General features: G+C 42.0%; 2 protein-coding genes across 46 annotated transcripts; one reads left to right on the top strand and one right to left on the bottom strand.

Annotated features, from left to right (window-relative positions):
- Positions 1-7,718: 7,718 nt before the first annotated feature.
- mapta (microtubule-associated protein tau a) lies at positions 7,719-60,955 on the top strand. 41 transcript variants are annotated; one of them, XM_078163552.1, is made up of 17 exons: positions 17,225-17,384; positions 23,755-23,920; positions 32,056-32,127; positions 32,810-32,884; positions 35,082-35,108; positions 39,620-39,654; positions 41,018-41,158; positions 41,501-41,564; positions 41,686-41,724; positions 41,936-42,186; positions 43,286-43,378; positions 45,545-45,637; positions 47,508-47,600; positions 49,172-49,253; positions 49,496-49,602; positions 51,421-51,571; positions 56,738-56,878. In XM_078163552.1, the coding sequence occupies exons 1-17, from the start codon at positions 17,280-17,282 to the stop codon at positions 56,740-56,742; spliced, it is 1,599 nt and encodes a 532-aa protein (XP_078019678.1). In that variant the 5' UTR covers positions 17,225-17,279; the 3' UTR covers positions 56,743-56,878. The 41 variants fall into 41 exon arrangements, with proteins under 41 accessions (XP_033467269.1, XP_033467280.1, XP_033467279.1 ...); XM_033611378.2 differs by lacking the exons at positions 17,225-17,384; positions 51,421-51,571 and adding an exon at positions 7,719-7,862 and having other exon boundaries at positions 56,738-60,955; XM_078163550.1 differs by lacking the exon at positions 51,421-51,571 and having other exon boundaries at positions 17,243-17,384; positions 35,085-35,108; positions 56,738-60,955.
- kansl1a (KAT8 regulatory NSL complex subunit 1a) lies at positions 60,075-110,674 on the bottom strand. 5 transcript variants are annotated; one of them, XM_033611375.2, is made up of 16 exons: positions 110,644-110,674; positions 109,932-110,014; positions 100,641-102,114; positions 82,793-82,934; positions 80,761-80,844; positions 77,348-77,457; positions 76,516-76,657; positions 73,266-73,431; positions 72,620-72,775; positions 69,846-70,067; positions 69,532-69,686; positions 67,182-67,306; positions 66,952-67,009; positions 64,946-65,058; positions 64,604-64,856; positions 60,075-62,859 (listed from the first exon to the last, which is right to left on the bottom strand). In XM_033611375.2, the coding sequence occupies exons 3-16, from the start codon at positions 102,044-102,046 to the stop codon at positions 62,638-62,640; spliced, it is 3,354 nt and encodes a 1,117-aa protein (XP_033467266.2). In that variant the 5' UTR covers positions 102,047-102,114; positions 109,932-110,014; positions 110,644-110,674; the 3' UTR covers positions 60,075-62,637. The 5 variants fall into 5 exon arrangements, with proteins under 5 accessions (XP_033467266.2, XP_033467265.2, XP_033467267.2 ...); XM_033611374.2 differs by lacking the exons at positions 109,932-110,014; positions 110,644-110,674 and adding an exon at positions 104,978-105,467; XM_033611376.2 differs by lacking the exons at positions 109,932-110,014; positions 110,644-110,674 and adding an exon at positions 104,978-105,467 and having other exon boundaries at positions 67,182-67,303.
- Between the last annotated feature and the right edge of the window lie 18,693 nt (positions 110,675-129,367).

Raw genomic sequence — 129,367 nt, 5'->3', positions numbered from 1 at the left:
CCCTATGGACTGAGCTACTGCCGCCCCCAGTATCTCATTACTTTAAAATAAAGGTAACTAGTCATGTGTAATATATTACATTTTGAGAGTAACTTGCCCAACACTGGTAATCATTCATTTAGTAACAAGTAAGTGATGTCACTCAGTTGGTTTAACAAGATTTTGTCTGTTAATGAGCTTTAGAGGTGCTGCTAAGTGGATTTTGGCTCCTGACAGAGACGGGCTGGCTGATGCTAAGCTAAGCTAACTGGCTGCTAGCTTTAGTTTCATATTTATCATAAAGACATGATGGATGTCGATCATCTTGTCTCACTCTCGGCAAAAAAGCAAATAATCTTACATCTCCAAAATGTCAAACTGTTTCTTGAACATCATGTGTCTTATTCCACTAAAGCTCCACTTCCTTATGTCCTGCCTGGAAAGACTGCAATCTCCTGCAGTCAGTGAAGTGGCCCCTGCAGGTAACAGACTGCTGACCACATGATTATTTAAAGAGTGTGTAAAAGCGAGGTTTTCAGCCTGAGAAGGATCCCACGGCAGCACCTGGCCCACAGTGAGCTCCCACCAGGATAAATCCAATCATCTTCAGCCACACAGCTCGTGGCAGCTGTTGTGCTGGGCACATGTCCAAAAAGGAGAGAGGGAGGAGAGAAAGAAAGAAGGAACAAAGAGTCTTGTCCTGCCAACACATCATAGCTTCAACATTCCCAAACACATCTGACCGTCAGTAATTCCAGCGCTGTTTTCCGGAGCTGAATGGTTTCTCGACTGTGTGTAAAAGTTGGCACCCAGTGTGTGTGATAGTGAGAGGCCACAGCGAGGCCAGTGAAAGAGCAGTGACACAAGGGTGCACTGTTTAGTCTCCCGGGCCTCCACGCTTTATGTGCCAAGACTCGACCTTTTGTGTGCCGACCACACTCGTCTGTTACTGTAGCTTCTGTTCAGGCAGGACGTCCCACGCTCACAATCACTGCACGTCCTTACATAAAACAAAGACATTTATAGCCATTCTTATTTCCCTGTTAGTGGCTTTATGATTAGTAAAATAATCTTATATTAAAGCTTTACGACTCAGTGTTTCATGACTGCACCTGCAAATATTTTAAATGTCTTGTGCATCATTTCGTACATATTTTCCCCTGAAATGTGGCATCTCTGGAAGCTTTGGGATCTCCTCTAGAGATTAGAAATAAAGTTTTATGGGTTTGAACAAAGCTTCATCAGACAGCTGCTTGTTTGATGGCTTAATCCTTTAGATAAAGATACAAAAAAGATACTGACCCTGCTCACTGAAACTACATACATTAAAAAACACTAAATAAATGTCACAATATCTGAACAAAGAAGCACATTTTTAAAAATAATACACAACTCAGACTTTTATGGATATGTGTCAGTTGGCCCAAACTGACCATTTAGATCATAACTAAATAATAATAATAATAATAGTAAATAATATTTATTTAAAGGCCAGTCAGTGTGATGATCTTTTCATTGAACATCATTTTCACTTTTCACTCATTGAGGTTTATGTAACTGATGGACTCTAGTGACGTCTGTGTTGTGTTGACATGAAGAGGCCCCTGAATATCTTTGGCGCCGACAACAAGTGGTAAAAACATAATCCTCTGTCAATTATGACCTTATAACTCAAGCTCCTCTCTCATGGAGCACAACAAAAGGGCGGCCATCAATCAATCAATCAATCAAAATGTATTCATAGAGCACATTTAAAAACAACAGCAGTTGACCAAAGTGCTTTACAGTCAGACTGAGACACAACAAGAAATACACTACAACAAAGACCACGTGTTACAGAGGAATGCTTCTCTCACACCGAGTTAAAAGCCAAGAAATAAAAATGTGTTTTAAGTCGTGATTTAAAAACAGGTAAGGAGGGGGCCGGCCTAATATGCAGCTAGTTTAGGGGCTGCTACTGCAAAAGCACGGTGTCCCCTGTGCTTCAGCCTTGATCGTGGGACCTTCAGAAGCAACTGGTCAGCAGACCTGAGTGACCTTAAGGGGACATGTTGCTGTAAGAGGTCAGAGAGACAGGGTGGAGCCAGCCTGTTTAGAGATTTGTAGGTAAAAAATAAAATTTTAAAATCAATTCTAAAAGGAATAGGAAGCCAGTGGAGCGAGGCCAATATGGGATGATAGGCTCATGCTTGCGTGCTCCTGTTAACAGACGAGCTGCAGCATTCTGGATGAGCTGCAGGCGCGAGAGGGAGGCCCGGCTAATACCATGTTACATTCAATTCAGTACGTCAAAACACAGAAAACATACCTGACAACAAGAGGTAAAAACAAATCCTCCGTCAATTGTGAGCATATAACCTGTGCCCCTACACAAATTAAGTAACACAGGAATATGTCAACATATTATACAATAAATTTAGGCTGAAAAATGAACTTATAAACAGCTTAACAGCGCTTAAACACGCAAATTACTACACAAGAAATGTCTCTCACCTCTCCCATGGAGCACAACAGCAACAGGGGCGAGGTAAGGCAAGAGACAGTCCTTTATAGGTAGATAAGAAGATCTATAGGATGCAGGTAGGGCTGCAGCTCACAATTAACAGGATTGATTAATCTGCTGGTTATTTTCTGATTAATCAATACATTTTTAATTCCATAAATTGTGAGCAAAAGGAGGGAAATGTTCAACATAGTTTCCCAAGATGATGTCTTAGAGGTAGGTAGAGTACCTCCAGAGGAGACCGTACAGTACAGGTGCAGCAACTGAAATCTGTGTAATTGTAATACTAAATATTACAAATGTATATTTGACTTTGTTACATGTATTGCTGCTGTATAATTCACCCTGTTACATTTACAGTCAGTTACAGGCAACTGTCACACAATAAAACAACCAACATAGTTTTGATTTGACATTTAGTTTTTTAATTTTTAATTATGTTTTACAGACTTTTTCTTAAAATCACTTTCTCTGGGCTTCACCGTGTTAAAGACTGACTGCTGCACGCTGCGTCACCTGACTATACCAAACACCAAGGGAGGTTTGGGGAGAGCCTTTGGTCCAGCCCAGTCACCAGAGGACAATGTTGGTATTGTACGTGTGTTGCATTTGCACATTTTATACGTGTCATAATCATTTCTAAAGTGACATAGTGTATGGGCTGACTTTGTCATCTGGAGGGGGTGATGGGTGTCGTGTCACCGAGGTGAGACGCCTGCCAAGCTGCAGACGACTGTTCAAGACCAACAAACAACAGAACTGGTTGTGACTTAGCGAGTCGTTGCTGTGTTTCCCTCGAGGATTGTGGCATGCATAGCGGCTGTTTTTTGCGGAGACATCAGTGTGTTTCCAGCGGGGATAGTGCCACCAAAACATGATCTTTCCCTGACCTTAACCGAGGTGTTTGTGCTTCAGCTGAAACACACACGTGTCCACTGTAGTGTTTGAATGTAACATGTAGTTGGTTTGCAGAAATGTACAATATCAACTTTTTCTTCTGGTGATTACGTTGTTTTATTTGTGTATTTTCAAGTTAATTTTGTAAGTTTAGTTTTTAATTATTCTTTTTTGTCTGATTGACATCGTGTCTGTTTGATGTGGTCGGCCATTATTAATGTTCCCGCTCATGTGTCCTTAGTTAGCTCAGCTTAAAGCACTCTGTGCTGTTGTATTTAAAGATCATTTCTTTTTTATGACTTGCAATTTTTTATTTTATAATATTCAGATCAGTCACATCACTTTGTCTACACATACAGTCCATCACAGCAACAAAACATAACCCCCCACTGATCCCACCCAAAACCAAGAGGGGTCAACCTGCCTATAGAGTGGCTCACAAATCATTAATGTACTACACACAACCAAAGAGACATGACGGGGCAAAATAAATAAAATTCTGTAAGTAAGCGAGAAGGAGTCTGTATCCAGAGAAAATGGGGGAAATAAATGAAAAAATAATGATAAAATTGGGGCGTCAGTAGCGTAGTGGATAGTGCTGGCGCCCCATGTACAGAGGCAATGCTTTGCTGCAGCGGTCGCAAGTTTGATTCCGGCTTGCAACCCTTTGCTGCATGTCATCCCCCCACTCTCTCTCTGTCTCTCTCTCCCCATTTCGCACTGTCCTGTCAATTAAAGGCAAAAAGCCCAAAAAATAATCTTTAAAAAAAAAATAATGATAAGATTAAAAAAAAAAACACAATAAAATAAATAATGAAATAATAGCACATAAATAATAAATAAATAAGTAAATAAAACACAATAAAGTCACATGCTCATCATATCCCAAACCCATTCATCACAAACAGTGTGCAACTACTTTGCCTAATTCACTCACCTATTTCTTCCAGTTCTGTCATCTAATCATGACACAGCAGTCTGCATCCAGTATTTCAGTGATTGGGGAAAAACAGACAGTCTCTCAAATATCATCCATAAAACACTTCCAACAAGTAGCTGAGTCTTTTAAGCCAGGTCTGAAAATCCTGCTCAGGGTCCAATAAAGTCAGTGCAGAAATTAAAGTTGAATAATCTTCACCCTCAGGTCTCCTGACATTGTTCTGGCGTTACCACAAATCTTAGCACATTCATGTTCATCACCCAGATCTGTTTCCCAGGAAAGTCTCAGAGCTGAAACACCTTTATCTCCTCTATATTCCATCAGCATCCTATAACATGTAGCTGCTCCAATCCAGAACCCTACTTCCTGTGTCTTCGTGTTTCTTCCTGTGTCTTCCTGTGTCTTGCCCTTTGACCCCTTCCAGACTATTTTAGGCAGATTTCTCCTCATGTGCAGCTCTATGAATAACATCAAAACATGTCAACAGTCAACTGATATCAGAATGTTTTTATTTCAGACATGTGCTGCATTGAAGACGAGGACACAAACAGTGAGGTAAGATAACAAATATTACAAATGCATTGAAAACACTGAACCCAAATAATAATTCATAATAATATCTGTTACATTGAGAACTGATGCATTAATGTGTCACTGATGCAGCAGCTGGTAAAGGTGGAGCAAACATCCTGCTGGGCTCAAACCACAAAAACACATCATTATTTAATGGTTAATTTTTTGTTGAATGTTAGTGATTTTTATATTAATCTGAATCTGTTAAAAGTAACAAGTGATTAAACCAGTGGAATAATTGTAGTGGAGTAAAAATATTTCCCTCTGAATTGTATCAGAATAGAAGAACAAGTCCCTCAAAATTATTAATTAAGTACAATACTAAATATAGTAAGTGTCCATCACTGGATCATTCTGCATCATGAGTAGGGGAGAGCGGGGTCAGTTGGAACAGTGGTGACGTTTCAGCAAGTAGAGAGCAGCTATGCTGAAGTTATTCACCACGCTCATTCTCAGCCAAACCCTCCTCTCTTTCAATCTCAAAGTGGAGATGTTCAGATGTTTTCTGTTTCTTAAAGGAATGTGTCACCCAGCAGCCACCCGGCTAAATCCCAGCAAACACTATTAAATGTTTAAATACACCATTAACAAAAGAACAAAAAAAAGAACAAAGGGGCCGCGGTAAGGAAAAACGCCCATTTGCCGTTTATACTTAAAGGAGCAGTCCGGTGTTTTGCACTTTGAGCCCCATGTCTGGGTTGTTTATGATGAAACAGAGTGGCTCAGACCAAAATAGTGACGATTGCTTCTTCTCAGAAAGTTTGTCTTTCCCCTGCCTGGCTTAACACTGCTGCCTATGGCCATGTGTGAACCTGTCCTAAAGCCACCCTAAACATTCTGACATACAAATCATAGCGAACTGTGGTTTCCATCCGTGTTTTCGCATCTCGACTGTGGAACTATTTCTTCAGCTGCCTCACACCCGTGTGTAAACTTCCGCTTGATCGTTGGTTTGACCCTGAAGCGTTACACACTCCAGCCCACTTGATGGCGATAATGCTCCTTTACATGGGTGTCGCCAACCGGCAGGAAACCATTGCAATGTAATGGGACACAGAGAAGAAGCAGAAGAAGAAGGCTGGCGTGTTCAAAGGCATCGTACTGCGAAGGTTGTTTACAAGCCAGTAATCCATTGTGCAGTTGTTTAAAGGGGCAATAAGCGAAATCGTTTCACCGCTAGGTTTGCTGTTGTGCACTGCCTGTAGAGCAAAACAAAGTGTGTCATGAGCCACACCTCCCTCTACCTCTGCTCTCCAACACCCCCCCCCACTCGCCTCGTCTGTGCAGCCGAGCACCGCAGCATCTCCACGGACTATCACATCCAGACAGTCCCAGTGTTTCTTAAACCCGCTGCTTCTTCCCACTTTAACCTGAATAACAAACCAGGGCTCGGTGCTCCGGTTGGATCCAAACGGAGAGTCCAGCTAGCGGAGGCTAACTGGTTGTGCTGGCAGCTGAGTGAAGTGGAGCATGAGGAGGAAGCACCGATTAGCCCCGCTTTCACTGCAGGCAGATTCACTCGCCACAGGGGCGAGGAAATAAAACCTAAACAGCCAACTTAGTTTGGCTTAGTTTAGCAGTTAGCGATGTCTTTCACTCACTCTCGGTCTCTGCTGTGTTTAGCTATTTCCCTGCTTTCCTGTTAGCGTTAACACTACTCGGCTGCCACGCTAATGCTCCAACTCCAACTGAGCCGGGAGCCCGTGACCCTGTCTCATGGAGAAGAGTTGGAACGTTAGCATGGCAGCAGACTAGTGCTAACGTCCCCACGCTTCTCAGCTCCGGTGAGCTCCATGAGCCGTGCTTTGGAAAGCAGAGCTAGATGGTAAACAAACATGGCAGCACACCGGTAAGGTAAGACAACGCGTTTACATGTCGTTTTCTATATGTTCTCTGACATTTATCCTAACGATATGAGGCGGTCTTTGTGGAAAAAAAGCTTGTTTAGTGGACTAACTTTGCACTTGAAGGTTGCCCGTTCACTTACGTTTTAACAGGTCTGACGCTACTATGCGCCCCGGCTGTATCTAGGCTAACGGCTAACATGCTAACTATTATTTTTATGTCACTAGTCTGACATCTCAAATCAATTATCCCAAACTTAGATCATGCAAACATGAGGTTACTCACTTTATCTTCAAGGACTCACATTTCAGGAAAAAATGCACTTAAGAAAATGCATTCAGAATTTATTAATGCATTAAGACCTTATCACTCGGTTCAGGAGGAAGAACACACAACTGTCTTTGAGATCACAAATCAAACTAACTAGTGAGGGTCTGTGCTCAGTTTAACACTATTGGTCTGTCCTCATGATGCAGTGCTCCTCAGCCAATCAGGAGTTAAAGGTAATGACACATTAAATTAAGGGGATCATAAAGTGAAATCTGCACCCTGAGCACACTTTTAGAGGAGCCAGTAATGTTTGGCTTGAGCTCTTCTACCAGACACTGTTCAATAGTCCGAGTTATGGAAGGTTATTTCATGTAGATCCATAAACGTCCCAAATGACCCCGCTCTCCCCTACTTTTACTGTGGGTATCTGTAAATAGATTTTATTGCTGATACTTTTGTAACGTAATTTAAGTAACGTTTTAAATGCAGGACGTATAGTGTTTCTACACTGGGGCATTACTGCTTTTACTCCAGTAAAGATCTGAATACTTGTGACATCACTGATTCAAACATGAACATGTGATGAACATGTGAGTGGTGACATGAATCTTTAAATGATATAAATCATGAAATAAACAGTGTATTTGAAGCTTGTAGTTGCATCTCTTTGTTTACAGCCTCCATGAGACCAGCTGGGTGGCTGTGAGCAGACAGGTTGCATTTCAGGGCAGCCAGTCACCGCTCCTCTCCGCTCCACAGCGCCCCGCTCCGGCCGGCCGCTGCACTGCGAGGAGAAGCCGTGTGAGCCCGGTGAGCGACTGCCGCTGAAGACACAACACCGCTGTCTGCACTCAGGTAAGAAAAGACCCGACATATTTCTCTTATTTCTACAAATCCAGTGTCAGCGCAGTGACAGCGGAACCTCGCAGCGAGCCGCCGACACTTGAACCAAAACGCTGCGTCGTTGTTCTCCATCGGCATTCGTCTTGTCACTTAATATTTTTTGCATGAGGTGGGAGAGGTTGGGCCTCTCAGCGGTTACACGTATAGAAATACCGTGCACAGGAATGAGATACATTTTTCTCACGTCATACGGCCGCGCACATCCTCCTGCTGCGGCCTGTGTTGCGCGTTTAGGGCGTTTTTCTAATTGTGCGCGATGTCCATCTCCATCGATCCTCCATCCACCACACACACAGAAACAAACGTGTTTTTGCTCCAGGAGCAGTCACCTCCCTCCCTCCACCAACACACCGTGTTTGCTCCTCATTCCCTGCAAAAACAAAAATGTCTCCATCACCCTCCGGAGCAGGAGCAGGAGCAGGAGCAGGAGCAGGTCCGTCTCTGCCTCTCACACACGGAGATTGTCCTTGCGCGCGTAACAAGACTAATCCGACAGAATATATATATAATCTCATTACTGAAAGATCCCAGCAGGACAATGAGGCATTGTTATTTCTCTAAAACATGCTCCAGCTCTGCAGCTTCTTTCCTTTGTGTCGTCTGCTTTGATTTGTATTTGTGGCTCTGCACGTTGCTTTTTTTCGCTCCGTTATTCTGGATCTTTCGCTTCTTTCTTGCATCTCAGGGCCTAAATGGTTTCTAGCACCGCTGTACGTGCACCACACATCCACTCTTTTTTATTTCACAACCCTGCATCTAAAGCAGTGCACAAACGAGCCCCCGGTGTTTTGCATTTATTGACATGCATGTTCATATTCCTGCATTATTCAGGGAGCAGATTCAGCTGGGGATCGGGAGCGATGCGGCGCCTGTGCGCAAATGCCAAGCCCATTTTTCATTTGATCAACAGTGGAGAGTGCGCGCACAGCAGCGCAGCGTCTCCGCTGTCACACAGCCCGAGCAGTGAACCAGGCTGCTTATCTGACACATATGGGCTCCTCAGTAATCCGCCCGGGGTCAGTGGACAGGATCTGATGCACAGTAGGTGCATGAAAAGCCTTCCACCATGAAAACAATAGAGCTTAACGCGCTGTTTGCATGTCAGCGGTGATAATACCTGTGCTCTGATGGACTGGATGCATTTGTTGGGAGTGAGTCTTTTCCTCGCCTCCGACACACCTCTTTCCATCCTCATGGGAAGAGCCAGTTTCTTGTTACATTGATTTGTGCAACAAGGAGGAGGGGAGCCGGGCATGTTGTAGTCTGTAGCTGCAGCTGGAAGCCATTCCACGCGGCCAGATGATCGCGCAGAGGAATGAAAGACTTCTCAGTGTCATTTTGGTAATGTTTGGATAGACACAGAGCAGCCTTCTGCAAGTTTCTGCAGCGCTTTGGCACCAGGTGTTCGTGGAGACATGCAGACAGAGAGGTCTGACAGGGACCCCTCCCTCCCTAAGAACTGCTGAAGTGGTAGTTTGATTAAAGGATGGATTCAGAGCTCTTCAGATGGATCGTAATACAGTGCTCACATGCCCATACAGCGTGCAGTCTGAGAGCAACCCAACTGTCTGGAAAAACTGTTGGCATTGTGCATTTCTGCAAATTGGACATTATGATAGCTGATATCCTGAAACTTAGGGTTTGTACGGCGCTGTGGTTAACGTGGTTATGTTAAGGCACAAAAACCACTTGGTTATGGTCAGGAAAAGATCCTGTTTTGGCTCAATGTACCTGGTTTTGGGGCACAATCTCTGCAGGAAAAGCACTAATGTCTTGCTAAAAACCATCTGCTTTCAGTGCTACTATATCCCCGGTTTGATTTGGGCAGAGGAGGCGAATTTCCGTTTTCAGCTTCCGTTTATATGTTCACCGCACGGACTGTTTAACCTGGCAACAACTGCAGCTGGCTCAAACGTGATTGGTCAATATCACGCGGGCTACAAACAGTGAGTCTGTATAGAGAGACTAGGTTTTTAAAGATTAATCCCATGTAGGTTATAGGTTTGATTTTAACTCAGTCATAATGATGTTGAAGCATTAACATTGATATGTCAGTCACAGGAAACAGCCCAGACGCCAAAATAAAATGTTAGCATTGTACATTTCTGCAAACCACCGATACGTTTTATTTGTGCGTTTCAAACTTATGATGTAGATCAGATTACATGTATATGAGCTGAGTTTCTCACAAGGAGAAGGTTGGGCCAGTGGATGGCGAGACACCTAGGTGAAGTAGGACAGCAACAGACAACAGTGTTACACCAACAAAAGAGGGTGTTTTTTTTTAACAAGAGTTGAAGTGTTTGTAGCGACCAAACTGGGTATTTAAAGCCAAAACATAACCACACATGAACCAGAGTGTTGTCGCAACATAGAGTTGAAAACTGAAAGAAACGGTGCCCTCATGTTTTCATTGCTCGTTCATGATTTAAAAAAAGAAGCATCACTATGAAATAGATTTGAATAACGCATACGTTTGAGTCGGAGCTTAACGAATCGGGTATTCTGTCGACCAGGAAGCAGAAACCCTTCCTCGCCATCATGATGAAGAAACTGAACTTCACGTGTAGAATTGGTGGAGTTTTGACAAAAATGTGATCCTGGCCCTTAAGTTTTAATTTTAAACTATACTTATTAGTGGTCTGATGTTATTATAAATACTCCAGTTTTTAGTTTCCAGTATGTCTTCAGTCAGACACTGGACACCTGTCTCCATCTTAATAAAGGTCAGAGGACTTTGAAAACACCAGAGACTACGATGGACACGAGTCCAGGACTTCAGTCCACAACAAAGATGCAGGTTCACATTAAAACAATCAGTCCTCAGAACATGGCCGCTGACTTCATGGAGTCATCGGCGTCAGTGACGTGTCCTCCAGCGTCAGGCGTTATGAAATGAATCCACACTCAAGTGCTCCATTTAGCAAAGACTGACGGGCCGCTGCCTCATGTCTAAAGGTGACCTCATGCAGCCAGCTTCAGCCTGAGGAGCTTAGGCTGGCAAACCCAACGACATCACTGAAATTACTTCTGTACAGTCGGAGCTTTTATATAAGTTATACAGGCTCGGGTATCTACATTTATACCTAAAGATATTAGTCTAATTATTGGTTAGTCAACTGACAGAAAATTCATCTGGAACAGTTCCTTTTTTCTTCAGTTATTTGTAAGAAAAAAATGCCAAATATTCCACTACAATGTAAAGATTAGCTGCTTTTATATGTTTTTGTATGAGTTTACATTAGAATATATTTAGGTTTTGAACAAATTTGAAGACATCGCCTTGAGTTTTGGGCATTTTATTGCCAAATGATGAGTGATAATGAGAATAATCATTAGCTAATCTGCTCCCTCTTGATTAATGACTCATTTTTTGGATAATCAAACATAAAATATATTGTAATTGTTTTCATTCTTCTTCTTCTGACGTGTGTGCGTTCATTCAGGTGCACAGGAGGCAAAAAACAAGATAAGCCTGACAGAGTTGTAAACGTCTGCCAAAAGAAGACGCTCAGACGTCTTTCCGATTGCGTCGTCTCGTTAAAGAGAAGAAGAAAAGCCACAGCAGGCTTTAAACCGCATTCTTGTATGCAGTTAATTGGCACCATGCTGATGGCGGATTGGTTCATTTCACCAGTAGACGAGTGCGTGTGTGTGTGTGTGTGTGTGCGTGTGTGTGTGCGTGTGTGTGTGTGTGCGTGTGTGTGTGTGTGTGTGTGTGTGTGTGTGTGTGTGTGTGTGTGTGCGTGTGTGTGTGTGTGTGTGTGCGTGTGTGTGTGTGTGTGTGTGTGTCAGGTGGTAGCTCTGGGTCTTGTGTACATATTGAAACATGCAGCAGCTGGAGATGACTTTACTCTCGGCACCATGACAACAGCAGGAGAATTCCTCATGTTCTGAAGGTGTCTTTTTCTCCCTCTGCAAACTGGAAGTGAAAGTCAAGCACTGATTATGTAACGTCTTGTTTTAAGACGCTGAAAGGAGGATGTGTGGAGAGGTAGCAGGGTGTGGTTAACATCCTGGAAGTATGAAAGCAAAGACAGTAAATATACGTGACTGCTGGGTACCGCAGATACTGAACGGGAGGGGTGCTGAGGAGGGGCCCGCGTGCAGGCCGGCCCTGCAAGATGTTTCCCCTCCGGTGCTTTTAGACATGGAGGGTAAAATGGAAACGGGCTCCACCTTCGGTCTCTCCACAGAACAGAAAGGTAGAGGCAGTCTGTGGCTGCTGGAGGCTGCTGGAGGCTGCTGGAGGCTGGGCGAGAACACAGAGAGGGAATGAAAATAGGTCAGAGATACAGAGGCAATCAAGCATGAGAGCAGCATCCTCGTCTCTCAGCTGAGCTACAAGCAGCGCTGGTGAGCCGGCAGGACGAGACACAGCATCAGACAAACGCCTTTGTTTCTGTTTCAGCACAGAAACAATTACACGAGGAATCAATTGGTCCGACGGCATGAAAACAAATCGATGAAATGTTGAATATTCTGTTTGCAGCCTCTCAGATTGGAGGGTTTGTTGCTTTTCTGTGTTTTGTGTTGATGAAAATGGAGAATCTTTTTGACTGCTGCTCAGACGGGATGAGCATCTCAAAGACGCCACTTTGCCCTATTTCTTGACATTTAATAGACGAACCCTGTAACATCCAACCTCCCTCTGAAAACAACATCTTTTTAAGATTTCAGATGAATTCTCTGCCGTGCATCACATCTGAATCACTTAACTGAATAATGGAGGGCTGCTACTAACAGTTATAGATGTCATATTCAGATGTCTTGTTTGAATAAGTCTAAAACTGAAATATATTTGTTTATAACACATTTTATATAATTAATGAGGGGAAAAGCAGAAAGTCCTCATAACCAGAGAATATATGCCATCACTGATTGGTTTAATAATGGTAATTATCAGAGTTGTTGTCGAGTAATTCACTGTCGATTGACAAATCAATTAATAGACTGATTTTTTTCAGCTCTGACTGAAGGATGTTGATAATGGATTCATAATTTAGATTATTTTTAAAGGTCCAGTGTGTAAGGGTTAGATGGATTTAGTGGTATCTCGTGGTGAGAACTGCAGATTAACACCAGCTGAAACTTCTCCAGGTTGTTCAGGAGGTTTCTGCTGTGAGCTGATTTAACCCTAGAAGTCTCTTCATCTCAAAAACAAACAGATTTGGTGATTTAAACCAGTAAAAACACTGATTGAAGCAGTTTCATGTTACAGATCAGTGGTTCTCTACACTGTTCGGCACGTGTGAGACTGTCTGCTAATGTGTGCTCACCTTTGTCTCTGGAACCTTAAAATCCAGATGTTGAGGAGGTTTTTTACCAGGAGCTGAATAAAGCAGTTTTGCATTTAACTGCTAACTACAGTGGCTGACTCAAAAATTGTGAATGTCCTCATCTAGAGTCAGTGTTTGGTTTGTCCATTCTGGGCTACTGTAGAAGATGGCGGTGCAACATGATGATCTCTGTAGACGAGGACCCGCTCCCTTTGTAGATATAAACGGCTCATTTAAAGGTATTGAAAACACAGCAATTCTTACGTCCAGGCGATTATACACTAAAGAAAACATACTTATTTTTATATTCCATTTCTGCCATTATATCCTCCTAAATCCTGCACACTGAAATATCTGCAGCCTCTGAAATGTGAGGATTTCCCTGTTCCCGTGTCTGATATGACTGTAAGTGCACATCTTTGGGTTTTGGACTGTTTGTCTGACAGTTCAGGATGTAGGACCTTCTGAACACCTTGAAAATCATTTTTCACTGTTTTCTGACATTTTATAGACCAGAAGATCAATCACAGGAACAAAATCTGTATAAAAAAATCCCCTTATCACTATTTTAAAGCAGTTTAATAATGTACTTTAGATCCGCTGGAGAAAGATTTTAAAAAGGATGGTCATTATTGAGGCAGCACAGGCCGGGGTATCCAGGTTTTAGTCCCTAAAATGGGTCAAGACCCCAAAAAACCCCAACATGCATCTAATGGCATCTTTTCATTAATGCCTTTCAAAAACCAACCAGACGTCGTGAAGATCATTTGAAGATCAGATGCACCGGTTTTCTCCCCAAATACAAAATTGATGTTCATGTGCAAAATCCATGGAGTTTCTTTTAAAGGAACAGTTCACCCAAAAAACAAAAGTACACATTTCTCCTCTCACCTGTAGAGCTGTTTATCAGTGTAGATAGTTTTGGTGTGAGCTGCAGAGTGTTGGAGATATCAGCCGTACAGATGTCTGCCTTCTCTCCAGTATAACAGAACTACATGTCACTCAGCTTGTGGAGCTCAAAACTCAACATCAATGTCTCTTTGTAGAAATCATGACCTGGTTACTGAAGATAATCACAGACCTTGTTGTGAGCAGTTTCATGTAGGAACTACTTTCTTTCTACCGAACTACACCCGCCAACCGTATCACTGCGCAGAAGGAAGCATGCATCTACTCATGAATTAGTAGCCGGATAGCTGGCGACCTCCTTGACTGAGCTGTAAAGGCTCACACCAAACCAACATCAGAATGACAAAGGTGCAACGCATCACGTCACCTGTGTCTCGGCCAGAAAGTTTCACCTGAACATACCTTGAAGACTACAGCCAACAGCCAATCAGCATGGACTGTTCATTCTGTGCCTGCTTGAGAGGAAACAACTCTTCATACCAGCAGGTGGCAGTTGTCTGTATTCATCATTGATAAAGGGAGAACAAAAGACCAACAGGGTGGATTCATGACGCTAGTTAGCCAGTTAGCACATTAACAACACAATCCAGTGTTAAAAGAACAAAGGATGTGTGTGTAGCAAATAATAACACAATCAGTTACAAACCGTTTCCAAAGAGCTCAATGCCGAAGAAAAAATAATCTTACATAACAAGTTTGTTTCGATGCCACGCCCTCTTGACTTGAGCTCTTTAACATTCCTCACTTCTGTTTCTCGTCTCGTGTGCTGAGCAGCCAATCAGAGTGATTTCATTTGCCAACGGACTCCTTCACTGATTCAACGTGCTGAATTGGCCCAACAGCAGACAAGGGTCGATTAGTGCCGACGTGTAGGGACACACAGCAGAAACTAGGGCAACACTCAGTGACAGCACGACACTGGGTGCGGTTACATGATGGCTTCTCATTCTGAATGAAATAAATCTGAATGAAATCATTCTAAATTAAAGTCTTTCCAGGTAGTTTACATGAGAAATATTCATTCTGAATGAGGGTTTACACGGGAGATCAGTTTAATCGCCTTTTAATCGCCTGTATTTGGGTCCACACAAGGTTTTGGGCAGGGAAGGTTTCTGATTGGATAGGGGGCGGGGCGGATGTTACATGTATACGTTTAATGGAAGAAAACACTGTAGTCCTCGCTCCGGATAACAAAATGCTTGACGACGCCGTTCTTAGTGCCTTTTTCGGGCTTGTTTTGCTTATATTCTTGAAGCAGCAGTACGACAACAACCTTGTTCTGCTAATGCTTCGTCTGTTGAGGAGGAGAAGGGAGGTAGAAGGTCGAAGAAGGGAGATAGAAGACCGTGCTTTTAGAGGCTGCCATCTTGTCTCGCGCGCGCTATATACGTCATGGCGCCAGCAGGGCAAGGAAACGAGCATGCGCAAAAAGACCCGAATGAATTTAAAGAGGAATGAGTGTATACCAGTGTGAGAAATTCTTTCATTGGGAATTAGAAACGGAATATTCCAGCCCCTTACATCGGATTGAATTTTCAATCGCATTGGCCATTTTCATTCTGAATTAGGTGTTTACAAGATCACTTTTAATAGGAATGAACTTTCATTCTGAATGAAAAGGGAATTAAACTGTCCATGTAAATGCACTCACTGACTGACGGTCTACTCCAGCTTGGTGTGTCAGGGCCTTAGCATTAGTTAGCACAGTGGTGCTAGGTGCAGCAGTGGATGCACGCTTCCTTTTGTGCGGTGATACAGTTGGTGGGTGTAGTTCGGTAGAAAGAAAGTAGTTCCTACATGAAACTGCTCACAACAAGGTCTGTGATTATCTTGAGTAACCAGGTCATGATTTCTACAAAGAGACACTGATGTTGATCTTTTTAAATGTATTGTTTTGGCGGTTTGAGGTCCACAAGCTGAGTGACATGTAGTTCTGTTATACTGGAGAGAAGGCAGACATCTGTACGGCTGATATCTCCAACACTCTGCAGCTCACACCAAAACTATCTACACTGATAAACAGCTCTACAGGTGAGAGGAGAAATGTGTACTTTTGATTGTGGGGTGAACTGTTCCTTTAAGAGAAATTAACATTTTGCTCTACTTTGGTGCATCACACTTTGGATTCAGAGGTAAATACACACACACACAGACACACACACACACACACACACAGTGTGAGGCTGCACATCTTGCTGCATGCTCGGTGCTCCTGGAGCTGTGTCAACATCCCTGTTGACCGAGCTCCTTGCAGAGCCGTCTTCCAGCGGGTTTGCTCAGGAGCCGTGGGACTGTGCCAAGATTACATTTTCACACGCCCCTGAGACGAACAAGCTGCATCAGCAGACCTTTGAGCCTTTTCCCCCTCATGAAGCTGCGACAAAGACCGCTGTCATGCTCCTTTTCTGCAGAAGGTGAAATTTGTGTGTGTGTTTTGTTCCAAAGCAAATCATGAGGCGGCTCCGGCTCTGACACCAGTGACAAACGGTGTGTTGATGAAAATAAAAGCTCTCATGATTACAGAGTCTGTGAGAGGCCTGAAGTCCTTAATATGCCCGTAAAAAAGGACAATTAGCAGCAACAACTGTCACCTGTCATGTGACCACGCTGCAGATTAATGTACGTTCCCTCTGTGCATATTATTATCAGTGAAAGGATCCAGTTCTTATCAGCCTTGAGTTTGTTTGCTCTCTAACCGTCTGAGGTCCCGGATGCAGAGTGAACGGCCTCTCAGAGTGGATTGTCAGTGTTGGCAAGTGTGCAGCTTTCTTGTTGTTTGGATTCTGTCATGTGTAATGTGACAATGGCAGTTCTGTCCCGGAGCACTGACAGTACACCATTCATTAGGATTTCTATGGGACACACAAACATCTCTCTATCATTTATTATATATTGGGATCTCCTGTTTTTTAAATGTAGATTTTAAAGGGATAAGTCTGGTGTGAGTCTGTGTCTTTGTTATTGTCAGCGAGTCCTAGAAAAAGACTGAAACCAATAATGTGTGTGTGTGACTCCTCTGTCCTGTCCGTTGCACTCAGCTCTGAGGCAAGCCTGGGTCCAGACCTTTGGATCGCTGCTTACCTCTCGGCTTATTTCACTCATTCAGATACTGAAGCTCTGGTATTTTCAGCATTTTGAAAAACCAATAGAGCCAATCGGAGCTTTGTGGGCAGGACTGAGAATGGGGACGTTATGTTCCTGCGTCAGAGCCAGAAAAATGACAAAAGACGCGACCGTGAAAATAGCAGAGAGCGTGGAAGAGATGGATGCAGCAGGGCAGGTTGTTGTAAGTGAACTTATAGAAATAATAACTCTGAAACTGGCAGATTTATTTAATGACAAATGTTAACGGCCACTAACAACCTGCTGCTTCTGTGCAGACTGAAAATGACATGAGTGGGACAGACATGTGCTTCAGATTGGTTATGACGCGACAGTCAGCCAAAGCAGTTTATAGCCAAAGCCTGCAGCTCTCAGTACACCACTCAAACAATGCTTGGACGACCAGACCTACTGTGGGTCATCAAACAGGAAGTAACCAACTAACTAACCAAAAGATGCATTGATCATGTCGAACATTATAGCATCTGTGGGCGACTATTTCAAACGAAGCCCCCCTGTATGGAGTTTTAAATCTGTAAAAAGGTCACATATGTAGTTTCATTTTCAGAAAAGTCTCTTATCTCCTAAAACAGCTGCTCACTGTAGTTTTATCAAACAGAAGGACATAGTGCATTTATTGGGGACGTTTGAATCTGGGGCGCCGTCAGCCTCCATTAGGTGGAGTTGTGTTGCTACCTCCTCTCCCCTTGAATCTCTGCAAGTGATGTGAGGACTCTAAAACTTCACCTGAGCCTCCCTCGGCATATGGGTGAGTAGATAATGGCTGAATTTTCATTTTTGGCTGCACTATCCCTTTAAGTTGGGCTTTTTAACATGGAAGTCTGTGATGACTGACTCGCTCTTAGAGCCAGCCTCAAGTGGCCTTTAGAGGAACTGCAGTTTTTGGCACCTCAGCATTGGCTTCATTTCTCAGCCCCAGAGGTTACTGCTCGGGTGGAACAACAACGACATCGACTGACAGTCACTTTTGAACCATAAAACACACTCAGAGAATGACTGAAAGGCAACAAGACAAATCAAACAGCCTTTTGGTAAGGTTAGTTAGAGCGCTCAGGACAGTGAGGGACAAGTTGCCTTCAGTTTTTAATTATAATTATATCAGTTATACCAATGAGCTAAGCAATTTTGCAAGTTTTTGCGATTTTCACTGCAAAAACCTTGGCAGCATGCACCACAGTTGTTCAGTAAAGCTGCTGGGAAATCATTTAGGCTGCAACAGACCTAAAAATACCTGTGAAATCCTGGAGGGAGCAGGCAAAGCAGGAACATGTCACACAGTGCAAAACTGTGGCTGCTGAATGTTTTTTAAAACAGTTTTTGGACAACAATGAAGAAGACACACAGACTTTGATACACACGCAAAATGTGTTAGTAGATACATCCACTGTTGGTTTTAGTGTTTTCATGGAACTCTTGCCTTTAAGAGAAATGTAAAATATCACCAGACTTATCCTTTAATATTTTATCAACAACAACCCGACATTTTGGTGAAAAAAAGACTTTGTCCAGGAGGATCAAGTTTTAAGTTTTATTTAAAAGTGTTTTCTCTGCCACTTTCTCCCATTCATGTTGTTTGCTCTGCATGTGGCACGTTGTTTAAACATCCAAGGTCAGCAGATATGAATGTGCACAGAGGGAAGGTCACATAGCTGAGCCAAGTGTGCCTTTAGAGTGGGTTTTATTGGGTGGAGTAACCACAGCAACACTTTAGGCATTGCTGGCTGTAAAGAGCCGGTTGCATCACTGAAGAGTGTTTGTGAGGGGAAGAGCCCAGAGAGGAGGAGCTGTGGAGGAGGAAGGACTCACATCCTTTATGTAAAGAGAAAAAAATACTCCATTACAAGTAAAAGTCCCGCATTTAAAAAGATGAGTATTATGTATTTATAGTGTAAATAGCACCACAGCAACATGTCATCTGTGACTGTTGTATTATTACTAACTAACTGTCTCATTGTGTCATGCGGATTACTGTTAATTTATTATGCTGATCTGTTCTGTACGACATCTATTGCACGTCTGTCCGTCCTGGAAGAGGGATCCCTCCTCAGTTGCTCTTCCTGAGGTTTCTACCGTTTTTTTTCCCCGTTAAAGGGTTTTTTGGGGAGTTTTTCCTGATCAGCTGTGAGGGTCATAAGGACAGAGGGATGTCGTATGCTGTAAAGCCCTGTGAGGCAAATTGTGATTTGTGATATTGGGCTTTATAAATAAAATTGATTGATTGATTGGTTGATACATTATTACAGTTACTGCTGTAGCTTCACAAGTAGGATGTGTTCCTGGACCAACATTGCAGTCAACCAATCACAGCCCTCTGACATCATCAGTGTGCTGCTGGTGTGCTTTTTTCAAATTCTTTAGCCTTGATCTGAGCTAAGCTATTTTTCCAAATTGGAGTTGGTACAATTGAACAAAAACCTCAGAAACACAATCTTTATGAGCTACTGCAGGGTTAGCGAGTTAGCTTGCTAACTAGGTAGGCTATGCTAATAAGTAAACTAGATTATTGTTAAACAAAGATTAAGGATACTTTTTTCAGTAGCAAATACCTGAGATTAAAACATTTTCCCTCCTTTTTTATAGCCTGTTTAAAAAGGTTTTCTTTTCTTTTCTTTTTTGAGATCGGAGTTCTTGTGCTGATCTGGGACCACACTGTCATGTGACCCTGGATAATTTGTTTATGTCAACAACAATGCAGCAGTAGCTAATGGTCCTGGGTCGACATGAGCACTGCAGTCTTGCAAAAAAATGTTTTGAATGTGTTATGAAAAACGTCGGGAAAATGTGTCCATTGCAACTGCAAATATTATCCTTACTTCTAATGTTAGTGAACAATATTCCATCTTATTAGCAAGCTAACTTGTTAGCATAGCCTACCTAGTTAGCAAGCTAACTCGCTAACCCTGCAGTAGCTTATCAGGATTGTTTAATGTTTCTGATGCTGTTTAATTTTACTTTCTAAAATTTTGCTATCATTTTGCAGTTGTAATGGACACATTTTCCCTCCTTTTTTCATAGCCCATTCAAAACAATTTTCCTGCACGATTGCAGTACTTGTGTTGATCCAGGACCATCACTGCCATGTTACTGTTGACATAAACAAATTATCCAGTATTTTTTAAAACATAACAAAACTAAAACTTTTGTAATAAGCTATAAAAAAGAAGGGAAATTGTTTTAAGCGCAGGTATTTGCTACTGAAAATATAACATCATCCTTAATCTTTGTTTGTTAACAATTCTCTAGCCTACTGGCAAACTTACTAGTTAGCATAGCCTACCTAGTTAGCAAGCTAATTTGCTGACTCTGCAGTAGCTCATAAGGATTTTGTTCAGCTTCATTTTGGAAAACTAGGTTAGTTCTGAAGAAGCACAGCAGCAGCACACTAATGATGTCAGAGGGTTGTGATGAGTTGATCGCCATTTTGGTCCAGGAACAATTCCTTCTTGGCAAAAACACGTTGTGTACTTGGCACACTTTAGCCCAGTGGTTCCCAACCTGGGGGTCGGGCCCCTTCAAAAGGTCACCAGATGAACTTGAGGGGTCATGAGATGATTAATAAGAGAGGTCAGAAGAAGAAACTCAGTTCTGATACACAAATTTATATTTATTTATTAATCTATTTATTTATTTATGTTTTTTGTATATTTCTTTCATCTGTTATTTTTCTATGAAATACTGGAGAATTTTTCCCCCAACAGTTTAAATGACTTTAGATGTCTTGACAAGAGGCCCAACTACACACTGTTTTGTTGTTGTTGTTGTTTGTTTTGTTTTTGTTTTTGTATGTCAAAATGGTAAGGAGGTGCATGTTTAATCATAATGTGCTGTATTTGATAAACGCTTTATATTTAATTTTGTACAAATCCCAGTCTGTGAAGAAGGCAGTAACTACAGCTGTCAGATGAATCTATTGGAGCAGAAAGGACAATATTTCAGGCGCCCACCAGCTCACCTGGTAGAGTGGATGCCCCATGTAAAAAGGCCATGTCCTTGCTGCAGTGGCCGTGGGCTCAGTTCCAAACTGTGGCCCTTTGCTGCATGTCATCCCCTCTCTGTCTCCCCCTTTCATTCTCAAAGCCATCCTGTAATGTACAACATTCCCCTCTGAAATATAAAGTATGAAGAAACATAAAAAGGAAAGATTCAAGTAAAGCACAAGTCTGTGTCTATTTAACCTAAGTACACATCTCGAGTAAATCTACTTTCCACCTCCGACAGAATAGCAACGTTACTTCAGCTACTCTTCATCGATGCAGACTGATCTCCATATCTACATATTAGTGGCAGATGATAATTCTGTGAACTCATAGTAAACTAACACTATGATATGAACAGTCTTAAGCTTGACGCAGCGCCTCTGAGAGATTAAACAGAGTCATGTTTTTGTGCCAAAGTGGGCATGAGGGCGAAAATAAAGATCAGAAGCCGACAAATCTGCCTCACCATACTAACATGGAAAGAGCAGTTTGGATGCCGAGACCGATTACGCCATAAGCTCTCCGCCCTAGCTCAGTGTGTGTGTGTGTGTGTGTGTGTGTGTGTGTGTGAGGGCAGTGAAAAAAAACATGATTCAAAGTGAAAACTGCTGATGTAACAGAGGCTTGTGTTTAATCTGATGTGTAATCCTCTTTTTATGAGATTTGACGCAGTTCACATCTCGCTGGTCGAAGGAGGGTGTCGAGACTCTAAGGTTTACTTCCTGTGGTATGGTGCACACTATTAGCAGCAGTGGGGCGATGTAACTAAGTACATTTACTCAAGTACTGTACTTAAGTACAAATTTCAGGTACTTTATACTTCTACTCTACATGTCAGAGAAAAATATTGTAATTTTTACTCCATTTATTTGACTCTAGATTTGAGAGCAGTTACTTTACAATACAATTTTTTGCAGACAGGACATTTATAGAGTTTATAAAATGTTTCATGATAAATTAAACTACCCAAAAGTTTATACAAATAAAACAAAAAAAGAAAATAATCAGCAGATTAATCCAAAATGAAAATAATCATTGGCTAACATTTCAAAATGAGCTCCACCTCAACAAACTACAACAGCAAAATCCAGTAAAGTTGGTGTAGGCAGAGAAATAAAAAAGACCCCCCAAAAATGTCTTCCCTTCCTGTCATAAGCCCCTCCCACCAGTCGACCATGGGCAAATGCATGACACTAACCAAGTGTTTCCCATACTTTGATCACTCTGTTTATCAGACCACAAATGAGACAAGAATTAGCTGCTAGCCACCTCTCGGTCTCTCCATCTCACTCCCTGTGGCCTTCTTCTACTGGAGGAGCGTGGGCAGTAGCTCAGGAGACGGACCTTCGGTTGGCGGCTGTAGCAGCTGGAATTCAACCAGAGCAAACCCCGCAGTGGTGTCACAGTGGGCAGGTGTCCAGTTGCAGCACTAGGTCTGACCTGTGTAACAGCAGCAACAGAAAGTTTGCTGATCTGGTGGGGAGCTGGGGCGTATTCGGGGTTCATGCTGGCTGGATTTGGGTCGCTGTGGCTGCTGATTCAGGGTCATTCTCTGGATCAGCTGTCTGCTCCCCCCCACTGAGACGGTCTATAGCCTCGGGGGGTGAGGCAGATGACACACTGTGATTTGAGTCTCTAGCCATTGTTAGCTACATAAACATGAGTTTGAGCCTTTAGTTCCGGTTAGCAGAAGGATGAACTATTAGGTACATACTCTCTCATCTCTGAGAGACTTTCACCATCTGAAGGGATGTGCGCAAATATTTGCATTTGCAGAACAGCCAATAGGAACGCCCTCTCTCTGAAATGACCTGTGACTGGCCAAAGTCTCCTGTCACAGGCTAGATTATCTAAAACATGAAAACAGAGCCAAGAGGAGGTGCAGAAGTCTGGTGTTCTCTCAGATCACTTGAATTACAATATGCTTAAAGTTTGTTATGGGACTCTGGCCCAGTGACACCAAAACTAAACTGCGTATCCCAGCTTTAATGTATGAGTCACAATAATCTAATGATATAATAAATAATAGTGTGACAGTCACAGAGAAGATTTTTCAACTGACTTTTACTTGTGACAGAATATTTCCACAGAGTGGTGTTAGTGCTGTTACTACAGTGAATCATCTGAATGCTTCCTCCCTCTCTGAGTATCAGCGTGTTAATGATGGTGATAATAGTGTTGAAATGTGGCGGTTACATGAAACACACTTGTTCAGAGGTGGTTGTTTAGGAAGTTCAGCTAATGACAGTGAGGACGGCGTGCACATGGGCAGCAGGGACTATTTTTGTCAGTCAGGCTGTAACATGAAGCGCCGACCCCACGTCAGGACGTATAAATAACTGGTTTTCACTGACTCAGTGTCTGTTTACATCTGGTGGTGACGGACTGGGCTCTGCACGCCGGAAGACAAAGTGTCCATGAAGTGCGCCATCATATTTAATCCTTAAAACCAGGTGTTCATCCTGGTCAGCTGCTCTGCATGTACAACCTGTTATCTGTCATTTGACACATCCTGGACTAACTCTGCCCTGACCTTTTTTTGTTGCTCCTCTGCAGCCTGACCTGCGACTGGCAATGGACTACGTGAACAACACCTCCAACAGCTACAGCTCTGGAGACACCATGAGCTCCTCCTTAGCCAACATGACCATCAACGACCAGCACCACCAGGAGAACGGAGTCCAGATGGGACACAGAAGCCCCGGAGACGCCAAAATGAAAGGTCAGACATGAGTCAAGACAGTTTTATTTATATAGCACACAATAACAAGGCTTCACAGTCTGTACAGCACGTGGCACCCTCTGTCCTCACTGTGTCAACTCAGATAAGGAAAAACTCCCCAAATAAGCCTTTAACTGGGAAGAAATGGAAGAAATCTCAGGGGGAGCTCCTCAGGAGGATCCTCAGACTGCAAAAATACAGCCAAAATGCAGACACACCAGCGTGGTGGACACACAGATGCTTCCTCAGTTGATGCAATCAACAAATTTGTGATAACACACACATGTGATACAGAATAAGTGAATAACTGATGATGGAATATTATTCAGGAATTCCAGTTTGAGGAACAGAATCACGAGTCTGCAGGTTTAGCAGACGCAGAACTGCAGCAGTAAGAGGTGAACAGCAGAAATACGGCGTTCATATTACAAAGTAATCTACCTTAAATCGTTTGAACACATTTGATTGGCCGACACTGCACCTTGATGGATGACGTCACGTTTTGTTTTTTGCGGGAGCCTCGGTTGTTTCTCGCAGTGTTGTTGTCAGCCTGAACTCTATGACATAATCCTAATGACATCACTGGTGTTATCTTCTTATCATTACATCATGGCTCAGCTCTGATGTCCTGACAGGATCTAAAACAGGAGTTTACCAAATAAAACCAGCGTCTCATCAGTCAACTGTTAAAAATACACAACATTAATTTCGTATGAATAATATTTGAGTTTCCAGCCGACAAACTGTCGACAGTTTCCAAGGTTACAACAGATTGTTCACAGTTTTCTCTCCAGCCTGAGGAGCACAGCTCCACAGGGTGACAATAATACGCTTTAATATTGTTGATCTATGTGCAGCTGCAACACAAATGCATTTAATATCCAAGAAATCACGTCCAAGAGAAAACAAGTTAATATTTCAATTGCTTAGAGGGAAGTTTAGAATGGATACTGAGAGCCCATGAAAATAAACATGTTCACCTTTGTGTCAAAGGATCATATGTCATATTTTAAATTTCTGATTAATTCTTCCAGGGTTTGTCATTTCATTATTTTTATTAGAATGCTTTTAGTATTTTTTTAATCAAATATTAACCCTTTACATGCCAGTTGGTGTCATATACCACTGATTCACATTTGTTTAAAACAAAACATATCAAGTTTTTTGAAGAAAATAACAGGTCATGCGTTTATTCTATTATTGTTATCCCAGTCTGACAAAGCTCAATCATAACCCACAACACTGATTTTGGTGCATCTTATTTATTTGTTTATTTATTTTGAGTGCAATGTCAGATTTTAAAGTCTTTGAAATTCCTCCTATGACAAAAATACGTAATGCCACCCATTATGACTTTTTTGATCAGTTCCTCCAGGGTTTTTGTTTCATTCTTTTTATTAAAATGTTTTTCAAATCATGATTGAATCAAATATTAACCCTTTACATGCCAGTTTGTGTCATATACTACTGATTTGCATTTGTTAAAACAACTCAAATGACCAAACAATAGTCAAAAAGTTCACAAAGGTTAAATAATCATACCATGCAAACATGACCAACAGTAGATCATTAGATATTAACTTGCTCTCTCAATCGTCACTTATGACCCACCTGAAGTGTGTGGTGTATGTATTTATCTGCAGGGCCTGGATTTTCTTCTTATTTCCTGTGTTAGGGACGTTTATAGGTGTGCACCTCCACCGTGCTCAGGTGAGGTCTGGGCTTTATAAAAGGGTAGGAACCAGATGCCAAACTGTATGCAGCAGGCATCCAAGAGACAAAAAGGCACATGTAATGAGGTGAAATACAAAACAAGAGTGACATTGACTTTTACTTTCACTTTTGCTGGTGAGCAAGTTCACAAACAGTAACGTAAATCCTGCGCAGTAAAGATTTAAGCTGGCATTGATTTGTATTATTGGCATGAAATATAAGGATAATTTTCAATAGATATTTGTCACAATATTGAAATTTATACAAATTTGAAATAAACAAAATAATAATAATTAAAAAAATGTCTTCTATGGAGACGCCAGCCGAGCTACACACCACTGTTCAAGACCAACAAACAGCAACACCAGCTGTGTTTCAGGAAGTCATCGCTGTGTCTTCCAGCGGCTGTTTTAGCCACCAGACATGGTTGTTTCTTAGCAAGGAAACAAGATGGCTCTCAGCATTGGTGCTGTCTAAACACGGTGCAAACAATCTAAAGATTTTGAAAGAATTTTAAAATCAATTTAACAAAGGAGCATGTGAGCAGCTTAAAGCCTTTATTTCTCTCTGGGAGGAAAAAGAAATGAAAAATGTCACAAGCATGAAAGAAAGACAGAAACAGGCTGTGCAAACGGTCCACATGAGGAAAATCAACCTGAAGCTACGGGGCCATCTTGGGTCTCTCTGAAATAATGACAGAAATAAGAGAATTCTGTATGCAAACTGCGGGGAACTAAGTGAAATAAGTGAATTAAGAGAAGACATTGGAGGATTGAAATATGTGGAACAAAAACTATAAAAATCACTCAGTACGTTTACATGACATCAGAGAAATAATAATTTATTGTGTTAGTTCGACTAAAACCAGTCTTTTAAAATCCCTGTAAACATGTCAGTGTGAGTGAAATGTTCCTGCAGTGAATGTGTCACAGTGGGACTAACACACCCAGATCATGTGACTCCTGCATGTATACAGTCAATCAGACCCAAACTGGCCGAGGCGCTCTGAGCATGCTCCACAGTTTCCGCCCCGGGCTTTGACCCGGAAGTCCAATAGCATTAAATGTGTAAGAGAAGAAGAAGCCGGTAACAACATGGAGAAATCTACATCCAGAGCTGTGACTTTTTGGACGGACCAAATGTACAGAGCTGTAAAGTTGTCCACCATGGTAGCAGTTAGCTGCTAGCTAACCGTAGCTAGCTTGTTTGTCCATTGTTTGGTCTGTGACGTAATAGGTCAACAGGAAAAAGGTCCAATACTAACAAGCTGAAAGGGGGCATATCTCCACCTATCGTAGAGGAGTCGCACATACTTGGCTCAATAAATGGATTCCCCTCCCGTGCTTGCATACTGGGACAAGGACAGTAGGCCAGTTACATGTCCTCGTCCAGCTGGGACTGCAGCTCCACTTCACTGTGACTGGACACACACTGACTGATTTGATTAACATTTTTTCTTTAGAATAATAACATGATATTTGGCTGAGGATCGCACCTGATTTTATTATGAGCAAATATATTATTATATATTATTTGATAGTAACACTTTATTTTAACACCCCTATTATCCATCAACCTTAACAAATGGACCATAAATTAGTCTTGTAATAAATAATAATAATAAACTTTATTTGTGTAGCAACACAGTTACAAATTGCTTTATGAGACAAATAAAATAGTATATACCATCAAGATAAAAACAGCAATTAAAACATTTAACATAGGCTGAGACCAGATAAATCAGAGTGTGGAGTAGAAATAAATAAATAATAAAACTGATAAAAATAAATTACAGATTTAGTGTAAAAAAGCCTTCCTGTAAAAATATGTTTTGAGGAGTGTTTTAAACGAAGACACTGAGTTCTCCAAGTTTTAAGTGTTAATTAGATTCATGTAATTGTAAAAGTAAGTCATAATTGTGAAAAAAAATGAAATGTGTCTTAAGCTGAGGAGCTATAATTAAACATTACTCATTCCTAAATACTTCAAAGTGTCCTCATAACTACATTATAGTGTGTGTTCTGTCTGCTGATAGGTTCATGTTTCTAGTCATGTGACCCAGCTGATAAACTCTGAGGCCCAGACGTTAAAGTTGAGCTCAGTCACTGTGGCTTCATGTCAGCGCTTTAATCCCAGAACATGGTCTTAAATTTATCTCAGAGAAGTGAATTATAAAGATTTGTATCAGTTTCCTTAAAGTCTCTGTGGTCTGCACAGAATCGAAGGCCGAGCCGCGCAGCTTCAACTGTGCCTTGTTTTAATCCTGCTTTTACATAATGGATACAAGACATGCTTGACTGGCCCTGAGTGCCCGACTGCAGCTGCACTGCGCTCTGTAATCCAGGCATCTGGGTCAGAACGAGCTGCTGTCTCCATCCTGTGTCACTGTAAACCCCCAATTCACATCACAAACAATCAGGCCTTTAATGCAGCACAGACTGAAAGGGTTATTAAGTCATGTGACCATAAATGTCTTGTTTGTCAGTTGCAGAGTTTCTAAAAATAAATAATAAAGAGTCCAGACAGATTGTTGGAGCTAATAATCAGCTTCAGTTTCTCCCCTCTCACCCCCTCTCATCAACCGTATGGCCAATTAGTACGTAGCCTAGCGTTCCCCAGTTTACAGCCCTCGCTAGTGCAGTCGTTCTCCCCGTTTCCACTTCTCATCATCTCACGTAGAAACAGGAAGCAGCCGCACACACAGTCAGGTGCGTCCGCAGAGGTAAACCGCACATTTATCAACGGGGAAACACAGAGTGAGTATCTCCTTCATCTCTTTGAGTAGCTGGACAGTGTAGTGTTGGTAGTGTAACGTTAGCCGTGTGGTTAGTTTAGAGGAAATGTAGAGCAGTGAAGTATGTGAGTTTGCGTTTAAAAAATGTAATTTCTTCCATAAATTAAACAGGAATTGACTTTTTTAAAACTATAATTTCGGGGCGTCGGTGGCTTGGTGGTGGAGCGGGCGCCACATGTGCAGGGCTGTTGCCGTAGCGGCCCAGGTTCGACTCCGGCCCGTGGCCCTTTGCTGCGTGTCGCTCCCTCTCTCTCTCTCCCCCCTTCACGCTTGTCTGTCCTATACATTAAAGGCTAAAAAGCCCCAAAAAATATCTAATAAAAAATTATAATTTAACCCATATTTAACCAGCTGAGATCAGCCATCTCTGTGACCAGGGAGACCTGGCCCAGACAGCAGCACGCAGAAAGTTACAGCCAAACAACAACACAATAAAAGATATTCAGTAACATGTAGAAATATTACAACACCTTCGCACAATGACAAGAACCAACCGACTCATTCATCCTTGTACTTAGGAGAGCTTTAAAACCAGGCAGAGACCAAGTGAGAGGAGCAGAGCGTATAAAAGCTTTCCTTCCCAGCTCCAACTGTGTTGAGATCTCAGACTGTAGCTACAGTCACATCTCTGTTCAATAAAGCACTAATGCACAAAGAGAGTTTACTCAGTGTGGCTTTATGAATGGACAAACACCAGTGACTGAGCCTACCAAAGGTCAAAGATGGCCGACCAGCCCTGGAATAAAGCGTCCAGTGATGAGTGAGAGCTTCATGACTTACAACTGGATTTGTAACTTTAAGAGTAATGAGGCGTTCCCCAGAGACAGCGTTACGCTACAGTCAACATCTGTAAAATAACAATATGATGATGTATATAAGGTGTCACTTGTAGGGATGAACCTACAGAACATGATCAGCTGAATCTGCAGCTTTTCGTCTTTATGGAGCTTCATGTTGAGTTTCAGCTCATTGTTTATGTGTCCAGTCCACAACTTAATGTCCTGATTCACTCTTAGCGCTCTTATAGTGTCGTTTCAAGACAAGACGCCCCAAAAAGCTGCTGCACGCCACCTGCTCAGCAGCAAACACACACAGTTAGAGACTAGCTGCTGAACGTGGTGTTGGTGCAAGTGTTTAGCAGCTAGAAAGAGAGATGGTGTTTCTCAAAGTCAAGGATCCTTCCTTGGTAGGATGTGTCCTTCCAAGGAGACTATGGAGACAGGCCGGGCTGTATGAGACCAGTTTATCTCATCGATGGGGGTTTAAAAAATGGCAACACACAGATAGCAGAAGAGAAGAAGAATTGTGTTTGAGATCAGCAGCCGATGGTGAGCTTATACGCACGTCTACATCCTGTAAGTCAGACCGCCTTAACGGTGAAAGCTGTTTACAAAAAACTGTGGAGGTAGAACTTGTGATAACTGATCATTGTTTTCAGTTCCACAGCAAGTGTTGACTAAGCAACATTAGCTTGTTGCCCCACAAAAAACATCCTCATCCAAACATACGCAGCCAATGAAGCAATATTACATCAATTGGCCAAAGGGGGGCGCTATAGCAACCCATTGAAATGTCAAACTTTGAATGGGCATATCTCATGCCCCGTATGTCGTAGAGACATGAAACTTTGCACAGAGATGCCTCTCCTCATGAGGAACACATTTGCCACAAGAACCCATAACTTCCGCTTATATAGATTTTCTGCCATTTTGAATGTTTTGAAAAACACTTCAAATGGATCTCTTCCTAGGAAGTTTGAGCGATCTGCATGAAACTGGGTGAACATAATCTAGGGACCAATATCTAAAGTTCCCTCTTGGCAAAAGTTGGAAAACTTAGTAAAACTGAGCTTCTATAAGGCAATGAATATTGCGGAGGGCGTGGCTCATCACATAAAGGTGTATAACATCTCAAGGGTTTCACCCATCACCACGCAACTTTGTAGGCATATGACCACACATAATCTGAGGGACCCCTCCATTATTGACCCCATCAAACAAAATGGGGGCGCTAGAGAGCTCATTTCTTATCTAGGCCTAACCGCCATATGGATTTTTACTAAACTTGGTAGATATGTAGAACAGGACGCCTCAAGGTGACTGGAGAAATTTAACTCTAATTGGCAACTGGGTGGCGCTATAACAACAGAAAAATGCTTCAAAATGGCTAAAATGCGACCGATCGCTGTGGCTCCCCCTGTGGACCAATGTTGGTGTTGTTTCTAATGTTTGGTATGACTAAGTCATGGTATGGTATGCTGTACTCAGTGGGTATGGACTAGTTTTTGTTATTAGTGTAGGTAAATGTGTCAGTGGGATTTTGAATGAGGTTTTCTGACTTCTGAAACAGAAGTTCTGGTTTAACTTCAGCTCTCTATATCAGTATGAAGATTTAATATGACTGACTCTTCACACATTCTCTACGCTAACGATACTGAATGCCCAAATTTAGGTTGCTTTCACACCTGCCCTGTTTGGTTTGGTTAAATCAAACTCAAGTTCGTTTGCCCCCTCTGTGCGGTTCGTTTGGGCAGGTGTGACACAGCAATCACACTCAGGTGCGCACCAGAACAACCAGACCGAGACCTTCTTGAAGAGGTGGTCTCAGTCTGGTAACAAACGAATTCTGGTGCAGATCATGTTCTGACCTCGATCTGAACCAACTGCAGTAGTAGTATGTGTTTAGTATGGCGTATGCTTCATTTCCTCTGGACTATTATCGTAGGCAGCAACACTTGTGCAGCTCCTGAGCCCAAGACGAGTTTCCCTACGGGGACAACAAAGTATACTGTACCGTATAGTATCGTATCGCATTGTATAGTATTGTACTGTATCATATCTCATTGTTTCGTATCGTATGGTGTTGTATCTCATCACATCGTATCGTATCATATTATGTTGTATCATTAAATTAGACTCATCTCTTCGGTCTCAGTGGACATTTTGAGAAAGACGGTCTCATTATAGAAATAATAAAGGTTCAAATACACAACCCAGACCTTAAAAGATGTTCTGTCTACATACTGTACCTTCAGTGCAGTCTTGAAGTCCTCACAAGGGTCTTACAAAATTACTCCAATCACCACGGTACAGGGGGAAGCCCAGACACTGTACATCTGCTCACACTGCGATGACACAGACTGGCTGAAAATTGGCAAAGACGAGTCTGTAAAGACTGTCTGCTGATTTAGCTGCTCCATCATTAATAATGTTGTTACTGATGTCAGGATTTCTAACGTTGTAATGTTGTGTAATAGCTGAAATATTGTGATTGTCTTGCTTTGATATTTAGATCTTTATGTGCTGATGGGAATCCTCTGAGTGTCGATCATGTTTATTATCTAAAAACACGATTCTTTGCCAACATGTCATCACATTATTTAATATGAAAGCATTTGGTTAAAGGTGGTATCAGATTTAGTTTGTTCTAATGCCTTTTTTTTCTTAATAGGTTTTAATGGTTTGTTCTTGTCTTATTTCCTGACACAGAGCTGCACAAACACTTTTAACCTTTTTAATTCTGCCTCACAGTTCATATGAACGTTTGATTTTAAGACTGTTTCACAGAAATGTCAGCTGCTGTCACAGTGAAGCTCCGTCTTGACCTCCAGTTTACCTTTGGTTCACAGATGATGACGCAGCGCTCAGTGAAAACGGGGTGAAACCTGTGTCTGAACTCTGTGAGGACGCGGTGAAACCTGGTACGCTCTCCTGCACTCCTCAAGTCACGACGCTTAAAACACCAAAGACTTCATGAACCCAGGCTAACCCTCATTTAGCATGTTTCAGTTTATCTGCTCTTAATTTCTCCTCTTTTGCAAATAACTTTGTTTTTGTTTCAGAGACATAATCGAAGAAACGTTCATCTTACTTTGCTGATTTTCTTCCACCTCACTTCTACCGTTTTGTTACTTTCAGCTTGTCTTGGTTTGAATTTGCTTCTGTTTGCTAATGAATGCTTTAAACCTGCTTTTCCTGATATGTGCAGCCTGCTGGTGCCTGTGTTGTCACTGCAAACACAGTGCAGTAAGAGCCTGTTACACACTGAACAGTCACTGCTTCACCTGACCAGTATGGAAACTAGTGTCTCTCTGTGCTTGTAAGAATTAGTCACAGTAGCTCCAGTCCAGGCCGGGTCGAGTCACGCTTTGATCATAAAGACTGAGAGTGACAGTGAGTCCGAAGCGTAGTGGAAAGGAGGGTCATCAGGTTGCGAACAGCTCCTTGATCTGTTAAAACATGAGAAATACCACAACACGAGGTCAGGATGTCGTCTCAGAGCAGATTTAGCTTCAGCAAACCTGAGGACAGTCTGTCAGATTAGGCTGAGGTTTAGGGCTGCTGTTTGTCTGACTGACTGACTGACATCCATTTATCCTGCAGCAGAGACGTCTGCAGAGGACGGCGCTGCTGGAGCTGAAGTGTCTGAGCTCTTGTGTGAAGACGAGGGGCAGCTTGGTAACTCCTGGGGTCTTTTCAGCTGCTTCTGCTTTCACTTGTTTTCCTAGTTTGACGTTTTGGGAATTATACAAATTTCCTTTGATGCTGAGAGTTAGACGAGAAGATTGACACCCCTCTGAGATCTACAGAGCTACAGCTAGCAGCTGGTTAGCTTAGCTTAGCATAAAGACTGGAAACAGGGGAACAGTTAGCCTGGGTCTGAGCAGAGGGAGCAATCCACGAAGCAGGACTTAAAGCTCACTGGGCAGCCCATATGAGCAGGGCTGCAACTACTGATTATGTTCTCAATAAATCAAATCATTTCTATGCCTCCGCGCAGGCGATAAACATGGCCGGCTGCATTATGTTTTCAGACTGTCCATCCGTCCGTCCGTTTGTCCCATTCTAATGAATCTGATGTCTCAAGAAGAGTTTCTTCAAATTTGTCACAAACATTTTCTTGTACCCAACGATGAACTGATTAGATTTTGATGTTCAAAGGTCAAAGGTCAGCGTGACGTTGCATCCGTCTTATTCTCGTAGATGCAATATCTCAAGAATGCCTCGAGGGAATTTCCACAAGTTCCACATAAACATCCACTTGGATCTCAAGAATTCAGACACTGATTATGACAAAACTTCACACAAATGTCAAACAGGATAAAATAATCAAGTGATGACGTTTTATATCCAAAAGGTCAAAGGTCACCATCACTGTGACATCATAATTCTGCATAAAACACTTTTCTGGACATTACTTAACATCGTATCTCAGGAACAGAAGGAGAGACATCAGATACTGAATTGTTGACACTAATCTTGAGTGTAGAGATCTTTTGTTGTCCACAATCTGTTTATTGAAAATGTTCAAAAATAGATCAGATAGGAAATACAGTAATATTTTGACTGCTGCCTCAAATTACGTGTCCATTCCTTTAGTCCATAAGGGTCCTCAGATCAAAAGAAGCAAAAGGGTTTTTCATAAATATTAATCCAAGTTGTGAATATTGTCGATATGCTGATGACGTAATATTCACACTGCTTTAAATAAACAATTTGATTGCATTTCCTGATCTTTGCTGAGCAACAGTTTCGTGTGAAAGGAGTTAGAAGCCTGTCCCAGAACATAGGCCTGGTGAGTTTAGTGATTTAAGGAAATAATAGTCCGGGCTATTAATTGAAATTTATTGTGACTGTGATTGTGATTGTTATTACACAAACACAGAAGTGTAAAAACTTGAATTTGTGAATTTTCGGAGGGTTATTTACCAGATCATTTCTTGCAGCAACTTCCTGATTTCCCTGTCGTCATCTTGAGGTTGCCAGGTGATCAAAAAATAGTCTGACAAATAACTCCTCTGTAAAACTAAACCTTGTTGTTTCCTACACTTCAGTTTTTGTGTGGATTGAACAAACAACATATAACAGGTGCTTTAGCCAGGCTAGCTGTTTCCCTCTGTTTCCAGTCTTTGTGCTAAGCTAAGCTAACCAGCTGCTGACTGTAGCTTCATATTAAACATATAGATATCAGAGTGGTGTCCATCTTCTCCTCTGATGTTGCAAGATTGCAAATAAATGTTGAAATATTCCTTTTGGTTTCTGCGACAAAGCTGCTCTCATGTTTGTCCTGATTTTGAGATGAAGCTTACTGTCTTTTTCTTTCAGCATCATTATTGGGAAAGAGTGTTTTTTTTCTCGGGGTTTATTCTTTGGCTTCTTTCTTTGTTTTCCATGCATGCTCTGATGTTTGATACTCTGCTGCTTCCATGATCATAAACAGACTCAAACATGTTCCTTTTTTTAAAATAAAAAGATGGTTACATCCTGGCTGTTTCAGAATGAAGGGAATGTGCCAAGCCGCAGGCAGATTTAAGGCTCCTGCGATCTGTTAAACAGATGCAGCGCTCCTGGTCGTGGGGAACGCCAGAATAATGTTAAAAACAGCTGAAGTAGCAGCTTAGGTGTGGTACAGCTGCACCATGTCAGACTCTCAGAGACAAAAAAACTGTGGAAGCTGATCGTTTGCATATTAATCTGTTTGTGAGTGATATATATTTAACAGTTATCTGCTTTGGGCTTCCTGCATTAACTGAAGACATGCTGTACGTGGGCTGTGTATTGATTTCTCTGCAGTGAGTGAGCGTATTAATCAGTCATGACAGACAGAAACTCATTACTAATGTCTTTTTCCGTTTGTCTCACCATGTTGAATCAGCAGCAGCAGGAGGAGCCGCTCCAACAGGTAGGCGGTTTTATCTTCTATCGATCGCACTTAGGCTGTATTTATTTACTGCAGCAGATATAGATATGAATACACTTAGAGCCCCAGGTGGACGACAAGATGATCTCTGCAATCTGTTTTCACAGTGTATATGTGAATAATTATAGACTTTAACAGGGTTTAATTAAAATAAATAAATTCAGTCTTTTAGAATCACATGCGCAGTTAAAGGATGTATTAATAAACAAAATGTAAAGATAATTGAATTTGCCAATTAATAATTCCTTTTCGTAATTCAGTCTTTAAAGGAGCACTTCACCTCCTAAATGATCCTTTATGTATCAGTTATTCACTCTGTGTCATGTTGAATTTGTGAAGAAAACTTCTCTCGAATGCCTTTACGCTGCACAGTTCCAGTTACGTTACAGTTTCTATCTCATGATCGCTTTACTTTTAAGACGTGTAAGAAAAATGAAGTCCTGCCCACAGAGCAGAATCAGGAGCTCCGATTGGCCAGACTCCTGCAAACACACACCAGCTGACCAATTAAAGCGCCTGGTGCCGACTTGTAGTTTAAGTGATCATGAAATGTTAAATGTAAATGATATTCATTCATTCATTTTCTGTAACTGCTTATCTTGTTGGGGGTCGCGGGGGGGTGGAGCCTATCCCAGCTGACATTGGGTTCACCCTGGACAGGTCACCAGACTATCACAGGGCTGACACAGAAGCTCCTTTTACGCTGCCAGATTGTCGGCGAATGTTGGGCCGTTTTGCCGGCAAGCTGCGAGCGTTTAGACACACAGAGCCGGATTGGCGAGTTGATCCGAGGTGCCCAATTTTCCGCCTCGTAGGGTAGACATATTGGCGGAACCCTTTTAGTTTAAACAGACCGAGACACCCTTCCACAACAGGAGGGGCTGTTGATGACTTGTGGGAGGAGCTGCTGATGACGCCGCACGTGCGAGCCACTGGCGGTGGATAAACAGGAAACAGCTGATAGCAGGAATTAGCGAGCAGCTAGTAGCAAGAGGGAAACACAAACCTGACAGACACTGTAAAGATGAGCAACTGGGGAGACAAGGAATTGCGCGCCCTCCTTGTCCTCGCAAACGAAGAGGCCATTAACCGTCAGATGACGGGGACGGTGAAGAACGGGCCGACTTACGAGAGAATCGCCGAAGGACTGACCAGCCGCGGCTTCCCTCCCACGTCACTGTTTACGTCACACGCTGAGCTACACGTTTTGTTACTTGCTCACGCCCCCCATTGCCCCGAAAAAGGCACATTCTGTATAAACAAAAGTAGGTAGGCGGCATTTTGCTGCACTCCCCGATTTTGTTTTTATACTGCCAATGCTGAAAAAACACTGATTGGGCTTTCCTGCAGATTTGCACAACTCCTGTTTAAAAAGGGCTACAGAGACAGACAACCATTCACACTCACATTCGCAGTCACCAGTTAACCTGCATGTCTTTGGACTGTGGGAGGACGCTGGAGAAAACAAGGGGGAGATCATGCAAACTCTGCAGCAAAGGCCCCCCACCCTGGATTCGAACTGGGATTGATGGTAATTAAATAACAATATTTTTGTATCAAATAAGTATAACGAAAATCAAATAATGTAGCTTTAAAAGTCTGAATAAAAAATGACCATTAAAACCTCACGTTACATTGAACTTGCAAAGAAGTTTTTCCTCACATGCCCGCACAGTGAACGAAGAATTCAAAAATGGAAAGAATGAATTGAGGTGATGGGGTCTACGTTTAACAAACACCAAACTAATCTAAGTCTCATTTATCCAGTCGTATGCTCAGGACTTCCCGAACATGACGGGAAACTGAACTAAAAGTGAAACTTATCAATGCTCTCTTCAAAACCAGACACCACTGATAAAACCAGCAGTTTTACCCTGCTAAACACAGGAGCTGCTGATCTGCTGCTGCTCACATTAGTTTGCTTGTTTGTGTTATTTTGTGACTTTAGTGCCTCAAAGTAGTTCGTTAAGATTCACCAAAGTCCCACGATGATGCAAACGACTAACTGATGACGGCAGCGGTAGATCAGCAGCTTCCACATTCAGGGAGGTACAATTACTGTATTTGTAAATGGAGTCTGGCTTTGAAGAGAGCATGGATAAGTGTCACTTTTTGTTCAGTTCCCTGTCATGTTCGGGAAGTACTGAGCTGGATTATTCTGCAGGAGTTGAGTGAGAGTTTGTAAACAGATGTTTTGATGTAGTTTTGCTTTTGTTAAACGTGGACCCCTATGACTTCAATTCATCAAGAATTTTTTTCTTCGTTTTTGGATTCTTTGTCCACGAGGAGATGTGTGATAAAAACAGTGTTTTCTTTACAGATTCAATGTAACACAGGGTGAATGATTCATTTAAAAAAAGAATCATTTCAGGGGTGACGTGTTCCTTTAAATTAAAAAATAGGTATCTTACTTATATTTATTTAATAGAAAAATATTGTTAGTCAATTATCATCAATATTATGAACATGTGTGTCATTTACATTTAACATTTCACGATCGCTTGAACTAAGAGTTGGCACCTGGAGCTTTAATTGGTCAGCTGGTGTGTGTTGGCAGGAGTCTGCCCAATCAGAGCTCCTGATGGTGCTCTGTGGGTGGGACTTCATTTTGCCTACAAGTCTTTAAACTAAAGCGATGATGAGGTAGAAACTGTGACGTAAATGTAGTGATGAGGACATATAATTATTCATTTGCAAATCTGATGATATATTTTATATATTTTTTACTCTGAGTTCATTAATACATCATTAAAATGAAAAACACATGAAGTATTTTTTTACTTTACACTGTATAGATTAAACATTGTTGTGGCGTGACACTCCAGACTTTATACTGTAAACATGCACTTTTTACAGCTGCAGAAACAGAGCTTAAAGTTGAGGTTATTTGGGGGGTGCATTATGTTACTGTCAGACAGGAGAGGAGGAAACACTTGTTTCTTATTTTAATCACTTTTTTATTCTTTACGATGAAACTGAATATCTTAGTGGTCGGTTGTTTATTGTGTTCACTGGAATGCATCATCTGTCGTCTGTCACCCAGTGTGATGCATTACTGTCCATTTCCATCTCATTTTATTTTCATGTGAAGCACCACTGATCATGTCTTGCATCTCCACCTTTTATAGCTCACTCAGTATTTCTGGTTAGTTCAAATCGTGTGTTTTATTTTCCTCACGGACGTCATTTCTTTGTCCAGTTCTTTTCTCTTCTTTGATTATTTTTTTGTTTCAATGGGGAGATGGAAAACAAGTGCTGTGAATGTCACCATTAATCTGCTTTCCAAACAAATTAGAAAAGCCTGGTACTGGAGTCTGCAGTGAGTTTGCGTTTGCGGGCGACGGGTCAAATCCTGCTGTAGACGGAGCCGCTGGGGAGGGCAGTGACTTCATGGGAGCTTCCTGCTCCCCGGACACAGGAAATGAGGCGGTGGAGGAGTGTGGGAAGAGGCTAAGTGACTCTTTATGGGCCTCTGAAGACCTCGGCTGCGGGGCGGAGATAAGACGGGATGTACCGGCCGGCGGGAGGAGCCCTGAGCGGACCGGAGCCGGGGATTCTCAGAGGGCCATCAGCCTGGATGCCTCAGAGTGCCTGACTGAAATAAGCAATCTGTCCGGGGTGTCTTTAGTTCGCAGCGCGGCGTTGGAAGACCTGACATCCATCGGAGACAGAAGCTTCACTCAAGTAGAGGAGCTCATCTCTGAACAAGATGGAGGCGCTCTAAAGTCCAAAATCATCCCAGAAACACAACACACCCAAAGTCTGTCACGCTTTGACTCTCATTCAGAAGATCCTCACAGCAGCAGGAACGTTTCCGAGAACGAGAGCCTTTTAACTAAAATGCCAACTGACACGGCAGCTGAAAACAGCAGCAGTGACTCATCGTTACACAGGGCCGACCATTCAAAGCCTGACATTTCTAATGACTCAGACATGAGGAGCATGAGTGTGGTTCAGACCACCGGTACCGCCGAGCTCCAGAAAACTCCCCCCCAAAGCTCCGCAGCCAGAAAGTCTTTGGTGCCAGTCCCCGTTTTCAAAGGTCTGTTTGCTGTCATGTTCACCAAACTTCAGAGTCCTCTTCAGTTTTAACTCCTTCCACTTGTTTCTTTTACAGCGCAGCTTCTACTGTTTGTCATGCTGCACTCTCCCTCCGACTTTTTTCTCTATTGGACGTTAACTTTGACCCGAGGAGAAGCTTGTTGTCCTCCCTCCCCACTTTTTCTTTCATGTCTCCATCTCTGCTCACTCTGCTGGTTATGCGGCCCCCTGAAAAAAAAAAATCCACTTTTTGGTTTCCACGAGCACTTTGTGTCACGATGCATGCTGCATAACACCAACATTTGATTTGGTTTCATTTCTTTGCCATGTGAATGTGTTCAGGCACACACTTGGTAGCAAAATCATTTATTTCACCTGGGTGGAAATAAAGAAAAAAAAAGAGAAATATCAAATTTAAAATCTCATAATCTGCTTCTCTCTTGTGTCTGCAGCTCAAGCAAAGATGGATAATGGCTCTGCAGATAAGGTACGTACCAGGAGCATTATCACCGTTTCTTTTATTAAAGGCATAATTCTGGTTTATTACAACTTGGAGCATGTTTTTGTAGCTTTGTCCATCTTTTCTATCAGTTATTGCTCCATTGATCTGGAGACGTGACGACACTGCAGCGAGACACATTGAGTCAGGGGCTGTATTAAAACCTCCAGGTTAGAAAATCATTTTTAGAAGAGAAAATGAAGGCCAACAAAGCTTTCTGTAGTTTGTACACACACGTTTTGCTGTGCAGTGAAGAATATTTCCTCATTTTCACTGTTTGCCTCAGATAATCTGGTTAAACTGATCTCTGATTGGTCGACTGCTCGTAGTTTGAGACGTTAGCTCCTTTTACACTGCCAGATTCTCAGCGAATGTTGGGCCGTTTAGACACACAGAGCCGGGTTGCCGAGTTGATCAAGGTGCCCGATTTTCCACCTCGTAGGGTAGACATATTGGTGGAACCTTTTTGGTTTAAACAGAACAAGGCGGCCTTCTGCAACGGGAGGGGCTGTTGATGACGCTGCACGTGACACAGGGAGAACATGTCGGAGCACCTGGAGGAAACCCACGCTGACACAGGGAGAACATGCAAACTCTGCACAGAAGGGCTCCTCCACCCTGGGTTCGACCCTGGAACCCTCTGGCTGTGAGGCGACAATGCTAACCACTGCACCACTGTGCCGCCACTTTTGGGCTCTTCAGTTGTTTTGTTGAACTCTTTAGCAAACAGTTGTTTATTTACACATCCAGGAGTTAAAGAGCAACATGATGATTCATTAGTCTTTGTGTTTGCGTCCACCTGATGAATGTAAGACCAATATTGACTCTGTTTTAGTTCTGTTTTTGGTCTCCGCCTGCTCCTGAGGGAAATATCTGTCTCTTTAGCTGTTAAATGCTCTACTGTGCACACCAGCAAGTCTCTTTGTCTGTTTCTGTCTGCTGTTTCCCACCCAGTAGGTAGTGTACAGTGGCTTTTTAGAGCTTTTTCTCCATAAAATGACGCCATGAGAGCGCTGAGAGTGAAGCATAACAGTAAAGCTCTGGACCAGAAAACCAAAACAATGAACTAAAAGATGTTAAAATGCTCAGTTGCACCAGTTGGAGCATTTGTTGTGTGTTTCTTTTCCCGTCAGACATTGTGTTTGTGGTGTTGCTGAGCTCCAAAGTGGTACAAAAAGTCTACCAAGACTATAAAACTAAGACCCAAGTTGTAGTAAACCAGACTAAGCCTTTAATGTTCACATTCATTCTTTTCCATCATTTTTCATTTGTTCAATCATTTTTCTGTTTTATGTTCGTTTTCATTAGAACTTTTCCTTTTTCATTCATTTTTTCCCTCCTCATGAAAAAGATTCAAACTGCCACCGAACCAACCTCATCCCTTAAAAGACCATCTGTAGTCACCAAGGGCAACAAAACACACGCTTCCTCCCGAAACGGCCCCAGCGCCATCCCCATAAAAACCGGCAGCACGGGGCCCAGGCTGCCCGGAGTAAGTACAGACCTGAGAGCTCAGACCTGAGTTCAGGTTCTGAAAGAGGATCGATGGATGCTCAGTTGTCCTGTCTGTCTGAGAGGTGAAGGAAATAATGATGCATCCAAACCTGCGCTGATTTCTTCTTTTGTTTGTCACAATAAACATGAAGCAAAGTTTCATCCATTCATCACTCATTACAGTTAATCACTCATTTGCTCGACCAGATCAGAGCAACATTTGTGTGATTACTGTCTCCACACGTGATCTGATCACTCGCACTTGAATAAAAGAAGCTTTCTGGTTTAAAAGTCTCTGCAAAAAACTAAATACCATTTCGTCTGTTTGGTTGATTTCCAGAGTGGAGCTGGTGCCAAGTCTCAAACTCCAGCAGCCAAAACTGCCAGAACTGCAGCTCAACCAGGTACGCAACCGAAACGCAACATTTATTCTTCATTTAATTTGAATTATTTTCATTTCTGTGTTTTTTATAAGGAGAACAATTTAAGGATCACTTATGATGTGTCATATTTTTTGTGATGCAGCTAGTGCCAAGAAACCGCCCACTCCAAAAAATGACAAAGGTAAAACAAAGGAAAAAAAGAAACGCACAAATCATTAGAGGTCACTTGTAGCCTCGCATGGCCACCACGCCACAGTCTGATCCAGTCCTGGATCAAACTTGGTCAGCTCCTAGTCACCAGAGCTCCTAGTCTTTTATTTTCATTTATTATTTTCCTTTCACTGTTTGACGTGTCTAAAACCTCTGACCCGTCACTTCTCTGATTGCTTAAGATAAGAGTGGACAGAGCAGCCCTGGCACTCCAAAATCTCCCGCTAGCCAAGCGCTGTCTGCGAAGGCGGCGGCCGAGGCCAGCAAAGTGAAGAAGGTCGCGGTGGTGCGTTCTACACCCAAATCCCCGGGCTCGCTGAAGACCCGCTCGCCGGCCCCCCTGGCTGCTGCGGCGCCCATGCCGGACCTGAAGCACGTCAGGTCCAAGATCGGCTCCACAGACAACATCAAACACCAGCCGGGAGGTGGAAAGGTAACCTGACTGGGACTCCAGCTGTTGGTGCACCTCATACTGCATGAAGGCCGAGCCTCGGCTGTAGTCTGCAGGGTGGAGGTTTAGTTCCAGCTTCAGAGGCAGAAAGAATCTTAGTAGAAAGACTGAACATTGACGGGCAGATCCAGACGTCTACTGACACTCAACATCACCTCTCACTTATCATCAGACAGCTCACAGTGTTTGACGTTACCTGATAAAAGACACATGACATTAATACAACTAGGGCTGCACTTCTTCTGCACAACAGTTGAAAGCACTGCGCTATGGTTGCAGCCATATTCCAGACTCAAGGTACACCGTGATATAAAAGTTGATGTTGATCATACTACATTACATGTGGGACACCAGAATAGCATGAAGCTGGCAGCAGGAATGTGTGTTGCATGTGCATCATGCTGTGTGTGTACGTGACGCCATCCATAGTGACACGTGACCTCTTTACTTTTGACTCTGGATCTGCTTCGTCAATTAAAGGTTTCAAAATTGGCTCCACCCACTGATATTTGAATCAGCCAATCAAACTCCAATCTGCCTTCTGATGTTTCAAGTGCTGTCTGATAGATAGGACAGTGTGCTTTAAGTGTGTGTGTGCCAGTGTGTGTGTGTGTGTGTGTGTGTGTGTGTGGTCCATTTTTGCATTAAAATCTCTGCCAAGTCTTTGTTCTAATTCTGTGGAGGCTGCAGTCACGTGTTTGATGTCTTACTGCTGAAATTGAGAGAAATCTTGTGATATTTATGGACCAAAATCAGATCATTTAACTTAAAGAGTTTTTATGTTCCTGACGTTTAAATGTCAGATAGATTAAAGAGAAGAAGAGATGAAAACAGAGACAAATATTCATCACTGAATACAGCGATTTCTGTGTTTGGTCCGACAGGAAATGAGAGGAACAGTTTGTAGTGGCCCCCTCTCTTCTTCTCTGACATGATATCACCTTGACCTGCATGTTACACAACACGAGCTAACAGCTGTCTCTGAATCAGTAGCCTCCATTTTCTCTCAGGCTTCACAACTCATGTGTCAAACCATCGTCTCCACTCAGAAATCTAAAAGCTGACGTTTTCATTTTTTCAGGTACAAATCCTTGATCAGAAGGTGGACTATAGTAATGTCCAGTCTAAGTGTGGCTCCAAAGACAATGTGAAACATGTACCTGGTGGCGGCAATGTGAGTAACTGAGGGATGAACTCAACACCAGACTCTTGAGTATCTCTGCAGTTATGATCATCAGAACCAACGTTTGGTAAAAACAAAAAAGAAAGTGCTCTTTTTATTTTTGCTCTCCATTTTTATAAACCATGAAAAGAAGATGGCCTAGCTCTTAGTTTACTGAAAGCTCCGGTGCATTTAAAGCTGGGGTAGGCAGCAATCTGGAATTAAACAGCAGAATTTGAAAACACGCCCTCCTCCTGCAGCTCCTCCCTCTCTGTCCTAAGCCCCTCCCACCAGATGACCACAGCCATACGCACACTTCATACAGTAACCCAGTGTCTCCATGTGCTCAGCCCCTCCTTGCCCTGCTCTTCCTCTCTGTTTATCAAAGCACAAATGAATTAGCTAGCTAACATTAGCCACCGTCCCTCCGCCTCACTGCCCGCCACTACGTGCTTCTTTGCCTCGAGGAGAGCAAGCAGCAACTTGAGTGCAACAATCTTAAGTGCTGTATCGTAGGCAACTAGACTTGCTTAAGTTTCTTGAAGACGTTTCACCTCTCATCCAAGAGGCTTCTTCAGTCACAGGCTTTAAACTCTGTGTGGGTGTGAACCCTTACAGAGTTGTTGGGGTCAGAGCTCTGACCTTCAGACACACATGATGGCCGGTGGGTCAGCGTCTCACATGTGATGCCAACGGCCAAGATTACCATGACTTGGATGACTCAGAGTCTTCACCAACTTGGGAGATGGACCTGAGGTTGACGACTGTAGTGGCTTGATCCGGGTCAGCGCAAGCCCCCAGTACCGAGTCTAACCTGTGTAACAGCAGCAACAGAAAGTCTGCTGATCCAGCAGGGACTCAAAGTGGTCTGGCTCACAGCAGCTGGGGTTTGCGCTGGCTTGATTTGGGTTGCTGTGGCTGCTGGCTTGGGGTCCATCTCTCTGTAGCAGCGGTGAGTGAGACAGAGAACACAATGTCACTCGAGGCTTTAGCCAGAATTACACAACCCCAACTCCACGTGGGATCAGCAAACTTTCTGTTGCTGCCGTTACACAGGTTAGACCCGTTGCTGGGGGGGTTGCACTGCCCCAGTTCAAACCACTACAGCCGCCAACCTAAGGTCCATCTCTCAAACTGCTGCCTGCTGTCCTCCTGGCGAGGTGGTCTGCAGCAGCTGGGAGTGGGGTGGAGGACGCACTGATTCTCCATCTCCAAAAAACTGATATTGACACGTGTTTTACTTAATTTATCGTCCAACCCTTTCACACAGCCTGTTCAAGGTGGACATTTTGCACCTCGCAGTTCTGTATTAAAGGTATGATCGCAGAATAAGGGGGACAGAGTTGTCTAACCTTTAATATCAGAGATAGAAACAGCGCCAGATTGACATCTGTGTAAAGTGGACGGCTGGCAGGACAGGACTGGTGTGACGTTTGGTGGTGTGTTATGCGTGCCACCGAAGTATCTGTTAGCAGCTAACTCCAAGAGGAGTGTAGGCAATTGTTGCAAATGCTGGAATAGCAACTTTCTCTGCAAGATTATACACCATTGCATCAGGCTTTCACCGAAGGGACGAGCATGTGCGTGTGCATTTGTAGCACAGCCAATAGGAATGCCCCCTCTCTGTAAAGTGACCTGTGATTGGCCAAAATCTGCCGTCTAGCCGAGAGGAAGTGCAGAAGTTTTCTCTCAGACTACATGAATTACAACATGCACAAAGTTTATAATGGGATTTCTGCCCAGTGATGCCATAATTAAACTGCCTACCTCAGCTTTAACCAAAAGCCCACTGCGTCTAACATTTTATCAGTTATTATATGACTCATTTGGTCATTTGTGTGTGATGAAGGACAGAAAACCAGTTTGGAGATTCCAGTATTCCTCTGATTTAAAACACAGCTTGTTGGGTCTCAGTAACATCTTAAAGCAGAGCTGTGCACCTGAAGTGTCACATTTTGCACAGTATTTATATTTTTATGCACTAATATCCGCAGCAGTAACAGCTGAAACAGCAATAACACAAACATAAAAAGTTATGGATGTCATCTTTAATGAAATGAATCCTAATATGTCTTGAGTCTTCATCCCTCTAATATCTTATTTCCTCCTCTGGGTCTGATCCCTTCCTGCTGAGGCTGTTCTGATCAGGAGTTTTATTTGTCTTCCCGCACTTTGCAGGTCCAAATCCTCGATAAGAAGCTGGACTTGGCCAACGTCCAAGCTCGTTGTGGATCTAAAGACAACATAAAGCACACGCCTGGTGGAGGCAAGGTGAGGAGTCTTGTGTTTGACTTCTGATGTCATTTTCCTAATTTGTATTTCCTTCTGAGCTCACGTAAATGATGCCTCTGACACAAGTAGAGGAAAGTTCACAATTCAACAATGCATCATGTCAGTCCTCTTCAGATAGTGAACTGTATCTTTTTATAAATACAGTAAAGCTACTTCATTTTTGGTGCAATCATCTCTTCAACGCTAATTTTTCTTATTAACAGAAGGCTTCCTGTAATTACAGTAGTGTCACAGCGTAACGGTCTCCTCCCCTTACCTCTGCACATTTCCAGGTTAAAATCCTTGACCTGAAGGTGGACTATAGTAATGTCCAGTCTAAGTGTGGCTCCAAAGACAATGTGAAACATGTACCTGGTGGCGGCAATGTGAGTAACTTAAGGGATGAACTCAACACCAGCTTTGAGTGTCTCTGCAGTTATGATCATCAAAACCAACCCTCAAATGGAGAGTGGGCTTTAATTCCTCCAGGTGTAAATACTTCTGGGGTTTTTAAACTCTGACACTGTGGCTGTGTGTTTCAACACAAATATCTAACCTCGTCTCTTTAGCATTAATTTGTTGACATCTCGGCAAAGTGACGTCAATAAAAGCGTGCTGAATTAGCTCGTAGCAGCTCCTGTTTGTAGTCTACTCGCACATGTCCAGACAACTGTTACTGGAATTCGTTGGAGCTGAAGAAAACCTAAAAACATGATGATGAAGTTCTGCAGTTCAGGATTGTCCTTTTTTCGAAGCTGATTCATGGACGTTTGTTCATGTTGGACGCCGGAGACAAATGATGTTCTCAGGAAGTGTGACTCACGTTGAAACTAAAAATGTATGTGTCATGTCTGTGCTCAGATTTGATGGAGTTATGACTCAGCGTAGGAGATAGAGTTTTGCAAATTGACACTATTGAAAGTGTGCTGATGTGGCTGTTAGCAGCTCCTGTTTGCAGCGTGCTAATGGATGCACAGACAACAGTTACTGGATTACTTTGGTGGCAAAGAAAACATAAAAATGTTGTGCAGTTAAGGACTGTCTTTTTCTAAACAGATTTATGGACATTTTTTACTGACAGACATCGAAAACAACAACGATGTCCTCAGAAAGTTTGAGTCTAAAAATATATGTATTAAATCTGTGTGTTCAGATCTGATTGAGCTATGACCCAGAGATGAGTGAGAGTTTTGCAAATTGGCATTATTGATGTATGCAGAATCAGCTATTAGCAGCTCCTGTGTGCAGTGCACTCATGAACGTACAGGTAACTATCACCCGGCTAGTCTGATACTGAAGAAAACCTAAAATGATGATGATTCTCAGGCAGGTTCTGCAGTTATAACGAGTGTGTTTTTAATCATTTCTAAGCTGATTTATGGATGTGTAGTCATGATTGACACTGAAGATAATAATGTCCTTAAAAAAGTGCAAGTCATGCTGAATCTAAAAATGTGTGTATTATGTGTCTGTGTTGAAACTTCTGACACTAATCTGGAGCTAACGGGTTTAAAGTGTCATCAGAGCGTGACCTGTCACAGCTCACAGTTTAAAAACCTCTGAAACACTTGACCTGACGGGGGATTATAGTGCTGTGCAGTCTGAAGACAGTGTCAAACATGGACCCGCAGGTGGTGAAGTGAGGAGGAATCTCCTCATCTGGAGAGTCTTGAGTATCTCTGCAGTTAAGATCATCACACAAGTCCCTCCCCGTCCTCTTTAATCAGTCACGTTCCCTGTTAGGCCTCGCTCCCCCGAGCCTCTAACTGGTCCCTGCACCATCTAATTTCCTCTCCAGCACTGGTCCTCACTCGCAGCTCTGCTGCTGATGCTTCCTCCAGGATAACCGTCTTTTATATCAACTTTCCAGGTACAAATTCTTGATAAGAAGCTGGACTTAAGCAATGTGCAGTCCCGATGTGGCTCCAAAGATAATATAAAACATGTACCCGGTGGTGGCAATGTGAGTAGATAAGGGATTTGGCCCGTGGCAAGCTGCAGGTATGCAGCTGTTGCCAAAAACCCTCCTTCTTGTTGCTTCTCCTGAATGCATCCTCACAAAGCAGCAGGATGTCAGCGTGCACGAAAAACCTCCTGTGTGTGTTCAACCCTTCTGACCTCGATACTCCAGCACTGTTAACACCTCCTATTAACAGGTTTATCATTAATACACAGGCCTGAGCATTTCATACTGACGACCAGAGCAGCATCAAACCACAGAGCAACATCAAACCACAGAGCAGCACCAAACCACAGAGCAACATCAAACCACAGAGCAGCACCAAACCACAGAGCAGCACCAAACCACAGAGCAGCACCAAACCACAGAGCAGCACCAAACCACAGAGCAGCGCTGCAACGTGACCAGTCACTCCAGTACTTTAAATACACATTTAACTTACTTTTCTGTATTTTATTAAATTTAAATATTGTACTTTTTGCTCGCTACATTAATTAGAGTTTCCCCTTAAATACGTCTGCTTTTTTAAAATTTTTTACTTAAGTAATACTGTCAGTGCAGGACCTTTACTTGAAAAAATCACTATTAAAAATAGCAAAAGCAAGAGGTGCAAAGATAAAAATACAAGAATTAAGTTGCAGTGCGGTTAAAATCAATAAAAGTATTTGAATAACACAAATGACAGTGCAAGACATGAGTAAATATGTGATGTAATAAAAGGCAGCAGCAACAGATACGTCTTCAACCTTGATTTAAGAGAAGTGAGAGAAGCTGCAGAGCTGTTTGCTCCACAGTAGTTTCTCTTTGTCTGTACTGACTGTTTAATTTGTGTCTATAAACTGGAGTCTTTTGACTGGTTTGGTGCTCGTGGTGCTAACAGTGCTAACAGCGTTATGCAATGCTCATGGTCTTCTGTACGCCTGATAACTCTGTTGAATCTGTGCTTGTCAGTTTGACTGTGATCAGAAAGTTTTAGCACCCAAACTGGCCCCTAAAACAAAGATGCATGAATCCTGTCTGTGTTCCAGTTTTGACTCCAACTCGTCCGTGCCTCAGGTCCCAAGATCTGATAAGAAAATGCATTAAAAGAAATCTTTAATTCCCTCGTGGTGAAGGACATTAATGGTGTCATAAAGCAGAGGGAGATTCTGCTCAGTAACAAAGAGTCTGTGTCCAAACTGTGCCTGCTGTGACGAGCACTGAGATGACCTCAGCTCAGAGACTGAGCGCTTTGTGTTACCACACAATCGGCCATGACAGGAGAGATGAGACACTGTGATGAGAAATATGGCGTCTTATCTACGTCAACACGAGCAGCTAAAGAATGCAGAGTATGGACTGGATCATTTCTTTTATAAAGAACAGTCACAGATTCTTTAATATCTAACTCAGTTTGTCTTCATGCGTGTCATGTAGTGTTTTATTAAACTATGTTTCCTTCCTTGTAGAAGACTAACAGGCAAAGTCTCTAGTGTCGTTTCTCTGTAGTTGCATGCAGTCTGAGTTTACGCTGACGTGTGTTACTGTTAAATTAAAGCTGTGTGTCTCTGCTCTCTGTTTTGTTTCCTTCACAGGTTCAGATTGTGCACAAAAAGATCGATCTAACCAACGTTCAGTCGAAATGTGGATCGAAAGACAACATTCGTCATAAGCCAGGTACGTCTGTGTTTGTGATGTCCTGCAAAACCAAATAAAAAGGATGTCTCCCACCACTGACCTTAAGCTTTTTACTGTATAAGCCTCTTAATGTTTGTTTATATTGTCTTCTCAAGTCATCTCTCTCTTTATTGATTTAACAAAAAAGAACAAACACATAATCGACATGTTGAAACTTTTACACGTTTCTGTGTATTTCTTTAACCTATTAAAGATGGTGCTGTATATCCTGTTTTCATCAGGCGGTGGAAATATCGAGATCAAAAACGAGAAGCTTGAGTTCAAAGTTCAGTCTAAGATCGGCTCTCTTGACAACATCGGCCACGTCCCCGGAGGTGGACAGAGAAAGGTAAAAGCCTCACAACCAAACTCCATGTTGAAAACACAAGATTGAGTTTTGATTGTTAGTGTGTCACTGTTGCCCTTTTTCATTTGATCATATCCTGCCAGTTTTACTGTTTTCATGGCCAAAGCTTTTATCTGAAAAGCTGCAGAGTTTGCTCGTCTTTACAAAAAGTTGCAGTAGCTGAAACACAGCACGAGCAGCAGATCATTTAGATATACAGTCTGGCCTGTTTTGGAGGTTGTGTGCAGCTTAAGGAAGAGTGCTCAGTGCTGAAATGAGCACATGCACATCCTCTGAAAGTTTTTCCATGAAGAAAATCTGTCTTTTTGGTTACACTTAATATTTTTTATAGATTCAACAGAAATCAATGTCAAAGATAAGACATCACAGGACAGTCACCTCTGTAGTGATTATTTACTATAATACAAAATAAAATACTATGAAATGATATCAGGGTTGTATCAAGGAAACTAAATGTGTGGTATTTATACAGCTTTTCTAACATTTATAGTTAGATTAGCATTGTTAGCAAAGCAAGATGGAGTCAGGATCAGCTTTATTGCCAAGAAGTTGTTCACATACAAAGAATTTTCTTTTGTATTTTGGTGTGTAACGGTGTAAATAAACATAGTAAGATAAAAGAAGTTCAGTCAGGGACGCTTTAGTCAAAGAAAACTTTATTTCCATTTGCAGTATTATATTTGGTGATATGGCTCTGTTCTGGGGCCTCTCTGCCCTTCCATGCGCCTACATGGAAAGCCTAAGGCAGAGAGAGCAGCAGCAAAGGCCCCCAGGATCAGAACAGAGCAGCATCAGTGACAAACAGAAATGACATTGATGAGTCAGACACAGCATGAAAAGGAGGAGCTGGGGTGGAGGCAGGTTGCAGAGCAGCTTGCAGAGGAAGCAGCAACATTAGGCAGGCCAGAGCAGTTTAAACAGGGCGCCCTGAATGAGATTTGTCAGTTGATTGCATAGAAAGGAATCATGTGATCTATCAGCTGACTCCCTTCATCAATCAGCTGATCCATCAGTTGAAGATCAGCTGATGTAGCTGGGATGTGAGCTGAGCCTGACATTGTTTCCTGTCTGAACTAACACTGTGCTAAATTTAATGAAGTGCGTCAAGTTAAGAATTATAAATGTAAAGTAAAAATTTGCAATTAAAATATGAAAAATATATCTGTTTATAAATGAAGACAGCTGTGAGGTTTTTAAAACGAAGAGAATGCAGCGTGCAAAATATTGAATAAGGTGAAAGATTCTATTCATTGCTTAAGACTGATATTAATTCATAGAAATGCAGGAAATAGAATCAGCTGATTTGTTGTGGTGGTTCACAGATTTCACACCTACTTCAGAAACAATACCTTTGTCATTCGTCTGTAACAGATTTCACATCAAAAGTTTTCAGGCGCTAAGTCTTTTGTTTTTTTGATTGCGAGTTCTGCACTGCAGCCTTCACCAGCTAGGTTTTGTTAAGGCCAGTAGACCTTTTATAACCCACACTGCAACATTTCAAAGTTAAGTCATCAACACTGATATTACCCACATGTCACACACAGCAACAGCCATTTTAAGAGCTTAAACTGCACCGCCACGTCATTCATCTCATCTTTCCCTCCCTGAGTTTGGTGCTTTTCTCCCTCTTTTGTTGAAGCTTTCATCTTGTCCATCCTGCTGACTTTATCATTACTCATTGATTTGATGTCATTATCTTTGTTTGTTCATTTGGTTATGTTGCATTTTGATTTCTGTTGATGCCATCACGTGTATTTTTGTTGCATGCTTTTCATTTCCTTTGCTGGGGCTCCTCTGTAGAGGGAGAAGGGGAAGGAAGCAGAGGGAAGTACCTCAGGCAGCCCCTCCATCCCCTCCCCTGTTGTCACCCCCCCTCAGTCACCTCAGACTGTCCCTTCAGCACCCATCACACCCATCTTGACGAACCCCCTCATAAAGATTGAGGACTCCTGTAAGTACTTACAACTGTGTATTGTCTGATGTGCAGTGTTAGACAACACGAATGTTTTGGGGTTTTTTTTACTTAATTTTTGTAGCTTTTTAAAGGTTTTAAGGGGTTAAACATGCAGTCTGATAAACACAAACATAACGCATCACATGGCCAAAACTATGTGGACACCTAAACATTACACCTATATGTGACTGTTAAATGTGCCATTTCCACAGATAATGCACATTAATGTGCTACGGTAACAGCTGGCTAAAAAATATCGTAGTATAATATGTCATAAAAAAAATTATGAAAAATGTCATAGTATAGTATGTCATCAAAATTTCACAAAAATTTCATAGTACAATATGTTATCAAAATTTCATTAAAAATGTCATGGTATTGGAGCGTTGGTGGCGTGGTGGTAGAGCAGGCGCCCCATGTACAAGGCTGTTGCCGCAGCGGCCCGGGTTCAAATCCAGCCTGTGGCCCTTTGCTGCATGTCACTCCCTCTCTCTCTCTCCCCCTTTCACACTTGTCTGTCCTATACATTAAAGGCTTAAAAATGCCCAAAAAAATATCTTTAAAAAAAAATGTCATGGTATCGTATAGCGTCAAAAATGATGAAAAAATGTCATAGTATAGCATGTTGTCAAAAATCATGTAAAAAAGTCATAGTATAGCATGTCTTCCGAAATCATGAAAAAACGTCATAGTATAGCATGTCGTCAAAAATCATGTAAAAAAGTCATAGTATAGCATGTTGTCCAAAATCATGTAAAAAAGTCATAGTATAGCATGGCTTCCGAAATCATGAAAAAACGTCATAGTATAGCATGTCGTCCAAAATCATGTAAAAAAAGTCATAGTATAGCATGTCGTCCAAAATCATGAAAAAACGTCATAGTATAGCACGTCGTCAAAAATCATGAAAAAACGTCATAGTGTAGCATGTCATCCAAAATCATGAAAAAAAGTCATAGTGTAGCATGTCGTCGAAAATCATGTAAAAAAGTCATAGTATAGCATGTCGTCCAAAACCATGTAAAAAAGTCATAGTATAGCATGTCGTCCAAAATCATGTAAAAACGTCATAGTATAGCATGTCGTCCAAAATCATGAAAAAAAGTCATAGTATAGCATGTCGTCCAAAACCATGTAAAAAAGTCATAGTATAGCATGGCTTCCGAAATCATGTAAAAAAGTCATAGGAGAGCATGTCGTCCAAAATCATGTAAAAAAGTCATAGTATAGCATGTCGTCCAAAACCATGTAAAAAAGTCATAGTATAGCATGTCGTCCAAAATCATGAAAAAACGTCATAGTATAGCATGTCGTCAAAAATCATGAAAAAACGTCATAGTGTAGCATGTCATCCAAAATCATGAAAAAAAGTCATAGTGTAGCATGTCGTCGAAAATCATGTAAAAAAGTCATAGTATAGCATGTCATCAAAAATCATGAAAAAAAGTCATAGTATAGCATGTCGTCCAAAATCATGTAAAAAAAGTCATAGTATAGCATGTCGTCAAAAATCATGAAAAAAGTCATAGTATAGCATGTCGTCCAAAATCATGTAAAAAAAGTCATAGTATAGCATGTCGTCAAAAATCATGAAAAAACGTCATAGTATAGCATGTCGTCAAAAATCATGAAAAAACGTCATAGTAAAGCATGTTGTCCAAAATCATGAAAAAACGTCATAGTGTAGCATGTCGTCCAAAATCATGAAAAAACGTCATAGTAAAGCATGTCGTCCAAAACCATGTAAAAAAGTCATAGTATAGCATGTCGTCCAAAATCATGTAAAAAAGTCATAGTATAGCATGTCTTCCGAAATCATGAAAAAACGTCATAGTAAAGCATGTTGTCCAAAACCATGTAAAAAAGTCATAGTATAGCATGTTGTCTGAAATCATGAAAAAACGTCATAGTAAAGCATGTCGTCCAAAATCATGAAAAAACGTCATAGTATATAGCATGTTGTCCAAAATCATGAAAAAACGTCATAGTAAAGCATGTCGTCCAAAATCATGAAAAAACGTCATAGTACATAGCATGTTGTCCAAAATCATGAAAAAACGTCATAGTATAGCATGTTGTCCGAAATCATGAAAAAACGTCATAGTATAGCATGTCATCCAAAACCATGTAAAAACGTCATAGTATAGCATGTCGTCCAAAACCATGTAAAAAAGTCATAGTATAGCATGTCGTCAAAAATCATGAAAAAAACGTCATAGTATAGCATGTCGTCCAAAATCATGAAAAAACGTCATAGTAAAGCATGTCGTCCAAAACCATGTAAAAAAGTCATAGTATAGCATGTCGTCCAAAACCATGTAAAAAAGTCATAGTAAAGCATGTCGTCCAAAATCATGAAAAAACGTCATAGTAAAGCATGTCGTCCAAAACCATGTAAAAAAGTCATAGTATAGCATGTCGTCCAAAACCATGTAAAAAAGTCATAGTATAGCATGTCGTCCAAAATCATGAAAAAACGTCATAGTAAAGCATGTCGTCCAAAATCATGAAAAAACGTCATAGTAAAGCATGTCGTCCAAAACCATGTAAAAAAGTCATAGTATAGCATGTCGTCCAAAATCATGAAAAAACGTCATAGTAAAGCATGTCGTCCAAAACCATGTAAAAAAGTCATAGTATAGCATGTCGTCCAAAACCATGTAAAAAAGTCATAGTATAGCATGTCGTCCAAAATCATGAAAAAACGTCATAGTAAAGCATGTCGTCCAAAACCATGTAAAAAAGTCATAGTATAGCATGTCGTCCAAAACCATGTAAAAAAGTCATAGTATAGCATGTCGTCCAAAATCATGAAAAAACGTCATAGTAAAGCATGTCGTCCAAAATCATGAAAAAACGTCATAGTAAAGCATGTCGTCCAAAACCATGTAAAAAAGTCATAGTATAGCATGTCGTCCAAAACCATGTAAAAAAGTCATAGGAGAGCATGTCGTCCAAAATCATGTAAAAAAGTCATAGTATAGCATGTCGTCCAAAACCATGTAAAAAAGTCATAGTATAGCATGTCGTCCAAAATCATGAAAAAACGTCATAGTATAGCATGTCGTCCAAAACCATGTAAAAAAGTCATAGTATAGCATGTCGTCCAAAATCATGAAAAAACGTCATAGTATAGCATGTCGTCCGAAACCATGTAAAAAAGTCATAGTATAGCATGTCGTCCAAAATCATGTAAAAAAAGTCATAGTATAGCATGTCGTCCGAAACCATGTAAAAAAGTCATAGTATAGCATGTCGTCCGAAACCATGTAAAAAAGTCATAGTATAGCATGTCGTCCAAAATCATGAAAAAATGTCATAGTAAAGCATGTCGTCCAAAATCATGAAAAAACGTCATAGTATAGCATGTCGTCCAAAATCATGAAAAAATGTCATAGTAAAGCATGTCGTCCAAAATCATGTAAAAAAGTCATAGTATAGCATGTCGTCCAAAATCATGAAAAAAAGGTCATAGTATAGCATGTCGTCCAAAATCATGAAAAAACGTCATAGTATAGCATGTCGTCCAAAATCATGTAAAAAAGTCATAGTATAGCATGTCGTCCAAAATCATGAAAAAACGTCATAGTATTCCATGTCATCAAAAATCATGAAAAAAACGTCATAGTATAGCATGTCGTCCAAAATCATGTAAAAACGTCATAGTATAGCATGTCATCCAAAATCATGAAAAAAAGTCATAGTATAGCATGTCGTCAAAAATCATGAAAAAACGTCATAGTATAGCATGTCGTCCAAAATCATGTAAAAAAGTCATAGTATAGCATGTCGTCCAAAATCATGAAAAAACGTCATAGTATTCCATGTCATCAAAAATCATGAAAAAAACGTCATAGTATAGCATGTCGTCCAAAATCATGTAAAAACGTCATAGTATAGCATGTCATCCAAAATCATGAAAAAAAGTCATAGTATAGCATGTCGTCCAAAATCATGAAAAAACGTCATAGTATAGCATGTCGTCCAAAATCATGAAAAAACGTCATAGTACAGTATGTCATCCAAAAATGTAAGAAAAAAGTCATAGTATACTATGTCGTCAAAATGTTCATCAAACACGTTACAGTTCAGTATGTTATATACTATAAACACGTTATATACTGTAAACACGTTATATACTATAAACACATTATATACTATAAACACGATATACTATATACACGTTATATACTATAAACACAATATACTATAAACACAATATACTATAAACACGTTATATACTATAAACACGTTATATACTGTAAACACGTTATATACTATAAACACGTTATATACTATAAACACGATATACTATATACACGTTATATACTATAAACACAATATACTATAAACACAATATACTATAAACACGATATATACTATAAACACGATATACTATAAACACGTTATATACTATAAACACGATATACTATAAACACGATATACTGTAAACACGTTATATACTATAAACACGTTATATACTATAAACATGATATACTGTAAACACGTTATATACTATAAACACGTTATATACTGTAAACACGATATACTATAAACACGTTATATACTATAAACATGATATACTATAAACACGTTATATACTGTAAACACGTTATATACTGTAAACACGATATACTATAAACACGTTATATACTATAAACATGATATACTATAAACACGTTATATACTATAAACATGATATACTATAAACACGTTATATACTGTAAACACGTTATATACTGTAAACACGATATACTATAAACACGATATACTATAAACACGTTATATACTATAAACACGATATACTATAAACACGATATACTATAAACACGTTATATACTGTAAACACGATATACTATAAACACGTTATATACTGTAAACACGATATACTATAAACACGATATACTATATACATGTTTTAAATATAAACACGTTATATACTGTAAACACGATATATACTATATACATGTTACAGTACAGTCTTCCCTACATGTGATGAATTAGTTCTGTCACCATGTTTTATTTCAGCCTCCACAGTAACATCGACTGCATCATGTAGCACATTTGTGTACACCTGTTTTCCACCAGAGGGCGCTGTACAGCATGTGAGTGCGCAGATGATCCAGGCAGAATGTTTGACCTCCTGCTGTCGTCCTCCCGCAGATTGAGAGCCACAAACTGAGCTTCCGTGAGACAGCCAAGGCCCGCACTGACCACGGCGCTGAGATCGTGTCTTTGGAAGACTCCCCCCACCAGCTCAGCACCGTGTCCTCCTCCGGCAGCATCAACATGACCGACTCTCCGCAGCTGTCCACACTTGCTGACCAGGTGTCCGCCTCTCTGGCCAAACAAGGCTTGTGAATGCACCCTCCACCTCCACTTCCTCCACCACACGACCACGTAGAGGAGTTGTGATGCCTTCCTCATTATTTTCACAGGACTTTTTTCGCTACCCACCACTGTTTATCCCTCACTAACCTTTGAAACTCCTCGAGGCGTTACTTGTAGAGAGAAAAAAACCCAGATTAACAAGTAGACCGACATGTCTTTGGTTTCTCTCTCTGTGATCTTTGATGTCTTTATTTGCTATTTCTACCTTTTGTAAGTCTCCCTTTAAGAGTTAAAGCACCCCAGCACAGCCAAATTCTCCCTGTGAATCTGAGGATCTTCATACGTGTCCTGGTGAATCTGACGTCATTTAACACTTGGTTTCCCGTCACATTGACTGTAAACCCTTTAGGAAGTTAAGTCCCCTTCGATGGGTGCCCCCGATATTTCTTTTGATATAAGTGGAGGTTGGGTCCAGTTAGTGCTGCGGCAGAAGGAACAGGGTACGGTGAGGGGTGTCGGAGGAAAACTGTTAAAAAGAAAAGTAGCGATTTTTTTCGTCAAGGCAGAAAAGAAATGCTTTCAGACCTCAGTGCTGTCTTTGCTTTGTGTAGTCCCGACACGACAGGGGAGTAACCTGGATTCAAAAAATAAAAAATAAAAAAAATAGAACGGCTAGAGTAGAAACTTTGGTTTGTGTTGGGCACAGTTTTATAATCGTACTCTGTGGATATATGACATGTATTTGATATGAAGAAACATTTGTATTGTGCCTGCTACTGTCAGTGTTAATTTTCTTTGTTTTTGTTACTGCTGTATTGTAAATGCGCTAAAGCTTGAGGAAATTAACCTTAAAGTGTAACTTTCATGGCCAAATTATTATTAAGAGGAATAGAGACAGTTCATCATCGATATTTAAACTGCTGTATGCACATCAAAGGTAGGTAGAGTAACGCTCATCACGATTACTGAAAATATTCTTAAAGAGAGACTACGTAATGATCAGATGATGCTAAATGCTAAGCTAGTAGTTATCATTTAGCTGAAATGCTAAGCTAGGAGTCAGATATTAGCCCCCGAAGATTCCGGTCACCCCGACTGAGTGCGGCCGCAGCAGTGACAAACCGTCAGCGTATTAAACTACGTTAAAGTGTTATTTCCTCTCCAACGTTACATAGTCTCACTTTAAAGGCTGAAAAAATGTCGTATTTTAAAATGTACTCAACCAGAATGAATATTGCAAAGCGGATGGATGTATGATGGATGGATGACAGATGGACGGATGATGGATGGACGGATGGATGATGGGTTGATTGGGCCAAGTTGAGATGAAGGAAGCTGCACAGGAATGATTTCATCTGTATCTGTACCTGAGCACCGAACACTGGATTCATCATGACGTGACTCGGCTGGTTGCTTTTATCTGAAGTGATGAAGCTGCACTACACGGCCAAAAGTATGTGGACACCTGAATATCACACCCGTAGAGACCCTGTGTCCTCATCACAGCATCACATTTGGACTTGACCTTACACTTTATTCTACTTAACTCAGACCTGTTGTCCTCGTTCACAGGCACTTTTTGTGCCATCTAGTGCTAGTAAGAGCACAATACACTGATCCATGTAAAAAACAAGATGGCCGCCATCTCTGCAAAGTCAGTCTGCAGCTGATCCAGGTCCAAAACCTGATCACATGTGATGGTTGAAACGTGATTGAGAACGTTGGGACTTTATTATCGTCTCGTTTGAGGACATTGAGGCTTAATCATCGACAGTGTTAAGTTGTTATGCTCAGCAGGTCCTGCTGATCCCACGTAGCTATGGGAAATTAAAAATACACACAACCAACAGTCCAGGTCTCAGGAGGACATGTGGGTTTAAGTATCCTGTTCCAACACCATGTGCTTGAATCTGCTGCTAACAGCCTCCACGTAACGTGTTTGAACCCGGCTGCACAATTGTGCTCCAGTTATTAATGTTCAACACTTCCCGCTCTTTTTAGCTTGTGACGACCACCTTTGTTTTATGTGGTCACTTTTTAGAGTTGAGAAATGTCCGAGTTGGTCTCAAAGAAGAGTGGGGAGTAAGTCTCATTAATGGGCGCTCTCTGTCTCGTTATCTGTGCGTTCCAGTACCCAAACTAGCAGACGATATAGTACGCCAGATCAAGATTCAGTATGTGAAATGCAGTATGCCAAGGATACCAGGATGTTTAATTACATCCAGTTGGATTTTGCAGTAAGACAGTATGCTTTTCTGACCCACAGGGTGTCACAGATATAACCGGGTTCAATAGGAGACTGTTTAACACCACCTTACATGATATTTCAGACCAAACCTGCATGCTATTTATTATTGCAATTCTTCCGTCTGTGCAATGAGTGTAAACAGTCATTGTGAGCAACAATAGTTAAGACCTATCAGATCTGAATTTAAGACTTTTTATGGCCTTATGTTAAGGAAACTTAATTTAGGACATTTTAAGGACCTGTGGACACCCTGAACCCACAATCCTCTGCAGCGAAAGATGAGTCACATTGATAGATGACAGCCTGTTTAAGTGACTGATGACCAGTTGATGAGTAATTAAAGGAATATTAACTGGTTATATTTGATTATTTTATTCAGTCAAACAGTGTTAAATAACGACGACAGAGAAACGTACAGCTTCTGTAATGTTGCTATCATGACTGTAACATGTTAGAATCTACAGTGTATGCTGTTATTACAAAATAACATCAGAGTAGTCAGGGTTCACCTCTGTCTCCGGCCAGCTCGCTGAACTTATTTGATCTCCATGGTAACGGATATATGAGTAAGAGGGTCAAGGTTTAGGATTATGCACTTCTTAAGGGCAGCTGCAGCACACACTAAAAGTAACAAGTTAAAGACTCTGGATGCACGCTGTGTTTCTCTCGGCAGCAGCTGGTGAGTCCTGTGCGCCACCTAGTGGTAAGATTTGGTACACTGTTTGGCTCGGTATGAACTGGTTTGAAAGCATTTCCATCAGTCTGCCCCTCCTGTTCATCGCCTCATGACCCCGTCAAGATTATCTAGACCCCTAGTGGAGGGTTTTGTTCCTGAACGTGGGCACCACAGTGACATACTGCACGCTGGGAACTGAGGAGTCTGCTCCAACAGCCTCACAACATGAAGTGCAGTAGTTGGCAGGGTCGTCCACAAACTTTTGGCCACATGGTGTATTTCAGCTCCAGAGCCCATGCAGAGACAGGGCCACGGATAAGAAAAGATTACGATGGAGTGATTCAACTATTTATCTGTAAAGACTTTTTATTTGTTGAATGAAACGAATGCGAGCAGCTTTTATCCTCCATTTCTAACAAGAACAATTTTCCCTTAAAAATATACTCGTGCTCAAAAACCGTCCTGATGTTGATCAATATTCCCAGTGACTCATCACTATTACTCGCATTAATATGAAGTGAAACAACTTCTCGCATGCACCTCATGTAAGAGAGTCTGCTTGTTGCCTCCCCCCTTCACAAAGTGGTCTCTTTGTATATCCTGTCTTATACACACTCTCTAGATTCTGAAAGACGTCCTGATCCAGGACTTAAAGAAAAACACAAAGTGGTTATACGGAGTCAGAAACACTTTGCACCCAGCTTTACGTTTGTTGCCAACATAGATATAAAAGTGTTTTATCTCTATGATCGCAAAGATGCTACGTTGTTTGCTGATAGGACGTAAGGGTGTGCTCGCAACATTACCTGCATGCATTTTAATTTTACACGAATAGACCACATTCGTCTCAGTGTGCAGGACAGACGTGAGAGCTGAGGGACGGGAGCTGCTCCCGCCGTGCACAGGAGACACAGTGTGCAGTATAATGTGCGTTCACTGGGTCCTCTCGTGTCTGACAGGAGTTTTTCTGCAGTAACAAAAACTCATCACCTTCTTTTTGGTTCTTCTGACGCTGTACAGTTGTGGAAATGTGATTGTTCTTGTTATTGTGCATTTGATCAATAACTGGTTTATGATGATTCTTGTTGCTGTATATGTGTATTTGAAAATAAATGCTATGAAGTCACTGTCGTCTTGAAGTATGCAACACAAGTGCTGTCGGAAATCTCTCCCTGTTTACACGTGGTGCTTTAAATTCACACACTTTAGTGAAAAAATAAAAGCTGTGATGACACAGATTTGGTCCAAAGTTCAGTTTACAGTTGAATTACGAGTCAATAGATTTTCACCCGTGACCTTGGGAGTGATTTCAGACAGTTTCTGAAGGACTTGAGGCCAGAACAATAACGCCAAGTTAAACATAAATGTTTTAATGGTACTATTTACAAAAAAGAAAAAACAATTCTGCTTTTTGATTAGGTTAACTGCTGCAACAATCGAACAGGTACATTGACATCTTGCTTAAACTACAAAAGAAAAAACAGTGATTGAATGGCTGTGGCATAAAAAGGAGGTGTAAAATGAAAACAACCATAGTCTTTTTTTTTTGCATAGCAATTAGTTACTTGAGGGGGCGAGAAGAGTTGTGGTTATGACGTTGGTGGGGTGGCAAAAAACAAAAGTTTGTCATCTGGATCTGATCAGAGTGGAACTGTTGAACAGCAGAAAATATTCCCTTAAATTGAAAAACCTGAGCTCGGGGTGGCTTCTAGCTGAGAGCTGCTACATTTGAAGTGTTTGCAAGAGAAAACTTGTCAAGTTGAACCAGAAGAAAGAGGAAGGGGGATGTAATTGTGTTATGTCTTTATTTTGCCACATTTTTCTAATACAGCAACGACTGTACGCAGAGAGTGAAACTAGCAGATGGTACAATCATCCCCATCACCTGCCGCTTGGTTCTTTTTTTTAATAAGTGGAAATCTTACTGTGTGCTGTTGTGATAAGACTAACATTAGCATGTTTTTTAAGCATGCAGCAGCGCTGTTCTGTAGGGCAAGTGCTCAAAAAAAGACACCCCAGTCCTCTCTATGCCACCACCCTCTTAAAAACCAGAACGGAGAGCATAAGAAGAAAACGGCGGGGCGGAGACAGGAGCTGGACACTCTGCAGAAGGAATGATTTACTATTCAAAAAACACAAAGAATGTGTTACGTACGCAGGAACAGACAGAACAGATACAAATAAAACATGTCAGGAATGAAAAAACAAAGAAAAGCAAACCAACAAAACTAGACTTGGCAGTTGGAGAAGTGCTCTGGTGATTTCAGGCGACCTCTAGAGGGAGAAGAAGGGAACCACATCTCAAATGTACCTGTTTATTTGGATGAGGAAGAGGATGATGAAGGGTGGAGGGGGAGGAGGGGGGGTATTTTTTCTCGTTTTGTTATTTGTCACTCCACTAAAAATGTACATGGGAATTACAAGCAAACTAGTCAATAGAAAACACCCTTTGGCCATATTTTGAGGAGTCCGCTACATAGTGCGCTACAAGTGTACACGCGACATATGAAACACCACTAAGCCCCCATGTACATTGTTTAGCCTACTACAGAAAACATTTTTTGTAACGTGTTGTTTTATACTTTTTTTTTTACATTTATCCTTTTTTTCCTGTGACAAAAACAAGTGTAGGGAAAGGCTTCTATCTCCATAATGTTCACTAAAAACTGTGAAAGTATTAGACTGATGTTTGAATATCAAACAACAGGAACCCATTTAATATCTTATTCTGCTTTGAGGTTCTGCTTGTTAATGCCAGAGAGGAGCTGTGGGTGGGGGAGGGGCGGGGGACCTCAGCCTGTCAGTCATTCATCGGTGGGTGGTGGTGGTGGAGGCGGCCTTGAGTTTGGGGCCGCTGTCGTCGTCACAAGGCAGCTCCATGTCGTCCGAATCCAGCCGGCCGTAGGCTGTTGCTCGGCAACCTGAGATGCTGCGCATTCTGGGCCTGATGTGGTGGTCGCTCTCTGGCTCTGGCTCCGGGGCCGGGTCCTCTGGCAAGGGGAAGCTGCGACGTTCCCACGGCGCGACCGTCTGCAAACATCAGACAACGTTCATGAAGAGACCCTGAACACATCTGTGGGATATTTACATGTAATCATGACTAACTAAAAAGTCACGCGTGTCACAATTTAACGGCAACACAAGTCTTTGTGCAGAATGAAAAATAAAAAAGGTACAAAAATAAAATCATAGTGGGCAGGGCCATTAAACATGTCGAAAAGATCAACATAGTATGTCCAAAAAAGACATATTATGTTATATTTTTTTGTGAGTCATGGGAAAGTATGGCGTTAAAAATGTCCAGAAAGTAACAGTAAAGAGTAAAGAAAAGTTTTGTGTCAAAACATAAAATAATAATAGTGTTCATTTTTTTTAAGTCATAGTTGAGTATATCATAACATTGTGCCATAGAAACGTTTAAGAAGGGTCACAGTATAACTTATCAAAAATGTTTTTAAACCTATAGTACATTAACATTTTTTTTTAGTCATAGTATAGTATGTCAAAAATATAAAAAGCAAAGTCATAGTTCAGTATTACCTTTTTTTGCTGGACAAAAATCACGTATAGTACATATTTTTTAAATCATTGTATAGTGTGTTAAAAATGTAATAACAGAATGTGATAATATGGTATGTCCTTTTTTTTGTCATAGCAAAGTATGTCAAGTCATTTTTTAAGAGATCACAGTATAGTGTCAAAAAAAGTGGAAAACAATAAAGTCATATTACAGATTTTTTAAGCCTTAGCATACTATTAAATAAAAGTTAACAAAAGCATGCCGTAGTGTTGAATGTCATGACTTTTGAAAATAAAAAAATTCAAAAATATTTAAAAGTCATATTATAGTAAGCCACAAAAATAAAAGTTCCAGTACAGTGTGCCATAAAAATAAATTATAGTCTGTCATAAAATAAAGTTATTACAGACAGTACCGACTGTCATAAAACTGAAGTAACAAAAACATATTAATCATGTCCTTTGTCTAAAGCAGAGAGATTATATTATATTATATTATATTATATTATGTGCACAGCAGCAGCAGCAGCAGCAGCGGGTTTGTATCAGGAGCTGCTGCTGGTTTAAAACACAGTCAGGACATCTGAGCATCTGCTGTTTGATATAAAGTCAGTCAGCTGTATTTATGTCGTCTCACAGGGCTTTACAAAGTATTGTGTATGATGTGGTCGGACTGACTTTTAATTTCAAGCCTACCAAATGTATTAATTTATTACTTGAGCTAGTGAAGCCTTCACAGGTAACACAACGTGAAAGGTGCGACAAACTCAAAATGTTTCTGAGGGACTAAGGTCGAGCAGATTGGGAACAAGTGTAGCTGTGAGTTCATAGTAATATAAGCACATGTATTATCATGGTCACGTTAAGGCCTGTACGTGTGTGTAAGTGCCCGACAAACAGGGATGTTCATGATTTACTGACAATCACAAAAAGAATGTGACGCCTAAAGGAGAACAGTGTGTATGAACCATCCATGTGTTACACTGGTTCACACGCTGTTCTTTCAGGAGTTAATTATTCACATCACATTTCAGGTCTTGACACTGACGAGGTAGAAAAACTGAGACACTTATTTTGCTTTCTCTTGTGGTTTAAAACAAATATAACGACAAACATAATTTACAGTGAACAAACATCAAACGAGGGTTCGACTGCAGCAGAACGTTCCTCACAGGTCCGATCATCTGGACGCTCTTCTAACAGGAAGCTGATGTTTGATCCCTGCTGGATGAACTTTAGCGATCAGAGTACGTACCCTCTCTTCAAAGGTGAAGTCCGGCGTAGAGCACCGCGTGTCCTCGCTGGACAGCAGCCGATGGGAGTCTCTGGAGCAGGGCGTGTGGGGGTTGGAGGTGGTGTCGGGGCTGGCTGGACTCATGGGTGACGGCACGTGGCTGTAGTCGTGGAGCATGGGGCAGTGGCCTGGGTCTGGGGACGCAGGCTGAGGGGTGGGAGGGTTGGTCCCGCACAGCAGTGGTGTGGTGCGCCCGTCCACAGATTTGTACGACCTGAGAGACGAAACACGGATGATGTCACCACTACAGCGTACAGTTAAAGACCAGCATGTGACTGTGTGTGCGATGGTGGTGGTAGCGACCTGCTGCCCCTCCTCTTAGCAGGAGCCAGGGCCATCCAAGTCCAGCGGGACCGCTCCTGGTCCTCGTGGGGCTGATGGAGCTGAGTGAAGGCTGCGTCGGACAGATCCTCCACCTGCAGACACACAGGACACAGTCAGCACCCTCAAAGTGTGCCTACGACTGTTTGGAAGCCTATTGTTGATTGTTTATGGCACGTATTGAACAAAACAAGCCCAATAATTCTCTGCAGGACTCACAAAGTTAAATTGAAGACATTTGTAATAATCCACAGAATGTAATTTATTACTTATTTCACGGTTTCACCAGCCGACATATAAAAGATACGAGTGAAAACCAGCAGACATGATGAGGCCCAGAATTATTCACCAAGCACATGAATTAATGACACTTGTGTCACGTTCTTTGTCACCACTTCTCAGCTGAATACACGAATAACTCCTGGTGACATCATCATGAAAAACATCTGAGCAAAAGGCTGGAAGAACATTTCAGACCTCTGTGAATTAAAGTCTCCAGACCTGCAGCCGATTTACTTTTTATTTTTTAGTCTCTCAAACTGAACATTTTCAGGTTTTGGACTGTTGCAGGGCGTCGACAGACTCTAGATGCAAATTAACTTTACCTAATGGATTATTGGGAGAGTTAATCGTGACTTAAATATGCATGTTTTCCTCAATCAATGCTCACAGCAACATATTGCATACACTCTGAAAGCATTGCCTTGTCTGCTGATTAATCAATTATTTTTCACATGTTCGATCAAATTCTTAACGAATGATTAGGTGCAACAGTTTGAGATTTTCTCGGTTCAAAAACCATCTTTAAAATATCACAGTTTTACGGTACCATTTCATTACAGGATTTATATCATTATCGGTCAGAGTGAGCCTCAAAGGAATAAAAACAGAAGGGTTGTTTTTAGTTTAACAAATGTTTCATTACTATAATTGAGTTGTTGATGGAAGTTTATGTGAGAAGTCTCTCCTCAGAAAATAATTAAATAAAGAGGAGATTCTTCGTCCGTTTTTCTTCACAATATCGTAAATACGCCATCGTACATCGTATGCTAATCATCAACTTTGTATCATGGTACCCTGAAAGAGGTATATCGCTGCGAACCTATGACTTATTGATCGATTATCAATCAGTCGTTATCACTACTAGACACTATCAGACACTTAAATTTCATGCTTTTAAGACCTTTTCGAGATCATTTACAACCAAACTTAAGACTGTTTTTTGGATAAATGATCTTTCTCTAATTCAGGCGTTGCAGCAAAGTATTAAGATGAGTAGTATATACATGTGGTCCTGTGCAGAGGTGTGTTTTATGTAGACATATGGTTATCAGGTTATCTACATTTTGCCAACAGGTTAAGTGAAATTATAAAGTAAAAAAGACTTAATATGTTCAGTGGTTTAAAGATTTGTGACGTCAGAAATGTGGATTTTCATGCAGAACAGTTGAACTGATTTTAACAAGAAAAAATTTAAAGATAAATGAAATTAGATAAAAATATTTGTTCTTACAAATTCAAATTTAAGACTATTTAATGACTTTTAAAGTCTTTATAAAATTGAATTTAAGACTTTTTCAAGGACCTGCAGACACCCTGGTTTTGGGTGGACAAAAAACAGAAGCTAATGTAAGACGTCGTCTTGAGCACTGAAAAAATGTGATGGGTATTTTTATTATTCACACAGTGAAAGTTATTTTAATTTGTAATTAAAATCAATCAGTCTAATAACCTTTCTAACTCAAGACAGGCTCCAACAGATGATTATAGTTGTTACATGTGAATGTGGTGAACTGCTGACGATACAAAGATATGACCATGACGTGTTGCACATTTGACCACCAGGTGTCACTGTTCTCTCACAGCCACACAGTATATTTAGTGTCTCAGAAATCATCTGTTCATTTGACACGTTAATAACACAGAACATGAGGATCCTAACGATGGACACCTGATAAATAAATATCACCTGAGACATCAACACTCACCTCCCGTTCGTTCTCCTCCTCCGTGATGGGCTGAGAGAAGATGTCCACAGTTCGCCACCTTCACAAACAGAGGAATAAAAGTGAGTAACAGGAAACCAGCCGTCACAGTAACGCACTAATGGAAGAATATAGATCCAGTGAGAAAGGAAACAAACCAGACGGTTAATGGAAGGTTTTATTTGTCACAGTAAACAGACCACAGGACAAACGTCACGCAGGTATTTATTTACCTTGGTGTGAGAATCTCTTTGTACTGCAGCTTCTCCACCCGCGTGGTGGCCGCCACAGACATGGGGATTACTATGTTGTTGATGTCGAAAGAGCTTTCACCTCGCCTCCTCTTGATGGGCTGCTGCTGGGGGACAAAGGTCGACGTATGTCAGGATTCAACATGGATGTTATTAAAGGGAAACTGCGCTCATTTTCCAAATTCATACATGTTATTCCTCTGGTCTAACACACTCCAAAGATATTAATAAACACAAACAACTCTCCCAAATGTGGAGTGACATCACAAGTTCGAGATGACTTCTGGCTTTGAGAGAGACTCGCTCGGTATTCTAAATTGAGGTGGCGTTCCCTTTTAACTGTGTGTTTCTGACACAGTTTGAACAATGAAATCTTCATGTTTGGGTTATTTATTGCACGGAGGGCTGAGAACATTGAAACAGAGAGAACAGACATTCTACTTTCAAATCAGCAGAGCAGGATGGCCAGATCGGCGGCCATTTTTATGTGTACCATTGCCACTGTAGCAGCTGTAGCGGGCTAACGTCGGTATAAAGTACAAAAGCAAAAAAGGCTTTGCATTAATGACAAAACAAACTCTGGTGTGGTCAGTTTTAAAATAAGCAATATGTTACTTTTGAACTATGACTGTAGTTGTGTGTTTCTTTGCTGTAATTAATTTGCAATGCAAAGCACGACGACCTGAAGCTTCCTCTGAAGAATGAGCCGCTGCTCAGCTGGCCGCTGAGCTGAGGATGTGTGGATCCAACATATTCTTTCCATCCAACTCGGTGAATTAAGGGTTTATTTCGACCCCAGTTTGGGATTGTTGGAACAGTGCAAAGAGGCATGGACTAAGGTGATTTTGTTGAGTTTTATTTGGCTTCTGTCGAGTCAGAGTAGATGTGTGTTTTATGACATGTTAACGAGGCAGCTAAGCTCAGTCTCAGTTCTGGGAAAGAAAGAAACTTGGGCTGGTGTCAGGTTGTATTTTTCTGTTAAAGTTGTGAGTGTGACACACTTCATGGCAACAACTAACAACAATCACCATTTTCTTCTGAACTAGTTCAGTGACCTCAGGAAACAGTTACAGGTGCTTTCTATTCACTCTATTTCTATGACGAGGATTTAACTCTGACTCTACTTTAATCTATCTGTTGTGTTATGAGACAGATTTCACACTAAAATATCACACTTCTTTTCCTGGATAAATCAAATCATGAGCTCACGTGAGAGCATGAACTTCTGGAATATTAAAGAATTTGGATATTTTAATTAACTGAAAAAACATTTTGTCTCAGTGCGATGGAGTTTAACCCACTCACCTGATCACATCATTAACATATCAATAACTGCACTGTTATTGCAGGATACATTTTTTTCCAAATCACCAACTTCTAATTATATCAGTTAGTATAATTTTTACTTGTCAGGAGTTTTTACTTTTATTTCATTTTTAATTTCTGTTTTCAATTCAGTTTAGTCTCTAGAGTGAGTTTGCTCATTTCAGTTGAGTCTTTATTGTTTAAAAATGTTTAGTTTTGGTTTCATTTTTAGTCGTTTCACTATTAGGTTCAGTTTTTATGATAATATGGGGGAGGGGTCGTCAGGGGCAAGAATCAGAATTACAAAACGAACACAACAATTTGTGAAAGCAGCTGACTCCCCGTCTCAATCACCATGTGCATTAATGTCTCTCAGGCTTGTGATGAGAAATTTGTCACGACTCAAACTAAAGACGATTCCTGTATATTTTTATTTGACTTGTGTATGTACACAAAATTATTATTATATAATCTAGTTTCAGTTTTTAGTTTCTTTTTAGTTCACTATAATAACCTTGTATCAGACTGAAGATAATGGTGGTCAGGTTTCATGTTGTTGTGTCACAGTGGAAAACCAACTACTCAGTGCCTGATGACACCTTAGAAGAAAATTAAGTTGTACTTTCACTTAGTTGTGCACACTCACTGGCTTTACCATAATCCTGCATGTCAACAGTGCCTATATGATATTAAGGCAACACGTTGTCTACATTATACAGTTGTTCTTAGTGGGTTTGATCTGAGCAGCCGTCACACACTTAAATCCTACAACTGACAAGTCAAGCGTCACATGTCTTAGTGTCTTTAACATGATTATATTCTGACACGTGTAACACCAGACTTCCACACAGTCAAAGAGACGGAGAGGAGCATGTGTCGTAGAGCTACATTTGCAAGTTTGGTCATTTTGAGACAAGACTGGGTTCATAAAATGACTGACAGCCAGGAGTCTGATTTTAAATGACACCTGATGAGATCCCAGGTCATAAAAGAAGCAAAGACAAAGTGAGGTGCAGTGTTTCCTTACAGGTGTGCTCGGGACGCTCTGGGAGCTGGGGCCCAGCGGTGTGGAGTTCTCTGAAGACGTGGACAGCTGGCGTGTGAGGGGGCTGTGGAGGGACGAGTGCATGTTGGCCAGAGTTGGGCAGAGGGTGCTTGATTCCAGGAAAAGTTTAGGGGAGGCTGGAGGAGAGGAGACGACAGATTTTAGATGACAGCTCGGTCTCCTTGAGCCGTGACAAACCGCTTTAATGAGACACCTTCATCCTCACATTAAACAGGACCTTAAAATGATTGATGCCATCGATACACTACTCAGGGCTTCATTCATAAAAGACTCACTGTCAGCCCTGTCCAGCGAGTGCTCTCTTAATCTCTTGCGGCTGTAGTTCTTGTCGAAGGGCCCTAACGGGGTGGAGTGGCCCTGCAGTCGCTCAGTCTTGCACACGGCCTGGCCCTCGAGCCTGGCTGTGTTCAGAACAGCACTGCTGCTGCTGCTGCTGCTGGCGTCCACTGTCCTCGGCTTCTCAGCACGGTTCTTATAGTGGCCCAGTCCTGCAACACCAGGAACAAGTCACACATGTTTATTAGATGCGGAGTTGATGCAACTTTTCAGGGCAAATGTTTCAAATTAAATATTTTACAGGACATCCACATCACTACACTGGGTCTTAAATGTGTGAAGGTTTCACTACTGAATTAAAAACAACAAGAGCTGCTGTCGACCTGCGAGAACATAGGTTGCTACTGCTGGAGCTGGGCAACAACAGCATCAGCCAATCCCATTCCTGCCTGTACTGTGGCATTGTGGATCAAAACAGTTACTGGGAAAAATGCCACTGTGAAATAAGAACAGCTGGAACGAATAAAAACAACCTGCAATAAACTGTGTTGCTGTGAAAAGAAGCAGGATGAAACAACATTTCTTCGTAACGGCCCCAGCTTTGGGAAATTATCATCTTATTTCACAATTTCATGGCAATATTTGTCTCTGTTTAGTCACATGATTATTTATTTCAACATCTCTTGTGGATATTTTAAAAAGTAATACTTCGCCCACAAAATGATCATTGTTATCAATTATTCACTGCGTTACACAGAATTCATGAGGAAGTGTTGTGTTCCTCTCATGGCTCTGTGGTGAGAGGAGAACATCCCAAATAGGCAATGATTCTTTGTGAACTCAAGTCATTTAACAGCAGCAAAACATCTGTTCACAAACTCTCTCACAACTCGTGCAGTATGATCATGGTCTCATTCACCCAGTCGTGTGCTCAGTGCGTCCCAAACACATGCAACTGTTGCTAAAACATCACTATTTAAAACACCTGCACATAAACAGTCTCATGTTTGCCTGGCAGTGTCGGCATGATACTGGAGTTTATACCTTCAATACAATACACAGAAAAATGCCAACATTTGATACCACGGGGATAAATTGACATAAAGGGCATACGAATTAAAATCTTCATTCAAAGATAAATATATCAAGGCTATAACATGATGACAACAAGTGGAGTTATTCTTTAAGAAAACTTTTTAAGGTGATTCAATGACTAGTATGCAAACAGGAGCATATTAACACGTGGCAGAGGACAGCTGAATGACTCATTAATAATAAGAAAGATTGAGGAAGTGCTGCTGGTGTTAATACTGCAGAAAACAAGGACTGAAACTGTTTCAAATATTCAGAATTGACTTTCGCTAAGCCCCGCCCCTTTGTGATGGTCCATCAAGCTGTTGCAGTAAGCATGGAGCCCACACTGTGACTAACTATGATCATATGTTTGGAGAAATGAGAGAGTGATGTCAGAGAGCAGCAGACAGAGGGGTCTACAGTCTGTGTTTGAAGGATATATCCAGGATGTCAAACTGACTCAGCAGCAACAACAGGTTAAAAAGACAAAGATAGTTAGAAGCTAAAGCCGAACTATAGGCTACAGATCACAGTGTAAAAGTGAACCACCACATCACTGCTGATCGCCACACAAGACAATGAATATAAAGGGAAACTTTGCTGATATTGAACCAGCTGTGTGGCATCACAGCGTGTGCAGATGAACGGTGTTTGGCTTCACCCTTGTACCCGGACCTTCGCTGCCGGACAAGCAGGGATCTCTGGGGAAGTCAAACAACGTTCATCTGCACACACTGTGATGACACACAGCTGGTTGAATGTGAGCAAAGTTTTCCTGCTTCCCTTCACTGGTTCCTGTACAGCAGGGTCGCTCTTTGTTTCACTGTTAGAATCATTACAAAGCAAAAGCAGCATGTGTATACATTCAGTAGGCTATATCTTCAGTAGCTAGCTAACGTTAGCTAACCCTACACTTTTCAGGGTCTGATTTTGGTTTTGGAACAGGGAAGAAACGTAGATCTGTTTCCAACCTCTGCAGGTAACGAGTGTCATTAATACACAACGTGCCCCAGACACAACATTTAGCTCCACATCCACAGAACCAGCCTGAAGATGAAGGAAATCTAAAACGATGGAGCACAGCTGTGCTGTTGTCGGACCCTGGTCTGAGCCGGCCCGATGCTATGTTATGATTGGCTGATCTGTGTCTGGGGGCGGGACATAGTAAAGGGTCAAATAATATCTATTAATAAATAGATATTATTTGACAGCACTAGTGCCTGGGCGCGCTGGTGTTTGAACTCTGCTCAGGCAGAGCTAAAACCCACTCGTGCTCAGGGTGCACTGCTCCTAACGTTTCAGTGAAAGAGCACGTGCTTGGGAAGTACTGAGCATACGACTGGATAAATGAGATTAGAGCTGTAGAGTGTTTGTCCACAGAAGTTTTGATATAGTTTTACAGTTGCTTTTACTTTGATTCATGAAAAACGTCTGCCTTTATTGGTTTCTTTGCTCACCATGGAGGAATGCGAGAAAAACAAAGTTTCCTTCACAAACCCAATGCAACACCTGGTGAGTAATTGATCTACAAATTGTCATTTTGTGGGTTAAGTATTCCTTTAGTATGGAACTCCATATTGAAGTCTTACATTATATCAGACATTTATGGGGTATTAGAGGACCTGCAGACGGCTCCTAAAGTATCGCTGTGTACAAGTGTGTCTGCTTGTTAAACTCTCTCAGTAGCATGTGTACTCACTGACTGCCATGAGTGAGTTGGTGAACTTGTGCTTCTCTTTGGACGAGGACAGCTTGTGTTTGAGGGAGAGCTTCTTCAGTGGTTTGCTCCTCTCCAGTGACTTGGTCTGCCACTGGCTCTTCATCACCTGCTGCAGACGTAGGCCTATACAGACGTCTGAGGAAGAATAAACACAACAAGTCTTAAAACTCTGAATAAGGAGACTCACAGTGGATATTTCAGATCTGCCATCTGTAGTTCAACATTAGGGATTCACAATGGCATGTAACATTTATAATAAGCCAAAGGCAGTTTACTACTCGCGCCTGTGCCAAATCCACTGTTGTAAATACAGCTTTGTCTCAATTATGTATCAACGTAATGCATTTGGGTCAAAACAAAACAAATGCTTTAGTAACAATAATAATAATACTAAAAAGCCCTGGTTTGTATGATTTCACATAAAGAGAAGACAATATCTGGAGCCAGGCACTGAGAATCAAACACTTATTCAGGGGAACATGGAGCCATTACAGATTTTCAGTAAATTCAGACAATCTTCCTGGCGAGAATTCTCTCCACAGCCACTCCTTGTTTGTCTTCCCCTCCAGATCTAAAGTAGGAAATGACTGCGTAAACTTCTCTGAGCGAGCAGCCCGGAACTGACCGTCAGGGAAGGAGAGGATGGGGTGGACGCCAAGATCCAGTCTTGACAGGCGCTCCAGGGTGGGCTGCTCAAACTGAGGGTCCTCTCTGGGGGTGGGCCAGCCACCACACATCACACAGCTGGGGTTAACCCTGCAGTTACACTGGACACAGCTGCTTCTCTGGGCCTGCGAGGGAAGGACACACAAACATCATGTCACTGTGAGTATTCATGATTCACCCTCTACATTAACACAACTATAAAAGTCCATATTACTCAGTGAGGAGCACATTTTCCACAATTTAATGCTCCACAGGAATCAAGTGAGTCACGGAAGAAAACATTTCACTCTTTGAAGCCACTGGCGTCATGGCGACAGAGTACCTGTATTTTTCAGACATGGTTTTTGTATTAGTTCTGTTTAGTTCTGTCGTACAGAGCAATTCAAAACACAGAAAACAACAATAGAGGCAGCAGTATACTTCCTGTCCTCAAACTATAGTTTGTATTATTTATAAACCTTTTCATTGAGACAAAAGGTCACAGCTCATTTCCAGAGGTTTAAAATCAAATTCACATACATTCCCAGGTATACAATAGGTGATATAAAGATATAGGACTGTATTTTGAGACAGAACAGTGTCAACAATAAGCACATTACAAAGACAAAAGATAAAATAGAATTGCTGATAAAATAAATCTGTATATAGTTAATAAAAGGGCAGATGCACGATGGCAGAAACAGGCTTTAACTGAAATATAGACATTGGTCTGAAATGAACACTTCTGCCGATAATGACAATAAAACACTTTTAATTACGTGTCCAAACAGGTCAAATCTGCCCTGGTTGTAACTACTGTCAGGACTGTCTCAAGGAGAACATCATTCAAGCCTGCTACAGGAAGATTTTACAGTTTAGTTTGAAAATGTTCCATTAAAAAAAAAGACAGAAGCAGTTTTCTTTTTTTGCCTAGCACTAGATTTTATGTCTGCGTCTACCAGCTGACCATCTGCATAATAGCAGATATTATGATGTCAATTCCACTTCAGAGGAGACTTGACTGTTCTCTACAATTAGGTGGGGAAAAATATACATACATATTTAGGCATCAGCAGTCAGCCAAAATGACAAATCAAACATTGTGCACTAACACCCTCTAACATCTGGCTTTTGTATTTAATGAGAAAGGTTACGATCACCATTCACATCCAGGACAAATAACGCTGCAGTAGTAACTGGTATTTGTCGGCTCTGGCCGGCAGTGATGGAAATACAACACCAAGGTGGACACGCTAATTTTATTAACGACAGGCTGCCACAAAATACCGTCTGTCTCGAGCCAGACTTCAGCTCACCTGTCATTTTTCTCCATCCTGACGATATCCTAACTGTTATTTGGGGTTAGTGGAACGGGGAGGACTGTGATTTGATTTCATGCTTTGTTCCTCAACATATAAATCTTTTAAGTTTGATACCTGTTGTGAATATGCATTGCGTAAACAAACCAAGCAGCTCTCCAACATCATCAACACCTGGTCAGCACCGGGTTTGAGAGAAAGACTGAAAAAATAAGAGATATAAAAAAGGAGTGACCACTGTAACATTTTCACTGGTTCCATACTGCTTCCTCCTGCTTACCAGTCGGCCATGACGTCAAATGTGACACACCAGTAAATAAAAACAGAGAGGAATAGTCGTCCACTGCAGAGCTGCGATGGGAAAGGAGTCTGTCGCCTATTTTTAGCGAGTGTTCTCATGTTTAAAAAACCTGCATACACAAACTAATTTTGGTGGAAAAGGGGAATAACATAACTCTAACAACACTGATTTCCTACATTCATCTTCCTTCTTAGTCTCTTATCGTCCTAAACCTCTGCTGTTTCTCTGTCCCCTTCACTTCTCCCACCCATAAACTCATAAAATAAACGAAATAGCAACAACAAGGAGCTTCTATCTGCAGGGTGTGATATGAGAGGTCGTCAAACAGTATTAAACTGTAGGAGTCAGCCCTTTAATACATATCTTCTCCTCTCAAAATGTAATGTAGTGGTCAGGTGGTGTAACCAGGAGGTAGGACCCACTGTTTTTCTTTGTGTAGTAGCTGATTTTGATGTGGTGAGGCAGTGAAATTGTTGTTGTGAGTCTTTTTAATGTTTCAGATACACCAAGAATTATTAATAAAGGTTGTGCTTCTGGTGGAGTATTAATAATTTCTAAGAAGTGTTGTTGAGGATATCAGATTAAAAAGATGCAGCCCTGGGGCATGACACCAAGCTATGAGAGAGAGTTGCCTCTGAAGAGTGAAATTAATAACACGTGGGTGATACGTTTGATTTATGGTGTGTTTTTACATTGCAGTAATGTCTGAAATCATAAATTAACAGTGTAAGAGAGGAAAAATGGGACTGCATATTGCATTTCTGATGTTCAGTTAATGTTAAAGTGGCTAGGAAATGAAAGATTTAAGCAATAAGTACACAACACATTTCACATTAAAGCATTTTTAAACTCAATGACCCACAGAACCCTGAGGCGCTGCGTTGTGGAGGAAAAAGCCCGAACAATTAGCTCATGTTTCTCTTTTCCTCAACCAAAACTTGTGAGCTGTCACAAGGGTTATTTCCCTTCTTTGTTGTTTGCCCTAGTTTTCATAAATAAGTCAGCCGTCTCTTGTTTACTCAGCTGTTAGTTTACAAACTGAGGAGCTAATCGGAGAGTGTAGCCTAAAACACACCAGATACTGTCTGAGAATAAAAGGCCACTTCACAGCTCTTTAACACAGATATTAGCATCAGACCCATTCACACAGACACATCCGCTCAGTTCCTTTAAGGTGAAAGCATCGCACCATTTAATAATGATGAATGTGCAGGCTGCACGCTCACACACGGCTGACCCGTCTGCAGAAAGAGCAAGCTCTAATCCATCAGAGGAGTCAAGCCTTGAAAGATGATGAGATTAATGTCGTGACAATGTACAGCAGAATCGCTTCTGTTTGTTTAAACCACATTTAAAAGAGGTACACACTGAAACTCCCTGCTAGTGGTGTTGTGTAGTATTTGTGTGTGTGCAGAGTGGAGCTATGAATGACTGGGTGCATCATATCTGTGTAAATAATGTCAGTCAATGTCAGCACTGAACCAAACACACAAGGTCCCTGGTTACACTGGTCCCACGTGAATAGATCGTACGACTAATTAAAACACAGTTGTCCTTCAAGACCAGAGGCCACACCTGCAGTTTAACATTCGTAGAGACAATTCACTCACCTTGCCGTTAAGGTTGGGCACAGTGTTGGGCTGAATGAGCCGCCGTCGTCGACAGCTGACTAGCGGTCGTGTACGCGCAGCCACACACGTGCTGTCGTAGGCTGACGGCTGCTGGTGCTTGGTGTCTGCACTCTCTGCCATCCTGTCACAAAAACAACCAGCACAAGAGCGAAATGAGGTCACAGATTTAAGACCTCCGAAATCAGATAGACACACATTTTGTCTCAAGTGACAACCAAGTTAATAAAATGTTTCAGTGTAAATCTATTTTTTATCTTTCTGAGAAGCGTCAACACAAGCTCAACTGAAGATGAAACAGACACTGATGGTTATCGTCTTCTTTTTTTACTGAGTAAGCATCTAGACTTTAATGATTAAATCCCCATACCATAAGCAACACTAACATCAGGCCTGCAACTAATGATTATTTTTACATTTTTACCTGCCAATCATCTCTTCAAGTGATAATTTTATATAAGAAATGTCAGTAAATAGTGTTACAAATTCCAACAGCTCTATAAAATTGCTTGTTTTATTCAACCAACAGTCAAAGACATTCAGTTTACCGTCATACATGACAAATAAAGCATTAAATCCTTGTAACTAGTAAATATGTCGTATTTTTGCTTGGAAATGGTTAATAAATAATCAAAACAGTTGCCAATTACATTTCTGCAATCAACTAATTGATTAATCATTGCAGCTCTGAGCAACATCAGCGTCCCTTAATTACAAATCCCAGATATCCATTACAATCAAGATTTCTCAGAAGTGTTTCTCAGCAGATCTCTCTTCTCGGAACCCAAAAGGAGGTTGTGATTATGAGCTGTACCTGCTGAGGACGCCGTTTACTGGCTGTGCGTTTTGACCTTTCCAAGGCCCGGGCTCTGTGTTGGAGATGTGGGCGGTGCCTGTGTGCTCCAGCCGTTCTGAACCAACATCCTGCATCGACAGATAAGACAAAGCCAGTGAGACTACACCTCGTGCTAAACTGGCACAGCAGCGCAGGCTGACCAGCAGCACTTAGTGAGGCCAGGATATTTAAGGAAGCTACATGACTGAAGCACCCCGCTCCCGAGGCCTTCAATTATTCAGTCTTGATTTGTGAAAAAGGGCTCGGCTCTCCCAAAACTTAAAAAACCCATTCTGTACTGTCATCAAGATGCATGGCTGGGAGCTCCTTCTTCACACGCTTTCACACACAAATGAACACAATTTCATGGTTTCACTCAAACCTAGGTTATCCTGGGTTTGTCCTCATCGTTTGGAGGTTTCATTTCATTCATTCCACACTTGACACTTCCTCACTTTTTCTAGAATATTTATTATTCTGCTGTTAAAGCATATTATTGTTGTTTTAAAGGGGACCTAATATGCTTGTCTTATTTTCTGTCTTATATTTAACATTAAAGCATCAGAAGTAGGTAAGGTAAGCAAACACCTCAGGCTTAAGACTGTTCTGAATACACTCCTTCCAACTTTGTCCCCAGCTCTCTAGACAAGCTGACATCAGCTCCTGACGGATTTCTTTATATGGTCATCTGCTCCAGGCACCTTCCTGCAAGTGTTTACATTGCATATACTGCTACCAGAGGCTGTGTAAGAGTTTCTCGTTATCATTTTGACGGACAGGGTCCTAGAAATTACTTCATAATCTGATATAACCTATGATTTTAATATTAGCTGCTGCTGGCTGGTAAATGTTGTCAGTATTACCTCCCTGTCATTCATCCTCCACTGCATCACTCCTTTTTTTAAAAATATTTATTATATTTATTGTTTTATATTTATATAAAGGCCCAAACACACCAAACCAACTTCAGAGAACTAGCAGTAATGAAGCCCCCCCCACTGCAAAGCCTACAGCTGACGGTCAACCAACACGTATGTTCTGCGCCAGCATGAGGGGAAATAACTCTCCACACCAGCAGACAGCAGTAGTGTGTATTCGTCATTCAACAAGGGAAACTGGAACTTCATCTTGACGCTAGTTAGCCAGTTAGCACAAGAACAGAGCATATTTACTGTGTGTCAGTGAACAATAACACAAACCATCACATAACTTTTATGCTACAGAGCTCATTAGCTAAAGAAAAATAGTCTGACCTTATGTTACAAGTTTGGTTTGATTACACTCCCTCTTCACTTTAGCTCTTTGTTTACTTTCCTCACTTCCATTTCTCTTCTTGTGTGCTGAGCTGAACTGCCAAACAGAGTGACTTCACTCACCAACAGTTTCAACAACATGCTGATATTGACCAAAAAAAGAAGAATTAAAAAAGGCGATGGGGGCTGAAAAAGGACAAAGGTGTGGGACACGCCGCACCAACTAGGGCGGCAGACGCTCACGGCCCAACACTGACCGACAGCTGAGTGCATGAGGGCCTCAACAGCTAGTAATGAGTTTCACAACAGAGTCGAGCCTTTTTGGTGTCGACATGAGTTTGTTGCATCTGTTTAACAACTCGGTGTCAGATGTTAGACACTGCTGTGTTAGCTCGTGCTAACCAGGCAGACATTAAGCTGACCAGCCCTTCTTTATTCACCTCACAATTACTGCTTTTGTTGTTGTTGTTTTTTTAAAGAAACTCCACACACTCATCTGCCATGACATTTTGCAATGGTATGTGGTGACAAAGTTCATCAACGTGATGGCTAAAACAAAGGTGTACCCTCTTTGGCTTGAGCCAGCTACACAATGAGGTCAGGTACATGACATCAAGGGGTGATATTAACGATTATTAAAAGTTACAGCAGATTGCCCTCCGTGTTCTAATCTGTTGAAATGACAGACCACATTTACATTTTTCCATCACTGCAAATAAAAATGTTTGTCAATGACGGCAAATATTCAGTTAATGCGACCTCTGACTGCTACATGTAGCTACATGCTACCGTCAGGGAAACATGTAGTCTTGGTTTGATCAAGTTGTTAATTTCTCCCTGATTTCAGATCCTATTCCTGTTTGGTTGTGAGGATTTTAACTGGACTGTTTTCAGGAGGGCGACTGAAAGAGACGGGCCCTTAAAAGGAGCTTCAGACAGAGGATGAATACAGGTGTTCCAGCTCAGACAGTGTGAGGAATATAAAGTGTTCTTTGACTATTAAAGCATGTGAACATGTTCTGTGAGAAGCCAAAAACACAAGAATATAATTAAAATGATCATGATAGGTCCCATTAAAATCAGTAAGACTCGTAGTATTCAACAAAGTCAAAGTAAAAACTGACTGTCTGAATAATCCCAACAGTTGTCCAGTAAGATCTGAGGCCACACCTGCAGACTGACAAACATTGGTGTAAACAGTTCAAACACATCCAGAGAAACAGGCTCATCCTGTAATAAATTATTTGGCAATTATTTGGATATGAATGTTGTTGTTGTTGACGGCGCTTATTACACAAAAAGCTCTTTCGTCTGATTCATTTCAGACCTGAGGGACTGATAAAAGGGAACAATTTCCTGTGAACATTTCACATTTAATTTCCATCAGATGCTTTGATCGACAAGAACATGTTGAATGCCTCATTGATTATCAGGTATCTATGAATAAACCTCAAAGTACAAACAACAGTCAACAGCTCGCTGATATATCACCCAATACTCAGACAGTTAAAGACTGGTTTAATCTAATATATGCTGAGAACTGCATGCATTTAAATATTGAAAACTGATTGATTCAATGTCTTTTTATAACAAGCATTCATTATTTTCACACTTCATGGGTAGGTAAACTGAAATAGGCTGACATGTTATTCAAGAGAATGTTTGAAGCTTTAAGATTTTGTTTTTGGTGAGCCACTGTTGCAAGAAATCTCTGCTGGATTTTTTTTAAGGCTCATTCTTACTCTTAATGTAATTTATTACACATTAACTATGAGTTCTTTAAACAAGGGTGTATTTCCCTCTAATAGCCTTGCAACACTGAAACCATTACCATAATCACCCAATAAAAAAAAACAAGTAAATTTAGTAACTTTTGCCTCAATAATCACAAAGAACGCCCGAGAGCCTGCTGAGACTGTCTGACTAGGATGTAGCACTAAATGTTGACTACTCAGTAAGAGATGCTGCACATGAGAGCCAGATTTAAGAACTTTAAACTAAATTAATCCTAATTGATGAGTCTACTAAGAGGCCGCAGACTACACAAATTAATTTGGTTTATCCCCAGGAGACAGAATATGGCCAAAGCACAGCTGTACAGGAACACAACCCACTTTACTTTCACTGTGTCACATTTACCTGAGTATTTACAGGCTCTGTCTTCACTTCTGTCCCACCACCAGGCGCTCCGCTGGGGGAAACACCACCCAACTCCACCGAGCCCTGCAGAAGCAAAACATGAGTGTTACACCTCCACAACAAAGACAAATATAAGGAGGATACAGAACAGAGAAACAGCTACATTATATTCTAGTATTTAATGGGGTGGGGTAACCCTGCAGCTTGTTACACTGAATACTTGCACAATGTAGTATGACGTATAACTTTTATATGAATCTGTTTACTTCCAAACAACTCTATGGTAATGTTACCTTTGCCTCCAACCTCTGGGATCACAGCGTTTTTTCATTCTTAAGTTACTTACTTCACTTTCCACAGTTAGCTTTACACAGCAAGGTCAGCTGGTTAGCTCGCCTACATGACTACTACAATGAAGAAAAGCAGATTAAGAGGAGGGCTGTCAGCTCTACAGAGCGTTACTGTTCACTTCTGCAAGACAGTGTTCATCAGTAAGTTTCATTTTTGGCAGCACCAGCGAGCACTGAATGTTAAAAAGAGCCATAGCAACCTAATGTTAGCTAAGCTCTGAAAATCAGGCAAACAGTGGTGCTACACTGAGTGAGTAACGTTAGCTGACAATCAGTAAATACCATGGTGCCAAATGTGGGTAGATTTTCTGTTTGGGAAGTAAAATCTCAGAAGGCTATCCGCCACACTGGTGGGTAAATGTTTGTTCCAAAATAGTTATGTTACTACAACAATGCTCAGAGTCTGTGCTGCGTTTTGGTGTCATAATGGGCGCACTGCTCTGCTGCACCTGTGCTGTCTGTAACACACACATCTAAACGATGCTGTGCAACTGACCGTCTGGAGCGCTCCTTATTCTGTGGCACTGTTTACTGTACAGAACATCAGCTGATCCGCTAAACTATCACTTGCGGCCAGTCTGCAGCTAGCTAGCGTCGTGCCCAAACTCAAGTAACAGAGGCCTCCATGGTCTGAACCAAGACGGCAAACTCTTTATTTCTTCCCACATCTTCAGCAGCAGCACATTAGCTTCACTTCTTCTGTTCTTACCTTTCACAATAAAAGCCCTTGACATTTCCACTGTATCACTGCTTACCAGAGGAAACCTATTTGTTCTGACCTTTTGTTAAAGTTTGTATTCAACATAATACCTCATTATCTTAATCAATGTACGTACGTAATGTGCAAGTTATTATTTTAGCCAGTGGATTCTTTCATCTAGCAGCCACCTTGGCCTGTAGGTCAACTAGTCAATTTCGGACACTGGTACATACTATGAACAATATATACAAAGCTAATGGAGAAAAGTGATCACTGAAGTTGGAGGCACAGGTAACATTACTGTACATTTGACAGGAAGTAAACAGATGTGCAGTAAACACATATTATGCAAAACCGATATACCTCACACTACACTGTGCAAGGAGACGAGGGCTGAGGTGAGAAGAAAGCAGCCCCACGTGTGGTTCAATGCTCACCACAGACAACACTTGCTGCAATGTTTGTAATGTACCTGACAGCTCCCCAACTTCAGTTTTAGTTTTATTTCTGATTTAATATCAACATGTTGACACAAACGTCATTTTTTGTTGAAGTGCGATCGCTCAGCATAACTTAAAGTACAGTTAATTTTGTATTGAAACATTTCTTTTGGTCCTTAATTTACAGTGTGGTTGGGTGTCCCTATGTGTCTCTCCCACCGCGCACAACAATGTTCTCACACTATGCCCTGGTGACAGACTGACAGGCTGGGGGTTGTAGGCACAGGTTTGGGAGAGGGAGGTAATGAGGGTTTTTTATTTTGGGCAGTGTTGTAAATAAAAAATATTCTAAATAAATACAAATGTTGACACTGACAAGTTTGGATTTTTTTTTTTTTTGAACAACTGAAACAACATCTTTGTTATTGTGGAGAGAGTGAAGCACTGAAAAATTCCATGTGTTTGTACCTGCATCAGTTCAAGTGTGACCAGTACTCGACCCTAGAATACAACAGTATCCAACACAAGAGAGTGGAACTGACCTTGCTGGCGCGAATCTGTCTGTAGATGTCGGTCTGCTGTCGGATGCGGTACTCCAAGTCCGAGATGTGGGCCTGGAGCCAGTTCCAGTGGCTGATGATGGCGGCTCTCTCCACGGTGTAGCGACTCTCTGCCCGCTTCCATCTGGGGGACAAAAAGGGGCGTGAGTGCTCATTTTCAAAAGGTGACTAGATGACTGGATTAACGTGAGCCACAAAAAGCCTATTCACCATGAAAAGCACAAATGTAATGATAAAATACAGCTTCAGCGATAAGCAGAGTAATTGTTTGTCAGATGAACAACTTTTCTGATAATCGATTAATCTCTCAGTCATTGTTGGAGCAATATTTCAACCCCCAAATTCTGTATTCAGCCTCTCACATGTGAATATGATTTGCTTTTCTCTGTTAATGTCACTGTTAAGTGAATATCTGTGGGTTGTTGCTTAGATAAAACAAGACATTTGAAGACGTCACTGTGGACTCACAGGACCTGGGATTGACTTAATTAATTTGATTGTTTCCTTTAGAATGTCAGTCAGATACAGTCAATTAATTCTTCCACACAGAATTATTATTCAGTTGTGAGTAGTGTGCAGACAGGTATGAAGGACATGAATCGTCCTGTCAAACACTGAGATGAGATATTAATGAAACATTAAAACTGATCATTCTGAGCACATTATCTTCTGAGCCTCCGAGCATTTCCCCCGTCAGACTGCAGAGGTCAGTGAATCAGCATCATACAAAAGCTCCCAGCAATGGCAACTGCAGGCACCTGGAAAATCCTTCTTATCAAAAACACAACATGATCAAGGATGCATCACAAGAGTGGGAGAAATATAAAAATGGGGATTTTTGTTGCAATGATCTGCCTGATGGCGAGCAGTGAGTGCCAGCTGGGAGCAGAGTACTCCATTTTACCAGTATGACACACAGAATGGGCATTTCAAAGGCAGACATGAGAGGAAAATGTCTGCTCCTGCACCGTGCAGCAGCGACCACAGAGGGCGCCGTTTCATCAAAATACGGGCTGCAGTGACCGTGGCTGAACAATGAAAAAAGAAATGACTCAGATGGCAGACAAAGATAGACCTTGCACTCCTCTGCGCTTTCTCCTCCCCACACCCGTCTCTGTTTTCAATTTTCAGAGCTCCACCAGGATGGAGGAAGTCGAGAAAAGGCTACTGCTGAAGAGACGGAGAAGGGGAGGAAGAGGGGAGTAAAAAGAGGGACAACAAGGACTGGGAAAGCTCTGGCAGCCCGGAGAGGAACAGACGGGCTTTAAAAGCAATCTACAGGCCACAGGGTGCTGGAGGGGGTGGGGCTGGGTCAGGGAACAGTGCGGCAGACACTGGGATAACCAATAATCCAACCAGGCACCCTGTCTTATTGTGGAGCTGAGCGGAAGGAGAGTTATTGTGGCTTTGACGCGGACATCAGCCACCAATCAGTACAGTACAGTGAAAGATTTCTTGACTCCTTCCTTTGCTCAGCCGCAACCTTTAGCAATCTATGGCTTGTTCACTGCAATACAGCATCAAGGACACTACTGCAAACACAGCTGCAGTGTTACCTGCTACTAACATGTCCAGTTGCTATTCCACAGACTCAAACACACGTGTGCTGCTCTTACACACTCAGTGGTGAATGTTCACTAAACACTGCAACACTCCTGAACACGCCCATGGCTGGTGCATCAGATCAATGCACTGACAATTCATTTGCATCCGTGAGTCCCCGTGGAGACTCGTCTCAGAAACAACACTGGTGGTAGCACAAAGTGTGTCGCACAAGCTAATGCACAAATTAGTCCTGAGCCCGGGTGCAGTGATGAGTGGACAGCTCACCTACCAAAAGGGAGAATGGGCCAGGTGCGATGCCCCTCGGGGTGAACTGGAAAATGATCTCAAGCTGATTCATGTTCTCTATGACGGAGAACATGTCTCAACATTGGCCTGCTTTCAGAGGAGAATAAGGCTCTTTACAAAAGGCACAGGAAAGAGACACCAAGACCCAGAGCTGGAAAGTAACTACAGTGAGTACATTTACTCAAGCAATGTCTAAAGTATCATTCTGGGGTACCTGCACTGTACTGGAGCATCTACATGTTCTGCTTCTGTATACTTCTACTTCACTACATTATAGAAGCAAATATTGAACTTTTTACTGCACCACATTTGTCTAAGCTTCAGTTACTTTCTGGATTCAGATTTATAATACAAAATATAATGAACAAATAATGGTGTTAGTGTCAACAAGACTTTAGTGATCACCAGGGGGAAACTCACAAGCTGCACAGCAGTATAAAATATATACAAAAAAAATTGAGAGTAGCCACACATTTCCAGCTGCAACATTAAAGTAATGAACACATGCATGCATCAATAATCATAAACACTTTTTTTTTTTAAAACAGAGTATAGTCTCCTTCATGCATGCACTGCAAACTTGAAATTATCTGGACGTTGCCCGGAGGAACTGTATGTGAGAACGCCAATGTCCGATCAGCTGATTGGGACACTGAACAGACTTTATCCTGCCAGCTCCCTCATACAAAGTCCGATTGAACCCATGTGTGAATAGAGCAGGTAATTGTCCTGAGGATTCACAAAGATCAAGTGGGCATGTTGACGTTTCTGCCACGAGGCTCTCATGAAACTGGAGGAAAACAAACATCCCAGGGTGAAGAGGACAGGTCATTGACACAAAGACAGCGTTAACAATGTCTCACTGGTGACGAGACGAGATTCAGGAACTGCTGAAATCATCAGATGAATTTAAGAAACAGCAAGAGACTCTGTTGTTTATGACCAAATTATGAACCAGGTACATAACTGGGTGTAGTACACTTCATGTCCTGCCTCCTATACACACCACCCAGGCACCACCCTTCGCCTAAACCAAACAGAGTACGTCAAGTCGGTGAGAACACTTCTGACACAGATTATCTCCTGAAACTCCGGACAACGTCCAGACCTGATTCTCCAGACACTGTCCGGGTTCATATGAGAAAACATCTTATGTAACAGCGTATTTCAACACGGTGGTGTTATTTTTACTTGAGCATAAGATCTGAGTACCTCTTCCACCCCTGCCAAGACCTGATGAAGAAAGGGGGGAATTAAGGTTGAAGGAGAATGCACAGCACGGTGGATCCCACCTCCAGTTCCTGGGCTGAATCATGAGGATGAGGTCTAAGGCCCGTACTACACAGCAGGGTGCGGGGTTAGCAAGGTGACTCCAGGGTTAACCCTCAGTTTTCAGTACCATGAAGTTGATTCAGTTTTTAGAAGGTAAATCACCATGGTAACCTATGCCTAACAGCTAACCTGCTCCAGAGCGGGTCAGTGTTAGAGGATCTGATCACAACCAGTCAACACCCTGATCACTGACCAATCAGATCACTGAAAAAATATCCCAACGTGGACAAAAGTCCCGAACAGAACATTATTTTTCCAGGCCTTTTATCTCCACTCAGGTTTTAAAACAGATTGTTCACGACACTGAACACATAATGATGATTTTAGCTGCATTGTTATTGTGCACCGTTTATTTTTTCATCCCCGGAGTGATCGCTGACAGTGTGTCTGATTTTACACTCTGATTCATCACTGCAGCTCAGAATAACACGAGACACCTGAGTGATGAGAACTGGAAAATAAAAACCAAAGCTTGTGTTTTATTAGAAAAATAATCCACATACTGTTGATTGGCTCCTGTAAATTATAAATGCAGCAGTTCAGCCACAGAGACAGTCATTAACTACTTTCCCACTCTTCAGTAGCACAAACTGTCTGGCATTACGTCTTAATGTTTTTATGTGACATATTCAGAGTTGTTTCTTCATTATTCAACTAAAAAGCAAAGAATACTCACTCTATACCCAAAGATACACTGTGCAGGACCAATATATAGATTCTTAGAGAGGTGATCACTCTGAATCATCACTTGTGACCCACTAAGCGTGTGTCAGTGTGTTGATCTACAGAGACTGCCCTCTGCCTGCACTTTCTTATTTTCTGTGTTGGGAACGTTAATGTGCTCAGGTGAGGTCAGGGCTCTATGAAAAGGTTGCGACCAGGTGCCAGACTATAAGCATAAGGCACCCAAGAGACAGCACCCAAAAAACGCAAATATAACAAGAGTGAATCTGGGGTTGGCTTTAACTTTTATTTTCACTGGCAAGTGCGTTGACAAGCAGTAACCGATAATCCTGCTTTGCATGCCTTTAAGAAATATTATAAAACCTACACATATTCTTGGCCTACTTTATATATTTGGAAATAACTGCTACTGTTTCTACATCATTTTATTCTGTCCTAAGATTAAAGGCTGTCGTTTACATTTTACTACGATTAATATGACTTTAGCTGTCCCTGAAACAGAATATTCCCGCATGTAATTAGTTGTGATGTTCTGATACAATCGGGGCCAATCAAAGCATTTATTAACTGATCAGGATCGTGAATATTGGGCTACATAGAGGATCCGATTCTTTGTTTAAAGTGAGCTGTCACAGGTGTTTTTACTCGCAAAGCTTTCATGCAGACACACATAAGACGAGTCTAAAGCTCCTGTGTGTGTTTAAGAGCAGGGTCTGAGCCCCGCCCACAGCAAAACACAGCACGCCATAACCAACAGCAAAAAGGCAGCACGAGATTGTTAATTTATGTTTTTTGCCAAAACTATGAGCACTCGTTCATTTCAGCTCAGTGTAAAAGTCTTGTGCATTTATGGTACATGGTGTTCATCCAACCACAGCCGGAGAAGAGACAGACCCAACGAAAAACACTCTCACCCCGCCACTGCAAGTGCAACAAAAGTGCCCAGAGCAAAAAGCACATATGAGATTCATATTAATGTAGCCTAATCTGTGCAAAAGATGTACAGAAAGACAAAATCAACACTAAATAAAATTCTGCACTGAAGCAACAAACACTGCAGACTAGGACACTCTCTTAAAGGGACAGTGACATTTCCTTGAGACAGCAACAAGGCCAAACAGTTAAAGCAAAGGTTTGTTTTTTTTTAACCTCTTTATTTTGTAAAAACTTTATAAATAAACATTAAGGAACAGACTGTATGCAGGGACTATTTTTCTTAATGCATTGGGTTAGGGTTAGTCAGAATTGACAAACATATACATTGGACTGATTTTAATAACTTAAATGTACTAGAAGTGTTCAGCTGTGATATCTAGAAAACTTGAGGTGTCAGATAGGGACTTGTTATCGGCAGACACTCAATATTAAATGACTCAGATCGAGGGCAAAAAAAACCCCACTTGATCGGGACATCCCTGATAATTATTATCATCATCTAATATTATGTTAAGTACTATAGCCTCTTTCACATGAACACACTCGTGGCTGGATACAAAAACCCAGAGCCGACTGAACTGGTTGATAACCAGCTTTGTGATACTGCTTCTCCAGACAGCCAGCGTCAGTGTTAGTGAAACCAGATAATGAGAAGATATCTTCGGTATGTTGAACTTGCTTTGTTGCAAAGGCCTCTAATTTAGACTTGACATGCCAAGTGAGTTAAAACGAACAAGTGAAGAGAGAGAACACATCAGTTCTTATGGTGCAGTGGACAACAGCTGCCAACCACTAGAGTAGATTACAGTGAAAAGGAAGTAGGAAGAGCTAAAACTGTAGTACATTATAAACACAGAGGCCATTACAAGTCCGATGACCTTAATCGTCAGAGTGACGAGGAGGATGAGGAGGGGCCAGCTAGCAGCATTGAGAACCCCCCCCCCCCCCCCCCCCCCCGCACACTAGAGCTCCATCCCCCCCCTAACCAGGACATATTTTCCTCCCCCCGACTCCCACACACACAAAGCACCAGCGGCAATCACTACAGCCGTCGTTTTGTTGCTGTCAGCACATTCTCCATTGTGGTGCTTCTCTGGATGCAGCACATATGTTGCATGGTGCTGGTGCTCCCCTGTACCATACTGTCCCCACCGAAACCCACACGACCGCTCAAAACACGTGGCCTAGCTCTCCGCCAAAAACTGACAGGCCCCTGGGCTGAGAGCTGGCCCCTGAGCCAGCTGACCCATCCACACCTGATGTACCTTTCCACTGGAAATTTACCATCAACAGGGAAGACACGTGTGACGCTCCTTCAAGCTACGAGAACCAATTTTCACTTCCAAAGACCCTGACATTATTTTAGCTGCTAGCTCTTTTCATATTGTGCTGGGAGAGAGGGACGCACAAAATCCCATTTCTTTCGCCATTTATGTGCCAAATCAAGGGCATTTTTGTCAACAATGTGTTTCTGCCCTCCTCAACTCTATTGTGTGTGTTGGTTAATACTGCAGGGGGAGTACTTCCTCTCCATATGGACACACAACTGGCTGGTGGAAGGAGATTAACTTTCTATGCTTGATGCTTGTAAGAAGCAGTGTAATTATGCCGTATACTTTATATGTAACTCTCAATAAACAATCATCTGCTCTGCCATTTTTTGTTCATCACTTCATCACTCAGCACTGTGAGCAGATGTTCAGCAGAGCGTATACATGCAGGTCTCCTGTATGAAAGAGATGTAAGTAATCAGAGACAAGGGCTCTGACAAACCCATAAACCTTAGCTCACACTCCACTACAGTGACACTTTGCTGCACTATTATATGTTTGCTGCTGTATTTTATAAGCAGCAGTTTTATCAGAATATTCTACCTGCAACAGTTTTTAAACAGGAACACACAAGCGGGGTTCCCACTCTTTTCAAGAGATCTTTTTCCAGGACATTTCAGTGATGATCTACTGCATCATACAGCAATATGTTCCGCCCTGTGGGACCTAGTCTCTTACACGGACGCCGATGACGTCAGCACGCTGTCTGACTCTGTCATCTGTGGAATGTCCACAGATGACAGAGTAGAACTAGCGCTGAACTAGCGCTGGCTCCCAGCGGCAGTGATGTGATTGGATCCAAATCCGTGTACTTCCATACTTCCACAACCAATGGCTGATTAGCTTTGCCTTACACCCGCCTACACCGGAATTGCTGTTCCCCAAATTGTTGTCCGTAGTACAACAGAAAAGGAAGCGTTCAGTGCATCGCAAAAAGAGATTAAAATGGATATAACTTCATTTGATTCAGCTATATTGCAGAGCTGCAACGTCTCTGTTACATGTAACACACGTGCCGTACCTATGGCAACGCCATCACGTGGTCTGGATATCCCCGCCCATTTCTATTACAAAACGAAAGACGAATGTCCCCAGACTCCCATTCTGAAGTAAGGGAGGCTGGTCACTATGTGGGACCCTGCTATAAAGACATGCAGTCTATAGCTGTAACTCATCTCTCACATGCTTACAAATTATGACCAATAGAGTGGTACAGCTGTGAGTTACCATTTTAGCACTTTAGCGATTACATTTAGGCTTCAAAAATCACAAACATGGCATTGAAACAAAACATTTAAGTATGATAAAGGTTTGTTTGCCTCACAACTTTTTTCTGCAATTATCCAAAAGGAAGAATGCCACAGGCTCCTTGACGAGGGAACCAGGGTGACACTAAGTTCCACGTCAGCCTACAAAAAAACCCCACCATCCCTGCAGCACTCTTATTGGTGGAGGAAAAAAGCACACACCACCAGATGTACAGCACTTCACTTTATTAATACTGGTGCAGTACCCTTTCAAAACATGCTTCTTTGGAACAAGCCGACTGCTCTGGGTTTCTCAAGAACATCCAAACAACTTCACTTCACATTATTCAGAGTTTAGTTTTGATGTCAGCCAACCTGCATGTGCAACCATGTGACACGACTTTAAGAGTGTATTCACAGATTCACAGCACTGCCACGACATAGCCAAGAGCAGCCTATTCAAAATACTCTCGTACATAAACTACCATCTGAACGTTAACAAGATCCTGAACATGACTTAGCCCTGTGTTATGGGGAGCTCTGACAGGAAGCCTTGTAGTTCATTCTCAGCTACAAGAAAAGAAGAGAATGTTGACAAAATTTTCCAGGTCAACACAAGAATTTCCAGATTTTCCAGGACCAGTGGGAACCCTGCCCAAGGCATGTGACATCATTTAAAATCTTCCAAAATGACAGTTTATTTTTCTGTTCTGATGATTTAAGTCATATTAGCTTTAATTTATGGAAAATCAATAGATATACAATACATAAAAAGTTTCAATTAAAAAAATATTGATGCTTGTCAAACATGTCATTGTTTCCTGTAGTTCCTATGCACAACAACAGCAAGAATAGTCAGCATAGACCACAGTAACTATCAGTAAATACAGAGGAGGTGGTGAATGGAGCTGCCTCTCAACAGCACACAATATGCAGCCGTCCAACTTGTGTCCATCTTACACTTGCTTCTCATTTCTGGACTCAGACAGCATGCTAAAAAAATAATGCACAGTTCTGAGATGTAGCTGAATGTGCAGCTTGGATCTGTCCTAATTCCCTTGTTCCAGTGAGGTTTACCAGATGTGCCACAACTCTAAAGTGCTACTATTAATTAAAAACAGGATTTGGAAGTCCACACTTTGGCAAGGGAGGCCAAGAGGAGAGGGTAAGGGTATCCAAACCACCCTGCCACAATAGTTCAACGCTTCACAAACCTACAACTTCCTTTTGAGTGCACTGTGTGGCTTCATACATCAGAGGGAACAGATACTCAATAATAACTCAGAACATGGTGGGGGGACACTTGATCAGCACTGGCCTAACTGAGCCAATATCCGAGTTACACAAGGCAATTATCTTGTTTTTATGTCCATTAAGTGACAACTAATGACTCCATGATTTCCACATCATCATACCCATGTCCACATTTTGAAACCTGAGCTGTCTGAACAGAAATCCGCCAGAGGAACACGATTATGACGAGAGGTGAAGCAACAGAAAGGCCTACAGACATTCTGCTTTTCCATATGAAACGAAAAATAAAATCACTTTGCAAGTACGCTTCACAAACCATTCAGTCATCATTCATGCTTAGTAACAAGAACAAGGGAAATCAAAGCAGCAGCTGTCATTTTAATTTATTTGTTCTCTAGAGTCAAGGATTTTCAAAAGCACATTAAAAGAGCTGAAAATTACCCAGACACTGAAACATTTAGGAGAGAGTGATAATTGCTTTATTTTTCAGGTTTTATTCTGATGTGCCAGGGTGGCTGGCTGGAGTTTCACAGGACAGCTGGTTAAACTCATCTCGAACAGGAAGAAACTGCTCGGGAGCCGGGATTGTGAGCGAGGCAGGCCGACAGGGTGTGGGGCAGGAAAAACTAAAGAGGGCAAATTCAGCCAGAGAGCTGCAGCAGTCATTACATAAAAGAGGGGGGTTATGTAACGCCTGTGGGTTCGTGTTGAGGAACTTGGGCCGAGCTAAACACATCCAGATGTGTCAAACGGGACAGAAACCTATACAGGCACTCACATACATACATAAATACACACACACTCACGTAGGAATGAGAAAAGGAAAAAAACATATCTAAGCTACTCAGACTGCAGAGTAATGCTGAGCCATAAGCATGAAACGCACACTGTAGTCTCAGCCAACCTAGTTACCCTAATTCACGAGCAGCAGGCAGACTCTGCGGACTCTGGATCATCCAGCCCCAGTTTTATCATCTGACAGACAAAAAGCCTGCAAAACCCGGTGCATTTTAGTGCTGGTCAGATAACAAAATTCCCGACATTTTCATTGTTCTGTCTGTGAGCCATTATGTAAGCTCTGAGATTTCCTGATGAGCATTATTGTTGCCTCAGAAACAAGAAACTGTGCCCACTCATTTGAGAACAACCCGTGCTCCATGTAACATGCCTAAATAAACACACTTTCCGTGAATATGTAATAGTGATGCATTAACTGTCTATGTCAATTTGCAGCTAGAATAAAAGCAGACTTCATCTCTGAAGCTAGCAGCACCCACACCCTGCTAGAGGCCATTGTGGACGTCACATTCACAGACAGACACACTGGCTAGAGCAGAAAGGCCCTGCAGCATAAGCACGACAACAGATGTTGGCTAGCCCCCAATCCTAAGATACGGGAAACCACGTCTACAGTATAGACAGGGATGACAGGATTAGTTGTAAGCAACGCACTGCATCCAAACAAGCAGCCCAAATAGGTTATTTTCCACACTGCTGTCAACTCAGCTGCTGACGTTAAATAATTGAGGTGCTTGGGACTGAAGAAGACATTACATTGTCTGTAGTGTTGACTGGTGTAGTGCTGTAAGCCATTAATTGGTAACTGAGACAAAATGTCAGTTGTGAGAATGTGGCATTATGGTTATATGCACACACACCCTACTTCCTGAAGGACTAACGTGTTCACATTGAGGAAAGGGTTGGGAGCTGAGAACCTGTTTTTTACTCGCTGTCGGATGGATGATTATACAATGTGCATCAGACGGCTGCTTACAGAGGCATTACAGATGAGCAGTTTTAAATTTCCAAGGCAGCTTTCACTCGCTGTACAGAGAATTATTAGGTTTACATGTGCTACCACTTGGCAAACATTTGCAAACCTCTGAGTGACGGATGCTTCTGTGACAGCAGCACAATAACTTTTGAACATGGCTTATTTGAGAACATCTGCGCACATTAACGTCTCTCTGAGCCTGGTTTATTGTGCTCAAATTGCATAATGTTGCTGTATATTGTGGCAAGTAATACAGGCCAAAAAACAAGACTCTTGTCCTCATAAAACATGGCTCAACCAGTTGTCAAGTGCGCTCAGTTCTGGGTTATTTTTATGAGTGAAAAATGACATTGGGTTGCTTAACACATCTCCTGCAGGGAGGGCACTTCTCAAATTTTGCTTCAGCAGGCTGCTATGTGGGTCAGCATCTAAAGATCAGAGTTACTGATTAATTAATCAGTCAACTAGATTAATTATAAAATGAATTCAAAGTGTTTGTTCTTCAAATGTTCTGTGGTGTAATAACCAACAAATAAGCCCTACACATGGCCAGAGGCCCTCATGGGCTACTGTAGTACAGTTATCAGTAGCCATTTTAACACAGAGGTCGCACTACGGAGGCACTATGAAGTCCCTTCTTTATGCCTCCTTAGCATTTCTAAAATGGACCAAACAACGGTGGCATGATGTCACTCTAGTGTGTGATTATAGACAGCATGCCGGCATTGTGGAAGCAAAAAAAGCATGTGGCGTGATGGGCATGACAGGTGACACAACAGCGTCTGACTCTAGTGTGACGTATGAAATATGCTTTGGCACATTGATCAACAATAACAATGTCATAACATGGCAATAACAATCATCTACCGGCTCTTATCTGGCGACTGATCTCATCTTCTGCTTGGAGGGTAAAGAGCTCCCACACCTCATTGTTTTTCCAATGTGCTAAGATTTTTCTGCCTCTGTTAGCTGCAAACTACTTTTTAAACCTCCGGTGGTGAGTGACACGCACAACACGTTGTCAAAGCATCACACCAGCACCGTCATAATCAAGTCCTGCCGAGTGTCCCATTTACACAGACATCGTTTCGGTGTTGATACCACCGCCGATGCTGGCTTGAAGGTGACAAGAGAGAAGACAACTCTGCCCCTCCACTCCATGATTGTACCTTTTATACAGCAAAAAGAGGCGGAATAATGGTGTGAAATTCCCGCCTTGAAGAGGCAGTGTAAAGGGGCTAGTAACTTCAGCTGTATTATATTTAACCACACATACCTGACTACTGTAGTACACCTGGTCTTTTAATGTGGTTAATGAACATGCTAGCAATGTGTTATGAGTGTTATGAGTTGCGTGGACACAGTTACCATTGTGAAATACCAGCTCATGGTGCTAACTCCATAAACAGCGCTAAACAAGTGCAACAGTACTGACAGAGCTAACTGGTAGCCAGTTATGTTAACCAGGGAGGCACCAGATGGTGGCCACTTGGCTTCTGAGACAACGCTGTCCGTGTAACAGCAGTAACTGTCGTTTTCAGCACAAAGCAAAGTGACAGCAATGAGCTCGCCAGTCGGATACCTACATGCACTAAAATGTGCACGTCCAAACCAGATTACCAAAGCAAATCACAGAGAAGATCACATGACAACACACACAGGCGTAGTATGATGTCATTCTCTGCTCAGGACTCCATTACTCCTCTACATCTTTACATTGCACATAGCAGTTAACTACTAGATTAATGCTGTAAAGTGTCAACTCCAGAACCTTTAACTCAAGCTTCTTCACTGAGGTGTAACAATACCTATTCTTAGGTGCTGAGGACGTGGCAGTTAACAACAGTGACTAAGGTTGCAAGAATCTGTGCCTGCTTTACAATAAAGCCCTTGCAATGGCTGCCTTTATGGTAAAGCAGGAACGGGATGCATCATGTTTGCTGTGACAGATGATAAACTGCAGCACAGATTAGAAAGAAAATGAGTTTGTTACCAGTAATTTTGCCCAGTTAATTTAAGGACATTAGAGGGAGGATGGTCAAGATCAGAGAAAGGCGCAGTGATGACTGTAATAAGCTGGGCAGGAGTCAAGTTACCATTGTACTGAGGTAGCTGCCTTATCCCTGCTGTTAAATCCCAATAATACCTCAGCGCCTTCCAGAAGCTTTTTCAAAAGTGGAAGTACATGTAGGTAGTACTAGATGGGCTTTTTAGAGGCTGCAAAAAATATGATTCATGCTTGAGCTCAGCAAACAACCAGAGCTGCATGCTTTTCATCAGAGCATGAACATGACACAACTTACAACAATAGCACTATCTGATAATGTACAACACAACAATCTGTGCTGAAGAGGTGCTACGACCATGGGTTAAATCCTAACCCAGGTTTCCAGATTAGGAGCACCAGCACAAAATTTAGGAGCACCAATTAAATCCACATGCAACGCAACACATTCATATTTTTCTCCATCCTAACTGGATTACTGATAAAAGCTTTAGTAATAGATAATTTACAGACTGTGCTGTTTCATCTTAAAGGAAAAGGTCACAAACTCTTAACTACATAGCTCTGAAGTTTGCTGCTGAATTTACCAATGTTTACACCACAACTATTTAGAAATGCAGCACATTGCAAGGTGCACAAATGTGACTTTAATTTTGACAATCTCCCAAATCGATACAATAAAATTGCTTGATTGAGTCTGTATGTCATCAAGAGTTTTCCTTAATTAAAATGTCATAATTGGCACACTTTTTTTCCAGTAACCAAAAGAATAAAGTAATTTCCCTCACAATTTAGTCAGATTTCTTAATTTGTAAGGGACACAGACAACATGTTTTAGAGTCCCTGTGAATATAATCTTTTTTCCACACATATTTATTAAAGGAGCTATATGTAAGAAATCTAAAGCAAATAATCATAAAATCCTCCTAATATGTCACAGAGACTAAGGAATAATGTTCATGTAACATACTGATCTCACCGACAACAATAGTACAGCCAGAATATTCGCATTTAAAAAACATTTTTGCGGTCTGCAAATCATGTTTATGTTTTGAATTTGTGTTTTGGCCTGTTGCGCCACCCACCGCCGTCTACCAGTCACGCAGTCAGTAGAGTCTCAGCATCAGTTACAGTAACGACTGAGCTACAGCAGCACGGCAAGCAGCATTAGCAGTGTCCCGGTACATAGCATTAGCATTCTCCTCAGCTGTATCCCGGCAGCAGCGTTAGCAGCAGAGAAGCCGGACTTGCTCGAACGGTCCGCTGGAAAACCGCAGATCAAGGACATGGCGACGCGGCCCTGCCACGGCAGCCACCCGTGGGCAAACAAATCAGTCTCCAGCATGCCGCTGTCCAGCAACCTCAAATCTGTAGGGGAGGGGGGGGGCGGACACGACCCGCGGCAGTATTTTGAATTTGAGTGCAGTAACCGTTTTGACCACATTCTTACATACAGCACCTTTAAGTCATCTCTGTATTAACACCTTATATTGAAAAGCAGGCATAGTTATGTGTGTATCCTCCGCCATTTAAATGCATTTCTGATAAAAGTCAGAATATGATGGTTGGTTTTAGGGACGCACTGATCCGATATCTGGATCGAATATCGGCCCCAGTATCATCAAAATACATAGATCAGGTATCGGAAAATGCAACCTATACCTGAGGCGATGCCTTCCCTTTAAATCTACTGCGACACGAGATACGTCATACGTCATGGAGCGAAGGAGAGAATCTGCTGTGTGGAGGTATTTCACACTATTTCAACTAGCTGGTCTGACTATGGAGATGCAAATGACAGCTAGCTTGATGCAGAAACACCATCTCTTAACAATTAAGAAGAACAGGAGGACAGAATATGACCCAGTTTGGTCCCCCGCATCTCCGTGGTCAAGCCACCGCTAAAGTTGGAGAAAACACAGGCGGAGCAGGGCAAAGACTTAGCAAGTAGAGCAGACCTAGTGTGTATTTGTAAATTAAATCTAATGCTCCACACTAAAATGAGAGTTCGGTTGTTCAAAGAAATCATAGTAAGAATACAGTCTATTTCTGTAAGAATTAAATGATAAACTTAAAATGAATAGTGCTCTGCTGCCCAGAGTACGATCTGCCTCTCACAGATTGTGGTGCTCTGAATAACCGTACAGTATATTCCACATGTGCTCTGAATTTATGAAAAGTCCAGCTGTGCCCAGAGTGCACTCAAACGCTTGGAGTGACTTTTTAGAAACACACCTGTCGAAATGTTGCTTGCAACACACACACATACAGACACGACACTTGCTTCCTCCTGGTGTTTCACATGATATAATACAATGATTTGTAAAAATCAAAACAATTGAAAAACAGGAAGCATATTTGCAAGCTGCACTGGTGCTCCTAGTTATGAAAATGAGTTGCATATGCACCACAAATAGTGGAAAATGTGACTACTTGGTTGCAGTCTGAATTAATTAATTGACCGACGCTCAACTATAAATCATTACCACCTTGAGCTTGTTTACACCTGGTATTAACATGCATCTTGGGTGATCAGATCACAAGTGGACAGCGCTTAACACAAATGTAAACCACTGAGACACATCGTAAAGTGATCACTCAAATCATTTGCCGAGATGGACCGTGATGCATTTGACCGCACATCTTTTGTAGTGTAAATAGATTAATGCAGGACGCGGTGGTTGTTAGCAGCTGTGTCAGTACATATGGAGATATCGCTGTACAGAGAATTCAACACATCTTCTTCCATAGGGCAAATAAAATTAAAGGTCATGCACAGTTCGTTAAACTTGCCATAAAATGAGAAGGTTTTATAGGGCTAGCACGACTTCACCTAAACGTGACTAGCAAAAGTAACTAACTAGAAAACGCATGATAGACACAGGTGTGATCAGCGACGTGTCTCAGCTGTCTTCGTGTGTTTGTATCGCTGAAATGCATGTTAGCACCAGGTATAGACCTATAATTAATGCACCTTTTAACCTCATTTTTCTTAGTATGGGATTTATTTTTATGAGATTATTTTATCTAAGTACGCTTCGTACCAGCCAAATTCATTTGTATTGTTTTAATCTAAACAATATATTCCTAATTTAATGAGAAAGTTCCTTTAAATGTTGCCATTTCCATTTTCTATTATTACGACCCTTGTGTTGCTGAATTCTAACAGATCTCATTCACTATTACAAACAGGTAAGCCTAATTCAATATACTCCTGAGTATTTAAAGATGATATACCAATTGTGGAAAGCACTTTCAACTTCCAAGGGTCTCCATTTTCAAACCTCTTCTAGATTATATGGGCTAAAACTGGGCTGGTGAAAATCAAATATATAGTTATATATATATATATAGATAATGTTTACCAAAAGTACTTCAATATCAAGATGATATTGTGGTGTTGACTATTGGTGCTTTCACAAAATATTTACACAATGACATTTTTGCTAAATACTCATCTGTAATGTGGCGGTAATGACTAAGAGAGTAAGGGCTAAAAATAGAAAAGCTAGAACAGACTGGTAAGTTCAGAAACTACATCATTTAACTGTAATGCAGCCTTTAAAAACAAGGAACAGATAACACTTATGATAATACCATATCCAAAGTCAACAATGAAATCAAGTCTAATATCACAATATCGATATGATGTCGATATATTGCCCAGCCCTGGAATAACTAAATTTCATGGACAATATAAAAGAACTGTTCTAATGGGATGTGAATGATAAATTGCTTTTCCAGCTAAATTCAAAGTCTTTCCTTACAGTAAAACTTTTATGGTAGGGTTTTAACTTTAATACAGTTATCAATTAAACAGCTTTTATTAGCTCAATGTGTAATTTTATGGCTTAAACCTTGTATAAAACATCTACATCAAAGAAGACAGGGTTGCTTAGTTACTAAATGTGTACCTTAAGTCATGGTACAGTGCACTGCCCAGCTGTCAGACCTACATAGCCTTTACATAATGAGATGGCCTTTTTGAGTCAACAGACTTCCTCCTTGCAACATTTTCCTTTACTATGTACATGATTACTTCTATATCTTAACATTGTACATTACAGTATCTCACATTACTAATTGTTGCCCTTATTTATTTGTTATATACCTGAAGTACGTGGAATTAAGGCTTTAAATTTAAAAAGAAAATGTAGAATTTTGATTTGAAACGTAATGATCTGAAACAATACGAACAGTGGGAACTTAACAACTCAAAACAATTCAATTATTTCTAACTTTGTTTCCATAAACTATTAAATTCATGATAAAATAATGACCCTCAATCCTCCAACAATCTCAGGCCACATAAACGTAGCTCACTGTCCACTCTCCTTGAAAAATGACAGGCTAAAAAATTAGCACATAAACTGCTCCAACACTTCTTTTGACCTTTAATGGGACACACACACACACACACACACACACACACACACACACACAGGATGAATACATTATAATCAATATTCTTAATTTAGGATCAGACAACATGCACACAAACACACAAGCACACACACAAGCTTCCTGTTAGGTTATGAAGATATTTAGGTCAAAGGTTTAAAGTCAACACAGAGAAGGATAATAAAAATCAGTGTTCTCAGCTCTGTCGTTAATAATCTACCCAATCCCACACAGGTCAGTAAGTCATTAACACCGCTGACCCACCTGCTGTATTTTTTCCCCCCTTCCCAACACTAATGACACATAAATGACGAGGTGAACTTCCCATGGAATACATTTGCAAGCGCCTGCTGAGGCAAACCTGACACCACAACAGGCAGCATGTAAAAACATAAAACCCACACCTTCTGCAAAAACCACCACAAACCCCGACTCTATGTTTCCTCCTTGGTTTCAGTTTAAATCAAAACATACACCGGCTCTGTGGGTGCTCACTTGTTCGCTCTGCAGATAAATAGAACGTTCAGTTTCAGCCTCGGCTCCACTCAGGAGGAAGCACTGTGTGACGAGAGAGCTTTTTACTTTGAGCCCAATCCAGCCTGTGCGTTCTCCACAGGATGATACCACCCACATGACTACAAATGCTCACTGGGCGAATGGTATCTCTGCCCCTCCCTGGAGTTTGACCCAACCACTACTGAGGCAGAGCGGGCAGTTATAATTGTCATTAGCACCTGATAGGCCTGAGTGGCATATTGCAGGGCCTAGAAATACAGGGGCTTTCACAGGACCATGGAAATGTGAGAGTGATCTGAGTTGCTTGGGCATTGGGCAACTGTGACAACTAAGATACACCCCGCCCCCCCCTTTTTTATTTTTTATTTTTTTTACACATATTATGCTTTCAAATTCAACTTGAGGCGTAGCGGTGAATTCTCCAGCACTACTGATTCATGTATATGTACAGCACCTAAATAAACTTAATGTTTCCGTGGGTGAGGACACTTTTACTTACATTTTGACATGTCGCTGCTCAATGTCCACTCTGGTCAGCTCCTCCTCCTCTAGGTCAGAGTCCCCTCCAGAGCTACTTTCTGTTACATCTGAGTCAAAGGCGCTTTCTGCAGAATGAAGGTTGGCTGATCCACTCAAATACAGCCTCTCCAGTTCCAAGGGCATCGAGCCGCTTTTCAGGAAGCGACCAAGGCCGTCTCTGTTGTTTGAGGAAGAGTGGCGTCCAGTCCTCCATGTGGCTGTAGGGGTGGACGCCTCCGATTTGCGGTTACCGGCCAGAAGCCGGCTGAGAGCCAAGTCCAAGAAGCCACCGAGCTGCTGCTGGATGTGCCGCTCCACCTGCTTGGCCTGTACAACCTGAAGACGTTTGCGCAGGCGCCGCAGCCGGCTTTCAATTTCAGCTTGGCGGCTGCTGTTGAGAAGAGTGCGCTCCTTAACATGAGCTTCAAGGCTGTCCGAGGAAGAAGTACAGGGTAGGGGAGGCTGTGGCGCAGGTGTGCAGGACGGGGAGCCCTGCTGGCTGCTACCTGGTCTCTCCCTATCAGAACCCTGTGGATGACTGGTAGGCGTGTGTGAATCAGCCTCCTCCAAATTTACTTGTTCAGTGGGGTTAGGGTTGTCATGGGTATAGGGGGAAAGTGCAGCAGACTGGAGCACTGGCGGTTCAAGGTTTTTTCCATCTGTATTTTGAGAAACCCCGGAGGAATGCTTCTGTTTAAGGGTTCCTTTCACCGGGATATGCCCTGATAAGGTAGCTGTCAAGGTCTCAGAGTCCAAGGGCAGGTTCTGGGACTGAGAGTCTGTGGTGGCAGACGGCTTGTCACCATTCACCGCCACCACACAGCCAGGGCCAGACATAGTGGCCAGCTTCTTGGCCAAGCCATTGACAGGTGCCATGGGCTGGCCACCTCCGTTAGTGCTGCCACTCATGAGGCTTTTGAGCTGGCCGCCAGAGAGTTCGATCGCCTGCCTCTTCCTCAACAGGAAGTCTCCTCCGCCGTTGAGCAGAGAGCTGGGCAGTATTCTGTGGCTCTTCAACACAGACTGTTTGATGAGGACTCCTTGCAGCTTGATTGACTCCTTAGTTGAAGGGACAGGTGTCACATCAGAGCATAGGTAAGAAGCCACCAGCGGCTGGAGCTTTCCCAGGGCCGAGGCCTGAGCCACAGAGTCGGCTTGGGGCTGCTGCTGCTGCTGTTCCTGGTCGCCGCCACAAAAATCGAGAGGGCAATCTTCGGACGCGGCCTTGCACTTAGCGGGGCCGCTGCTATGGATGAGGATGTTGCTGGCGTTACCGTTGTTCTCTGCACTGGCCGGTGAGAGACTTGAGGATGGGGCAGCCAGTTTGAAGCGGATGTGGTGAGCTTCGGCTGGGGCGTCGGTGAGAGCGGGCGCCATCGCAGCCATGCAGTGCAGAGGGACGGGCACCGCGGCCTGCTCCACACCACCCGCTTACTGCCCCACCTGAGGACAGCCTGGATAAAACAAAGAGAAAATAAAGACAGGGGAGAGGAGACAAGAAATAAAGTTAAAGTTTACAAAGTCAAAGTCGTGTCAAGAACTCAAGCGCTCATAAAAATCTTACGACATCAAATTCTGATCCTCGTCAATGTGGGGGGAGTCAGGTGGAGATATTTTTCTGTAAACAATTCCCAGGTAATATTCACACCCTTGTGCAGTGATGGACCCACAACCACATAGTGTAAACAAACATAAAGTCACTACTAGAACATGTTTAAATATTGATGCAATACTGAAACCAGCAGCTTTACTAACATTTAATTTATATTAGCACGCTCAGAATTATTCAGAAGGCAATCAAATAAGGGATGACAGTTGACTTGATAGCCTAAACAGTGCACAAGGAGAAGCTGTAAGTCTCAAAGGCACTTACAGTGCTTTATGGCAAAGTGGACTCAAACAGCTGCTTTGATTAAATAAAAACAAATCTATTTTTAAAATATGTATTTCACCATATGAATTAATATTTATCAAGCGAAAAGCAACATGACAGTTGGTTGTACGTATATACAATAAACCATACAACTGAGATACTTGCACTACAGGTTCTGTGAGCCTTTAGTGTGAGTGGAAAATTACTAACCACCACCCAAAAACAAAGTAGCCTGTCGGAAATATTTGGCACCAAATATGATCATAGAACAAGCACCGATACCACTGCTTAAAATCAAACACAATTAAAAAACAAACCTACAGTAAACGTCTGCAACTAATCGAGTTAAAGGGCCTGATCAAATGAACCGGTGACTCACTGACATTCTGCTGACCTACTGGTTGGAAGTGTTGCTAAAAATGATCCTATAGCAGAGACAGCGGAGAAAACACTTCAGATGAAGAGCAGGAACATCTGAGATGAAACCTACTGTCTTTCTGACCATTCACTTGGCTCCCAAAACATTCCAAAAAACGTCATTTGATTCCATTGTGATCACATTCGTCTCCAGAGGCCCTCGCTCATGACTTTACATAAATAAATACCAAAACATGAATGATATGCACTGACCTTGGCAAATGGGATGCTAACGATATAGATGGAATAACAGCAGACATCTGAGCTACTTCCCAGCAAGCCAATAAATAATTCCCACTACACCCATGCTCGCGTGAACAAGCCTTCATTGTCGTTTACTTACAAGGCTCCTCTTTAAAGAATAAGCTTTGGAATTCAGTTCTGGTGAGGTAAGAAAGAGGCAAAGCCGATGCAAATTGTCCAAACCCCACTGCCCTACATGTGCCCTGGTAAGTCAGTGTGCAGCAGGAGTCCACACAGGCAGTGTAAGTAGGTGGATTTAGGCCCCAGCATTAGCCCAAAGCACATGATGTCATCCTGACTAGGTCCCTGTGTCATTTTCAGCTGAACCCTTTAAACCTTCCCAATTTCCCCAACATGATTGCCAGCAAAATGATCCTAAATTTAAATATGTAAAGAGCACGACCGTGCCATGATTAAGGTGGAGTACTGACTCAGTGGTTAACATGCCATTCACAACGACTGCCTGTATATTCATGTAAACTTCTTTAAAAGCCTCCTTTCAATTAAAACAGGAGATAAAAGCGAGCTGCATCTCCGCGTATCGTCTGCAGGGTCAGATGAATGGGGGCTCAGTATTTCACCGCAGTTTCTAGTCAGCGCGCACTACGCCATGTTGGTATTTCCGAAGCAGATTATGCAATGCAATTTATCTCCCTAAAACCGCCCATTCCGCTTCAAACACACCGAACTTGCTCATGCTACAAGGCAGGAAATTAAACTACTAACATTAATAAATGCATCGCTTCAATCCACATGCATTATAACACCAGGATGTGTGCAAACTGCCTGGCTAGAGATGCGACAAAAAAAAATGTCCACATCCACCGTTAGCCAACCATAACGTAATCACCAAAATGTCTTCCTGATGTTTACAAAAACATTTGTGCGTTTCAAAGGCAGCCTGGCGCCTCTCTGCGAGCTGCACACCACTGTAATAGCGTTATTTCGTAATCCTGAATTCTCTATAGCTTCCGCGGTGAGTATATAACACCAGTGTGTGTGTGTGTGTGTGTGTTTGTATCACCGAGCCGTGTCAGGAGGAACAAACATACACGAGCAGTCGATGTGCACATGAACCAAACCCCCAGAAACCGAAAGATAAATATCTCCACACCGTGTCACTCTGTACACTGCGTGCAAATTAATGCGCTGCTGGCTAACGTTAGCTGCTGATGCAAGAAACACAACCTGCTCGCAAAGCTAGCGTGCGGCTCCCATAAGCCAACTGCAGTGAAACGCTAACGCTACCTACCCTCATCACACTGTGGAGCATTTCTCAAGCTTTGCTTTTAGCAGCGCATCTTGGCGATTTATGGCTTTTTGGCACAAGCCGCTGAGCTGTACGCAAACCTCGTTAGGACAGTAAACATTTTAGTCACTGAGTACGTAAGCTACGCTCAGCTCACTGGTAGTTTCAAGGCAATAACGCCCCGAGTGATAAATATAGGTTAAAATGCACACGCATATTAACATGAGAGGTGAAGCCAGCTGCTGTAACATCACATATTGTCCATAATAACAAGACAGCTCCACTCGTTATGGATCACAACTTATCTCACAGCCCCATTGCAGAGTGGAGACATGGTATGCATTGCAATTAGACTAAGGAAATAAATAGAGGCAGCCTGTTGTTGAACATCAATGGTGTCCGTCCTTTAACACACTAGCTGCTGGCTCATCAGCACAGTAGGTAAGGTTAATGCACATATGTCAGGAGCAGAGAAGTTGGGAGTAGACCCTGCCAGTCTAGCTAGCTCGCTAACAAAGAAAAAGGAGGAACCTACCACGTGACGAGGTTGCACTATCCGAGGGAATTTCGGCAACAATCCCCTGCAGTTTTAGTGGAAAAAAACCAAGGGTGCTAACACGAAAAAACGCGGCTTGAATCGATCACTCTGCCATTAATTAATCCCGGGGAAAATGCGAGCGGATCGCCCCCCGATAAGGCCCAGTTCACGGAGCCGCTCGGGTTTCGTTCCGGATTGAGGCGAATGGGCGAATCAACGATCTACACCTTGCTCGACCAGCTAGCTCGCCTCGCCGCTAACGAGCAAATATAAAGACAAGGCCGTGAAACACTCCTTTCTTCCCCGCGTTACTGCAACTGTGGGCGATTTCACGGCAATCCTTTACCAAAAACTCCGATTCTCAGTAAGCGGAAGGTAATCCAGATGGCAGTTTGTCGTCAGCCTTTTTCTCTCGTTTTAGGGAGAGACGCTTAGAAAATGGCGGCTAGCTCCTCTCCCTCGGCTTTGAGTCTGACAAACATAGGAGGGCTGTGTGCGTGCGTGCGTGTGTGTGTGCGTATGTGTGAGTGTGTGTTGCTTGCTGGTAGGCGGGAGACATTTCTCATACTCGCCACTAGAGTAAAGGGCAGATAAGAAACGACATAAAAGCTCAAAAGAAGATACCACAGGAGGGCATTGTCTTCACAAACACAGCACAATGTCAATTTAGCACTTGTTAGGATACACTGGCTGCCATACAGCAGCTGCTGCTGGTTTAACTGGGAATATTTCCACCGATATTTATGGCTCCTCTCCACCATTACTACAGTAAACATCCTCCACTTTAACCACCTGTTTTTATATCTACATTTAAAGCACCTGCACACACATTTACCATGCTATAGTCACATTAATTCTCCTAAATAGCTCAATTATATTAATAATAATTATAATAATAAGTGCATGTTATGTGCGTTGTGTTTACAGCAGACAGGATCAGCCCTTTGAAAACTGAGCCTGGCTCTCATGTCACTTCTAACAGGAACTAGATCGCCCACCACTACAGCAGCACCTCCATGAAGGTGCAGCCAGTGGCCACATGAAGGAGCTCTTCTGCAGCCATAGCCCAAATATAATAATACAACAATATATATATGTATAGTGTGTAAAAGCATCAAGTAAGACTACATGTGTACACAACACAACACAACCTACTGTAGCTACACTGGTCACTGAAACTACAGGGGTGGACATACATGTCAATATACCACTACAATGACATTTCTGTTTTTGTTTAGACTGTGTCACAGGTTTAATTGTGTTGTAGTGGATTTAATTATACAATATTAATTCATCAGTTTAATACACCGGCCTTTAGAGGTTGGTAATTGGTTATTTGAGGCTGTAACTTGTTGGTTGTGTTTTACATAATAGGGCTTATTCTTAAGTCTTGTGCATTTATTCTTTTTACATATTTTTGCTATCCATATGTTTACCCCTGTCTTTGTACGCATTGTGTTGTGTAAACTTGGTGCCTTTCATTTCCTTCAGGATTAATAAGTATCTATACCAACACCACAGACTGCAGCCTCACAGTTTTACAGTGTAAAACATTTCTGACACAGCCTCAACAAAAGCAGAGGGAAAGTACCTCATAAGACTAAATTTATATTTTAAAAAACCTTGCACACCTACACTGATCAACAGAAATTACAAGGGTGGACATAAATGTAAATATACTTCTATATTGATATTTCATACACTGGCCTTTAAGATTTGTTTTGTTTAGTCTGTGTCAGAGGTTGGTAATTAGTTATTTGAGGCTGTAGCTTGTTGGCTGAGTTGTAGTGGATTTAGAGGATATAATAATTTCATAATGCATCAGCGCCACAAACCGCAGCCTCAGAGATAAACAATACAAAACATTTCCAACACAGTCTCAACAAAAACAAGGTGAAAACACCAAATAAGACTTAAATTACATAAAAGCTACTGCACCTACGCTGATCACTGATACCTTAAGAGACATAAATGTAAAAATACCACTAAAACGCAATTTGATAAAGTGCCCTTTAAGATTTGTTTTTCTTTAGTCTGTGGCAGAGGTTGGTACTGGGTTATTTGAGGCTGTAGCTTATTGGCTGAGTTGTAGTGGATTTAGATGATAAATAAAAATATATTTTATAATGCCGTACAACACCACCACAAACTGCAGCCTCACATAAAGCAGGATGGACATGAAAGTAAAGATACATCCACTTCCTGTGTATTCATATTCATACTACTGCATTTACTGTATGTATCTGATCTATGTAAATCTTACCTCAAGCTGCTTAGTCTGTATATCTGCACTGTACAGTTTCCTTCTGTAACCAGTATCTTATTATATTCATATCTGCCCTTTAGTGCTAATATGTACATTAACCACTGCACGTATTACTCTGCACTTGTGCTGAGATGCTAAACTGAATTTTGTTGTCTCAGCACTTGTGCAATGACAATAAAGCTTAATCTAATCTAAAGTTGCAAATATAATGCAGTGTAATAAACTGGCCTTTAATATTTTGTTTTTGTTGAGTCTGTGTCAGAGGTTGGTATTTGGTCATTTGAGGCTGTAGCTTGTTGGTTGTGTTGTAGTGGATTAAGATGATATATAACAGTGATATTCTATAGTGCAGTGCATCATAACACCATAAACTGCTGCCTTAGAGTTACCTTAAAACATTTCTGACAGTCTCCACAAACAGTGCAGCATTAAAAGGGGATGGGTATTGTTTAAAATTTTGAGACTAGGGTTTTTTGCCTACAAAACTATTTTATATTTCATAATTTAACAAAAGTTGTCCATGGTAAATGTGTAAGCACAAGCTGCAGTATAATAATTGGAATTAAAAGATTGTGACTTAAAATGGGAACTACTTGATCAAATAATAAGTGAACTAGATTACAAATCGTACGACTGCAAATTACACTTCTCAGCATATTTGCATGTGTGAGAACTTATTTTTAGCACAGGCTGATAAGAAACTGAACCCCTTAATTTAACAGCATGTAGCTCAAAATTAAGAATTCAATACATTTAGTTAAAACTGAAAGTCTGTCCTCAGCGTTACAGTGACGTGTGTCCCACGTAACTCTGATATCTTATCTGGGGAACTTCCTCAGTTACTTCTTCATCCTGTTTTGCTGCTCAGTATTTGTTGGCATTTATTATAAATAAAGCATGTTATAAAGTAGCATTGAAGGGACGTGTTATTTTAATGAGTAATTTATAGATTTCTCACATTTAGTAAAGCATTACATTCTACAGGTAAGATATTGTTACAATGCTGTTTTTGTGCTGCCTTTTTACAAAGACCATGTCAGTGTGTGCAGTATATCTTCTCTCTTGATTTTTTGTTGTTGAGAAAGTTAATCGCTTATTTGCACTTCTTAATTTAGTGACTGCTGTTTATCTTCTAAGACTTCTGAATAAACAAATGTTTATCACTTCCTGTGCCATGGAAGACTTTCCCAGGAAATACTTATTGCACTTTAGTCATTCACGATGTTGTGTTGCATCCTCGCCTGTGGTTTTTCAGTAATGCAAATGAATGCATTCCACTTAACTCCTACAGGTCTTGCATGGCCTCTGGGTATTATCAGACTACCAGACAAGACATGCATAACAAATGAGTAATTATCAATGTGTGTGAGGGGGCATGTGTGAGAGAAACTGTCTACATCTGCCTGTTCTGCAAGTTATTTCAAATTGATATCTGCATAAAAGGTCTCGGGAGGAAAACTACGTATGTCAGGATCAAATAGGTGATGTTATCAAATAATGATCCCTGTCTGTTATATCAGTAACTGATAAAAAGGTCCATCCATCCATCAGGGGAGGGAGAAAAAATCAGTATGGCAAAGTATAGTGATATTTTATGTTGCAATACTGTGCCGATACACGGGTGCTAGGTATCTATTTTTTTATTGTATAAATTATTTATATTGCAAAAATAAATGAAACTTTTGGTAGCCTACTAGAATAATAACATCAGTTGCTTTTTCAATCCGCTAGATAAATTTGGCTACAATACAAATGACTTAAGTGAGAAACTTCATCTATAAACTTTGTCGCGTTGATATTTTTTTTTCTTTTGGGGACATAATTTGGAGTTTACAAAGGGTATTCAATCGCAGTATATTTTATCGCAGTACTCAGCCTATCGCAAAATGTCTAAAATCGTAATATTCCCACCCCTGCCACCCATCTTCTTATCCTGTTCCAGGTCACAACACCAACAGGCTGTGTAAAGCTGCCTACACTGTCAGCCTCTCAATCCACATCCTGACGCTCCTCCAGGTGGATTGATGAGGCGTTCCTCCACAGTTTGCCAGGATGTTTGATCCATTCAGCATGTTGTGGATCTTCCTCCCTGTGTAGACTGGATTGAATAGGTATCCTAATTAGATGCACCTCACGTAGATCCATCCCAGGTGAAAGAGCAGCCAGGCACCCAGAGAAGGGCACTCACCTCTGGCCCCTAGTATCCACAATCTCATTCTCTTTGTGGGCACCACTCAGAGCAAAGTAATGCTTTCAGGGCTGCATGTTTCAGAGATGATGTTCTGAAGTAGTGCAACCATGCGCGTGGAAGTCGAGGCAATACCTCCCAGTGATGGAAGAACATTCCCAAAGAAGAGCCAGGCATGTGTTGATCATGACGCAGGTATGCTGCAGAGTGGGAAGACCTTTGACCCCTCCTGAGTCAGGAACATCCATCAGAGCCTGTCCACAGGGATGCGTGGATATCCTGAGTCGAAACACCTCATGTAGCTCCATCCCAGGCGACAGGGCAGCCAGACACCCGAAAAAGGGCACTCACCTCTGGCCACTGGTATCCACAATCCACCGCTCAGAGCCCATGACCACAGGTGAGGAGTGGTTGAGAGCTCCGCACAGGCTCCATCAGAAACACACTAAAATAGAAGCTAAATAATAACAACAACAACAACAAGTATCTAGAAATACCTTGAACTCCATTGTTGAAATACTCCATTCAATAATCCAAGGGGCCATAATTCCAGTCACCGCACATGGACATAACATGACGCCTAAAAACAAAACAGAAAGAAAGACAAACATTAGTTTAATCTTATTTAAACACTTCGGCTCTCTGTAAATAAAGTTGTTAACGGACTGCCGACGCTTTTCTCTACGTCCAGCTGGCAGGCTAACGCTAGCTGGGGCTAACGTTAATGTTAACCGACGCAAGCGTTATCATTGCAAATTTATAATGAAAAAGTTTTAGACGTTGACGAACGTTAGCACCGAGCTCGGAAATTTGAACACAAGTCATGAAGGGGTGTTTCTTTATTGACTGATCATGTCAGAGAATTCACTGCCAGTGATTTTTGTGACACAATTAACAGCACTTTCTCCTGACGCTAGAAGAGGAGCTAACGCTAGCCATGCTAATGTTTGAGGCAGGGAGCTAACTGGCCAATAACAGCCAACTTAGCTAGCACAGCGAGCTAACGCTAGCTAGCTTGTTTGCTTCCCGATCCCACACTGACTTCTCAATGACTATCGTCTTGTTTTGCACGTTTGGCAGAAAAGTGCGCGTGATGAATCCAGCCTGCTCAAATCGAGCAGCCGGTAGTTTAACCGAATGAGTGTTTTTTCCTGACAAACGACGCGTCCGTTAATTTTGAGAAAAATAACAAGACAAAATCTTACTTACCTGCTTGTCCTGTTACTAACCGTTTACGACTTGATAACAACCCCCCCCCTGCGCTCCTATTGGCCGACGCGCCGATTCGCGGCTTCTCATTGGCTCTCAGCGGCTGTCACTCTTAGCAAATGCCCGTACAGCGGAAATGTGGGACGGAAAGTTCATAGCACGAAACTTCATTATCCAAAAAATATTGTCCTCATTTGAAAATGTCTCCACAAGCTTCACATCGTTTATAAATGGCTGCTTTAACTGCGCCATCACACGAGTGTTGTTTCCCCCGCAGAGCATGCTAGCTGCTCAGAGTCCAGCCTGCTGTGCTCCACTCAACAGTATCTAATATTTTTACTGCTTTGTCTTTGAGGCTTCTCTCAGATATGAACCACTGGCTTTAGCAGCACGATACAAACCATATGCAGAGGATGTTGACGGCTGTGAATGAATTTGTTCAGTGTGTTTAATTTGATCTGGCTCCTTGCACTAAATGCTAAACAGATTTTGCTGCTGGTGCTGCTGCTGGTGGTACTGGGATGACATTTGACTGGTGTGAGTCTCTCAATCCTTGACCCCAAAGCAGCACATGACACATACAGAGAGGACACTTCCTTTGCAAGAGATGAGCTGAAGCTGCAGCTGATGAGACATGAGACACAAGGGACACAGGATGGATGATAATATATCAGTCATGATCAGTAATGGAGTCAGAGAGGCCGCTGGCTTTATCATCTGTTGTTTAACTCTACTACTGTACTGAAGCAGGCCACAGTGTTGAGGTGCTACTTTATACTTTATATGCTACTTTATACTTCTACGCCACTGCACCTCAGAGTGTACATCTCCCTCCACTACATTTACATATAGCTGCAACCCACCTTGTTACTCTGAGTTTTCATACAAAACATATAATCAACAAGTTAAAGTTCTTCACTGTCACATGTGCAACAGTTACAGAGGAGCAGCCGCTGGCAGTCAAGCTCTCAGGCCTCAGGCTCCATCGATGCTCGTTAGAAATCTATCACGTTAAAGAAAATTCACATAAGTAAAAACAAAGTCTGAATTTAAGACATAAAAAAGAATTTCCTTCCCTCGTGTTTTTAACACGTATGAATGACAATAAGCTGAACTTTGACCCTTGAACTTAAAATATGTGGCTAAAATATAAACACAAATAAGGTACACGTTGTGTAGAGAGTATTGCAAATGGATGAACTGAATGTCAACAGGACTGTAGTGAATGTATGTGCACAGTGAGAACAATATATACAGAGGTGTAAACAGCAAGAAGCCTTAAACGTAAAGCTTATAAAATATGATGCACTGCTACAGATTAAAGGCCCCACATACACTCACAGGTGTTGTTAATGCTGTTCAGGTTGGTAATTGCTCTGCAACAGTCATGAGAAATGCAGACTTGATCTTCTTGTGTGCAGTGGCGTAAGGTAGTTACAACGGGCCCTGGGGCACGCTATCATGACGGGCCATAAGGCCGGGTGGTAACCTCTTACGCGCCTTAACTAGCTACAGTATAATCTTATCATCACATGACCAAATAGAGACTTAACATCGGACAACACCAACATATATATCACCCAAAAGTCATCATTGCATATACAGTACAGGCCAAAAGTTTGGACACACCTTCTCATTCAATGCGTTTTCTTTATTTTCATGACTATTTACATTGTAGATTCTCACTGAAGGCATCAAAACTATGAATGAACACATGTGGAGTTATGTACTTAACAAAAAAAGGTGAAATAACTGAAAACATGTTTTATATTCTAGTTTCTTCAAAATAGCCACCCTTTGCTCTGATTACTGCTTTGCACACTCTTGGCATTCTCTCCATGAGCTTCAAGAGGTAGTCACCTGAAATGGTTTCCACTTCACAGGTGTGCCTTATCAGGGTTAATTAGTGGAATTTCTTGCTTTATCAATGGGGTTGGGACCATCAGTTGTGTTGTGCAGAAGTCAGGTTAATACACAGCCGACAGCCCTATTGGACAACTGTTAAAATTCATATTATGGCAAGAACCAATCAGCTAACTAAAGAAAAACCAGTGGCCATCATTACTTTAAGAAATGAAGGTCAGTCAGTCCGGAAAATTGCAAAAACTTTAAATGTGTCCCCAAGTGGAGTCGCAAAAACCATCAAGCGCTACAACCAAACTGGCACACATGAGGACCGACCCAGGAAAGGAAGACCAAGAGTCACCTCTGCTTCTGAGGATAAGTTCATCCGAGTCACCAGCCTCAGAAATGGCAAGTTAACAGCAGCTCAGATCAGAGACCAGATGAATGCCACACAGAGTTCTAGCAGCAGACCCATCTCTAGAACAACTGTTAAGAGGAGACTGCGCCAATCAGGCCTTCATGGTCAAATAGCTGCTAGGAAACCACTGCTAAGGAGAGGCAACAAGCAGAAGAGATTTGTTTGGGCCAAGAAACACAAGGAATGGACATTAGACCAGTGGAAATCTGTGCTTTGGTCTGATGAGTCCAAATTTGAGATCTTTGGTTCCAACCGCCGTGTCTTTGTGAGACGCAGAAAAGGTGAACGGATGGATTCCACATGCCTGGTTCCCACTGTGAAGCATGGAGGAGGAGGTGTGATGGTGTGGGGGTGTTTTGCTGGTGACACTGTTGGGGATTTATTCAAAATTGAAGGCACACTGAACCAGCATGGCTACCACAGCATCCTGCAGCGACATGCCATCCCATCCGGTTTGCGTTTAGTTGGACGATCATTTATTTTTCAACAGGACAATGACCCCAAACACACCTCCAGGCTGTGTAAGGGCTATTTGACCAAGAAGGAGAGTGATGGAGTGCTGCGGCAGATGACCTGACCTCCACAGTCACCGGACCTGAACCCAATCCAGATGGTTTGGGGTGAGCTGGACCGCAGAGTGAAGGCAAAGGGGCCAACAAGTGCTAAACACCTCTGGGAACTCCTTCAAGACTGTTGGAAAACCATTTCAGGTGACTACCTCTTGAAGCTCATGGAGAGAATGCCAAGAGTGTGCAAAGCAGTAATCAGAGCAAAGGGTGGCTATTTTGAAGAAACTAGAATATAAAACATGTTTTCAGTTATTTCACCTTTTTTTGTTAAGTACATAACTCCACATGTGTTCATTCATAGTTTTGATGCCTTCAGTGAGAATCTACAATGTAAATAGTCATGAAAATAAAGAAAACGCATTGAATGAGAAGGTGTGTCCAAACTTTTGGCCTGTACTGTATGTATAGGAATTATTCATTTAATTAAATTGTTTTTTATACATTATTTATAGGTTATGTATAGTGAGTCAAGTCAAGTCAAAGTTATTTATAAAGCACATTTAAAAACAACCCAAGTTGACCAAAGTGCTGTACCTACAGTTAAAAATGAATAAAAGAGATACAAGTGAAGTAAAATAATAAACAGAACAAAAACAGCAACCAACATAGATCAAGGCACAAATAAACACATAGGCAACATCAGCAGGACTCTAAAGCTTTAGTAAACAGGAACGTTTTTAGCCTTGATTTAAAAGAGTCTGTTCCAGAGTCTGGGCGCTGCGACCACAAAGGCACGGTCACCCCTGAGTTTGAAATAAGTGTGTGGAACAGTTAAAAGCCCTAGGTTAGCCGACCTGAGGGGTCTGGAGGTGGAGTGAGGGGTTAAAAGTTCCTTCATGCAGGAAGGGGCCACTCCATTCAGGGCTTTGTATGTGAATAAAAGACGTTTAAAATCAATACGGTGCTGCACTGGCAGCCAGTGGAGAGAGGCTAGGACAGGGGTCATGTGGTCTCTCTTGCGGGTACCTGTCAAAAGTCTGGCTGCAGCATTTTGTACCAGTTGTAATTAAATTCCAGTGTAAAGAGAGTTGCAGTAGTCCAAGCAGGTGGAAATGAAAGCATGGATGACTTTTTCTAGGGTCTTGAAACTGAGGAATGGTTTGATTTTTGCAACGTTGCGAAGCTGGAAAAAACTGGCTTTGACTACTGAGTTGACCTGTTTATCAAACCGAGGTTTTTACAGTGAGCATATATTTTATATTTTATAATATATTTTGTTACAGATTATTACTGGCTGTTTACTAAAAACAAAAAAGATAGAAAACAAAACTATAATGAAGACAGGGTCGCCTTTTTAAAGGTATACAAAGCTCAGGGCACCATTTTGAATTTAATGTGACTTTTTCTTTGAACACACGTGTTTCTAAGGTGCATCACTCACACAGGCCTGTTTTCTGCCTGACATATAGTTGGAGGGCCCGCTCTCTCTATGGGCCCCCTCACCCCATGGACCCCAGTGCAACTGCCCTGCCTGCACTGTTTATATTTAGGCCCCTGCTTGTGTGTACAAATCATCATCTTGGAGGTTCCATAATTCAACACTCTGACAGGGACCATTCTGCAGTGAGTTTTTACCTTTTATACTTTAAGTACATTTTGCTGGTGTTACTGTTGTACTTTTACTCAAGTAGGACTTCTACTTGTAACAGAGTATTTCTACACTGTTGTGTTACTTCTTTCACTGGAGTGGGGCAGCAGTAGCTCAGTCCATAGGGACTTGGGTTTGGAACCAGAGGGTCACCGGCTCAAGTCTTTTTCTGGACAAATATGGAGTGTGGACTGGTGGCTGGAGAGATGCCAGTTAACCTCCTGGGCACTGCCGAGGCGCCCCTGAGCATGCTTGAGGCACCTGTCCATGGGCCGCCCCCTCACTCTGACATCTCCCCATTTAATGCATGTGCATGTGTGTGTTTGGGGCCTGTGTGTGTGTGGGTGTGTGTGTGTGTGCATGACAACAGAGTGAAAACACTGTATTTCCTGTTTGGGATTAATAAAGTATATTTTCATCTTCTTCTCATAAAATATGCGAGTACTTCCTCCACCGCTGGTATTTGTGATGTCCAGCGCAGCAGTGGGACGGTTGCTCTCATGCAGTGATGGTGTCAGTAGGCCTGGCCTGTCTCAGTCACATCCACAGTTAAATATTGAATGAAAAAGACCAGCATCCCACGTCCACAGCAGCTCAGCATCAAAGGCCTGATGTCGAAGATGGTTTTCTAAATCTAGAACAAACACATGTTGGAAAGGTCGAAGTAACACAAGGTTCATTTATGTAAGCTGGAGCTCTGTCATGCTACACACAGAACATAAAGTACGTAATATTTAAATAAGAATAAAATGAAAAAATACATATGAGACTTTGGTTCAGTGTACATGAAGGTAGTGCTGAAGTTACATTTTGGTGATGTGCAAAACTCAGCAGAACAGAAAGTTCCACCTCATTTATTTATGGTGCAGACGAAGAGCTGACTTAAACAATATCCACCACACTTTATTTATTCTCAGATGTAGCTGTAAACAGACATAAGCATATTTTCCAAGTGTTTTTCAAGTTTCAGGTCTTTGCTTCACTGTAACTGTTGTGCATCTGAGTTACAGCCATGTGTACCCTCTATCTATGCTTCTATAAAATGCATAAAAAGAAAGAAAAAAAATCAAGAAATAAAACATAAAATAATGCAGAAGATAAAATGTAGGAATAGAATATTGGCTAAAATTAAAACATATATATATATATATATATATATATATATATATATATATATATATATATATAATACTGTGTGTGTCAGTGTGTGCAGGTATAAACAGTAGAAATAGTATAAAGTCAGTGTTTGTCAGCAGCAGTGAAGACGTATCAACAGTTTTACTATATTATCATTCAGTATCTTGTCATACAGCATCTCCACTGACGAGTTACTGTACATTTGATGACTAATATCAATAAACACTTTTATCTTCTCCTACACCTACACTATGGTGTGATATAAACCATTTCTTAAACTGGGGTTATTAAAGATAAAAGTGTTGCTATATTTCATTTTTATTTTCCTTCAAGTAGCTTCAAAGTTACGTGATCATTTCCCCCTAATTCAGTGTCTGCAGTGCAGAGTAACACCTCACCTAAACCATGTTTAACATGCTTTATTATTATTATTATTATCGTTATTATTATCATTACTATTTCTATTTTACTCAAAGGCTTTTATTGCATCTCTTGTTACCTAAATTCCACCGTGTCTTTACCTCTGTGTATGATGAAGGTCAAAAATGATAATAATTATAACTGTCAGTTTTGGTCGACATATTCAGGTTGTTTGCTTCAGTAAAGTATCACAGTCTTAAAATACACAAGTAAAAGTCAAGCATTCCAAATTTTACTGAAGCACATAATATGTCAGGATTATATATCATCTGTAGTGTCTTATTTGTTTTCCTGCACTTACTATACATGTATTTTTTCAGTCTCTCAGTCTGTGTATCTGTATTGAATGCTGTCCATATGTTGCTGCAATACCCAAAATTCTCCTCTGGGGGTCAGTAAAGGCTCCTCATAGTAAACCAATGTTTAATACTCCTCCAGGAGTTTCAGTCTTGGGAGTTTGTCCATCCAGTCTACGTGTGTTTTGTGGACTTGGAGAAGACTTGGGACCGCGTCCCTCAGGGAGTCTTGTGGGGCCACTATGGGATCACAGGGTACAGGAGTCAATGAGACAAGCCATCTAGTCCCTGTTCGACCAAAGTGAGAGCTGCGTCTCCACACTCGGCGTAAAGTCCCTCATCACCGATCCTGTTTGTGATGTTCATGGACAGGATCTGGAGGTGCAGCCGGGGGGAGGAAGAGGGTTTGGTTTGGGGACCTCAGAATTGCATCTCTGCTTTTCGCAGATGATGTGGTTCTGTTGGCTCCATCACTCCGTGACCTCCAGCATGACCTGGGGCAGTTTGAGTGTGAAGCGGTCGGGGTGAGAGTCAGCACCTCCAAATCTGAGGTCATGTTTCTCTGCTGGAGAACGGAGGATTGTTCCCTCTGGGTTTAGAGAAAGTTACTGCCTCAAGAGAAGAAGTTCAAGTATTTCAGGGTCTTGCTCACGCCGGTACGTCGTGGTGAAGAGGGAGCAGAGCCAGAAAGCGAAGGTTTAGATTTCCTGGTCCATCTACGTCCCAACCCTCACCTATGGTCATGAGCTCTGGGTAGTGACTGAAAGAATGAGGTCACAGATACAAGCGTCTGAAATGAGTTTCCTCTGTAGGGTGTCTGGGCTCAGCCTTAGAGATAGGGGGAGGAGTCAGACATCTGGAGGGAGCTTGGAGTAGAGCTGCTCCTCCTTTGCATCGAAAGGGGTCAGCTGAGGTGGTTCATGCATCTGATCAGGATCCTCCTGGGCGCCTCCTGCTGGAGGTGTTCTGGGAAATTCCCACTGGTAGGAGGCCCTGGGGCAGACCCAGAACACACTGGAGGGATGACATATCTCATCTGGCCTGGGAACGTTGTGGCGTCCCCCAGGAGGAGCTGGGAAGCGTCGCTGCTGCCCCTGCGACCCAGATAAACAGATGACAGTGAGAATTGTACTGTAACAGTAAAATGTAGTAATGTAGGAAACAGCCTGTATACAGACCTGCACGACTGTATATGCTGTGCACAGGTATAAACCAGGAACAAACACATAGCATGTCCACCTGCACATATGTTACAAGTGCAAAAACATCACAAACTGGACTCTCTGCATTATTGATGTTTGCTGTGAAAGCATCCACTCCTGGCTGCGTGGAGTCGACTGAGCTCAGCTAATAATAACTCTGTCTCTGTATATATACACCACATCTGAGGCTTTTCCCCACTGACCTCTCTCCATCTGGCCTCTTCCTGACTCCTCTCCTCATCCTCGGCCTTTCTTTCAGCTTCACACATGATCAACCAATTACATGCTATAGGGTTCTCTATAGAGAGTGTGTGTGTGTGTGCGTGTGTGTGTGTGTGTGTGTGTGTGTGTGTGAGAGTGGTGTTGAGAGATCGCAGCCTGCAGACCTGATATTTTGATGCAGGCCTCAGTCCTCCTCAGGACCCTCTGAGTGTTTTAGAGATAATTTTTATTTTTGCTTTATGGTGGAAAACTCTTATTATTAAAGGGCTGGAAACACAGAGCAAACACCTACATGTAGTTATAATGAAGCAACACTAGATGGAGCTGAGAGATCACACTCAGCATCATCATCATCAGGCTGCACAGGAGCATTGGACTTCACTTTAGTGTTTCTGTTTTATGCTGTTTGTTATGATGTATTTTTATGAATAAAGATAAAACTTTATTGATCCCTTGGTAAGGTTCACAAACCACCCAACAGTATATAAAATAATGAAGTCAAGTCAAGTCAGTTTTATTTATATGGCACCGAATCACAACAAAAGTTATCTCAGTGTAACAGGGTTAATTATACAGCAGTAATATGTGTGACAGAGTCAAATGTACATTTGTAATATTAAGTATTATAATTACACACAATTTGTTTCAGTTGTTATTACCTGACCCTCTCAGGCCTCCACAGTCAATATGTGGAACGTTTGATACTCAGTTTCTGTCCCCCTACGTTCACCTCTGGGGGACCCCACCTATAAAGGGGTGTCTCCTGCCTTACCTCGCCCCTTTTGCTGTTGTGTTCCATGGGAGAGGTAAGAGACATTGCTCTTATTGTAATTTCCGTGGCAACAGGAAGTCAAATAAGCACCGGTTCCAACCAAGGTGTGCAGAAGAGCATCTCTGAAGCAACAACACCTTGTCCAACCTTGAAGCAGATGGGCTACAGCAGCAGAAGACCACACCAGGTGCCACTCCTGTCAGCTAACAACAGGAAACTGAGGCTACAATTCACCAAAACTGGACAATAGAAGATTGGAAAAACCACATTCAGATGGAAGCATGGATCCATCCTGCCTTGTATCAACGCTTCAGGCTGCTGCTGGTGGTGTAATGGTGTGGGGGAGATTTTCTTAGTACCAACTGAGCATGGTTTAAACACCACAGCCTACCTGAGTATTGTTGCTGAGCGTGTCCATCCCTTTATGACCACAGTGTACCCATCTTCTGATGGCTACTTCCAGCAGGATAACGCACCATGTCACAAAGCTCACATCATCTCAAACATGACAATGAGTTCACTGTACTCCAATGGCCTCCACAGTCACCAGATCTCAGTCCAATAGAGCACCTTTGGGATGTGCTGGAACGGGAGATTCTCATCATGGATCAACTGTGTGATGTCATCATGTCAATATGGACCAACATCTCTGAGGAATGTTTCCAGCACCTTGTTGAGTCTGTGACACCAAAAATTAAGAAGGGGGTCCAACCTGGTACCAGCAAGGTGTACCTAATAAAGTGGCCGGTGAGTGTATATGTGTGTGTGTGTGATATGATTGCATTTGTTTATCTTTATTGCACAGCTGATGACTCAAACTGTGTTCTGGTGTTGTTTCTGTTATATTTCATCTCTCGTTTTCTTTAAAGCACTTTGAGTTTATGTGTCATGAGACTATATAAATAAAATTGCCAGATATAACCCAGGAAAGACAAGAGACATTAACGCTGTCAGCATGATGCGTCATGGAGGAGACCTCTGCTCTTTTGTGCATCATATAATATATTTCACAGTTATTCTGAATCATAAACAGTACACCAGTCACAGGGAACATTTTCTGCCTGTATATTTTACTGATTGTACTTTCAGTGTTTTCTTTTCCTTGTGGTATTGTATTTAAGTAAAGGAGCTGAACACTTCCTCTTCCTCTGGTCTTCACACATACATAATTAAAATAAAGTCTAATGGTGGTCCCCGCCCACCACACCACAGTGAACGTGCTTTATTAAGATGTTTCCGTGCGACAGTAAGCCTTTTAAAATTGGTTGGAGCTGGCGTCACTCACACTGCAGCAACAGTTGTATTGTTTACATGTGGAGTGACTGTGTTATGAGCTGAGCTCTCATGCATATAAAGAGCCTGTTGGCATGACAGCTCCCTCCTGGGACCTTTCAGATCAGCAGGACTGTCTTTCGTCATTTAAACGTCTAACGTACAGATTCCCCCTCAGCTTCACAGTTATTAAACTCGCCTTATTCCACAGTGTCTGATGTCATTTGTAATCTCTGTCGGCTTCTTCCAGATCTTTATTGAAGACACATGATGGCCGAGACTCTTTGTTTTTATGGTTGCATCGTTCAGTCAGATGGAAATGTTCTGGACGTCTTGTGCAACATTTTATTTTGACTAGAATTAAAGAGTCTGCAGGTATCAGTCACTTAATGTGTTTTCAGAGCTTTAAAGATCATTTTAAACCAATTTAAGACTGTTTTATGAAGAAATGATCTTTGGCTGGCGGCACAGTGCTGCAGTGGTTGTGGCCTCACAGCAAGAGGGTTCCTGGTACAGTGGGGAGTTTGAACCTCAGGGTGAGGAAGCCCTGAGTTTGCATGTTCTCCTCGTGTCAGCGTGGGTTTCCTCCAGGTGCTCTGACATGTTCTCCCTGTGTCAGTGTGGGTTTCCTCCAGGTGCTCTGACATGTTCTCTCTGTGTCAGTGTGGGTTTCCTCCAGGTGCTCTGACATGTTCTCCCTGTGTCAGCGTGGGTTTCCTCCAGGTGCTCTGACATGTTCTCCCCGTGTCAGCGTGGGTTTCCTCCAGGTGCTCTGACATGTTCTCCCTGTGTCAGCGTGGGTTTCCTCCAGGTGCTCTGACATGTTCTCCCTGTGTCAGTGTGGGTTTCCTCCAGGTGCTCTGACATGTTCTCCCCGTGTCAGCGTGGGTTTCCTCCAGGTGCTCTGACATGTTCTCCCCGTGTCAGCGTGGGTTTCCTCCAGGTGCTCTGACATGTTCTCCCTGTGTCAGTGTGGGTTTCCTCCAGGTGCTCCGACATGTTCTCCCTGTGTCAGCGTGGGTTTCCTCCAGGTGCTCTGACATGTTCTCCCTGTGTCAGTGTGGGTTTCCTCCAGGTGCTCCGACATGTTCTCCGTGTCAGCGTGGGTTTCCTCCAGGTGCTCCGACATGTTCTCCGTGTCAGCGTGGGTTTCCTCCAGGTGCTCTGACATGTTCTCCGTGTCAGCGTGGGTTTCCTCCAGGTGCTCCCACATGTTCTCCCTGTGTCAGCGTGGGTTTCCTCCAGGTGCTCTGACATGTTCTCCCTATGTCAGCGTGGGTTTCCTCCAGGTGCTCTGACATGTTCTCCCTGTGTCAGCGTGGGTTTCCTCCAGGTGCTCTGACATGTTCTCCCTGTGTCAGCGTGGGTTTCCTCCAGGTGCTCTGACATGTTCTCCCTGTGTCAGCGTGGGTTTCCTCAAGGTGCTCTGACATGTTCTCCGTGTCAGTGTGGGTTTCCTCCAGGTGCTCCGACATGTTCTCCCTGTGTCAGTGTGGGTTTCCTACAGGTGCTCCCACATGTTCTCCCTGTGTCAGTGTGGGTTTCTTCCAGGTGCTCTGACATGTTCTCCCTGTGTCAGCGTGGGTTTCCTCCAGGTGCTCTGACATGTTCTCCCTGTGTCAGCGTGGGTTTCCTCCAGGTGCTCTGACATGTTCTCCCTATGTCAGCGTGGGTTTCCTCCAGGTGCTCTGACATGTTCTCCGTGTCAGCGTGGGTTTCCTCCAGGTGCTCTGACATGTTCTCCGTGTCAGCGTGGGTTTCCTCCAGGTGCTCTGACATGTTCTCCCCGTGTCAGCGTGGGTTTCCTCCAGGTGCTCTGACATGTTCTCCCCGTGTCAGCGTGGGTTTCCTCCAGGTGCTCCGACATGTTCTCCCTGTGTCAGCGTGGGTTTCCTCCAGGTGCTCCAGCTTCCTCCAGCAGTCCAAAGACATGCAGGTTAATTGGTGACTCTAAAATGTCCGTAGGTGTGAATGGTTGTCTGTCTCTGTAGTCCCGTCTCCACCAAACCCTTTCAGTCCAGCACCTTTGGATCCAGCAGTAAGCCTTCAGACATGGTACCTAGACCCTCGGTGTGTTCAGACAGTCCTCTTAAATGTGGGCGGGGTTGTTGTCACTCACTGCTCCGTCCAGCACTCGCTGTATTTCCTCATCAGCGGTGACACAGATGGAAGTCTGCACCTGGTTTATCGTCCACAGAACGAGGCTGCACGCCCACATTTTCACAACAAAATAGAACAGGCTGCAGTGAGAGTCTCTCTCCATGGGATATTTAAAAATAGCAGCTTTGTGCATTTAGTCCTTCTCAGGCAAGCTCAGGGGTTTAGTGTTGCTGTAGCCCACAGGAAGTGAGGATTAGAATATATGACCTTCACATAATCCGCTCCAAATTCATCTATATTTTTAAAGTCATTACTAAAAGTGTGTGTCATATAAAAACTAAAGTGATGGTCAAAGTTGTCACAGTGAAATTTAAGGTGTGCTGATGGATTCACGTCATCAACTCATGCATTGAGTAACATTACAAGTTAACGTTCCACCTTAAAAGTTGCCGGCAGTCGGCCCAGTGAATGAAGTTATTTTTTTCTCTTTCATTTTATAGTTGTAGTTTACTGATACTTTGGTGCACACCTGAGTGTGATTGCTGTGTTCACACCTGCCCAATGAACCACACTCAGCGGACAAACAAACTTGAGTTCAATTGAACTGAACCAAACAGGGCAGGTGTGACAGCACCTTACAGAAAAAGAAATTAAAATATGTTGAATGAAACTCATTGAAATGTTTGTGAGAATATAGACCTCACACATTCAAATGTAAGACTATTTAATTACTTTAAAAATAAAAAGGAAGATATATTGAGACTTCATAACGCCCTGAAAAATAAAGTTTATTCACCTCTGACAGCTGGAAAAGATCGTGTTACTGTTGTGACAGTTGAACTCAGGACCCAAATGCAAACACAAGCAGGAAACTGAGAACAGTTGAAGGCAGTTGATTGTAGTCTGAGGACGGGGGCTGAACGCTGGACTGAAACGATGGCTTATGTGGGCGGGGAATGGTGAAGCAGAGCAGTCCAGATCTGGAGGCAGGAGACGAGGACGAGGCTGGATGTGGCTGGTTGTTCTTGAACCTGAGACACTGAACAACGTGTGAACTGAGGTCCAAAAGTACAAACAGACACAGTGTCTAAAAACGTAGACGCTGGCCTTGACGTCTGTACCACAGAGGAGACTGAACAATGTCTGAGCCGAGGTTTCATACTGCAGTGAACTGACTGTAGATGAGGTTCAAGTGTGCAGGTTCAGCAGCTGCTGGTGCTCAGGAGGATCGACAGGAGGAGGGAACGAGCAAAACACACAGACAGACTGGAAACCAATATGAGACAGGAGGGAGGGGGAACAGGAAACACAAGGGAGAGCTAAAGCTGAAACCCTAACATTTAAAATTTCACTTAAAGGGATAGTGCACCCAAAATGTAAATTCAGCCATTATCTACTCACCCATATGCCGAGGGAGGCTCAGGTGAAGTTTTAGAGTCCTCACATCACTTGCAGAGATCCAAGGGGAGAGGAGGTAGCAACACAACTCCACCTAATGGAGGCTGACGGCGCCCCAGATTCAAACATCCAAAAACACATCATTGAAACCACAAAATATCTCCATACTGCTCGTCCGTAGTGATCCAAGTGTCCTGAAGCCCCGACATAAAAAGTTGTTTGGAAAAACCTCATTTGAACTCTGTTTTTAGCCTCATTGTAGCCTGTAGCTCTGACTGCCTCTCTGGGCACAGCGCTCACATGTGCACACTTGTGCGAGACCGTGAGACATGGGCACCATTGTGTGTGTTCACGTGCTTTCGCTGGTCTTGCGTGCAAGAATTTAAATGCAGAATTTAAATGTTACAGCTGGTGGAGCTGGAGAGAATTTTAACTGCTTTATATACTGTTGATGTAGAGTTTAATCTATAATGCAGTATCATATTCTAAAAAATACTGCACTTAAAATATTTGTTTGTAAGATACTAATATTTAAAGGTACTGGTAACCAGTGGTGGAAAAAGTTCTCTGAGCTCTTACAGTGGTTAAAAGAAGCAATTCTACAGTGTAGAGATATTTTGTCACAGGTAAAAGTCCTGAATTCAAGATTTTACTGAAGTAAAATTATTATAATTTTAGTGCAGTAAAAAGTTGTAAAGTATAAAGGAGCATAAAAATGTGAACATTCAAAAACAAGTACCAAAGTACTCAGTTACTTTGCAGCACAGTTACTGATTTTCTTCCAGTTCCTTTGCTGAATTTCTGTGGAGCCTCTTCAGCACAGAGCACCAGACACTAACACAGCAGTAGTAACACTCCTCCAGACAAACAGTCATCATGAAATCACTGGCAGCAGCTCCGACTGTTAAACTAACGAGATAAGAAGAGAGTCTAATCAGCGACTCGCCCGCAGCTACAAACCCTGACGGTAACAATGAGTGCGTAACATGGCAGCATCAGTTCGCCTGAGGCCGCTCTGCAGGCGGAGACCAACCTCGCTGCTCTCTCAAGTGTCTGCATGAAAAGTTCATGTTCACTTTGTGTTTGTTGTGATCATTTAAAATCATCATGAACTCTGTCACTGACGATTTCTGCAGCTCCTCACACACGTTTCTGTCTGTGCATCAAGAGTGTGATGTCACTAAACAGGAAGAGCTCCTCTCGTGTTCATCACAGGACACAGTGACGAGCAGTGACGATGAAACTGAAACATGACTGACAGCTGCTCTAACTGGTTGTTTCACCATCAGAGGCAGCAGGAGGAGGAAGAGGAAGAGGAAGAGGAGGGACATGATTTCTTGTTTTTTGCAGATGATCTGTCTCATGTACATCTCTCTCAACACACGATCGTGTTTCCATCAGCCTGTTAAGATGCGCATCTCGAAGTATCGCATCGGAAAATCAAAGCTACAACAAAGCTTGAATTAACTGAATCGCACAAACTAAAATACGCTCGCTATGGCCGGGTTTTGGCTGATGCGAAAAAGGGTTGATTTGCAAAACAGGGGATGGAGACAGTTTGATTCAAATTAAGTCTGACGTAGTGCACTTACACACACGTGACTGATCAACTGTTTCTTGAGTTAAGAGACTTGAATATATGTTTATTGCTTTTCCAAAGAAAGAGACAGACAGGAGTGTGTGTGTGTGTGTGTGTGTGTGTGTGTGTGTGTGTGTGTGCGAACAGAAGTCTATCTCCAGGGACACTGCTCTGCCTCTCCTCCTCCTTTCTCCTCCTCCTCTCCTCTCCTGCCCTGCTCCCTCTTACATGCACATGTTCATGACCTGCCGGCAACAGCATGTGAGATCTGTTTTGTTTCCGGCTCTGCGGCCAGGTAATCTCACAACTCGTGCGAGTTCGTAGTGTTTTCACGCTCCAAACATTTAATGGAAACACACATGATTCACATTTCTAAAAATGCACATTTCCCAAAGATTCGACTCACTTTTAGATGGAAACAAGGTTACTGACAGTTTCAGTAAACATGACAAAAAGTTATTGTTATAAAGTTTCCATCTGTATTTACCAAAATAAAACATCGCGATTTATTCGTAAATTTATATTTTGTTAAAAGTGTATGTTCCTCTGGCTCACCTGGTGGAGTGTGCGCCTCGTGGGCACTGTTCTATATATCTGTATGTGTAACGGTGTCTTATGTGTGTTGTATGCACCTTTGCCATTGTCACTTTTTAACAGCTGTCATGGAGGCGTGAACTGGAGGACGGCTGCCTTCACGAAGGTGGTTAAAAAGGGATAATGGACACCTTGTCAGGCATATCCTGCTTATACCATGGTCACGAACCAAAGAAATAAAAGAATATTAATTCATATTTTTATGCTTTTTGTTGTCAAAAACCTTTGAGTTTTTCACGAGCCACAAAATAGTTTCCTTGGTAACACCTGAGGGTTTATCTAATACCTGGAGCAATCACTGCTGTAAGGCCGTAAGGTTCTTAATATGGATGCACGATAATATCGGCACATCATCAGTATTGGCTGATTTTGGCTTACACATGAAATACTGGAATCAACCAACGTGCTGGTAATACTGGTCCGTCGGTAATTATGTATTTCATGTCTCCATCTGCTGGTGGGCCATCACGATAAGAGTATACATGTATAATATGTTAATTCCACTACAGAAGAGACTTAATGATCACTGACATTAGGTGGGGAAGAGGTGGATAAATTGATATCAGTTATTAGTCAAATGAGTTGTTAAATATCAGCATGTTGGATATTGGCAGAAAATCCAATATCATGCATCCCTAGTTCTTATTCAGTGGAAATGTTATTCACTACTGCAGTAAACAGGACGAACCTTAGACACAACCTATTAAAGGGGAACTAATGTTGTTTTCAACCTGGGCCCTATTTTCCAATCTGCTTTTGTCTAAATGAGTGATAGGATGTTCAATATGTGACATTTCTCCAGTACGAAGCTAGGGCTGACCTGCCTGCAGCCCGTGAGCGCGCGCTATCGGGTACAAATTCAGACATGTTTGTTGTGGCAAGTCAAAACACTCACTCAGAGAGCGAAAGTCTGGCTCTGAAATCTCACGTCTCGCCAGATTTGAGTTGTTGCAGGAAGTTACCGCTGGAGTGACCTTACAAACGCCAGGAGTTCCTCTCTTTAGAGTAGTCATGGCTGAATCTTTACCCGATTTTGACCAACTGGATCTGGATGAGCCATTTGAATGTGATGAGCGCCCGTATTTATTTGAACACGGAGTACACGGACGTACACGGACGCAGAGCTCATTGAAACTGAAGAGCGGACGAGGAGAGAGAGGGAGCAGCAACAGGCAGAGGAACATGTCTGAATCCAGCTAAAGGTAAACACACACGTTCATTTCTCCTTTCCGTTATGTTGTCAGATAATTATACTAACAATCCGAGCCTATCTGTGTGAAAAAATGCACTTTTAGTGGACGTATTTTGACGTTGCTTGACGCTGTCTGAGTGCCCTATTATTTAATATAGCGCGCGCTCACGTCCATTTTGATGAGCCCACTGTGTGTTATGTGGTTTGGCCAGGCTTCTATATCCGTCCTCTTGTGTCACTCTGACAGGTCGCTTTGTTCAGTTAACACCTTGTTTAGTTTTTATACTGAGTACAGTTATGTTATGTCGACCTCTTTTATAGTTGCTCATAACTTGGTTTGTTACTTTTATGCATTATTTGGGTAAATAAAAACACACCATTTTGTCAACAACTGCTGTGTCCTTGTTGCCTCACTGCTTGGTCCCTAACACTCCTAAATTAGATTCCTCTGGCATTTTATAGACTGTTGCCAGCTGTGTGTGTGTGTGTGTGTGTGTGCTTATAACCAGTAACAAGGGTGCACGAGGGCTCGTCACAACAGTGTGCACTGGGGTCTGTTGTAATGACCTCACGCCACTGAGCCAGACCATTGTATAAACTCCTTCACTGTTAATGTCCTGTGTTAAAATCAAGATTCATTCAAGAGAAAAGCATCATGAACACACACACACACACACACACACACACACATACGCACGTCTCTCTGTGTGTGACGTCACTGATTTAAAACAGAAGAAGCTCCTCAGCTGAGAAAATGTTCACTTGGGCAGAAGGATCTTATTTAAAAGCACAGCTCTCCTCTGAGATGCACACACACACACACACACACACACACAAAGCTTAAAAGGATCACACGATGCTGGAAACGTATTTCTTGTCTGCTGTTGTCTCTTGGGGGAGCGAGGAGACACGGTGATGCTTTAGAGCCTTTAAACCTGTTCCTCCGTGGCGCCACTGAACGTCTGTGTTTTTATGTATAAAATATTTTTCTATAAATAAACTCCACACTGTTGAATTTTTCATTCCGTCAAATGCAACACACAGTTTATTACCTCTTCACATCTGTTCAAGTATGAAAATAACAATATTGAAAATAAATAGTAATAAATAATAATATGGTGAGTTACATTGTGATTTCGTTTTGACCACCATGTTGTACCACATCACGACCAACAATCATTGTCTGACCTTTGAACTGTGCTGCAGTGACCACACGTCACCAACATCCTCTGCTGCTTGCTCCTGCTGACACTGACAACAAATTAACTTTTCTTTTTGGGGAAATTAATTTACATACAGCTGTGAATCAGAACCAGACAATTTCATTTGAGCAAATACACCGTTCAAAAGTTTGTAATCTGCCGACACTGACGCTGAGAGGACGACTCTGTGTGTCTGAATGGTCTCAGTGTTCGAGGGTTACTGACGCTCCAACAGTATCGTCCCCTCATGCAGCACTGTGGAGCCCTGTCTCCCAGAAATTATGTTTATGTACAACTAATCTGAAGAAGCAGTTCTGTCCTTGAGAGTAATAACGATTAACATAATGAGGACATGTTGCTGACAAGTTGTAAATATAATTGCATCACTAAAATGTTCGCTGACAACAAATTTAATTTGTTTCCGCCAGTAAAGTCAATCTTAGACGACAGTTTCTAGTCATAGTGACGACATCGTCTTTAATTTCTTTCCCTTACCTTAACTAAAGTGTTTTGCTGCCTGAACCTGATGTTGTGTTCACGCCACGCACGAATAAAGCAATTTGCACGAGTGACTCACGTGTAAGTTGATGCAAAGATGCGATTGACCTATGGCTAAGCCCCGCCCTCAAACGCAATGAGCCAATCACAGTGCGTATAGCCATTCCCATACACTGGGACATTCTCTGCCTGGACGTCCATTGAAATGCATTACAGAAAGTCAGTTTGTTCGGTTTTATGAGCTTTTTCTGAGATTTGAAGTTTAAAAATGGTCAAACGGTGTGCATGGGGTACATGCAACTCTGACACAAGGTATCCTGAGAGGCTGGGCGACCAGGTGTATTTTTTACACTTTAAACCACATCTCAAGCGAGAAAAGTGTCTCCTTTGGATAAAGTTGTGTGGTAACGTTAGAGCACA

This window comes from Epinephelus lanceolatus, chromosome 21 (genome assembly GCF_041903045.1).
Source record: "Epinephelus lanceolatus isolate andai-2023 chromosome 21, ASM4190304v1, whole genome shotgun sequence".
Lineage (NCBI taxonomy): Eukaryota > Metazoa > Chordata > Actinopteri > Perciformes > Serranidae > Epinephelus > Epinephelus lanceolatus.
The sequence above is the reverse complement of the archived record's forward strand: the minus strand, read 5'-3'. Positions and strand labels throughout refer to the sequence as shown.

Excerpts from the sequence above, each read along its gene's own strand:
- mapta (XM_078163549.1), top strand. The coding sequence starts at position 17,280 with ATGGGGACGTTATGTTCCTGCGTCAGAGCCAGAAAAATGACAAAAGAC. Across the intron at positions 23,921-32,055 it reads CGGAGACGCCAAAATGAAAG|ATGATGACGCAGCGCTCAGT; the intron begins GTCAGACATGAG and ends TTTGGTTCACAG. Across the intron at positions 45,638-47,507 it reads ACACGCCTGGTGGAGGCAAG|GTACAAATTCTTGATAAGAA; the intron begins GTGAGGAGTCTT and ends TCAACTTTCCAG.
- kansl1a (XM_033611375.2), bottom strand. The coding sequence starts at position 102,046 with ATGGCTGCGATGGCGCCCGCTCTCACCGACGCCCCAGCCGAAGCTCAC. Across the intron at positions 70,068-72,619 it reads CAACTCACTCATGGCAGTCA|GTGTTGCAGGACTGGGCCAC; the intron begins GTGAGTACACAT and ends GACTTGTTCCTG. Across the intron at positions 65,059-66,951 it reads AGGAGGAGAACGAACGGGAG|GTGGAGGATCTGTCCGACGC; the intron begins GTGAGTGTTGAT and ends GTGTGTCTGCAG.